This window comes from Mirounga leonina, unplaced genomic scaffold (assembly GCF_011800145.1).
Source record: "Mirounga leonina isolate KUSES-001 unplaced genomic scaffold, KU_Mleo_1.0 Mir_93, whole genome shotgun sequence".
In the NCBI taxonomy this organism is placed as follows: domain Eukaryota; kingdom Metazoa; phylum Chordata; class Mammalia; order Carnivora; family Phocidae; genus Mirounga; species Mirounga leonina.
In genome coordinates, this window is record NW_023270854.1 from 23,101,757 (window position 1) to 23,214,119 (window position 112,363).

At 39.1% G+C, this 112,363-nt stretch overlaps 2 protein-coding genes and 1 long non-coding RNA gene across 8 annotated transcripts in view; 1 reads left to right on the forward strand and 2 right to left on the reverse strand.

The window, feature by feature from the left end:
• Positions 1 to 3,924: 3,924 nt before the first annotated feature.
• SMAD4 (SMAD family member 4) lies at positions 3,925 to 64,299 on the reverse strand. 3 transcript variants are annotated; one of them, XR_004677646.1, is made up of 13 exons: positions 64,156 to 64,299; positions 44,791 to 45,169; positions 43,344 to 43,518; positions 42,883 to 42,912; positions 37,867 to 38,079; positions 34,505 to 34,624; positions 34,294 to 34,410; positions 32,800 to 32,850; positions 23,961 to 24,144; positions 22,695 to 22,863; positions 12,040 to 12,178; positions 11,399 to 11,511; positions 10,388 to 10,534 (listed from the first exon to the last, which is right to left on the reverse strand). XR_004677646.1 is itself a non-coding variant. In XM_034996066.1 (12 exons), the coding sequence occupies exons 2-12, from the start codon at positions 45,037 to 45,039 to the stop codon at positions 10,323 to 10,325; spliced, it is 1,659 nt and encodes a 552-aa protein (XP_034851957.1). In that variant the 5' UTR covers positions 45,040 to 45,169; positions 64,156 to 64,299; the 3' UTR covers positions 3,925 to 10,322. The 3 variants fall into 3 exon arrangements, 2 of the variants coding, with proteins under 2 accessions (XP_034851957.1, XP_034851958.1); XM_034996066.1 differs by lacking the exon at positions 11,399 to 11,511 and having other exon boundaries at positions 3,925 to 10,534; XM_034996067.1 differs by lacking the exon at positions 10,388 to 10,534 and having other exon boundaries at positions 10,850 to 11,511.
• Positions 64,300 to 64,473: 174 nt separating this feature from the next.
• On the forward strand, positions 64,474 to 78,215 carry LOC118004628. The gene is made up of 3 exons (XR_004677647.1): positions 64,474 to 64,868; positions 75,589 to 75,758; positions 76,585 to 78,215. It is a non-coding gene; the product is annotated as an uncharacterized LOC118004628 (long non-coding RNA).
• A 19,162-nt stretch (positions 78,216 to 97,377) lies between these two features.
• Positions 97,378 to 112,363, reverse strand: part of ELAC1 (elaC ribonuclease Z 1) — a 15,764-nt gene continuing 778 nt past the window's right edge. Inside the window, exons 1-5 of one of the 4 annotated variants that reach the window (XM_034996215.1) lie at positions 111,238 to 111,342; positions 108,884 to 109,018; positions 107,395 to 107,559; positions 100,327 to 100,794; positions 97,378 to 98,866 (exon numbers count right to left, since the gene is read on the reverse strand). In XM_034996215.1, the coding sequence (XP_034852106.1) occupies positions 98,400 to 98,866; positions 100,327 to 100,794; positions 107,395 to 107,551 (1,092 nt within the window). In that variant the 5' untranslated portion in view covers positions 107,552 to 107,559; positions 108,884 to 109,018; positions 111,238 to 111,342 and the 3' untranslated portion in view covers positions 97,378 to 98,399. Of the gene's footprint in view, positions 98,867 to 100,326; positions 100,795 to 107,394; positions 107,560 to 108,872; positions 109,019 to 111,237; positions 111,343 to 112,363 lie in introns of those variants that run through there. The other 3 variants (XM_034996214.1, XM_034996213.1, XM_034996216.1) reach the window with 3 other exon arrangements.

Below are 112,363 nucleotides of genomic sequence, written 5' to 3' on the forward strand. Positions count from 1 at the left end.
TTTATTTATTTATTTATTTATTTATTTATTTATTTATTTATTTATTTATAGCATGAGCAGGGGGAGGGGCAGAGGGAGAGGGATAGAGAGGATCTCAAACAGACTCCACACTGAACCTGACATGGGGCTCGACCCTGAGATCACGACCTGAGCCACCCAGGCGCCCCCGATGGTTTTTTTTGTTGTTGTCCTTTTTTAATTTTACTGTGATAAGAACACAACATTGAGATCTACCTTCTGAATAAATGTTTTATGTGGACAAATGTCTTAAGCATCAGATGAGGGGCAGTTAAAAGAGGATCTAAGAAGTAGAGAGGGAGATTGAGCAGTGGGTCCTAAGGACTACGTGCGTGGGAACTTCGCAGGTTCCAGAAAACGACCCGCCACTCAAGACCACTCTTGCCTTTGCTCAGGACTAACGCAAGCAACAGCTGCTGGGGGCACACTCACTGCAGAGCTATTTGGGGCCCAAAGCGCCAACCCTGGAGTTGGACACTCAGTAATGATTTTTTTTAAGTTAAACTTTTTATTTTGAAACAATTATATGGAGTCACATGCAGCCGTAAGAAAGATACAGTGAAATCCCCCACACTGACACCTTGCTAAGCTATAGTCCAATACCACACCAGGACATCCACATTAACAGTCAGGATACACATTTCCATTACTACAAAGATCCCTCTGTTACCTTCTTACCTTCAACACCCACTGACCTCCCAGCCTATCCCTTCCTCAGCCCCTGGAAACCACTGTATGCTTTATACGTTGCTGAATTCTATTTGCTAAAATTTTGTAAAGGACCTCTTTGCATGTATATTCATGGCAGATATTTTTGCATTGTCTTGTCTTGTTTTTTTGATCAGGAGAATACTAGCTTCATAAAGTGAATTAGGAAGTGTTCACTTCTATTTTCTGGAAAAGACTGTGTAGTTGGTATAATTATTATAATTATATATTATTATAATTCTTTGGTAGAATCTCCAGTGAAACCATCTGGGACTGGAAATTTCATTTTTGGGATTTTATTTTTTAAAAATTTTTTTACGTTTATTAATTTTGTTTTTTTAGTAATCTCTGCACCCAGCATTGGACTTGAACTCACAACTCTGAGATCAAGAGTTACATGCTCTTCCAACTGAGCCAGCCAGGTGCCCCTCTTTTTGGGAATTTTATAATTATGAATTCAATTTCCTTAACAGCTATAGAGCAATTCAAACGATTTACTTCATAATGGGTGAGTTGTGAAAGTTTCAACAAATTGTTTAAAATTAGATGTCAAAATCAAGTTGACAAATTTGTGCCTAAAGTTGTTTTATCATTCCATTATTACCCTTTTAACATTTCCAGAGTCTGGAAGTGATATCCCATACCCCATACTGGTGATTTATATCTTTTCTCTGGTCAGTCTTGCTAGAGGTTTGTTGATTTTACTAATCTTTCCAAAGAACCAGCTTTGTTTCATTGATATTCTCTATTGTTTTTGTTTCAACTATATGGATTTCTGCTCTTTATTTCCTTCCTTCTGCTTACTTGTTTATTTGGGGTTTTTCTAGGTGTCTGAAGTTGAAGCTGGGATTTGAGATTTTTTCCTCTTCTCTAATATTTGCATTTAGTGTCATAAATTTCCCTTTCAGTATTGAATTAGCTGTATCTCGCAAATATCAGTATATTTTCACTTTTCATTCAGTCTAGTGTTTTATGGGTTTGTGTTTTTTTTTTTAAATTTCCCTTGATGCTTTTCCTTTGACCCATGGATTGTTTTTAGAAGTATGTTGTTTCAGGGCGCCTGGGTGGCTCAGTCGTTAAGCGTCTGCCTTCAGCTCAGGTCATGACCCCAGGGTCCTGGGATCGAGTCCCACATCGGGCTCCCTGCTCGGTGGGAAGCCTGCTTCTCCCTCTCCCACTCCCCCTGCTTGTGTTCCTGCTCTCGCTCTCTGTCAAATAAATAAATAAATAAATAAATAAATAAATAAATAAATAAGAAGTATGTTGTTTCTTGTTTCTATGTGTTTGGAGATTCTTCTGTTCTCTATTAATCATTTCTAGTTTGATTCCATTGTGGTCAGAGAATATCTGTTACGACTTCAATTTTTAAAAATCTGTTGAGTTTTGGGTCTATCCAGGATATAATTTATCTTGGAATATGGTATGTTTGTACTTGAGAAGCATATGCATTTTGGTGGTGTTGGGTGGCTTCTAGATCTTTGATGAATTTATATCTAGTTGTTCTATTAATTGTTTTAAGATGTTGAAGTTCCCAACTACAGCTGTGGATGTTCATTTCTCCAGTTCTATCACTTTTTGCTTCACATGTTTTGCAGCTCTCTGGTTTACTGTACACACAATAAGGATTACTGTATCTTCTTGATGGGTTGGCCTTTTATCATTAAATAATGTCCCTTTGTCTGTTTTTTGTTATTGTTTTTGCTCTGAAATCTGACATTAACATAGCCACTACTGCTTTTAATTTTTACCTGATATATATTTTCCATACTTTTTCTTTCAGCTTGCCTATATTACTGTATTATTGAGGTGTGTTCCCTGTGGACAGTTACAGTTAGATCATGTTTCTTAATCCAACTTGCCAATAACTGTCTTTTAATTGGTATATTTAGACCCTTTACATTTAATGTAATTATTGATATGTTAAAGCTTAAGTCTGCCGTTTTATTTTCTGCTTGTTTTCTTTCCTGCCTCATTGTAAGTTACCTGAGCCTTTTTAAAATAATTCCATTTTTATTTATCTATAGTATTTCTGATTGTCTCTATACAGCTTTTTCAGTAGTTTCAAATATTCCCTCTATATACATTTAGAATTACCTTAGGCAGTGTAATAATTTTTGCTTCAACAATCAAACATAAATTTAGAAAATTCACAATGAAAAGCAAAGCCTACTGTATTTGTATTTATGCTTACCATATTTTTTCTTTTTCCCATTTTCTCTCCTTTTATTTCCTTTCTGTTTAGAGAACTTCCTTTAGCCATTCTTTTAGGGTACATCTGCTGGAGAAAATTCTCTGGTCTTCTGAACCCATTCTGTCCATCTGTCTGAGGCCAAGTGGTGACTCAACAGAACTACATCAAAATATAGAAGTGGGTGCCATCCCCAAAGTATGGCCAGAACCAAAAATAATTACTCTTTTAGAACAGAAAGGGTTGGGGGGAAGGGTACTGTAATTTATCACAGTGAGATGATGGGGGCAGGAAGGGTTTGAAGGGGATTTAGAGTTTTGAGGTTACCATTTGTGGGAGTTTTGATGAGGCAGGACATGGAATAAAGCATAAAGAATTAGGGGTCAAGAGCAAAGGGCAGAGATGAATACATACAACTACCCTTTATCCTTAAGTGCTTCATAAAGAAATGTTTTTATTTCCCCAAAGAATGCCAAGGGGCTACCCCTTTCAAGTTCTAGCCTAAAATAAAATGCTGTGAACTTTAGGTCAGGTGAGAACAAGTCTCTCAGCCTAATAAACATCTCTGGAACTCATGTCAGCAAGATCAGAAATACTGATTTGGTCATGCAACTTATAAGTCATTGCCATAGAGTCACCTTACGGTGTCTCATCCCCCCTACCTTGAATCCCAATTCAGAGAAGAGGGAGCTAGAAAGCTAATAGCTTTCCTTAATTCTTAGATGGGCAATGGCAGGGTCTCCAATTTTCAATGTCTGTCTCTCCTTAAGCATCTTGGTTTTCATAATCCCTTAGCATCCACCTCCTCTCCACCCTGTCTCCTTTTAGAAATGAGAAAAGAAAGGGGACTGTTCTTTCATGGTCATATCTGAAATGTTGTATGTTCCATTTCAGTGGTCACAAAGCTGTGAAGGAAACTGTTGTCTTCAAGTTTGAGAATTCTCTGATTAGGAACTCTTTCCAGATTCAAGACATCCACAAGCTTAAGAAAAAGAATGAGCACATAATGATTTAATTGGCTTTCTCTTTTAATCAAAAACATACTTTGTTACAGAGTTCTCAGGAAAGGTTCAACTATTTTTTAGCCACAGACTTCAACCAGGCAAAAGTATACAGAAAGCCACAAAGGAACTACCGGAGCTTTAGCTGACCAGTTTTCCCAAAAGCAGAAGCTAAGTGTGGCTCTTCTCTGGGTTTTGGCATAGCTACATTACTCTGATTTCAGGGGAGGAGACAGAGTTGGGAAATACCACCACCAAATCGGTCCCCAACCCCCAGTCACTTCCTCCAGATGGTTCTGCAGCCCACCAGAGGTTTGCATCATCTACAAGCATTCATGCTGTTCCCTTAAGTCACAAGTCCAAGGCATTGGCCAGAACCCCATACTTGAAGGAAGTTTCTCGACTCCCTGTTTATAGCCTTTTAACAATCCAAGCCCATGAGTCCTTCTATCAATGACAAGCAGCCATGGCAACAGCAGTTGGTTTCATTGCTTCCTCTCCAGCTAGCACAGAGCTGGCCTCTACCAGGACTCCCCAACCACCCCACCCTTCACCCACTCCCAAGGAAGGCTCTCAAGGTCCTTGAAAAAATGACGTTCATTAATTATACTTATCCAAGAATAGGCTGGAAAAGTACTCTGAAAGAACACGCCACCCAAAAGTCTTCTAATCAAAATGGACCTAAAAAAAGCCAAGAATAAAGGGAATGATCATCCACTGGTATTGTTTTCTTCTATTGTATGAACCATTTTAACTGATGTGATTCAGAGGAATTTCCCTGTTTTGAACATAAAAGAGTTAAGAAACCAAAGACCAGAAGTAATGACCTCTAATATCATTAGGCATTTACAGTAAGTTTTCATTTTAGTCGAGAAAAAATATTACCAGCACACAGCACTTAAGAGGATGGTGTCAAAACACATACCAACCCAAAAGATGGAATGCCATGACTCAAAAAAAGTCTTAAGAAACCTTTAATAGAGATGATGGGAAAATAAAATGAAGGTTTTTCCCCTCCTCTCAGGTTTTTTTTTTGTTTTTTTTTTTTTAAGTATTTATTGCAGCCCCCAAGGTGGTGCTAGGCCTTTGGTTAAATTTAAGTCTCAAGGACGTATTATGTAACTTCTTGTCCATAGGAGAATAGTAATAAAATATCAAGCCTAATCTCATTTGAATAACGTGGAAATAAGTAAAAAGCCCCCTCAAACAGCAGAGCAAAAGTAAGGAAGAAATCAAAACCTGCTGCAAGGTAGGCAAGGTCACTTAAATTTCAGAGCTGGAAGGACACATCTAATCCAACTCCCTCATTTTACAGATGAGGCAACTGAGGCCCAGAGAAGGTAAATTACCTGCCCAAGGTCACACATCAGATTAGTGGCAGAGTGCAAGCCAAAGCATACCTGGTGCCAGACCAGAGCCACTAGTTTCAGGTTGAACAAGAACACGGGCTCTGAGAGCTACTGAGAAAACTATCCACATCAACAGAGAGAAATGATTGTCTTTACCTCAGTCCTTCCTATGAGAGAGAGAGAGAGGAAGGAGAGGGAGGGAGGGAGGGAGGGAGGGAGGAAGGAAGGAAGGAAGGAAGGGAGGGAGGGAGGGAGGGAGGAAGGAAGGAAGGAAGGATGGATTGCGGTTCATTCATTCATTCAAGTCTGATGTTAAAATCCCTGAAAACATGAGCAATTACTTTAGCTATTCCTTGGGACAGGATATCAGACCCTCAATTCTCATAAAGGCACCTATAGGTCAAAAATATCTGTAGAGGAGGAAAGCCAGAAGATAGGGCTTAAATGGGGATACCCAAACCAACAAAAATAACCTTCCCAAGTTTATTTTTTGTTGTTGTTCGGTTTTTTTGCTGGTATCTTCTAGGCAACGGTACTGCTCTGACTAATGATGCTAATTTGGTGAGTCTTGTGACCCCAGTTTTTGTATGAGCAGCATGGAGGTGGAAGCAACAAAACTTTTCAAAATCTTTCAAAGGGGGAAAATGTGAATATGACCCACTTCTTCCAACCTCAATTACCTGGAACTCCGCAAAGAATCAGGAAACATTCTAAGCAAACTGATATCAGACACCACAGCACTGAAGGCCTTTTCAATACTTTACAGGAAAGTTTCTCGGGACTTGTCCCAGTTTCTCCTTATGTTTTAAAGGTAGTTCTAATAAGTCTAGTTACCTGGCTTTATTGCCCAAGCAGTTGGAAAAATGAATCAGAAAGGAAAGAAGAAACTCCTAAGGGGAGGTACACATGAAGTGGTCAGAAGGGGAGAATACTGGAGGGTATGTGTGTAAAAAAAAGTAAACATTCAAACCATATGAGTCTATGACCATTTAGTTTATCAAGGCAAAACCTTAGCAGCCCCGGACATCTACAAAGACAGCTAGGGACAAAAGAAATATGCCTAGTATGTTCTTGGATATACATATTAAATAACTCCATAAAAAAAAATGGCTAAAAAAGGTTTACTGCTTAAATAAGGATAACACAGAAAATTCCATTCCACAGTGACAGCAGGTAAACAAGAGAAACAGCCTAGCAGCACTGGGACAGGTACTAGGGACAAGACCGAGCCGAGGATGCTTCTATGAATGCGACCACTAACCTTATACATCCTTCCTGATGTACCTTAGGAGAAATTACCTAGTTGTCAGAAAAACAAAAAAAAAGGAAAGGCTTGCACAAAAGATTCTCACAGCCTATCTTCTATAATCTTTGCAAAGAATTTAGGCAACTATTTACAGATAGCTATCTGCAACAAGATGAGGTCTGCCTTTAGAAAGAAAAAAAAAAAAAAGCATTTCCTTCTCTCTAACCCCTTCTCACAGTTACTGTAAAGATCAAGTGAAATGGTGTAATAAAGAGCTTTGAAAACTGAAAAGAAAGAAAGCATTTCTTCATGTTACTGTTGTCTGCTAGTCTTAGCTCAGCCCCATCTACTAAAAGTTGTTAGGTGATTTTACAGGTAATTGCTTTCATATACTCATTTACCTCAGTAACCTAAAATTCATCATCTTCCCAATCTGCTATCATTAAATAAAATGCCAGTAAAACAACTTAATGATGAAGGGAGCAAACTATAGAAAACTATCAACAGAAAGGATTCTGCCCTACTCAGAATAAACTGCTTCTTCCAAAAAGCTCTAAAAAAGATCTGAACTAATCTAATTTTGCATAATAGCTAGTAACTATTGACCAGTTACCACCAAACCAGGAATAGAAATATTTCACCTCCAGAGATGCGTAAGGAGCACCACGGGAAAATGTAAAATTTCCCTTCTCGAGATGGGCATAGTCAAAAAGATAACTGCAATAAACTTTTAAAGTAAGATGTCTACCATCTGGAAGACAGAGCATTTTATTTTGCCCTCAAAATTTCTATTACAAATATCCCCCTTTACACCACACCCTTTTCCACAAAAATGAATTTTTAACTTTGAAATACAATACAGCTAATATGTCTTCAGTTTACTTGGATAATTTGAGTATGATAATCCTTAAGCTAACCACCCAGCCTGTAAACCTACGGTGATTACAGGAGGAATGGGATAGGAGACCTATTTAGTGGGTAGGTTCATACAAATGAGCCGTGCTTCTAGAAAAACAAGGTTATATATGGCAGTGATTTATCATCATTATCTTTGTATACCAGGGGTAGCATATTATAAAAAATGAGATAGGCTATATCCCATAAAACAACCTACTCCCTGGAAAATAAAGGCAACACCATTAAGGATTCCCTTTGATAACGCACTGAAAGGCACTGGACCAAAGTGGAATGGCCTCATACTGGATTATAAAGGTACTTGGTTCAACTCTCACTCAGCTTTCAATGAAATTCAACGTTTTGAGATATGAAATAGCTAGAGAAAATCTACCCAAAACCATATCCTCATAATAATCAGATTCTGAGAACTGCGGAAACTATCCTACCCTAAAGTAGCCATAAAATTTTAAACCTCGTGATTCTTGAGTCTTACTCATCAAAGATGACTACCTCTAAGAAATGGAAATACTGTTTAACAACTAAGCTCCTCAGAAATAACTGACATTAACATACTAGGTGTGTTCTCAAAAGCACGTGACTGAACCTAGGTACAAATACAAAGCAATTAACAACCACAAGTACTCCGACATACTGGTAGTAATGTTATGGCTCTTAGCAGAAAGAAACCAAGACAGGTGGCTTGGCTTCAAAGACAGACTTCTTAGCAAATATTTTCCACATACTTTCCCCAGATGATTAAACACGAAAACCTTCCTTAAAGGAGAAAAGGAGGCAACGGATGATGTCATAGCATGCTAATGATCCTAATCAAATAATCTGAATTTTTTAAATCTCTCCCTTCACTCCTATTCTTCATTAGCAGTAAAATAGATCTAAAGTCAGCAATTTCTAGAGAATGAAGATTTTTTTTTTTTAAAATCTGCCAATAAAACTTAAATCACCAAACATTTATAGATTAAAATTAGGTCTTTAACAAAAGTATCTGTAAGTACTCAAGAGTTCAAATGAGCCAGCAGAGAAATTATTTTAAAACAAAAGACATGTAGCTCAGATCAAGATCTATGTTTACATCACAGCAATAAGCAAACTCAGTGGCTTCCAGAATGGTCTTACGAAGACGTTCTGAGCAAGGACAAAGACGACTTACCCATTTAAGTCAATAGAAGGATGACTATTATGCATAGTGTTTCTCAAATCTCAAACTTGTAACACACCTTAAAGAATCTTATTACACTTATGAAGGCCCTCCAAGCAAAAAGTAAAAGGATCTGAAAGATAACCCTTGGTTTTATTTCACACTATTTATCCTGTAGACAACCTATTTATCTTGTAGACAATCAGGCCTATTTTGCTACAGTAAAAATAAAAGCTGGAAAAAAAGCAAACAACAACAACAACAACAATCAACTCTACACTGGATACATAATGTCCACGGGGAAGTCCTGGCAGAGTGTGAGGGAAACCAAAGCTGCCGGATAGTATGGGCTGCTGCCTGTCATTTAGAAGGTGTCTTGCTTCTGAGGTTGAACTCAAAAGTGCAAAAGAAAACAAAACTTTTTTAAAAATCAAACCTAGAATTCAACTTTGTATGTTGAGATTCGGTTTTATTTATGCTACTAGCTAAGTAAAAAGCATACATATTGTGTCTGTGGTACAGTCAATACATTTGCAACTTTTCTACGTAAATTCTCTATACAAAGTCACTGCCAACTGATATGATCATTGATGGCAAAGGGCTTAGAATAACCAAAAGGTATAAAAAAGTTTGCAGTCTTGCCCCAAGATACAAAAACTGAATTTTAAACAATGTCATAACATACATGATTTAAACAGTATACGAAAAAAAAGTCACACATCAAATCAAGTACAAAAATACCCAAACTACCTATTATGAACTGTAATGTTTCCATTATTCTGCACAGTATTCAACATAGAATTTAGCAGTTTCCAAAATACTCACTTAGTTTAAGCATTGCCACCTTTATAGAACAGTGAGATACTAAGTGGAGTGACACTGCTTTTAGTGTTTTTAAAAATACAAAACCTTTCCTTATGAATTCATGAAGGAAAGAAATTCCTCTTCTAGGCTTCTTAGTGACCAACCTTGTGCCTAGAAATATAGAATACATCTACTGTATAACAGGGCAAAAGAATATTTCTTGATAAATAGTTATCCAACAGGGATAACAAATGTAATTTTAAATGGTATTTCTTTGTGGGGTAATTGTAAGGAATTCTCAATATACACACAGATTAGTGTTTTGCCTTGGCAAAAATAAAATTGAAGTTGCAAGACCATCTGAATTGAAATCATCTTCACTAGTTTAACTTGCAAAAAAATATTTTGGATAAAAGGTTATAATACATTAACTATCTTATTTTTTAAACACAGAGTGAAGTTGCTCTTGGTAAAATTAACTCACCCACATGGCACAATATTTGGAGTAAAGTATGTTCAACAATAACAACTCGCACACAAAATAACATAGGTGAATTAACTTTGAGAACTTCTCTCCTTTAAAATCAGCAATATTGAATTTATTCTGTAGAATAACACATGTATCAATGTTCTGCATATAAAAGTCTCTAAGACATTTTAAAGGGCTAAATTTTCCAGCACTGGAATGATTCCTTCATACATAACTGGTGAGGATTTAATGTGTTTTTCCTGATCTTCAAGCTCTGAGCCATGCCTGAAAAGTTCTAAGTAGGAAAAAAAAAAATTGTTTTAATCCAGTTTCTGTCTGCTAGGAGCAAGGCAGCAAACACACTTTTCAACCCTTTATGAAAAGATAAAGCAGAACAAAAGTGAAATATATCTTCAGATTATAAACAGGATTGTATTTCATAGTCCACCATCCTGACAATGTTAAGGGCCCCGACAGTGAAAGACCTCAGTCTAAAGGCTGTGGGTCAGCAATAGGCATGGTGTGAAGCACTTCATCTAAGAGCTGGAGGGCCCGGTGTAAGTGAATCTCGATCCAGCAAGGCGTTTCTTTGATGCTCTGTCTCGGGTAATCCGGTCCCCAGCCTTTCACGAAACTCATCCTGAGTATGCACAAGCGACGGAGGTCATCAACGCCAATGCCGGCAGCCGCTGACAAACCTAACAGAGAGGATTTGGAAGACGTCAGAGGGACAGGCTGGTATCTTCCAACCTCCCTACACCTTATTAACAAAGTGACCAGCTTTATTTACTTCATGCTCCCCAGCATATAACTTCTCTGTCAAAGTGCCAAGAAGTACGTGTAGATCTACACTTTCGGACCGAAAACTTTTGGTTAAGACAATTCACATTCCACATGAGTCTTCTAGCTATCAGCAATTATAAAGTAAGTTACCACAATCCGCCAACACCCCACCTATGTTTCTCTTTAGAAGGAGAGGTGAAGGGTAAAAAAAAACAACTTGTTTTTAAGAGGTAGCACATGTCCACAGGTTGGTTCTAAGAACCGTACTGTCTGTCTGAACAGCCTCGTTCAAAGTAAGACCTGACTAACAGTGAGACAGTTAATAGTCCTGGTTCCACTAAGAATTCTTGGATGACCCAAAGGATGTCTGTCTCTCAATTTCACAGTGTCACAGAGACACTGTGCAATTACTCAATGGGGGCAGTAGTTAAGAATGAGAAATTTAATAACAGTTCTGGATTCTTTAGCAAAAACATGTTTATAACATCAAAACTAGCGAATTAATGGTTTAGATGCTCAAATTTTTTTAAAAAGTCAAATTCTCTAAATTAAAAAGTCAAATTCTCTAGATGAGTATGTCTTATCTACCTCTACACTGTAAACTCCTGAACATAAGTCACAAAGGAGATTCTGCAGCTAATTTTCCAGTCAGAACATACAGTCATCTAGTCAATCTCCACTCATCAATATCACAGTGCATCTAGTGGGAGGAGTCTGCATGTGCTGTAGAGAAACCTGCAGGGCCACTGCAGTTTTCTTAGCCAGTGTGATTTGCTTACCACACTGAAGAGGTTAAGAACAGGGGTTGAATGAATCACTAGTTATGCCTTCAGACGTGGAAGATGGGTGCCACGTGTTTCCATCATAAAAGTCTATAGTCAGGAGTTTAACTCTGCAGTAAAAAATTCCCCATCAGTGTGAAACCTGGCACACAGTTCAATTTTACCCTAAAATTAAAAAAAAGTCTACAAGTTATCAAAATACCACCCTCACTTAGTTTTCTCTCCATGCTTAGCATACTTAAGAAAAACTTGGAGAGGTACCTAATTCTGAAATTGAAATATGCTTTCCTTCTAGAATAAAGCCAAGCACGTCAGTGATTACAACCCACCCTTGCTGGTGAGGCAAGAATTAAAAGCATCAACAAAAAAAACAGGAGATTGATCAATATAATCTAACAATAACCCCCTTTCTCCTTTATCCCATATTCCCTTTTTGATACAAAAAGAATGAAAACAGGGTCCTAGACAAAGGGCAACTATTACAGAACAGTTTTTTAAAGTTCAAAAATGTCATTAGCCCAGTAAAAAAAAAAAAAGTTTAGTTTTCTATTACTGCTTAAAGTAACTAATCAACTGAGTGAATCAAGATAAAATGCCAACTATTACACTTTACAACAAAAAGCCAAACGCATACTTACTGATGGCTGGAGCTATTCCACCTACTGATCCGGGGCCGGGGATGTTTCCAGCCACGGCCGCTGCCTGAGCAGCGGCGGCAGCCTGCGCCGTGGCCGCCTGCTGCTGCATCTGACGGTGACACTGACGCAAGTCAAAGACCTTGAAACAAACAGTGGAAGTTCAAGGCTAGGAGTCCATCAGAAATGATGCCCCCACACATCAAAAACCAATGCACATTTGAAACTCACAGCTCCATGTAGCTCTAAGAAAATTATTAATTTAAAAATCTAAGTTTTTATGTAGATTCTACCTAGTGGTTAGAGAAGGGGACTGGAGCTCAGCAGGAGGCACATTTCACTATCAGGAGAGTTCTGGGTGCCACACGCCTCTACCGCCTTTATCTAGTTCAGTGTGGTCAGTCATTGTCCCCGTGAAAAACCCCCACCCTTTCATAACCGAATTGCTGAGAGTGCTCTTTAGGCTGCATTGATGGTCTTGGTCACATGCCAACTTCTTTATCATTCTAGCTATTTGGAGGACTGTAATAAATGGCACTGTCACTATTTAAGAAAGCATCTATATTTTTTAGAGATGTATACTTTAGTACATAGAAGCAAAATAACATGATTATCTAGGGCTTGTTTTAAAATACTTAAATAGGGGCGCCTGGGTGGCTCAGTCGGTTAAATGTCCAACTCTTGGTTTCTGCTCAGGTCATGATCTCAGGGTCCTGAGATCAAGCCCTGCGTTGGGCTCCGTGCTCAGCGTGGAGCTGCCTGTCCCTCTCCCTCTGCTCCTCCCCAGACCCACACCCTGGCTCTCTCTCCAATCTCTCTCATAAATAAGTAAAAAAAATTTTTTTAAATACTTAAGAAATAAAGAAAAAAGGACAGATCAAACAAATATAAAATCTTAACAACTACTGAATCTCAGTGATGGGTGTACAGGATTTCATTAAACTAGTTTCTCTACTTTTCTGTATGTTGAAAAATGCTCATAATTTAACAAAGTTTAGCTTTGGATCATATCACTAATATCTACTAATTACATGGGCTAAGTTTCTTAACCTCTCTGGAGCCTCAATTTTCTTATCTATAAAATGGGAATGCTAAGCATACATGCTTTTTCACAGAGTTGTGGCAAACTTAGCATAATATACAGTAAGCTGTCAATAAATGTTAACCTAATATTTTGGTTTTGGCCTCCCCTGAACCATTTACCTTTCAGGACAAGTTAAGACAGTTTGTAATTTCAGGATTGTTTACCAGCCACACCAAGGGCTGGTATACTGAGGAAGGGATTGCAACTTTTATCCTTATCCTCATGAAAGTACTGACATGCTCTTTAAGTAAGCAACAAGTTATGAATGATAAATCATATCATCTTTTTTCTAGGAAAAAAACAACCTCCTAAAATAATGTATTTGCTTGTATTTGCTTTTTTAAATAGCACTGAAAGGGGTTTCTGGGTGGCATAGTTAAGTGTCTAACTCTTGCTTTCGGCTTAGGTTGTGATCTTGGGGTCGTGAGATGGAGCCCTGTGTCAGGCTCTGCGCTCACTGGGGAGTCTGCTTGAAATTCTCTCTCTCCCTCTGCCTCTCACACTCATGCTCTCTCTCTCTCTCTGTGTGTCTCAAATAAATAAATAAATAAATAAATAACTATTTTTTAAAAAGCACTTTGAAAGACTAACAAGCAGAGTGGTCATCTACAGAAGCCGTAGGAAAGGAAACAAGGTCAGAGTAGAAACAGGCTACTCCATATAAACTTTTTATATTATTTTAACTTCTGAACCATGTGACTATATTCCTTATTCAGAGAGTACATTAAATTTTTAAAAATCCTCTTAGTATGCACAAAACCCAGTATGAGCAAGCGTAATTATCCTTGACCAAAAAAAAAAAAAAATCAAAGAATGCATAACATACTTTATCAGATAAACAAGATTTGGAACCCAAACCACTGATTTTCAGATGCCTTAAAAAAGAAATTCTGATTGTCTTTAATCATGATATTTGGTATTAAGAAGTAAGAACACAGAACTATCCTCTCTAAATTGCAAATTATATTCCTATTTACTTATTTCTCTATTCAACGCTGATCTTCTGGCATCAATGAAGGACAAAACTTAAGACTATTTCATTCTCTGAAGAGGAATGAATTTGTCAAATATATAGGTATTACCCAAACAAATTATAGTTCTAAAAGACTGCAGGATAGAAAGCATGAGAGTCAGGTCTGAAAATCAGAAATCTCACAATGCCCAGAACAGGAACCACTATTTTTTCAAGATTTCCCAGGAGTCCATTAGATTCTGAACTTTTCTGCTGGGCTATGACCTTTCAGAATGCATTACCCAGCATAGCACAAAGCAGGAACTCAGATATTTGAAAAGCCAAACAGTTCTACAACCACTTTTTTTTAAAAGAAGGAATAAACTTTCTATTTTAGAGCAGTTTTAGGTTCATGCTAAAACTGAGCAGAAAGTAAAGAGCGTTCTCTGTCCCCACTCAAGAACAACATCCCCTGGCACAGTGATACATTTGTTCTAATCGATGAACCCACACAGACATATCATCACCCAAGGTCATAGTTTACATTAGGTTTTACTCTTGATTTTATATATATATCCAACACTGTAGTACCATAGAGAGTAGTGTCAATGCCCTAAAAATCCTCTGTGCTCTGCTTATTCATCCTTCCCTCCTTGCTTATCCCTGGAAACCACTGATATTATTGTCTTCATAGTTTTGCCTTTCCCAGAATGTCATGTAGTTGAAATCATACAGTATGTAGTCTTTTCAGATTGGCTTCTTTCACTTAGTGATATGCATATAAGTGTCTTGTATGTCTTTTCCTGGTTTGGTAGCTCATCTTCTTGGTGCTGAACAATATTCCATCATGTGGATGCCTATAGTTTATTTACCCATTCACCTACCGAAGAACATCCTGGTTGTTTACAAGTTTTGGTAATTATTGGCGATTAAAGCTGCTATAAAACATCCCTGTGCAGGTTTCTGTGTGGACGTTAAGTTTTTCAATTTATTTGGGTAAATACCAAGGAGTGATTGTTGGATGATATGGTAAGAGTATGTTTAACTATGTGAGAACTACCAACTGTCTTCCAAAGTGGCTGTACCATTATGCATTCCCACCAACAATAAATGCAACTTCCTGTTGCTCCACACCTTGCCAGCATTTGGGCTGTCAGTGTTAGACTGGCCATTCTACTTGGTATATAATGGTATGTCATTGTTTTAATTTGCAATTCTCTAACAACATATGATGTCCAACATCTTTTCATATGCTTACATGCTATCTGTATTATCTTCTTCAGTGAGGTATCTCTTCAGGTCTTTTGCATTTTTTAAATCAGAATGTCCTCTTATTGCTGAATTTTAAAAGTTTCCTATATTTTAGACAACAATCCTTTATCAGATATGTCTTTTGCAAATATTTTCTCCCAGTCTGTGACTTACGTTGTTTTCTTGACAGCCTCTCACAGTTTTTAATTTTAATGAAGTGCAGCCTATCAACTGTTTCTCATGGATTGTACCCTTGGTATCATACCTAAAGTCACTGCCCCACCCAAGGTCGTCTAGGTTTTCTCCAATGTTCTCTTCCAGGAATTTTGTAGTTTTGTGTTTTACATTTAAGTCTTTACAACCACTTAAAAAAAATTGTTTTAAGCATCACTAACCAACTATGGTACCTATATAATCTTACTACCTGGAAACAGGGAATATAACTTACTTATAAACTCCAAGGTTTCAAATATATTCTCAACATACTCCCACTCCCCACCATGAATCATTAAAAATAACCAATAGATCTTCACACATAGATTCCTTACAATATGTTGTAAACAATCACAATTCTGAATGTCCTAGCCTAAATCTAGGCTAACGCCAGCCACGCATTATGACAGGTAGCCACAAAAATGAAATTTTATGACTTTTATCTGCAGATGTAGAAATGATTCATTAAGCACCTCAGCAAATCCTTCCACAGTGGATTATTTATGTAATTAAAGCACTCAAACCAGAAAATTTGTAATTACTGGCTATACTGCTAGGTAAAACCTGGGTCGCCTCTCTACTCTATACTATATCTGATCCATTAAACCATAATAGATTTTATCTGTTATACTGGATGGCAAAATGAAGGCTATCATTAAAATGCAATCATCTTCCTTTCAGAATCTGACTGAGTTGTTAGTAAAGACAAAGGAACCAAAGGTTTAAATATCCTTTTGGGCTCAGATCAAAAAGTTAATATTGATTGACTGACTGATTGTTAAAGATTTTATTTATTTATTTGGGGGGGGGCAGAAGGAGAGGGACAAGTAGATTCTGCACTGAGCACAAAGCCCAACGTGGGGCTTGATCCCAGGACTCTGGGATCATGACCTGAGCCGAAGGCAGACACTTAACTGACTAAGCCACCCAGGCACTTCCCAAAGTTATTTCTGATCACCACTCTTGACTTAATCAATCACTTTGTTTAAGCATGTTTCCTATGGTTACTCTCATATAAGTTTATTACAAACCTATTATACTTAACACAGGTGAGTCTTATAAAGCTCAATGTGAACATCTTCAGGATATTGTCTTTCAACCAGGAGTCAAAATTTTGGCATTTTTCATATATAAGGCTTAATTACAATACTCTCAGTTTAAATCAACACCAAGAACTAGTAACCCAGAAAGAGAAACAGATAACTGTGTTGGTATATTGGGCGTCTGAACATAAGACTGCATTAAGAATTTGCTAAATTACTGGACCTGGAGATAAGAATCACAATATATGGTAATTGAGAATCAATTTAAGCTGGGATTATAATAACCTTCAACCTGGCCTTCCTGTGGTTTAGAAGCATCCCCTAACATATATGTGTTCAAAAACAAACCTGACTCAACCGCATCAGAGAAATGCAAATCAAAAACCAGCACAATGATCGCTTCTCAGCCTTTTGGCTAAGATCAAGTGTAAAAACCAGCACAATGAGGTAACACCTCACACCCACTAGGACGGCTAACATCAAAAAGACAGATAATAACAAGTGTTGATGAGACTGTAGAGATCTAAAACCTTCCCACACTGCTGATCAGAATGTAAAATGGTTAAGCCACTTTGGAAAACAGTTTGGCAATCCCTCAAAATGCTACAGAGTTACCTTATAATCTAGCAATTCCACTCCTAGGTATATCCAAGAGAAATGAAGACATATATTCACATAAAACTTGTACACACTAATGTTCATAGTAGTATTATTCATAGGATAGCCAAAAAGGGGAAACTCTTATCTATCAACTAACGAATGGATAACAAACAAGATGTGGTATATGGAATATTATTCAGCCATAAAAAAGAATGAAGTACAGATATACGCTATGTGGATGAAGCTTGAAAACATTATGCCTAGTGAAAGAAGTCACATAAGACCACACTATATGAATTCATTTACACAAAATCTGCATAGGCAAATCTGTAGAGAGAAAAAGTAGATGAGTGGTCGTCTAGTGCTGAGGGAAATGGGGGGGGGGGGGGTGAGGAATGACAGCTAAAGTGTACACGGTTCCTTCCCAGAGTGATAAAATGCTTGAAAACTGATCATGATGACGGTTGCATAACTGTGAATATATTTTTAAAAACCACTGAATTATACAGTTTAAATGGGTGAATTACGTGGTATATGAATTCTATCTCTGTCTCAATGAAGCTGTTAAAACCCTGACTGCCCAGTAGTAAGCACCACAAACAAAACAGATCTTACTTTTGAAAGCAAAACAGTAAGGCCATTTAGAATTCAAACATTTGCTTCATGTAAAGCTTGTAAAATGCCATTTCATTACATCAGATTTTCATGAACGTCAGAGGATTACGATGTCATGAAAGATGAAGGGAAAAAAATCAACATCTTAGAAGAAAAAACCCCCACAATTTAGTTCTAGCTTCTTGGTTTATAAAATAAAAGAATGTGTCTCCAAACCTTGGTTTTCTTTTTAATTAAAAGGAGAAAAATGTGCTTGTGTGTGCATGTTTAGGGGGCTAGGGGGAGGTGTATTCCCAATGTGTGGGCACTCCTTTCAGAGGTTCGTGTTATCTGAATATAATTCACCCCAGTAATATTATCTCTGGTGGAGGGGCGCCTGGGTGGCTCAGTTGGTTAAGCTACTGCCTTCGGCTCAGGTCATGATCCTGGAGTCCCCGGATCGAGTCCCGCATCGGGCTCCCTGCTCAGCAGGGAGTCTGCTTCTCTGTCTCCCACTCCCCCACTCTTGTGCTCTCTCTCTCAAATAAATAAATAAAATCTATAAAAAAAAAATATTATCTCTGGTGGGAATATAACAATTTAAACAGCACTATACAAATCCTTTAGTTACTACTGCCTAAAAAATTCACAAATGAAAAAATGCCAATGGTTAAGACTTAGTGTATACTTACATCTCTTTTTTTCTAGCTAGTAAGATTCTTCTGAACAACAATAATATGCTTGGTAAACAGAAATAATTATTTTTAAACCTTAAACAGTTATTATGACAAAAATGGGATGTTGTTTTTTACTCCACTAAAATGTCCCAAAAGATAGGGGCGCCCGGGTGGCTCAGATGGTTAAGCATCTGCCTTCGGCTCAGGTCATGATCCCAGGGCCCTGGGATCGAGTCCCACATCGGGCTCCCCGCTGAGCAGGGAGCCCGCTTCTCCCTCTGCCTCTCTCTCTCTCTGTCTCTTATGAATAAATAAATAAAATCTTTTTAAAAAAAAAAGTGTAGGGCGCCTGGGTGGCTCAGTTGGTTAAGCGACTGCCTTCGGCTCAGGTCATGATCCCGGAGTCCCTGGATCAAGTCCCGCATCGGGCTCCCTGCTCGGCAGGGAGTCTGCTTCTCCCTCTGACCCTCCCCCCTCTCATGTACTCGCTCTCTCTCTCAAATAAATAAATAAAATCTTTAAAAAAAAAAAAGTGTAAAAAAAATAAAAATTAAAAAAAATGTCCCAAAAGGTAATTATTGTTCATGGCAAAAGCCTGAGATTACCATAAAAATCTATCCATGACAGTGTTTTATCAAGTGATGATATGTCTCATACCTCAGGGGCTTCTTAAGAGCCATTAGTACCAAAACAGAGATGTTACATTTATTTGAAAATCCTAAAAATTACTTTAATTATACAAGATTCCACATTTTTTTTTAAGATTTTATTTATTTATTCAACAGAGAGAGACACAGCGAGAGAGGGAACACAAGCAGGGGGGAGTGGGAGAAGGAGAAGCAGGCTTCCTGCTGAGCAGGGAGCTCAATGTGGGGCTCGATCGCAGGACCCTGGGATCATGACCTGAGCCGAAGGCAGACACTTAATGACTGAGCCAACCAGGCGCCCCAAGATTCCACATTTTTTAAGCTCAAACGTTTTAAATATGACCCTACATTGAATAAATTCATAACTCCCATCTGACACATAGTATATATAATCAACACTGTAGTTCTTTATCCATTCACTGCAAATTACACAAGTAATCCAGAGATTTCCAAGTCAAGATGGATGAGTAGGTATATATGAACAGCTTTTCTCTCTGCTATGAGCACAAAGGATAGAAGAACTATTACAAGTATATATCCTTGAAGCCAACAGTAAATAAAATTCACATGGAAATACAAAGAACAGTCAATAGCCAAAACAATGCTAAGGACCAAGTTGGAAAACTCACACTTACCAATTTCAAACCTTACCACAAAGCTTCAGTAATCTAGTCAGAGAAGTACTGTCATAAGGAGTCATTCAGATCAATGAAATAGAATTGACAGCACAGAAGTAAAAGTAACGTTTACATTCAAGGTCAACTGAATTTCAACAAAGGTGTCAAGATAATTCATAAGGGAAAGAACAGTTTTCAACAAATGGTTGCCAGGACAACTGGATATTCTCATTCAAAAGAACAAAGCTGGATCCCTTCCTTACACCATACACACAAATTAACTCAAAATGGAGCACAGACCTAAATTAAAGAACTAAAACTATAAAATGCTTAGAAGAAAACATCTGAGTAAATCTTCATGACCTTGGATTAGGCAATGGTTTCTTAGATAAGACACCAAAAGCAAAAGCAACAAAAGAATAGGTAAGTTGGACTACATCAAAATTAAAAATTTTTGTGCAAATCGTATCATCAAGAAAGTGAAATGAAGGACAAGCCAAAGAATGGAAGAAAATATGCACAAATCATGTATCTGATAAGGGACTGATACCCAAAATATATAAAGAACTCTTACAACTCAATAATAAAATGACAAAGAACCCAATTTAAAAATGGGCAAAAGATCTGAATAGATATTTCTCCAGAAAAGATATACAAATGGCCAATAAACACATGAAAAGATGTTCAGTATTATTAGCCATTAGAGCAAATTAAAACCACAATGAGATGCCGCTTCACATCCACTAAGATGGCTAAAATAAAAAAGACAAATAACAACAAGTGTTGATGAGAGTCCAGAGAAACTGAAACTCTCATATATACATTGCTGGTGGAAATGTAAGATGGCATATAGCCACTTGGGAAAACAGTCTTGGCAGTCCATCAAAATGTTCAACACAGAATCAACCTTACGATCCAGCAAATCCACTCCTACGTATATATCCAAGAAAAGGAAAACATCTACCTAAAATCCTGTACATGAATGTTCAGAGCAGCATTATTCATAAGAGCCAAAAAGTGGAAATAATCCATGTGTCCATCTACTGATGATGGATAAACAAAATTTACAGTGGAGAGCAGGAACTAAAGACAGGAGGTACTTGGGGTACCAAGACCAAAAAAAAGGTGTAGATGTTAGTAATTCGACTACTTATTGCAATATGGAAAGAGACAATAGCCAGGATCTCTGAGGGCTACAACTGGGTACCTGCCCGTGAATTAAGTGCTGGTAAAATACTTTAACAGCTAATTTGGAAATGCACCTAGGAATAAAATTCTTTCTTGCCCATGGCAGAGATAAGCATCAGAAACCTATTAATAGGAATTAGGCCCTGAGCATACCTGGGGATTGGAACTCAATTTCCTCATGGGACAAAATTCCTCTAACTCCTAAATATAAGAATTGGTTCTGAGATGTGGATCCCAGGGTGCCAGACTAAGGCAAAACTGCCCTATAGGGAGAAGCAATAACAGGGAGGAAAAAAATAAAAAACAAAATGAATTAATTCTCTCAAGACAAATTTGCCAACCAACATAAAATAGATTGTAAAGCATATAAGGAAATCTAACACCACTTAAAAATAACAATAAAGCACAAATAACTAAAATTTCTTGTGGAAAAACTGGAAAATGCAAATGAAGAAAATTCCACCTCACAGAGACAATTCCTGGTAAGACACTGTGTACACAATTCTAGACTTGTAGGTGTATATAAAAAATGAATACAAATATCCTTGATATTATTTCTTTTATAAAAATAAGATCACATTCTACATACTGTTTAATAATCAACACTTCCACATCATAAATATCCTATCAATAAACATATTTTACTATTTTATTGTTCTATTCTATTCCACTGTTCTAACACATCAACACTATAAAGATTCTCTATTGTCAAGACTTTCAACAGGGAATTACTGTTAATTTTGTTAGGTGTAATAAATAGCACTGTGATTACGTCTTTTAGAAATATTCACCAATTAGCGATCCACATTAGAGTATTTTATGAATGAACTAATATAGTATTTGGAGTTGGCTTTAAATTACTGGAGAAAAAAGTACAGTGATAAACACAATAAAGATTGATAAAATGCTGATGAATGTTAAAGCTGGATGGTGAGTACATGAGGATTTGTTATTTTCTCTGTACTTGAAAAATTTGAAAGTTTCATATTAAAGTAAGATCCCTATATCCTTTAACTGAACTGCAGTAACTGAAAATGAGATACTAAGTTTGTTGTTGTGAGGCCATCAAGCAATTCCATTTCTGTATATGCTATTTGACTGTATTATTTGTACACTAAGCAGTTTCCTGGGAATAAGTGATGAGTTACAGTTAATTCCACTAACTTAGAATGGCCAACAATGAAGATGCTTAGGATGACTGTAAAAAACCTGAAGTTAAAAATATATTTAGGCTTTTTAATTCCAACTATCTTTCTTTCAAAAGCAGTGTATGTTATAAACTAAAATTGATATGGGTTGAATAAATGATAAACACCTCAGGCTTAATATGCAAAATGATAATAAATAAAACTCATTTAATGTACAAAATAACTTTTAAAAACCTAGTATTGAAGGATTTTTCATTTCTCAGGTTCTTAATTTGAAAAGCTATTAATTTTAGAATTCCCCTCCATACAATCCTGAAGACTGGCTAAGATAAATTTCTAGAGTCTGATTTTTACCAAGGAATACAAATTTCGAGATTTCACTCAATATTTTTAAGAGCCTGTGTATTACTCTAAAACATTTAACAAATTTATTAATAAAACAATGGGCATGAATGCGACCATAAAACTAGATATAGCCAATCATGTCAATAAATGACCCAGGAAATGTGTTTTATACACAAACATAATTTCTGATTATTTAACACATAAAAAAGACATTTTTCTTCTCCTCCCACCTCCATCTCAATTCTTTAAACAAATAGAGCTTTCTATGTCTAAAATGTTTGAGTAAAAGTGCAACTAACCTTTATGTATGCACTTGGGTAGATCTTATGAACAGCATCTCCAGGTGCACGCCCAGCTTCTCTGTCTAAGTAGTAACTCTGCACAAAGACTGCATGGTCACTAAGGCACCTGACCCAAACATCACCTTCACCTTTACATTCCAACTGCACACCTTTGCCTATGTGCAACCTTAGGAAGAAAAAGGGAATTACATTTTATTTTGATAAGTATTTAAAGATAAATTTTAGTTCAGATTATACAGCATACCAAATATTAAAATTAAAAAAAAATAAAAGATGTTATATAACACCATTACTGAAAGATACCCACTGTTAACATTTTTGTATATTTCCTTTTTTAATATCTCATTCATATATAATTATGAGCATATATATAATACTTACTATGTGCCAAATATTTAATATAAATTCTCACTTAACCTTCACAATTCAGTAAGGTAAATATGATTATTCCCATTTTATAAATGAAACTAAGGCATATAAAAGCTTATAGCTACACTGTCCAAATCAACAGCTACTAGGTACATGTGCCCATTTAAATTCAAAATTCAGTTAATCACATGAGTTGTATTTTAAGTGCTCAACAGCCATATTTTAATGTAGGTAGTGGCTATTGCAGTGAACAGCACAGATATAAACTATTTCCTTTATCACAGAAAATTCTATCAGACAGCACTGGCTTAGAGAGTAAGGAATTTGCCAAAGTCACATAGCTAGTGATAGAGCTATAAGCACACACACGTCCTTAAAGATCTGAGATCATATGGTACCTAAAACTATGAATATTTTCTTGTAATATTTCATCTTAAGCATTTACATTTGCTATACAAACTTTTAATTAACATTTTAATACATAAAAAATGAAAGTTCATCAAAATTTAACCATTTCCCTTTTATTATCATTTTTCCAATATTATAAATAATACTTGCAGAAACATGTCCTCATTTTGTATTATTTCCTCTCAATAGACTTGTAGAAATAATATACAATAAGAGAAAATACAAATTTGTTTCAAACTGGATACCAAAAGGTCTAGTTTACTATTCAAAACACAGAAACATCACTAACTTAAACAAAAGACCATTTTTATCATATTTTAAATAACAAACATCTATAATTACAATGCAATGTTTACAAATTCTGAATTTTCAAGATGACCTTTATATTCAAAACCTTATAAATCTACATTGAAAAATGTAACTTCAAATAAATGACAATGTACTATGTTCAAGTTTTAAAATAACTAACTATACAATCAACAATACCTTGCTCTCTCAATGGCTTCTGTCCTGTGAACATTGGAGAGTTGACCCAAGCAAAAGCGATCTCCTCCAGAAGGGTCCACATATCCATCAACAGTAACAATAGGGCAGCTTGAGGGAACCTTAAATGTCTCTCCTACTTGAACATCCATTTCAAAGTAAGCGATGGAACACCAATACTCAGGAGCTACAGGAGGTAGACAGGAGAGAACATCTACCCATGTCAGAAAGAGATACAGCATTCATGTTCATTCCATAAGACAAAGCTTTTCCTAAAAGAAAGGGTGAAGGAAGGGGAGAAGCATCTGAAAAGCACCCAAAAGAATCTGATTAAAATGACAATGCATTAAAAAGTAGGCACTTCTATGTTTTCCATTTTTCAGTTCAGTACCTAAGCATTCTTGAACTCTAGTCATTTTTAAAATCTCAAAATTGGTTCTTACCTCAAAGGACTCATCCAACTAGGAATTTAAAGAAGAGAAGTAATCAGATTCTAAAATAATTTATCACAATGTTTCATTTGACTGTACATATAGTTTCTATATAGTCTGAACTTTTATTTTTTTTAAAACACACTGACTCTAAGACATATTCCAGGGAAGTGTCCATGAGTAACATTAATTTATGACATACTTTTATAGATCCCTAATTGAGAGAAAGGGCATAAGCAAGTCAGCCATCACAGACTAGAGTCAAGGTTAATTACACTCCATTATACAGTGGCTGTGAGCAGGAATTCTCAACTGTCTCTTGGGTGAAAGGTCATTTGTCCCATCTGTATTTTTAGTGAAGTCAATTCACGTTAACTACTACAATTTTAACTTTGCAAATGTATTTAGTGTATTCATTTGAACAACAACAAATGACTTAAAATAACCTTAAATGACTGGGGGAAAAAAAGGCACTATTTGGTGTGGTTTGCAAATATACTTGATCAAATATTTCTAGTTTTTGTTTGAATAAAACTATTATTACACAGAGATAACATACATGGAAATTATTTGATTTTCCTTTTTTAACTAATTTAACAGATATATATAGAGTATCTAGGAATTATTCTAGGCACAGCATACACAGCAGTAAATAAGATAGCTATTGTCCCTATTCTCATGGAGATGCAGAGGCAGACAAATAAGGAAATAAATGAGTAAGATGACTCCAGTAATGATAAACACTGTGAAGAAAATAAAATGGGGTGTGGGATAGAAAATGACTGGAAAGAATCCTTCATACTAGATGGCAGGGGTACATCCTATCTGAAAAGGTGAAATTTGAAAGACCATGTATTTATGTAAAGACTGTGAACAGAACATTTCAAGAAGAAAGTAAATGCAAAGGCCAAGTAAAAATGGATTTGACATATTTAAGGGGGGGAAAGGCCAGTGCCACTTATTAGAGAATAAAGTTTTTTGCTGATGGGGCACCTGGGTGGCTCAGTCATTAAGCATCTGCCTTCCACTCAGGTCATGATCCCAGAGTCCTGGGATCGAGCCCTGCATCGGGCTCCCTGCTCCACGGGAAGCCTGCTTCTCCCTCTCCCACTCTCCCTGCTTGTGTTCCCTCTCTCGCTGTGTCTCTCTGTCAAATAAATAAATAAAATCTTTTAAAAAAAAGTTTTCTGCTGATAAATCAATTTATCTGCTTCTCAATGTGCCCTTTACGAACTCTGACTAAACTAGAATTTACAACAATAAAACTTTCAACAATCTGTAGATACTTAGGATGACAAAAAAATAGATCTTTTCAAACTCCCAAAATATCTTAAAATGAAATATGACTGATACTTAAAATATATTTTAAAAATCTTGTAGGGATGCCTGGGTGGCTCAGTCAGTTAAGCTCTGCCTTCGGCTAGGTCATGATCCCAGGGTCCTGGAATCAAGTCCCACTTCAGGCTCCTTGCTCAGCAGGGAGCCTGCTTCTCCCTCTGCCTACCACTCTCCCTGCTTGTGCTCTCTCTGACAAATAAATAAATAAAATCTTAAAAAAAAAAAAAATCTTGTAAAATCTGGGGCGCCTGGGTGGTTCAGTCAGTTAAGTGTCTGACTCTCCGGTCATGATCTTAGGGTCCTGGGATGAAGCCCTGCTTTCTGGCTCCCTGCTCATGAGGGAGTCTGCTGTCCCTCGCCTTCTGCCCCTCCTCCCACTTGTGTTTCTCTCTCTCTCTCAAATAAATAAAATCTTTTTAAAAAATCTTGTAAAATCTATGTATTTAATTGCTTTTCAAAATGTTGTCAAGTAAGAAAGTATTTTTCAATGAAGAATTAATAAAACAAACCACATGAAGATGGTGATTCAAAAACTTAGCAATTCAAATGTTTTGCCACACAGATCAAATCAACTAATCACAAATACTTAACATTTCTTTAAATATTTTTGGTTATCATTAAAACATGAAAAAGTAGTGATATACTGAAGTCCCTTCTTAAAAAAACAGTTTTGAAATATTTATGAAGTTATTCTATATTAAAGACAGCACATTATGCTATGAACAAAAAGCTTCAGCAAACTGGCAGATATATTTATATTAGTTAAAGCTAAAACTAAAGAGGTTGTCTAAGGGGGCGCCTGGGTGGCTGTCGTTAAGTGTCTGCCTTCAGCTCAGGTCATGATCCCAGGGTCCTGGGATCGAGCCCCGCATCAGGCTCCTTGCTCCGCGGGAAGCCTGCTTCTCCCTCTCCCACTCCCCCTGCTTGTGTTCCCTCTCTCGCTGTGTCTCTATCAAATAAATAAATAAAACATTAAAAAAAAAAGAGGTTGTCTAAGACAAGATAACAATTACCCAATGTTCTAGAAGCAAAAAACAGTAATAGCATTTAAAAGGGTCTTTAAACAATCCAAGCAGTAAATTCTGTTACAAGCAATGCCCTGAAGTCATGAATGTTTATAATGCTGAGTAAAAAATAAGGTCCAAGTACATGCATTTCCTAGTTCATACTGAGTAACATTATCAAGAAGTAAAGTGCCATGGTGAGCAACCTCTTTCCATGAGAGTCAATTCAGGAGTGAAAAAGAGAGTTGTATAACCTCTACATTTAAATAAGAAAAAATATACTTTTAATCATCATGAATTATAACATCTGCAACTGCACTTAAACCTTATTTTATTATTTTCCAGTCACCAAAGGGGTTTTTGTGTGCTTGCCTAATATCTCAGACACAATACAACAATGATGGTTACATAAAGCTGCATCTCTGAATGAGTTGACCTGCTAGTACTGGGAAGAAGAGTTTTAAGAAACTTGAAGTTAACAGAAATTGGCATCAGAATTGCACCATAGACCAGGGATGAAAAAACCACCAACTGTTAAGAGATTGTTAAGGCCTAAGAAAGCAAGAAGAAGGGGGTTACTATCTGTGAAGACAGAGAACTAGAAGTAATCTAAGTGGGTTCCAGAAAACTTGGCAGTCCAGGGATACAATATACCATGTGAAAAACCTCTACTACATTCTCAATTCGCTAAACAGCCTGGAAGAACCTTTTTTTTTTTTTTTAAACAGGAGAAGGTGAATAGGAAACACTCATTAAGATTTTCTAGATCTCTCTTTGCTCTTTTGCTCCAAGGACCAAATGCCATATTAAGCGACAAGCCTGCAGCTTCTCAAAACCAGTATTAACAGGAGGATGAAATTACTCAGTTCAGGAGAGAGCTTTCTTAATGTCCTAATTCATATGAAAGGGAGTGGGACTGTTATGTGCTTGCTGATGTTGATATTTTTAGCTTCTTGTTGCTGAATTAGTGAAGTTGAGCTGATCTCATGAAGCCTATGGACTGCTCATCACTGGCCAGAGAAAAGGTTTTTAAAAGGCTGAGTTAACAACATGATTTTTTTTTTTTTTTTACAATTTAAGAACTTAGCTAAATACTTCTTTATAATGGGTAAATGTATTATAAAGCACAATTACACTGAAAAATATAGTCTCCAAGGCATTCTCTTCAATTTCTGAAATAAAGTCATTCAAAAAGTTAAAAACTTCGTTAAAGTGCCCAAGAGACTCATTATGAATTATTTCTTTTATTATTTAGATCTGAATAAGATGACCTATGAGAATCTTTTATCAACACATAAAGGCACTCTCTTGAATAGTAGATAGTTCCTAAGTACTAGAATATAACCTGAATTTAGAAATCTGTGGATTTTGAACCCATTTGTGAATTACCAAAACAACCTCAAAGACACTGAGGAAACTCTTTAATTTGTAATCAATATTTAATTCAATGAATATATCTCAGCTTTAAGAAAAAGCAAAAACAGAGTCCATAAAAAGGAAATAAAATGACTAACCTTTTCCAAAACTTTTTTTCAACTTAGTTATCAAAATCAAAGCATAAAAATCACCAAGTATAAGGCCTATCTGAAATCCTTAACACCAAGGTAATGACCAATAATAATTATTTTCATTTTCTACAATTTATATTACCTCTATTTCTGAAAACATCTATGTAACTGTCTTCAAAAATCATTTCTCAAAATAGGTTCACTATATATTGATGATATTTCATTATTTCAAATATTTTACATATTCAGAGGTATAGGCTTATTTCCTATCTAAATGGCCCTAAGTCTGTGGTAGAATATTTTAGCATTTCTTAATCGGACCTTAAGGGGCTGCATTAACCAGACACCTAAAACAAATATTAACTTTGTTTTCTATTCATTTATGAAACAGGACTGCAGAGCTGTAAACTAACAACTGTAATTTAAATAGAATTAAAAGTACTAGAGGGGTGACTGGGTGGCTCAGTTGGTTCGGCTCAGGTCATGATCCCAGGGTCCTGGGATAGAGCCCCACATCTGGCTCCCTACTCAGCGGGGAGCGTGCTTCTCCCTCTCCCTCTTCTGCTGCTCCCCTTGCTTGGGTTCTCTCACTTTCTCTGTCAAATAAATAAATAAAATCTTAAAAAAAAAAAAAAAAAGAATTAAAAGTACTAGACAGCAGGGGACGCAGGGATTAGGAAAGGTTTCCCAACAGTGGTATACTCCAGGTAGATGTTAAACAGAGTTTGCCACATTTAGGACCTTAGGAGTACATGGGTGGGCACCAAGATGGCCCCTAATGATTCTCACCTTCTGATATTCACATCCTTGTGTCGTCCCCTCCCCACAAAATAATATCTTACTGAAATTATGATGTGACTTTTGAGGCTAAGTCTTAAAAGACCCCAAGGCTCTGTCCTGCCTTCTCTTGATCACTTACTCTGGGGGAAGTTAGCTATCATGTGAAGACACTCAAGAAGCTCTACAGAGAGGTCCACACAGAGAGAAACTGACCTTTCTGCCGACAATAACAATTTACCAACTATGTGGGTAAACCACCCCGAAAGTGAATCCTCCCACCCCAGAAAATCCATCAGATGATAGCAGCCCAAGCCAACATCTTGACTGCAACCTCATGCGACTCTAAATCCAGAGCAAACCAACCAAGCCATTCCCAGATCCCTGACCTACAGAAACTAAGTAAGATAAAGAATTGTTATTACTGGTTTAATCAGCTAAGTTTGGGAAATACTCTATTACAGAACAACAAGTAACTAATATAGAGTACAAGACCTATCACACAGAGATTTTTCTGCATGTGTTAAAAAAGCATAGAGGAATGATATAGCTGAGCAAGCTTGAGTATGTGGTTCAGGTTAAAGCATAAAGAGACAAGGCTAGGAAAGTACGCAGGGACCAGGATCAGACACTATATTCTGCCCAGCTAAGGAATTTAGACCTTTTGGCCAAACAATAAGTAGGGAAAACGATGCAAGTTCTTCAGCTGAGAAATAATTAGATTCAAATTTGAAAAGAAATACTGAGTAATAACAGAGATTTAACTATGCCTACAGCTCTCCCAATAGGTAACCAGTTAAAATATTTTTTTTTTTTTAAGATTTTATTTATTTATTTGAGAGAGAGAGAATGAGAGAGCACATGAGGGGGGGAGGGTCAGAGGGAGAAGCAGGCTCCCCGCTGAGCAGGGAGCCCGATGTGGGACTCGATCCCGGGACTCCGGGATCATGACCTGAGCCGAAGGCAGTCGCTTAACCAACTGAGCCACCCAGGCGCCCCTAAAATATTCTCTTAACAGTACAAGAGAAGAGGGGCACCTGGGTGGCTCAGTCGTTAAGCGTCTGCCTTCGGCTCAGGTCATGATCCGAGAGTCCCAGGATCGAGCCCCGCATCGGGCTCCCTGCTCAGCTGGGAGTCTGCTTCTCCCTCTCCCTCTCCCCCTGCTTGTGTTCCCTCTTCCGCTGTGTCTCTCTCTGTCAAATAAATAAATAAAAATAAAAATAAAAAACAGTACAAGAGAAGAAATGAAGAAAACAGTTGTGAGGTAAAACTCCTCTGGGGCCTGTAAGTATTCATAGCCAAAGAGTTCACAGCCAACTGGGTTTCAACCAGCTGATTCCACACTAACATCTGTGTATGCACAGAGCTAATTCCTTCCCACAACCACTCAGATAGAGACCTTTCAGGATCGTTCTCACCATTAAGTCACTTTCTATTCTACTCATAGACAAAAGCTTTAATGCCAATATGCGGTGTTCCAGATGTGTATCCTCATAACTAGTTAATGCTATTCCCTAACCACCAGGAGCTGTTAGACCTCAACATCAGTTCTACCATGAGAAGAATGAATAATCTATCAAGAAGCCAAAAGCAATTGCTGAATGCAAATTGAGTCCAAATAACCATTTCCAACTTCACCTCACCATCTCATTCAGGGTACGTCTTTCTTCTGAGCTCTGGTTATTCTCTCTCCCGCAGACCACCTTCCACTAAGCCATATGGACACTGAGGCCCCCCAAAGTGCCAAGAACCACTACTGACTCTCAATGATGCTGCCTTGAAGCCAGAAAAAATTCTCATTCTTAAAGCTCTAGATTTTCCCCTCTTATCACAGTATGTTTATTCACAACAAATTAAGATTTGGATACAATGATTTTATTTATATGATTTCAAAAACAAGTAAAACCAATCTACTAAACTAGACTGTCTCGTGATGCATTCATCACTTTCAAAGAGCAAAAAAAAAATAGTATCCACAAAAAGCAGAACAGGAGCACCTGGGTGGCTCAGTCGTTAAGTGTCTGCCTTCAGCTCAGGTCACGGTCCCAGGGTCCTGGGATCGAGCCCCGCATCAGGCTCCCTGCTTCTCCCTCTCCCACTCCCCCTGCTTGTGTTCCTTCTCTCGCTGTGTCTCTGTCAAATAAATAAATAAAACCTTAAAAAAAAAAAAAAAGAACAGTGCTCTCTGGTAGGGAGGAGAAGTTTTTGACTGAAACAAAATGCACAGGATAGGAAGTTTTCTAGGGGTGTGGCAAATTTTAGTTATCAATCTGAAGGGTGGTTACCTAGGTGTTAGCTTCAATGTTATTCATGAGACTGCACGTATAGTTGTTTTACGTACTTTTCCATATATTTCTCAATAAAAATGTTTATAAAAAGGCAAGGCTCCTTAACCCCAAAAAATGTTTAAAGCCACAATAAATACGCAAATAACATATAGAAAAATCTACTAAAGAGGATTACTTAACTAGTAATTATGTACGGTTAAAAAGTACTTCTGCCCCACCCATAGCATTTTTCTTCTAATCAAAACAAATATTATTTGCCTCCTAAATCAACAAAAAGTCTATCAAACTATCCACCTAATCTGGTGAGCATGGTAAAACTCTCATACTCTGATGCGATCACTGTAAAGCAATTCGGCTTTTTTATTCAGAAGCTCTTTAAATCTCTTAAACTGAAATATGAGAAGAGTTACAAGCTTGAAAATCTTACCCTCAATGGTTTTGGGTTTTTTTAACATCCGAAAGAAAAATTAGAAAATAAAAAATAACAAACAGAACACTGTTGAAGAAAATTATGTAGATCTATTTGAAGAACTGTAAGTTATCCTTTAAATTGATCATTATACTTATTGTAGTTATGTTTTAAAAAAAAATTTTATTGGAAATATATGCTCATATATTTATATACAAAACAATTTTATATGATTTCCTTCAAAATAATAAGTGAGGGTATGAATGAGACAAGACTGGTCCAGAGCTGTTAATAGCTGAAACTGAGGGATGAGTATACTGGGGCAGGGGGGGGGGTGTCTGATATTTGGTATATGTTTGAAATTCTTCATAATAAAACAAATTATTTTTAATTAGGGGAAAAATTAAGTGATGAGTGGAAATTAAATATTTGCAACTTTTTAAGCTAAGAAAAAGATACGAAGGGATAGCGGAAAACAAAATCTTATGTTAATGCTAAGAAGCCCTCAGTATTTTATTTTATTGAGATTTTCTCTGTTTTATTACTTCTATAGTTTAAAAAGATATATTCAAACTCTGAACTGAGGAAATCTATTTAGTTATTTACTGCTTTGAAGACTAATCAAAAAGTTTCTAAAAATTCCAATTAACCAGAAATTCCTGAATCTATCTTCTAAAACAGACACAGTGAATTATTTTTATTTTCAGCATCTACTTCAGATTCTTCCCTGGCTTTTTAAGCTACAGTTTTACAGCTGTTCTATTTTGAAACCTAGTTTTCTTCTGCTACATATTTATGTATTCAGTGCTAAAACCAGCATTTTGTTACTTCATATTTTAGCTGAAAAAAACAGTTCTTGTCTTTTCTTTCACATAGTTAAAAAGAATCAAATATGGACACCCTATGTGTGACTATATCAGCTACTCGTAAACTGTTGATTAGCTAATGCGATAAGCAGTATTATATTTATCTAAAAAGTTAGGTTACTCTGTAATTATACTAAAACGTGTGTTTGTGTGTGTGTGTATGTTTTAATTACTATAAAGAAAATCTAAAATATAGGGAATCAATGTTGAAATACACTTACCAGGATGATTGGAAATGGGAGGCTGGAATGCAAGCTCATTGTGAACTGGCCCTAAAGAAAAGACAATAAAAATCCCATTTTTATTTATTAAAAGTTTTCCAATGCTAAAACTTTTAATAAACCTTACTTAAATATAACTACCGTACCTTAGGAGTTGTTTAGATCAAGCTTATGCAATGTCTAAAAATGTAAAAGCTTTGTTTAGATTACTTTATAATAAGCAAATACTCTTGAGTTACTTTTGTGGGTATTTAAGAGCTAACATTTTAATGCTATGTGCCAAGTGCTATTAGCAATTTACAATAATTGTACATGGAAAATTTAATGTAAATTATAAATGAATTATTCATTTAACATGATAGAGTATAATTTACAACGCAATAGATGATAATAATTCAAACTGTTAGGTCCATTCTCAAAACAAGTGTTTAGGGTTTATTAAATTAAGGATATTTACATAATGGAACAGTAGCTAAGATAATTGAGAGATTATTAAGTGTTAAAACATTGTGCTAACCACTTCACAAGAATTATTACATTTACTTCTTACAACATTCCTTGAGATGGATACTACTGTTAGCCTTAAGGCTTAGTTAGTGGGAGTTATGTAACTTGCCAATGGTCACACAGCCAATTAAGGGTCCAAACTCAGCACCTTAACCACTATGCTGGGCCAGGCAGCCATAAAAAATTATATTCTCTAAAACATGGAAAAATAGTAACATAACTGAAAATAAGAAGGATACAACAATATATACACAGTATGATCCTTTCCCTCCCAAGTGTATAGACACCTATTTATATGACTGGAAGAAAAAAATAAGACAAAATATTAGAAGTAGATATCTCTAGGTAGGAGGACTCTGGGTAATTTTTATTTTCTTATTTACACTTCTCTGTATCTTCCAAGTTTTCTTTGGTACTATTAATTTATAATGGAGGAAAAGGAATTTAATACATAAGAAAAATTTATGCTCTTGACTTCACTAAGCCAGATGAACAATGTTCCTCTTCTGCCTGAAACTACAAGCTATGATTATTAGTAGAGTCTCCCTCCCAGTCAAGCCTGCACAGAGTAATGATAGATTCAACATCTAAGTGTCTATAGTATGCTGAATAGTATGATGAGGAAACCTTGAGATCTTGACACTCAAGGGGTTTCAACCCACTTAGGGTGGATATACAGATATACATGAGATCTAGGAACATATACAAAGCAAACAAATGAATGGAAATCAATGTGGTGTTAATGAAACATCAGCAACAGAGAAATAAATGTACTTAGTAAACAACACTCCTCTAAAACAAAGGTATGATAACAAAACTATAAAAAGTAAATAATACTGTTTACCAAAAATGCTGAAAAGCAGTAATCATTTAATGAAACTAAATTGTAAGATGAATAAAAGATGTAAAAACATTAAAAAAAAAAAAAAAAGAAAGAAAACCAGTTCTCAAAAAGAAAAGGCCCTTACAACAAAAACGAGAGCTTACAGTAATGTCCGGGATGGGGCGGCATAGGCGGGTGGTGCTGAAGATGGCCGTTTTGGTGGTGAGGCAAATTAGGTGTGTATGGTGCGCTCCTACTTCCAGTCCAGGTGGTAGTGCTGTCTAAAAATTAAGGCCCACATGGATTAATTTGCTTTTAGAAAGCCTGCCTATTTTTTCTCAACTACTTAAAAGATTTTAAAAAGCATGTACATACTATGATGGTAAGTAGCTGGCTGACCAGTAAATCCATTCTGCTGCTGTCCTGGCTGAGGCCCTGAAGCTATCTGCAACAATCCTTCACTATGGCTGCCCGCCAGTATACTGGCAGGCTGACCTAGAGGAACAAGAAGACATTAATACGGTACATTGATCGATGCAATCCTATGTTTTCATACAGTAAATGAAGGACCAATTATATCTGATAATCACAACTATAAAGATGGGCAAAAAATGGAACTCATCTATGGTCTATCAAGTAATAAATCCTAAAGTCATCTATGAAGGCAAACCTTAACTTGAAAATGTCCAAAACTGTTCTACCTTAAGTAATGTCTAGCTAATTTTAGAGAATTTTTCCTTCATAAATATTCTTCAAATGCCAGCAAAATGCCACTACATGTCTAGCTTATCATAATAACTTCAGAAGTACATCAGCTCATCCCTGGGCATGCCATGTAGCTCTGGACCTTTCTGATTAGCACTCCAGAAGTCCACACTCAAGGAAACGTTGAAAACTGGAAATTCATTATTATTAGCACTGGTACTGATAATAGCAAAATGCTACAGTTTGATAAAAGAAAAGCAGAGCAGGCAAATATTTTAAATGGAATGTGATGGGTAAGGTGAAGTTTAGAAAAGGTCAAGCTCCACTATTCAATCAATAGAGCATTGCTAGTAAAAAAAAAAAAAACAAAAACAAAAACAATAAACAAAAACCACAACAACAAAATATAAGTCTACTTTGAAATTTTTTCATGTATTTTTAAAAACCAAAAATCACTTCCTTCCAAGAACACTACCATCTTCCCAAACTGAGAGGAAATTAGTTACCCTTTCTATATGTAATATACCAGGAGGAGTAAGATCTGTCTGATTTCTATTCTACTCAAAACCATTCAATGATATTGCTTACTGACCTATATTTTTTTTAAAAGATTTTATTTTATTTTTTATTTTTTTAAGTACTTTCTGCCCCCAAAGTGGGGCTCAAACCCATGACCCTGAGATCAAGAGTCACATGCTCCATCGACCAAGCCAGCCAGGTGCCCCAACAACCTATATTTTTAAGGCTTTTTTTTTTTTTTAAGTGAAAAAAGCTTGATTTCTTCAAGCAAGCATTAAGTCAATTGTTTATCGCATTTGGGAAGCACTAAAATTTCATAACCGTTATCTATAACTGGCATCACTTCAATCTTTTCTCATCTAAATGGGAGTATAGATAGAAGAAAGGAAATGACACCATTGCTCAAAGTATCAAGGAAAAGGAACACTTTTCTCCTCTCTGCAAATCACATTTCCTTAAGGTGAGGATTATAAAATCAAAAGTCAGAGATTGTTGCAATAATCTCCAAATTATTTACTTTTAAAGATGTTTTTAGTAACCTCCCTCCCTACTCATCCCCCAAATTTTTCCAAGTTATCTTTAAATGTCAATTATACTTTTACTCTTGCCTTTAACAACTATGCATGCCATAGACTCTTAGCTAGCTTATAAAAAGTGTCACCATACAAGCAAAATGAGATTATTTTAATAACAGATATTTAGAAAGAAAACCTGAAGATATTCAAGTGCAAAATGAACACAGACTATAAAGTAGCCCACTGTGGTTATCTGTACTGAATATTTCCATTACACAATTCCAAGTATATAAGAAATTAAATAATACAACTATACCAGCTCCTTCAAAAGAGTCTTCCAACTCCTGTTTTAGTCCAATTTTTTTCTTTCTTTTAATTCTATCAATACACATTTTGAGATCTACAAGAACATTTTGTGACAAATTCTAAAAATAATGATCTCTTCAATTAGAAAAATACATCCAAAAACTACCAAGAAAAATTACTGGAATTTCACTAATACCACTTTTTCTGGTTTTCAATAGGACTTGAATCCAGAGGATAGAACACTTAAAGTCATTTTAGCAAGCATCAACAAAGGCATGCAAATTCAATCTCCAGATAATATCAACAGAAGTAAGTAAGTAAGTGGCTGCGCTCTCACTAATCTATGCTTGGGTGACTATAAAGTGCTTTCTTTTATTCTCCATCACTGACCACTCTGTCAACTATATTCCCAAATTGGTTAATAAAGAGTAGACAGATAACAGAAGCACTAAGTGATTAAGAGGGTCCAGGTCTAAAGTATGTGCTTAACCTATAAACTCCACTTAGAATATGTTGTCTATCGTGAGACTGTCATCTCATGCAGAAAATCCAAAATATACTGCTTTGAAGAGGTGAAATGAATTAAAGGGGGGGATATTTGGTATACCATACTTATAAACTCAATTAGAGAAATCAGTCCCCTATTTATTCCAAAGATCAAATTTCCATTTTGAATCTGATCTGATATTAAAGTAAATAGAATAATGCTCCCTTTAGTAGCTGCTAATAAAGTATTAGTCCAGATCTATCAACAATCTGCTGCTGATGTGGCTTAGGTACAATCTCCTTAGCAACCAGGTACAAATAACACCATACACATGCCAAGACCCTGCTCTGTAATTAGTTAAAAAAAAAAAAAAAAAAAAAAAGGCAACTCCACTTGCCAAACAGCAAACTGTGCAACCTTTGGTAACTGTGAAAATAAACAGCAATATTAACAGAAGAGAGTCATTAGTGCCTTAATCAGGCCCCAAGAAAAGATAAACCTAATAGCCCTCTGCCTCTATAATGTGGCAAAGAAAATGGCATCTCTATCATGGGAAGAATCTTTTTGAAAAAGACTTCTTGGTTAAAAATAATAATAATAATAGATACCTAGAATTTAGCTCTATTTCAAAATTGACTAAAATACTTAATGTCTGTCTTGAGGGATGTATGTTATAAACAACTTTGTCAAGATCCCTTTTTCTAAGTTTGTACAATGGGAGACTGAAATGATTATAAAGTAATATTCTGCCAGACAAAGCACAATAGAAACCCTAATTAAGGAAAAGCATACAATTTGATTGACAGAGATTTTTATAAACATCTTGGTCCAAAACTACTTGTTAACTACTTAAACACTTCTCTAAAACACATCTGAAAATGCAAGACGATTCTTACTTCTGCATGTAATAGTAGAAAAAGTACAAATTAGACCACTAATTTAAATTAGACCACTAATTTAATCAAAGTCATTACTTAAATTCCAGTGACTGTACATCAACATAAAAACATTCAAATAGATTATAAACACTATTTTTTCCAGGACCAACTAAAAAGCCTACTTAATACTTTTATCCTATAAAAGATACCACAGTACTTTTGATTTTTACTTACTTGGAGTTTTCCTCCAAGTAGATATAATTATTACATATAAATATTGAATAGGGTAAGATCAACTTGCTGACTACATCTGATTCTACTACTCACTTGTGGAAGCCACAGGAATGTTGGGAAAGTTGGTGGTGCTGGTAGCATTAGACTCAGATGGAGCTAACAGAGCTGGGGTGCTGTAGGTCTCCGTTGAGGCACGATTACTTGGTGGATGCTGGATGGTTTGAATTGAATGTCCTTCAGTGGATAATGATGGCTGTCCCTCAAAGTCATGAACATACTCATCCTTCACCAACATACTTGGTGGAGCTACATAAAAAATTAAACACATTTTAAAATCTTGTAAGATTCGGTTACCGGAAAAAAAAAAAGATCTTGTAAGTAATATGACAACACCTAAAATCAATTATAGTGTAAATAACTCTAACTCAGAATTTTTTCATATTTGAAAAGAATACTACTTTATCCACAAAAACTATTTATTTAGAAGTAGGGATCTCAGATATATTATCAGTCAACCTGACTGACCCCCTGAAATTTGAAGCTGGACTACATTTCAACAACTTCCGGAAGTGGTCCTCAAGAGGTATTCCTTAGTTTCTGGATTAACCTAGAAGTAATAACCATCTTAAATACATGAGTTAGATAGAAACTAAATGGCTGGGGAAAAATGTTTATCCATGAGAAGACCAAACTGAGATCAAGGGCTTGGCTATGTATCTTTTTGCTAATTTCACAGTGTAGAAATATGAATGGGATCTGATAGCTATCCAGTTCCAGGATTTAGACTTACTGTTAAGTGACATACTTTGAAAGTGAAAGGTACTGAATGTCCCCTACAGGGCTAGAACCAGAAAGAAAAATTCTAAATGGTAAGTCAAACTGAAATTTCCTTCTGAAAACCCAAATCAAATAATGATGTTTGATAAATATATGTTGTGAAAAAATTCAATCAACATCTTTCACCTATGTGGTTACACCTTAATAAGCAAACCTAAACTCTAGCTGATACAACATAACACTTTTCCTTTAACAAACTAGGGAATGGTTGCCTTTGTTTTAAGGAAAAAAAGAAAACTTAAACTGCATTGGTATCAACTGTTCTCTGCCCAGAACCTCCCCATTTTTTTTAGGCTATTGCTTTGGGGTGTGCTTTTTATATTTAGCAAACAACTCTTTACTGCTTCTAAACTAACATTAACCCAGAATTTTACAATCGATTGAATTCCAATACTATGTTCTCCTCTTAGAACAGTCAATAAACAGTCCGCAACAAGACATCCTCTTTTCCATTAAGAATCAACATATAGCGCCCTTTATCTTTCCCTATGTCAATTTTTGAAAAAACTGATTACACATAAATACCAATTTGTTACATGGCCCTTTTTTTTTTTTAAGTGGGCTCCATGCCCAAAGTTGGGCTTGAACTAGCAAACCCTGAGATTAAGAGTCGCATGATCTACCGACTAAGCCAACCAGGTGCCCCAACATGGCCTTTTTTTTTTTTTAATGGAGACTATTTCAAAGCAGTAAGAATAATCTGTTATTCAAATATCTATGTACAATCTCTTAAAGGGCTTTTCCATGCATCAAAAGTCATGAAGGGGCACCTGGATGGTGCAGTCGGCTGAGCGTCGACTCTTGGTTTCAGCTCAGGTTGTGATCTTGGGCTAGTGAGATCGAGTCCTATGTCCAGCTCCACACTCAGCACCGAGGTTGCTTAAGACTCTCTCTCCCCCTGCCCTTCCCCCACCCATGCACGCATGCACATGCGCTCTCTCTCAAATAAATAAATCTTTAAAAAAAAAAGTAATGAAGACTTTGCAAAAAGTTTTTCTTCAAAAAATTCTAGGGGACAAAAAGATAACCAAAAGGATGCTTAACATATCACTATAGATCAGTAAGAAAACTGGACCCAACCATTCATCACTAATGTTAGCCAAATCATAAAAATAAAAGAAAAAATCATTTGGGACAAAGTGGATATTACGTATTTACCCAATCTTTCTTTTTAAAAAATTATACTCTTCAAAAAAAAAAAAATTATACTCTTCAACAAAGTTCTATAATTTTCTTCATATAGCTTCTGACATCTCTATGTAATTCCTGGATATTTTAGGGTTTTTTGTTATTACCGTGACAAGGATCTTTTTACCAAGATGTTGGTATTGCTAGTACATAAGGAGAAAGCTATTGATTTGAGAAAATGGTCAGTCAACTTGATACTCATCATTTTTGCTTTTCAGTTGACTCTTCTTAGCTTAATGTGCAATCATAACAACTAAACTCTATTTTTAAAGAGCTATGCCTCATAATATTTTCTTGCCTAATACATTGACTAAACCTTCCCCAAAGATAAGTTTGAGACTTCTACCTTACTATAAGTCTCTTCAATCAAATAACTTAAAACATGTCCCTTAGGTAAAACTGTAGGAATCAAGGATAGATGTCTGCAGTATATTTTTGCCAAGAGAAAAAAAGTAGGTTACAAAACACTATTGTACACTACGATCACATGCATGTTTTAAAAAATCACAAACCGTAATTTAAAAAGCAAGGTCCAGAACAAGTGCACAATATGCTTTTTATGTAAGAAAGGAGGGAAATAACACATGTATTTTTGCATAAAGAAACCCTGGAAGGAAACACCAGAAACTAATAAAATTGATTACCTGAGGTAGGGGGGAATGGGGGCAGGGGTGGGAGCACTTCTTTTCACTGTATACCTTTTTATAGTATTTTGATTTATGGACCATGTATTGCCTATTCAAAAAAATAAAATTAAAAAACATATAGTATATATTTTTTAAGTCCAGAATAAAAGACACCAAACTATTAAGTATTTCTCTTCATGGACTAGCATTGAACAAATTCATTCACTGAATAAATATTTATTGAGCACCTATGTTCCAGGTACTGTTCTAGCACCTGGAATACATTCATAAACAAAAGAAAAATCTCAGCCCTCATGGAACTTACACTCTTCTATTTTTCTATTGTTTAAATATCTAATATTGAGCACACATTACTCCAGCTCCTCCTAGCTGTCTTTCTCGATCTTCATTTAATCAAGTGTGGAAAATGTGACCTTCCATGTGGGGGTATAATGAGAATGATGAAACAATACTTGTAACTCATATAGCTCAGTACTGGACACAAAGTGTGTACTTGGCAAGTGTTAGCTGTTATGCTTTAACCGTACTGTTAGAGCAATCATACATGTAATTGTAAAATGTTCTACGAGGAGTATAAGGGACATTCATCACTATGTATCAGTTAAGAAAATTGGACCCCACCATTCATCACTAAGCTGAAGCCACTGGACTCACCCTAAGTCAGTGCTCTTCATCACTACCCACAGGCAGAGCACAGCACTTGTCTGATGCTACTGTTGCTGTCTTATTTACCTTGTCTTTCCTCCACTAAACTCTGAGCTACCTAGAGTGGAGAAAACACACCTTACTTATACTATTGTCCCTAGATCCTAACACAGTACCAAGCAATACATGCTTATTAAATATTTCTTAAAATGAATATGCAGACTGATGTGGTCATGGAACGTTTCACAGAAGATATGAGATAGGCTGGAAATGATTACCCTAAGATTCCAACTCAAAAGCGAAGGAATTATCCCATTTTCTTAATGTTTTCTTTGCCTGGCTTTGTATTATTTCTTTGTCCAAATCCAGAAGGGGCTGTGAAAAACACCTGTTGTTTTCTGAGGGAATAAGCCACTGAAGCTGGCCTTTACAAACCACCACTAGGGGGATCTGCAAGGCTAAAACAACCTCAGAACCACTAAAAAGAGCCTATCACCCACACAATCCGACCAAAGACAGCTACTCATACAGCAGCAGCATGTTAGGATAAGGGAGGAGTGTAATGAGTCTTCAAAACTGGATCTCCTCACAACCACTCCCACTAAGAAGATTCTGGTATAAGTATCACTATAGGCCCCCAATCCTTAATCCCTACTGAGCTGAATACTTTAATTCTCCAAAATCAGGAATGGAGAATGGTAAAGATCTGAAGGGTATTTACTTTCAAAGAAAATAAATAACATAATATCAGTATCTGTGTAGCAAAGAGGCAGGAATTTAACCAATCTTAGAGCTACCCTTCCCAGATCACTACCATATTACCAACCCACTATTCTCAGAAACCCACTAACCATTAGCAAGTACCAAAAGGCACTAGTCTTCCTCTATTACACTGACATGGAAGGAAAGTGGACAGTAAAAACAAGTAGACTTTCATGCTCTTCCTAAATTTTATTTAAGGTCAGATGGTATTTCTGACTTACCTCTAAGATTCTGCAACAAGAAGTGCCAACCCACTAATTTCCCTCCAGAACAATTGCATACCTATCTAAGATAATGGTGGTTCTTTATCAGAGTTGCTCTGCAAATTAATTACTTCTTATAAAAATTGTAGTTCATTAACATGTTCTGAGTAACAAAACTAAGTTTTAACATATCTGTTCTCAAATATTACACTAAAAAACAACATCCCCCCCCAATGATTTCATTTCCCTAACTCAACACACTCCTTTTTAAAAGAGAATTAGATCATCTATGAAAGTGAGAGTAGACTTGTTTTATTTACTCAAAATGTTAACAAGACCAAAAAAAATGTTAATATATGTAGTTTTAAATCATACTTAAAATTATCATTTCTAAAAATAAATTAGGGAGAAACAAAGAAAAATTAGAATATTGGTATTTCTAAAGGACATGCTATACATGACTCCAAATTACCAAACATTACAGGTATTTATACCCACTTAAACTGGCTCTCTGAGATTTTCTTCCAAAATAGCCAGTTTTTACCAATTCAAAAAAAACTCTTTCTTTATATGTTTTATATTCCCCTATCATATTTTTTAGACCATTTGAGTGTATAAATGGTAGTTGAAATCCAAAGTACCACCAGTCTATTTAAATCCAGTTTTAAGTACTGATGCATGCTCCCCAAAAATCTACACTTCCAAAGCAATGAGTATTTTTCTTGCAAATGTTACCAGCACCCACACAAACTAATTTTAGGTCAATAAAAAATAGAGGGGACAGAATAAAAGAAAACAGAGAAAGTTACAAGAAACAGATTACCTACCATTACTCTGCAGTGTTAATCCTGAGAGATCTTAATTTTTTAAAGGGGAAAAGAAAATGAAACATTAATCATTACCATGAAAATATTTTCCATTGTATTTAAAATTACAAAATGTAAATTTAACCCAGAGATTCAAAACTTCGTGAACTATTTCAATTCAAGAAGAGTAGTATAAATGCTATCTGCCAATACATAAACAATTCAATAATGCCTTCCATCTTATTTTTCAAAAACAACATTCTAAATGGGCAGAACATGAACTATAGTGTACACATAGTTTTAGCAATCAAAATACAAATCTATTCTAAAGTTCAAATTTAAATATTCATATTTCATTAAAAATATCTGATCCTTTTAAGTCCTGGGCTATATCCAAATTTATAATTTAACGTAGAAAAATTAAAACACTACTGAGATTTTTTCCCTTTGTGCATCTGAGGATAAAAGCAAAGTCTACTTACCAATTCCAGGTGATACAACTCGTTCATAGTGATATGGATTCACACAGACACTATCACATTTTAAGTCAAACGCATACTGACAATATTTAACATGTTTGAGTTCATTTTTGTGAAGATCAGGCCACCTCCAGAGACGGGCATAGATCACATGAGGAAATCCTTTCCGACCGGCCACCTAGGAAATACAAACGACCACTTACTGATCATCAGTTATGCATTACACATTAAACAAGGCACTTTATATATGTTCTCATTTAATTCATACAATCCTACAACGTCAGTATTATAATCCCCATTTCATAAATGAGAAACATTTATGAACTAAGGTATTTTTTCAAGACCTGTGCTCAGGTTTTTAAAATGCAAAAAAAGGATGAGTTTGTTGAAGTAACCATTCCTAAAATCTAGAAATAAAATTTTTAAATCTAAATGACATAATATTTCTGCATGTTTCTTTAAAAATATTCAGCACAGGATGGGGCGCCTGGGTGGCTCAGTCGTTAAGCGTCTGCCTTCGGCTCAGATCATGATCCCAGGGTCCTGGGATCGAGCCCCGCATCGGGCTCCCTGCTCCACGGGAAGCCTGCTTCTCCCTCTCCCACTCCCCCTGCTTCTGTCCCCTCTCTCGCTGTGTCTCTCTCTGTCAAATAAATAAATAAAATCTTTAAAAATATATATATTCAGCACAGGAGATACATGATGTACTTCTTTTTTTTTTTTTTTTTTAAAGATTTTTATGTATTTATTTGACAGAGAGAGACACAGCGAGAGAGGGGACAGAAGCAGGGGGAGTGGGAGAGGGAGAAGCAGGCTTCCCGTGGAGCAGGGAGCCCGATGCGGGGCTCGATCCCAGGACCCTGGGATCATGATCTGAGCCGAAGGCAGACGCTTAACGACTGAGCCACCCAGGCGCCCCCATGATGTACTTCTATATAAAAAATGTAATCAGTGAAAATGAAAGATTAAAAAATTGTATAAAATATAAGCTTTTAACTCCTTGAGTTTTAAAGATATACCTGAACTCTTTTAGAGTCTTTTTCATATGTGAGTACCAAACATATACAGTATCAGATTTCTAAGTTATAAAAGGACCAAGTATAACTCAGTTTTAAAATGTACATAAAATACAAAAAAAAGAGGGAAAAAGCTACAAAGATGAATACCAAAGTGCTAAAGGTATGGCGTTTCTTCTGCTTTTTATTTTATTTTCCAAATTTTTCCAAATTGAATTTTTTTTTTAGAACATTAAAAAACTTTTAAGATATATCTTTATTATGTGGAAGAATATATTCTTCCATAGATTCCCATAATGCATACTGGTATAGGATGTACAGTATCTGAAGAGATGGAGCAAACATTAAATTATTTAATAGTAACTTAAGAGGAAGCAAGAATTTTTTAATCTGCCACTACAAAAGACATAGAAGAACTCTCAAACAAGACTAACCTGAAGCCTCCCATCCAATGTTCTCTGTATGGTAACACATTTGCTAGGATGAGCTCCATTTGTAGTTATAGCTGTTATTAAAGAATCCAATTCATCTTTTTTCTCCTTCAGCTTCTTTACCAAACTTTCAATTGCTCTTTTTGCAAATGTTTCACTCTCTCCACCTTGTCTATGGCACATCAAACTATGTACAATGCTCAGACAGGCATCATTACTTGTTGGTGTATTTGTAATTGACATATTGTCCATTTGTTACAGTTATTTCTTTTAAATCAAATATGTCTCCAATTTCCGGAGAAATTCTGATCTTTTGGAGGCAGTGAAAAACAATGGCTAACGTTGCAAGGAAAAGTATTAGGCATGTGGTATTCAGGATAACCTAAAAAAAAAAAAAAAAAAATGAGACATAGACATTAAAACACATTTCACAAAGTAGATTCAGTTACTTGGGAAAAGATAGAACTGCTCCAGTTAAGTCAAAGACTCAATGCACATAATTTAAATTTGGTGCTTAGAGTTTTAAATAAATTAAAATGTTGCTGTTTTTGACCTTCCAAAGAATATTAAAGTTAGGTTTTCTTGTTATTATAGGGGCATGCTCCATCAAGTCTTGTGGACAGAACTAATCACCCTAAAGTTAAATCTTAACAAGACTTTTTAAAATGATGGCTAATGAAGACCAGTGCTTTAAAATATACTAGATTAACAACTACTTAAACCTGAAAGTCCACCACTAATACACATGAAAAATTTACCATCATCTGTTACAAAATGCCATTTATAAGTTAAAAAAACACCCATCTTTTTAAAGAGACCACTGACAACAATGAAAAGATGAATACAAATTTTTAAATGGGCAAAGGATTTAATACCCATTTCTCCAAAGAATGGCCAATAAGCATATGAAAGATGCTCAAACATCATCAGTCATTAGGGAAATCAAAACCACAAGGAGGTACCACTTCACATTCACTAAGTTAAATAAATAAAAGAGTAGACAATAATAAGCACTGGTGAGGAAGTAGAGAAATGGAACCCTCATTCATTGCTGGTAGGCCTGCAAAATGGTATAGCCACTTTGAAAAGTAGTCTGAAAATTCCTCAAAATGTTAAACACAGAGTTACTATACGACCCAGGAATTCCACTCTTAGCAATTCCACCCAAGATTACTGAAAACTTATGTCCACAAAAAACAGTATACATAAATGTTCATGGCAGTAGCATTCATAAGAGCCCAAAAGTACAGTACAAATGTCCATTTACTGATGACTATATAAATGAGTATATCCAATGTAATATTATTCAGTCATAAAAAAAAATGAAGTACTGATACATGCTATAACATGAATGGACCTGGAAAACATGCTAAGTGAAAAAAGCCAGTCACAATGGGGTACCTGGGTGGCTCAGTCGGTTAAGCATCTGCCTTTGGCTCAGGTCATGATCTCAGGGTCCTAGGATCGAGCCCCGCATCGGACTCCCTGCTCAGGAGTCTGCTTCTCCCTCCGCCTCCTCCCCCTGCCTCCTCCCCCATGACCATGCTCCGTCTTTGTCTCTCTCTCTCTCTCAAATAAAAAAAAAATCTTAAAAAAAAAAAAAAAGCCAGTCATAAAAGGCCACATGTTTATAATCCCATTTATATGAAATATCAGTATAGGCAAATGCATACAAAGAAAAAGTAGATCACTGGTTGCCAGAGGCTAGGAGGAACGGAAACAAGAAGTGACTGCTAATGGGTATGGAGTTTCTTTTGGGGGTAATGAAATGTTCTAAAATTGATAGGGGTGATGGTTGCACAACTCTGCCATTACAATGAAAACCACTGACTGAATTTTAGAGTATGTGAATTATATCTTAATAAAGTTATTATTAAAATAATAGACCACTAATTTCCTCAAAAGATTTTACCTGTAAAAGCAGTAAGGTAAATTATTTTCAAAAGAAATCAAAATATAGAAAATGAATATTAATGAAGAATCTATTCAATATGTACAAAACTAAAATAACTTATCTAACCTTAAGATCTCACATGGAATAAGAAAAGGCCATCAGACTAAGAATAAATGAGATAAAGTGGAAATGGAGACTATACCTTATGCTGATTTTTTGTTTGTTGATGATATTATATTCCATGCTTATTCTTTTATTTTCTTTCGTTATTTACCTGAATCATTAAAAATCTATCCCCCACCAGGGTGCCTGGCTGGCTCAGTTGGTAGAGCAAGCCACTCTTGATCTCAGGGTCGTAAGTTCAAGCCCCACACTGGGCACAGAGCTTACAAAAACAAAACAAAATAAACAACAACTAACTCAGCAGTCTCTACCAAAGCCTGTTCCTCTTCTGATAACCTTTATTTGTGAAGTATTAATTCCACTCAATTACCCAGCACTGGAAAGCTTGGTAAATCATCTTTGCCTACTCTCTGATTCACTACCCTCACATTCTCTCACAAAGTTACATGATTCTCTACCTCAGTCATTTCTAGCAGTCTCCTCCTTTCTGTTCTCCCTGATACTGTTGTAGTTTTGGGCCTCCCTGGCATTTCTATCAATCACTTGGTATTTAACTCATGCTCCCCTCTACTGTTATCTATTTTACATAAATGCCTGCCTTTTCAACTAATTATAAGTCCAATGCAGAGAAGCAGTTTTCTTATACCTCTGAATAGTAAGCATTTGCCCACATTCAGTAAACACATGTGAAATACATGTTGAAGATACACTTTCTGAATAACCCAAGATTACCTCCCTGGGATGGTAGGGGGAGTTGGGAGTCAGAAATCTGGTAGAATCCCAGCTCTCACACTAAGGAGTTGGACAAATTAAGTTAAACTCTCTGAACCTGGATTAAAAGATGCGTACCGAGCTCAAAGGAGAACATCTACATGAAGGGCCTAGCACATAATATTCAGTAAAAAGCAACTACAGGGGCACCTGGCTGGCTCAGCTGATAGAGCACGCAACTCTTGATCTCAGGGTTATGAGTTCAAGCCCCAGGTTGGGCATGAATCCTACTAAAAATAAAAAGGAAGCTATAAACTGAGTACTAAAATGTTCATAGTCTGAATACTAAAATGATTACTTTAAAAGGAGATTTATTTTTTACACATTCTTTCAGTGCTTATTCCAGATTCTTCTATATGGTTCTCAAAGATAAAACAAGGCACTCTGAAAGCCCAGAGGTTTGTCTTCTTAGTGATAGTATCACACGTATTATTACCAAAGTATATGATTAAGGAAACAGGAATTAGATAAAAAATAGAGTCTAAATTTGTTGACTGATACTTGAATTCCGTATTCTTTAAGTTGATTCCTCTTTCAGTTGAACAGTTATTTTCCTAAAACACAATATGCATTTTTCTATTTTTCTCCTATTAAAATATGTCAAAGAATTTAGAAGGGCAAGGACAGAAGTAAACCACTCACCCAAGGCTCACAACTCAAAGCATATAGGAGCCTGGCAAATTATATAAATGAATAAAATGTGGCAGGTTTAAAAAAAGGACTGAGGAGCACAAGTGCAAACCCTTCTAAAGTAGGTAGCCACTATTTAATTCCAGTGGAAATGGCACATGAAAATGCTAGCCCACTGCTGCCAGATCTTCAATGCTCATTTGTGTATGAAATCTCATTTTTTTTAAAAGATTTTATTTATTTATTTGAGAGAGAGAATGAGAGAGAGAGCACATGAGAGGGGGGAGGGTCAGAGGGAGAAGCAGACTCCCTGCTGAGCAGGGAGCCTGATGCAGGACTCGGTCCTGGGACTCCAGGATCATGACCTGAGCTGAAGGCAGTCGCTTAACCAACTGAGCCACCCAGGCGCCCTGAAATCTCATTTTTAAGTATCACCAACTTATTTGTGGAGAAAGGGAGGAAGGAAAAGGGAGAGAAAAACCACTGTGTATGCCAAACAAAACACACCTTCAACTCACATCTGGCCCAAGAGAACCACCGGTTTGAAATCTCTGAATGCCAACCTCATAACAATTTTAATATCTAGACTGAAAGATCTATGGTACAGGAATTGTACTTACCTTATTCATCATATATGCCCACTCCTAGGACATGTAAGTGCTCTTTATTGTCAAACGAATACCTTTCTGTATGTGCTTTCAGATTCATGTTCATGCTATTCCTTTTGCCTAAAACATCCAGTCTCATTTTATCCACCTAGTTAAGTCCTAGTTACCCTTCAAAATGCAGTTTAATGGTCTCTTCCCACCCCCAATGCTGGAGAATGACTTTCCTGGTATGTTTACTCTGTATTCCCTAGTATGTTAATTATCCCCTCCCTCAAATTTAAAACACACCCCAATTACAACTCAACACGTTATAGTTATTTGATTATGTATTTGTCTCACAGTCTGTTGCCACAAATCTAGAAGTTCAAGAAAACAGCAAAACTTTCTCACCTTAGAAATTTCCAGCACCATGCACAGTTCCTGACATATATGAGGCAAACACAGATTGACTAGCTTTTTATTGTAGCATTTCCTTGCAACAAATTTTTTTTTTTTAAGATTTTATTTATTTATTTGACAGAGAGAGACACAGCGAGAGAGGGAACACAAGTAGGGGGAGTGGGAGCGGGAGAAGCAGGCTTCCCACAGAGCAGGGAGCCCGATGCGGGGCTCGATCCCAGGACCCTGGGACCATGACCTGAGCCGAAGGCAGACGCTTAAGGAACGACTGAGCCACCCAGGTGCCCCGTTTGCAACAAATTTTAAAGAATATAAATACTTTTGTTGTTGAATTCATTTCTGATACTACTTTCCAAAAGATTTATGCTAATTTAAAAAGTAATTACAGTGTTTGAATGTAACTATTTCACCACACTCAGATGTTACCATCCCTAAAACTCAAGCTATTTGGGGGCCTAATGTTTTAATTGCACATTTCTTTGAAAACTGATAAAAATGTCTTCACTGGGTACCTGGGTGGCTCAGTTGGTTGAGCGACTGCCTACTGCTCAGGTCATTATCCCGGGGTCCTGGGTCCCACATCAGGCTCCCCCTGCTCTGTGGGGAGCCTACTTCTCCCTCTCCCTCTGTCTGCCACTCCCTCTGCTTGTGCTCTGTGTCAAATAAATAAAATCTTAAAAAAAAAAAAAAAAGTCCTCACTTTCTCAAACACCACGTTCTTGATTTTATGCCTGTTTTACTCCTATAACTACAAGTGCCTAAAACATAATGTAAAGTTCCCTGCATAAAAAATACTACCAACGGGGGTATATAGATGTTTTCCTTCATTAAATAGCTCTAGATAATATTTTAAGAGTGGTATGCAATGATAGGGGGGCTTGGGTGGCTCAGTAGGTCAAGCATCTGACTTCGGCTCAGGTCATGATCTTGGGGTCCTGGGATCCAGCTCAGAATCAGGCTCCCCACTCAGTGGCGAGTCTGCTTCTCCCTCTCCTTCTGCCCTTCCCACTCCCCCTGTTTGTGCTCTCTCTCTCAAATAAAATCTTAAAAAAAAAAAAGAGTGGTATGCAATGATACACAAAAGTACTAGAATGGTATAAATAAATTTGTAAATTCTGATTAAAACTCTAGCAGTATGATAGGGCAAGTTAATATGTCTTTCAGTTCTCTCTAAAATGGGAACAAGCTCTCCTTGCCAACTTTACAGATTCTCTATGGTAATCAAATGCAACACTGTACATAAGAGCAATCTGGGAACCATAAATTGACCAACAAATACTGTATCTACTAGTATGTGCAAAGCACTCCAGATACAAAAAACAAGTAGCACATAATCAGAAAGTGGTTCTCAACTCTATCAGACAAACATCCCATTTTTGTAACAAATAACTTATATCACCTCCTTCTGGCCATCCTGAAACAAAGTTCTAACATCCTTACACATATTTTTTTTTAATTTAACAATGCCTTAATTGTAACATAAAGGAGAAAAAGATTAATATATAATAAAGTGTGCATTTCAATAAAAATGCTCAGGCATGGGGCACCTGGGTGGCTCAGTCAGTTAAGTGTCCAAATCTTGATCTCAGCTTAGTCTTGATCTCAGGGTCATGAATTCAAGCCCTGCATTGGAGCCTACTTAAAAAAAAAAAAAAATTTGCTCAGGCATGATACTTGCACTTACATGTAGAATCATCATAATTATGATAGCATAATTATGACAAATTCAGACCTTCCAAGACAGGTGTGTTATTTTGGCAACTCAAATAGCACAATGGCACTGCAGATGGTGACATGGATTTCCTCAAACAGTAAATTCTTTATAAAATTCCAAACAAAACAACTTCAATTTAAGAAAAAGAATTAAGAGAAACTTAATTCCTGAAAAAATGAATATATATTAAGAGTTAGGGGCACCTGGGTGGCTCAGTCAGTTGGGCGTTTGCCTTCAGCTCAGATCATGATCCTAGGGTCTTGAGATCGAGCCCCACATCAGGCTCCCTGCTCAACGGGGAATCTGCTTTTCTCTCTCCCTCTGCTCTTCCCCCTGCTTGTACTTTTTCTTTCTCTGTCAAGTAAATGTATAAAATCTTAGGGGAAAAAAAAAAGATGGAGTTAGATAATTAATTATAGGTTTACCTCCTACATGAATTTCTGGGTCATGTGAAAGTGTTATGGGATGCATTCTTCACAGTCCCTCACATTATAGGATGGCATCCTTTGCCCCCATCTACCAATGCTCCTCTAATTTCCACAACATCCCTTAAAGTACAGTACTTATTCCACTGAGAACCACTAATCTAGAAGACCCAATCCCATTACTACACTAAGTAAGAGATGAGAATAGAGACAGCTATTAAACTGATTTGGGACTATAAATGAGAAAGCACAGGAAGTCCAGAGGTAAGAAGTCTTACCATGGTTTAGCAATAAGGCTAGGCTATGCTACATGGCAGCAATAAGCAAACCCAAAAATATCAGTAAGCTTAAAACAAAGATTTCCTGCATAAGCTAAACTATATGTCTGTCTCAGATAAACGGATCACTACTCACTATCATTTTTCAGGAATTAGGCTAACAAAGGCTCCATCACTACATACGTCCTCAAATGGCAGGGGAAAAGACAGGATAACTCATGCACTGTCTTTTAAAAGTCTATCACTTCCGTTCACATTTGATTGGCCAACGTCATATGGCCATGCCAGTGGTTCTCAACCAGGAAAACTCTGTCCCTCAGGGGACTTGGCAATATCTAAAGACATTTTTGATTGTCACAACTGGAATGGGAAGGTGGGAAGCAGAGAACTACTGGTATCAAGTAGTAAAGGCCAGAGCTGTTGCTAAACATCCTGCAATGCACAGGACTGCACCTCATGACAAAAATTTAGCCAGCCCAAAATGTCAATAGTGCTGAAACTGAGATATCCTGAGCCACGCTTAATTTCAATGTGGGGAAGGGAGACAGAGAAGTGCAGAGAGCCATCAGAATACTGGTGGAATAATACTAATAACTACCACATGTGAATAAGAATTTGCCAGGCTGAAGGAAAATCAGGAAAAGCAGAGGGATAAGAGTGCAGATGTTTTTCTAGAGTAGGTTCATCACAGGAAAAAGGAAGGAACAATGGCATTAGATTTGCCTTAGAAAGGAAACTATAATGAAAGCATGGAGAATAACTTTGGAAAGGGAAACAAAACTAGTTAGGAGACAGTGATCAGAAAAGCGATAGGCTCTAGATTAGGGGCATGGGCAATGGAAACAAAGGGGGAATCAATATTTCTAAGTAGAACAGACTAGATTTTTTAAGGGGTGAAAAGAAGGGACAGTCAAAAGAGGACCTATTTCATAGTTAACTGAATGATAAGAATACAAGATTTAAAAAGGTAAGTAACATATTCAGTTTTAAATACACTGAGTTTGAAGAGCTCAGTAGAAAAGTTAAGCCTATTCAAAAGTCTCTAAAATACAGATATTAAAGTCTCTATAACAGAACAAACCATCCTATGGTGACAGGGGTAATGGGAGGTAAAAAGTCAGCAAAAGGGACAGAGGTTCATACTTATATCTGTCTACCTATTGTGTGTTTTGTCTCTAGCCTTGCTATTAATCATAAGCTATCACCTATTACGGACCACAGGTCTAATAGGAACTCCATGGACTACAAAGCCAGATAACCAGGCTAATTAAGATACTCTCTAAAAGTGGGGGTGCCTGGGTGGCACAGTCGGTTACGCGTCCAACTCTTGGTTTCGGTGCTGGTTGCAATCTCAGGACTGAGATCAAGCCCCACCTAGGGCTCTGCACTCAGCAAGGAGTCTGCTTGGGACTCTCCCTCTCCCTCTGCCCCTCCTCCCTGTATGCACATATGTGTGCGTGTGTGCTCTCTCTCATAAATAAACTCTCTAAAATAAAAAAAAGTTGAGCGTTGGTCTGAGAGGTTCTCATGAGAATTCATAAACTTTAAAAAATGTTGACTTTTTTTATTTCTCAGATGTCGGTTTACTTTTGAATTATCGGCAGCATTAAAAAATGCAAAACAGGGCGCGTGGGTGGCTCAGTTGGTTAAGCGACTGCCTTCGGCTCAGGTCATGATCCTGGAGTCCCGGGTTCGAGTCCCGCATCGGGCTCCCTGCTCAGCAGGGAGTCTGCTTCTCCCTCTGACCCTCCTCCCTCTCATGCTCTCTGTCTCTCATTCTCTCTCTCTCAAATAAATAAATAAAATCCGTAAAAAAAAAAAATGCAAAACAAAATATGTAAGTATATTTTCTAGAAATTATAGGTATTTTGATCAATGATCAATAGACTACTTAATACGAGAATATGACATAAGTACTTACGTCTAACAAGGGGGAAAAAAAAACCTGGCTTGGTGAAATATCATTAGAAAGAAATTCTAAGTATAGGCTTACAAGCAGAAAACAAAAAGGTGTGCAGGCTTAGTTCAACTGCCTATAGCAGAAGTTACAGCCTAGATCCTAAACAGAGGAAGGTCTGAAAATTGGGGTTCCTTAAACTGAGGGTAACTGGAGGAGCACTCCCAAGAGCACAAAAGATTATGTGCACAGGTATTAATGATTATAAAATCTGAGATGTGAATGATACAATCAAACAAAATGAATGTCTATTATAACTTTTTTTTTTTTAAAGATTTTATTTTTATTTATTTGAGAGACAGAATGAGATAGAGAGAGAGAGCATGAGAGGGGGGAGGGTCAGAGGGAGAAGCAGACTCCCTGTGGAGCAGGGAGCCCGATGCGGGACTCGATCCCGGGACTCCAGGATCACGACCTGAGCCGAAGGCAGTCGCTTAACCAACTGAGCCACCCAGGCGCCCTGTTATAACTTTTAAGATGAACTACAAGGGACAAATTTAGAGATAAACTTCTTGTTCACCCACAGGTCTTGGGTAAGTGCCATACTGGTGTACCAGGCTTCACCTTAAAAAATCTTATTTAAAAATTAACTTTGGGGGCGCCTGGGTGGCTCAGTCGTTAAGCGTCTGCCTTCGGCTCAGATCATGATCCCAGGGTCCTGGGATCGAGCCCCGCATCGGGCTCCCTGCTCGGCAGGAAGCCTGCTTCTCCCTCTCCCACTCCCCCTGCTTGTGTTTCCTCTCTCACTGTGTCTCTCTCTGTCAAATAAATAAAATAAAATCTATAAAAAAAAATTAACTTTGTAACTAGACTTTCTCTGGGGATAATTCTGTAATGTATAAAAATATCAAATCACCATGATGTACACCTGAAACTAATAAGATATTGTATGTCAGTTATACCTCAAAAAAAAAAAATTTGCTGGGATGCCTGGGTGGCTCAGTTGTTCAAGCATGTGCTTTCCACTAAGGTCATTATCCCAGGGTCCTGGTATCAAGCCCTTCGTAGGGCTCCCTGCTCAGCGGGGAGTCCACTTTTCCCACTCCCTACAAATAAATAAATAAAGTCTTAAAAAAAAAGTTTGCTTCAATGGAGACTTAACCCCTCTGCATTTCTGAGTTGCATCATCTGGCCCCTTTGGTTGCTGCACCAGAAACAAGATCCCATGCCCTACCACACAGCATCTCATCCAGGTCCCAGAGGAGGGGGAGAGGCCAGAAACTCAAGGTGGTGACTGGTCAGTCTGACTGTGCAGCAGGCCCAATGACTGGTCACCTCCAGGTGGTAAAGCCATGTAGTCACAAACAGAAGAAGAAGACGAGAGCAGCAGCTGGAACAGAACAAGCTGCTAAAGATCTGGGAGGTGATGGCATCAAAAGAATCTTAGCATAAGATGTGCCTCTTCTGAGTATTTCATATCAGAGTTTCATACTGTTATTGATAGGGTGTTACAGGCTGAAATGTACCCCCTGCCCCGCCTGCCAAATTTGTATGTTGAAGCTCTAATCTAACCCCTCAGAATGTGACTATATTTGGAGACAGAGCTTTAAAGAGGTTAATTAAGGTTAAATGAAGTCATTAGGGTGGGTCCTGATCTAATGTGATTTGTGTCCTTATAAGAAGAGATTACGACACAGACATGTACAGAGAGAAGACCATGTGAAGAGACAGGGTAGAAGACAGAGCCATCTACAAGCCAAGGAAATAAACCTCAGAAGAAACCAACCCTTGCTGACACTTTGATCTTGGTCTTCCAGCCTCCAGAACTGTGAGAAAATAAACTTCTGTTGATAAGCAAAAAACAAAACAAAATTAAAAAACACATTTTTCTAGATTCATAAATTAGAGGTTGTTAAAAAAAGAATCAACAAAGTCCTCTAGGTGACACCTGTTTTTTGTCAGCCAAAAATTCTGTAATTGATTTTCCAAGGAAAATCTCCCCATCTGGGCAGGTGGGATAATCCCCAGCCTCACTAACCAGGGTCACCTCCTAGCCACATTAGTTGTTTCAAAGATGGAAAAGGACCCAAGTCAGATCGATGACACAGCTCCAGGACTTCTGCTGGAACTACAGAGGGAATAAAAATCTCTCTGCTGGACTTAACACTAGGAGTAGCCTGGAGATGACCTGAGACTTAAACAGAAAGGAAAGCAAAGCCAAGGGCACCTGGGTGGCTCAGTCCTTTAAGCGTCTGCCTTTGGCTCAGGTCATGATCCCAGGGGCCTGGCATCAAGTCCACACATGGGGCTCCCTGCTCAGCAGGGAGTCTGCTTCTCCCTCTCCCTCTGCCTGCAGCTCCCCTGCTTGTGCGTGCGCCCTCTCTCTCTAACAGATTAATAAAATCTTAAAAAAAAAAAAAAAAGGCAAAGCCAAGACAAAGAGTCCTGATGATACTGGAGGGTTGTGACCTAGGATCCAGCACCGAGGCCAGCTCTATTTTCAGACCAAGCCAATGAATTCCTCTTTTGACAAAGTTTGACTGCTCTATGTTTCCTGGTACATAATTACTGAACAAAAATTAAATTAACATTCTCAGAATTAACAGTGATATAGAATTAACAATGATATAATACAAACCACATAAAAATTGGAACCAATCAGTAATCTAGTCAATAATACAGATAATTAGTTACTTGAAAATAGCAGTTGTCAAACTCTCTGGTCTCAGGTCCCCTTATTTACATTCTTAATTATTGAGATTCCAAATAGCTTTTATGTTCTAAAACTTAAAGGTGTTTAAATATGTATTTTAAATAATAAGAAGTCCAGTATGTGTTAATTAATGTTTTATGAAAAAATAACTATTTTCCAAAGCAGACAAAAATATCAGTATTCAGAGTGACACTGTTTTCCATTTTTGCTAATTTCTTTAATGTCTAACTTAAAAGAAGACAGCTGGATTCTCATATTTGTTTCTGCATTCAATCTGTTCTGATATGTTGTTTCGGTTAAAGTACATGAAGAAAATGTGCCTCACATACATACATACTTGGAAAAGAGAAAAGTACTTTAATGGCCTTTTTAGATAATAATGGTTATTCATCTTTTATTCTTACTTTTTTTTTTTTTAAGATTTTATTTATTTATTTGACAGAGAGAAACACAGAGAGAGCAGGAACACAAGCAGGGGGAGTGGGAGAGGGAGAAGCAGGCTTCCCGCGGAGCAGGGAGCCCGATGCGGGGCTTGATCCCAGGACCCTGGGATCATGACCTGAGCCGAAGGCAGATGCTTAATGACTGAGCCACCCAGGTGCCCTATTCATCTTTTATTCAACACAAAAATGCAACAAATGGCAATCCTTGAGAGAGCTTGTTTGGAGGTTCTAGCAGGGGAGCGCAGCTACTCGTATACCCTTGACCGAAGAACAGTCCTCCTCTATTGGGGAAGGTCGTCCTCTTCGACCGAGCGCGCAGCTTCGGGAGGGACGCACATGGAGTGGTAAGGGAGGAAGGGGACACCCGCCTAGCCAGCCAGATCAGCCGAATCAACCCTGGCAATCAATGGGGTGACAGATGTCGCAGCCAGATCGCCCTCACATCCAACAAATGGCAATCCTGAAAGGTTAGCTGCAATGTAGAATCTGAAACTATTATCAATGAACCTCTTGGCTCTGTTATATAAAGATCCATTGGTGTATATTGTACTTTGAATGGATCTCCTACCCATTGGTCACTGAAAAATACTGGTTCAATGAATTATACAGATCTTCCAAATGCTGACACATTTCTTACACAATATTTATTTTTTAAAAATCACATTCGTTAATATCACCACCAACCTCATCAGAAAAGTCTTTAAGTATTACGCAGCTGGCAAGCCCATGTGGCAGACACAAATTTTCAAATCTAAAATTTTCACTTGGAAGATCATATTTTATCATTGGCAACAACTAGTTATTCTTGAGTGTCAGGCCCACTTCACTAATTTTCAAGGAAATTCCTGACAAATATCCAAGTCTGACTAACTATGGTTCTTCTATTAGTCGTTCTTTTAAGTAAAAATAAGAGAGGTATTCCACTAAAAAAAAGCAGCTAATTTACCTTGCAGTTCAACCACACAAGTACCATTCCTAGAGATGAACCTTGTACTTGGATGTGCACAAGAAGAACTTTATTCACACTTCCATTTAATCACACTGAATATTAAAAAGATAGGCACTCCAGGGTAGAGATTTTAAAAATAAAACTTTTTACTGCTTCACCAAAGATATTTTTAAGTGAAACAACATGTTTTCAAATGCTTAACGTGTATTTGGCTGTGAAGAACACAGTAAAGATTCACAGTTTGATGCCACTGCCTTGATTCATGCTAAGGTGCCAGTGGTTTACCACCCACCACTGCTTCTTCACCATCAGTGCAAATGTCAACACAGAAAAACAGCAAGTAACATGTTTTATTATGAAAACAATTTAAGGGGCGCCTGGGTGGCTCAGTCATTAAGCGTCTGCCTTCGGCTCAGGTCATGATCCCGGGGCCCTAGGATCAAGCCCCACATCGGGCTCCTTGCTCAGCAGGAAGCCTGCTTCTCCCTCTCCCACTCCCCCTGCTTGTATTCCCTCTCTCACTGTCTCTGTCAAATAAATAAATAAAATCTTAAAAAAAAAAAAAAAAGAGGGGCGCCTGGGTGGCTCAGTCGTTAAGCGTCTGCCTTCGGCTCAGGTCATGGTCCCAGAGTCCTGGGATCGAGCCCCGCATCGGGCTCCCTGCTCCGTGGGAAGCCTGCTTCTCCCTCTCCCACTCCCCCTGCTTGTGTTCCCTCTCTCGCTGTCCCTCTCTCTGTCAAATAAATAAAATCTTTAAAAAGAAAACATTTTGACTTCATGAACCTCCTAAAAGAACAGGGTCATGGGGACCCCAGGAGTCTGTGGACTACACTTTGGGAAACACTATTTTAAAAGACTGAAAATTAAGATGAATTTTAATAACTGATAGCTAAAAAATACATGTCATAAAACCTCTGAAACGAAGAAAACTATGAATTTATCTAGCTTATTCTTTCAAAAGGGGTGTTTCAGAATCCCTGCAGGTTAGTCCAGCACTACTAACTATATATCAAGAGTGGGGCCCCACCTAAAAAGCACTCTAAGAGTTTGAGGTGCTGTCAGTTTTAAAAAGCACTGATCTAGTCTATACTAACCTACACATTTCACTTTACAAATTACCAAAATGATAGTGAAACAAATTACAATATGAATATATGCGACTGATTAAAAAACTAATTGCACGAAAGTCATGTCATTTTTCTTTACTATTAACTAGCTGCCTAATTTCAACATCTATACACATAAAATTCTTCCTTTAATTTTAGTGAGGCATATCTATGACACAGAGGTACCTAGTGTGTTTATGTACAATGATACCTGGTTTATCTTACTCCATTAAGTACTACTTCCGGTCATTCTTTTCATCAGATGATTGAATTATTACAATGATTAGCATCTATTGATATGCTCTACCATTCACTAGCAAATACTGCTGATAAATATCCTTAAGTTTTACATTTAGAGATACATTTTGACTTAAAAAAATCTGAGTTCATCCACATTAAAACAAAGAAATCATACCTTACTACAAAAGACAATATTCAGTAGCAGTCCTTAAAAAAACAAACGAAATGATATGCATTCTAAACATGCAAATTGGGGTTTGACGGATTTTAAGTAAATTACTCCAGTGCATCAATGATTGCGAAATAAAGCCTGTCACATATTAAAGCAAAGCAATAAGGATAAAATATCCAAAGCCTTTAAAATCAAGAAGTACTTTTTTTTTTTTTTAATCATAGATTCCCATGCCTCCTCCACTCAATTCCCATTCTGAATCTGTGTGTGCTGGAATGGAGCGTGGGAAGAGAAAAATAATTAAAAAAAAAAAAAAAAAGCTCTTCCAGAGATGAAGATGCATCTACTCTTCGACCAGCACTTAGGAACTACTGCAGGTGATGTAAATGGAGAACTGAATATGCCCTCCTTAGATGATTTCTAAAGAAATGCTAACTAGTTGGGGGGGGCGCCTGGGTGGCTCAGTCGTTAAGCGTCTGCCTTCGGCTCAGGTCGAGATCCCAGGGTCCTAGGATCGAGCCCCATATCGGGCTCCCTGCTCGGCAGGAAGCCTGCTTCTCCCTCTCCCAATCCCCCTGCTTGTGTTCCCTCTCTCGCTGTGTCTCTCTCTGTCAAATAAATAAAATCTTAAAAAAAAAAGAAAGAAAAGAAATGCTAACTAGTTGGGCTTGCTGAGCAACTGTCTCACAGCATATAACTTAACTCCTGACAGCAAAAGCTAAGTGCAAACTTGCCTCTCAGGAACCAGTGAAACGACCAGTTAACTGGTGCCTAGAAAATTTATGGTTTCCAAGCAGATTAACCCCCCTTGAAGACCAAATTCCACTGGGAGTTTAGATGCTAATTTTGGCACCTGAAAAAAGTCCTAAGTCTCTAAAGAGAGCCCAAATAAGCATTTTAGAGTACTTTAAGAAAAAGATCAACTTCCTATTTAGAATAGTAATGCTATACCAACTTCTTATCACGGGATATACAAGTCCCTAAAACTTGCTACCAGACATTTCAAATGAAGTGAGAAAATGAACAAAGAGAGGAGAGAGGAACAAATGAAGGGACAAACACTGAAGCAAAACAAATGTGGCAATACCTTCAAAAGACCTATTACGTTAGATGTGAGATGATTTACACAGTACATACGTATGTCATTGTATTAAAGGATGGAAGTGAAACAGTTCAAAATATAAAGTTAGAGGACCCTAATAGCTAAGCCACCTCCAACTCTAATCTTGCTGCACCCCAGGCCAACTGAATCACAATTTCTGGAGGTGGGATCCAGTATATTTCAAAGCTCCCCAGAAGATTTCAAAATGCAGCCAAGGTTGAAAACCACTATCCTAAACCTTGGGAGTAAAAAAGCAATAAAAAGATGAACCCCACACAGTTACAAGTTCTCCAAAGTGCAAACAATTTTCATTTAAAATGTAAATAATATAGTCTTCAAGCTTAAATGTATTTACAATTATCACCAACTTTAAATTAAGATGTTATAACAATCTTTACAGTCTCTGGTATCTATCTATCTGACCTATGATATAATTTGCAGTAGCAAATAACCAAGACTTAAATTATAAGGTTCTGACTGCCTATCATCATCTTAGTGTTACATAAGTAAGCACTACCCTAGTTTCTATCCACTCTCATGGTTAAAACAAATTTTCCTGGATGCCAATCACACCACAAAATAATGTCAAGGTGACACAACCTAAAATACCTTGTTCATGAGAAACTGGAATTCAGCCACATTTCCCATCACCAAAATTACACATTTTAAAATGAGGAAAAAAATCCAAAAATTCTAAATCTGACTCATTACCAAGCATATGTTTTGTCATATTATGATGCAAACGGTATCATACTGAAAATTGCTCAAATGAATATCTACACATATTTGTTAACTGTTTGTCTTTTTAAAACAATCAAATCTTCATCAGCTGTTGGGTAAAAATCCCAAAATTTGATAATTTAACAAAATTATCCTGTGTTATGGTGATCCAAGTCCTTCAACTCTCATTTAGTGCAGAAAAGAATGAAATCAATGAAACTGTTTTAGTCATGTTAGTTTTTTACACATGATTAAGCATCATTTCAGAGTCAACCTTTAATCACTTAAGCAAAACAAAAATTTCTGCCTAAATACACAATCTTCTAGAAAAAAAGGAAATCAAAACATGTACAATGAGCACTGAAATGGCCAACATAAGATTTTAAAGACCCATTCACTCTAAAAATCACTGAATGAAAAATGAAAAAAAGTTAGGCATAAGTTAGAGATGGACAATGTAGAACTGAAATAAGTTTAAATGTAAGAAAAATAATGTACTCACCAAAATAGGCAAACTTTTAGATGAGACAAATTATGCATTTTAAATATAATGAACAAGGCAGATCCTGTAGGGTTAACTGCTCTAGTAGAGGCCTCAGCAACTCACAGCTCAATTAGAATAGCATCTAATGATGTTACTATAACACCAGCTCAATCAGAAAAAAAAACAGCTTCCAAGCCAGAGAGCTGGAGTGTGACTGGGCAGCATAAATTAGTTTAATACTTGCTCTTTAATTGGGGGGGGGGGGCCTAAAGGGAATGCAGAAAAAATAATTCACACACAAAGAAACAGCTTAAGCTTAAGGAAAGTGAAGCATACACAGATTTTTAGAAATGATTTGCTGCTTCATAGTATAAGCAGAATTGCTTCAAGTAGCAAAGCCATCAGAAAGGCCAATGATCCATATAAAATGTATTCTAAAAATTTCAAATTCACTTTCTCATCCCAAATTTTCATTAAATCTTGGCGCCTGGGTGGCTCAGTCAGTTAAGCGTCTGCCTTCGGCTCAGGTCATGATCCCAGGGTCCAGGGATCGAGTCCCTGCTCGCTTCTCCCTCTGCCTGCCACTCTCCCTGCCTGTGTTCTCTCTCTCACTCTCTCTCTCAAATAAATAAAATAAATAAATAAAATCTTAAAAAATTTTTTTTCATTAAATCTGCAACTGATTTGCAGTTCTTTTCTAAGCTCAAGATTTACAATGATGGCACTTAGCTAAACAGAGAAGCTTCTACTTAGGCACTCCCACCTCAAAAATAAAAAAATTAAGATGTCTCTTTAAAGCAACCTCACCCAAAAACCTGGAAAGCAAAGAAAAAGCCACTTCTATTAACAGACTCACAAAATGTTATATCAATTTTCTCTAGAAAGGCTTTTAGTTTTAATTCCAACGACTTAAACCTACATAATTCATTACCACCTTCAGACCTAAAAATACTGCAAATCGTAAATGCTCAGCCTGCCTGTATTACTCTGATCTGTAACAAGCCCTTTTAAGAAAACAAAATCATAACTTATGAAACATTAACAGAATATCGTATTTTAAAATATTAATTATATCATTTACAACTTGAAATGTCATATATTAAGCATATCAGAACTTTTCAAAAGACAAAATAAGAAGTCCTTAGCAGAAAAAGAAAAGTTACACATTAGAACTTCCTACGCTGTATTTCAACTGAAATACATTTAGTCTCGGTACAACAAGGCAAAGGCAATTTATGAAATCCACAATAAATCCGCTATTTATTCCGATGCAATGTTCTAAATCTGATTAGTTTTTGAAAGTATGCATTTCTTTATTTTCTCCTAAGGCTACATGGTCTCTTCCAACAAAAATACTGAACCTATTTTTTAAAACCCACATAATCGAACTGCTATCGAGACTAAAAAGATGCTAATTCTGGCAAAAGTCAAAGGTTGTTAACAAATTAGCCAAGATTACATGCCTTTAGAAAATTAATTCAGACTAATTAAAATGATTCCAGATTATCTTGTATTTATAATTCCGGAATAACCCGCAGTTTCACCTTAAACTATGGTGCAAAAATTAAAGGCATTAAGAAACTAAATTGAAAATAATCAGAAATAGGGACGCCTGGGTGGCTCAGTCATTAAGCGTCTGCCTTCGGCTCGGGTCATGATCCCAGGGTCCTGGGATCGAGCCCCGCATCAGGCTCCCTGCTCAGTGGGAAGCCTGCTTCTCCCTCTCCCACTCCCCCTGCTTGTGTTCCCTCTCTCGCTGTGTCTCTCTCTGTCAAATAAATAAATAAAATCTTTAAAAAAAAGAAAAAGAAAATAATCAGAAATAAATATATTCATTAAAAAATTTTTTGCTAGGGTTTTCGGGGGGGGGGGGAATAGCTATCAATCATCAACAGAGTTTTTAAAAACCTCCCCATACCCGCAAAGAAATCTTTCAAGTTAACCAAACACACCCATTTCTTTGAAAATCTTGCCTGAGAAATTATAACCCCAGTTTGGGGCATGTGATGGAGCCACCGCCCTACATCCTACACCAATTTCACTCTCAGTACTTGTAGTCCTAGCAATAAAATAATCCATGTCTTTTATTTTTTATTAGGAGTAGGTGGGGCTGGGGGTGGCGGTCAGTCAGGTGCTGAGAATGCTTCCCGCATACCGCCATCACCTACAATACTCAAAAAAGTGAGTGAACACATCAAAGCCAGAAACAAAAACTGGAATGACACAACCAGGAAGGGAAAGTAAAGGACAAAGAGAAAACAAAAATTTCCTTGAGAAAAGAAATTAAGGCCGGCCATTTACAACTTTCATTTACACCTAAAGCGACACACTCCAGCCTACCCGGCGCGCTCGGCTGGGGCGGACAGTGAAACTACTCAAGAACAACAAAGAGAAGCGGCAGCCGCAGCGGGAGTACGGGTCCGAGTTTAACTTGATTCGGCCACACAACGCAAGGGGAGTTCGGGGCCGGAGGACCGGGCCCGGAGCCCGAGGGACGCGAGGCCCCGCGGCCCCGCCGGCCCTGCGTTGGGGCCGCCGGCCGGGCCCGTCAGGGAGCCGCGCTCGCTCTCCCCGCGCACCCGCCGGCCTCCCGCTCGCTCCCTGCCGCCGCCGCCGCCGGGAGCCCGCCCCGGGGCGGGGAAGCCGCGGGCGGGGTGCGCGGGCCCGGCCGGGGGAAGGGGAGGGGACATGGCGCGTTACCTGGGTTCGGGCGATGGCGAGGAGTGTCCGCTCTCCCGCCGCGTCTCGTCCGCGGGGGCGCCGGGCCCGTCGCTCCCCCGGCGGCCCGGAGCGCTCCTCGGTCCCCGCCCCGCCGCGTCCGGGCCAGGCCGCCCCTCCTCGGCGCCGCGCCACAGCCCGCGCGGGCCGCCTCGAGCTCCCGGGCCGCCCCGCGGCGCGGTGCCTCTCTCGCTGGACCCCGGCTCCCCTCACCCGCTCCTGCCGCCCTGGGCGGCCGTGGAGTTAAGGGGAGGGCGGGAAGGGCCTCCCGAGGAGAGCGGGCGGGCGCGAACGCGGGCTCCGCCACCCGAGCCGCTCCGTTACCGCAGCGGCGACGACGACCAGGGCCGTGTTGTTGCTGCCAACTTGTCGAAAGGACACTGAGCATGCGCGAACGGAGACCACATCCGGGTAATTTCAGGGTTCGGCCCTTCCCCCCCCCGCGCCCCGCAGCTTTCCTTTCTCCCGGCTGCCCCCGCCTCCCGCCCGCAGGGACGGGAGGATCGCTCTGCGCCTGCGCCCGTGAGGCAGCGCCAGTCGGTTGGCTGCCCAAGAGTCCGGTTGTGGGCTCCGGCACTGACTGAGGGCGCTGCCCTACAAAGGCTGCTTGGAGGGAGTTCATCAGAAAAATTGGCATCCCTTTGCAGTAAAGTACTCAAGCAGCGTGGGAGAGCTCGGAGTAGAGTGGGCGTCCAGTAAGTGTTTATAAATAGCGATCAGCCGGCCCTTGTGTTTTGAGGACCTGCGGGCACAAAAATTAGGCTTGGACAGCCAGCTCCAGGGTGAAGGTGGTTGTAGCGGTTTACTTTGGGAAGAAACTGGCAATGGCCGCACCTTCCCTTTCCACCCGCCCTGGATCACTAGATCCAAAGGTGTTTAAACTTGCCAAATCCCTTTTGGGCTTAAGAGATGCACAGGAGAGTCAAGGAATCACACATTTAAGAGTCTGGTCAGGTGTTACGAAAAGTGAGCGGAAGAGATTTAGGTGGAACCTCAGAGTTGGAAGGGACCTTCAAGGACCTACAACACAGCTGTTAACTAGGTTGGTAAACTCTGCTTTTGAATTAATACTTCATTTGAAAGTTTTCCAAGATGCATGCATTTCTTTAATATTTAAAAAGTTTCAGAAAACACATACTAATTATATATTTTTAAATTTTTATTTTACTTTTTGCTAACACCTAGAAAATACTTCCATTGGGGGAATCGCATGAAAACTAATTACTGGGAAGTTCTAAAATCATTTCTTAAGTCTGGTCACCCTCCTACCTTTCACACACAGTGTCCTACCCCCTACTCCCATGCTGTCTTCCCCACCATCACATCCTGTGCTCTTACCTCTTCTACTAGAAAGCCTCCACAAGTGTCATCTTCACTGGTAATTACTCCTGGGGTTCAGGAAGACTTTCCAAGACTAGTTTTAAGGTAATTCATTTACAGAACTTGCATTGCTATATGTACTATTTAATAAAATTGTTCAGCTTGAGAAATCACCTGAGGACAGAGCGTCCTCTTTCAAAACTGTCCTCCCACCTGACAGAACAAAGTAAAACTCTCACCCATTACTTAAGGTGCATCAACTCAAGATGTATTTTTTTTTTTTTAAGAGAGAGAGAATGAGGGCAGGGAGGAGCAGAGGAAGAGGGCAAGAGAACCCCAAGCGGACTCCATGCTGAGAGTGGAGTCCAATGCGGGGCTCGAACCCACAACCCTGAGATCATGACCTGAGCTGAAATCAAGAGTCCAACACTCAACTGACTGAGTCACCCAGGCACCCAACCCAAAATGTAAAAACCTCCAGGGAAATTCAAAGGGACAAATCAGAAATTGGTGTCTGTGATGAGAAAGTGAATGATCTGAATGAATGGGTTATAAATTCTTTTGCAAGTCAGGTGGTTTCCAGTTCTTTCCTGTCAACAAAATTGAAGGAAGGTCTAACTAGGTGATTTGCTAATAGATCAACATGTGGTTTCTAGGCAGTATACCTCAAAAGGAGTTAAAAGTAACACTGCTGTAGGGACATCTGGGTGGCTCAGTTGGTTGAGCATCCAACTCTTGATCTCAGCTTAGGTCTTGATCTCAGAATCATGAGTTGAAGCCCCACCTTGGGCTCCACATTGGGTGTGTGTGGAGCCAACAGTAACATCGCTGTAACTAAACCTCTTCCATCGCCATCTGTGTTAGTTATTACTGTATAATAATTTAACCGCAAATTTAGTTGGGTCCTCTGCAAGATCACAGAATGAAGTTTGCCTGGGAAAGGATGCACTTCCAAACTGTTCTTGGCGGCATTCAGTTACCTGCTGGCTGCAGAACTGAAGGCCTTAGTTCCTTGCTCACTGTCAGCTGGAGGTCCCTTCAGTTCTTTGTCATGTGGCCCTCTCCATAGGGAGTGGAAGCTTACTTACAATATGGCAGCTTGCTTCTTCAAAGCCAGCAAGGGGGAGAGTCTCCGTGTAAGACACTGGTAACAACCTTATGTAACACAATCATGTATGCATAATCACATACATCCTGTCACCTTTGCCATACTCAATTGGCCAGAAGCAAATCACAAGTCCCACCCTCACTCAAAGGAAGGAGACCACACAAGGGCACGAATGCCAGGAGGCAGGGATCATGTGGGGCCACATCAGAGTCCACTACACCATCTATTTATTTATGCAAATAATAATCCATGCAACCCCAACCTCCTCAGAATTTCTCTTCAGGTTGTCTTCACTTTCTTGGTTAAAGGAAACCTGACTTTCCCCCTGGAACAGTGCGTCCCCTGCACCCTCCCAAGTAGTGGCAACTGTGTTTTTGACCACAAGCCTCTCAGATTGTACCTGGAAGTGGGGTAGGTGTCCTCCTTGCTCCTCAGTAGACCATCCCCTTTTCCCCCTACTAATCTGCAGCTTTAAATCTTGTTATCCAGAACCCCTCATCGTCACTTCCATTTCTCTTCATATTTTCACCATTTGCTCCTGTCAGTCACTCCAATACCACTTCTGTCTTAATCCTAGGTGCTTTTAATGTACATGTGGGTGATCTTCCCAATACCCTGACCTCTTGGTTCTTTGACTTCTCCTCCAGGGATTTTGTCCTACCCTAACTCAGCCACTCACTCCCATGGGCATAATCACAGAAGGAAGCCTTATCAAACTTGGCAACTTCATCATAATCATGATTTCAAACATCTTATACTCTGAACACCATCTCATATTTCCAAATTTTGTTGCAGCGATTGTTCAAAGTACATATCCACTCTCACCCATCCTTACCCAGCTTAAACCCCTGGCCAATCACTGCATCACTCCCTTGCACACACCCTCAACCCCAGTACTTTCTTCCCCGTTGCTGTGTGTGCTCGGCAAAACCACAATCCTGATCAAGCCAGCTCACCTACTCCACACCAGCACCCCTGCATCTGAAAGTGGTTAAAGAAAAACACAATCACGCTAGTGAGTTTCACTTTAATTTCATCACTCTTAACCTCCAATGGGCCATTAGTGTTGCTCCAGAATCCCACTTCCCTCCTCTGTTCTTCTGGATTTCATACCTCTCTGTCCTCTAACCTACAGCTCCTTCCCTTTCATCCTCATTTCTCAGTTAACAACCTTGCTTCCTTTTTCATTGAGAAAATTGAAGCAATGAGATAAAAATCTCCACAGAATCCCATGATCTCATCTACCCATACCCATATGCCAACATCTATAACCTCTTCTCCACCTTACCCTCCATTATGTAGTTGAATTTTCCATGCTCCTAGCCAAAGTCAGTCCCTCTGCTAAGGTAACAAATCCCAATCTTGGCTTGCCTAATCTTATCAGTGCTTCCCTCTATGCTGGGTCATTCCCCTCAGCTTATAAGCAACTGTTATTTCTCCAATCATACAAAATCTCTTTGACCCATTTCCACTGTCAGCTACTGCCCCATTTCTCTACTTCAATTCCAACAAAACTTCTAAAAGAGTTTTCTATACTTTCTGTCTCTAGTTCTCCCCTCTCTGTAGCAGAATACATGCCATATGATACAATTTATACAAAGTTCAAAAACATGCCAAATACAATGCCTATGATAGGACCATATACATATGTAATAGAATCATAACAATGCACACAAGGTTACATATGTGGCATATTTTAGGTATCCCGCTGAGCAGGTCCCACCCTCTCTTAAAGCAACTTCATTCATGCTTTCCATCCTTCCCACTCTATCAGAACTATTCAAGGTCAACAATGAACTTCATATTGCCTAAGTCCAATGATCTATTCACAATTCTCATCTTAATTGACCTGTCTGTAACAGCTAACACAGCTAATCACTTGATTTGCCTTTTTTTTTTTTTTAACCATATAATCTCAATTTTCCTCCTTCATCACTGGTCCCTCTTTCCCTGTCTTATTTCTTCTTTGTTGATTCTCTTTTCCCAGACCTAGGGAATGACAATGACCTAGGGCTCATTGCTTGGATTCTTCTCTTTTATATCTATACTCATTTCATTGGTGATCTTATTAAGTCTCCTAACTTTCAGTACCATCAGAGATATATGATATCATCATATATGATGACATTTCCAAATTTATATATTCAGCCCAGACATCTCATCTGAACTCCAGATTCTGATACCCAGCAGTCTACTATACATCTCAAACTTATGCCACAAACTGAAAAAAAAAAAAAAAAAATTCTCCCTCAAACCTGTTCAACCCACCGATTTTCCTATCTCAGTTGATGACAAGACCATCCTGCAAATTTACAGATCAAAAACCCTAGAGTCATGCTGGACCTCCCTCTTTCTTTTATATCTCATGTCTAGTCCGGATTCAGAGCATCCCTTACCATCTCCACTGCTATCTCCTGGTCTGAGCCACCACCATCTCATGTTTGGATTAGTCTTCTAAAAGCTCTCCCTGCTTTCAGTCTTACCCCTTAGAGTCTGTTCTCTACATAATAACCAGAGTGATCCTCCTAAAACATAAGTCAAATCATGTCACTCCTCTGCTTAAATCCTTACAATGGCTCCTCATTTCACTCAGTGTAAAAGTCTTTGTCCTTGGGGCGCCTGGGTGGCTCAGTTGGTTAAGCGACTGCCTTCGGCTCAGGTCATGATCCTGGAGTCCCGGGATCGAGTCCCGCATCGGGCTCCCTGCTCAGCGAGGAGCCTGCTTCTCCCTCTGACCCTCCTCCCTCTCATGCTCTCTGTCTCTCATTCTCTCTCAAATAAATAAATAACATCTTTAAAAAAAAATAAAAAAAAATAAAAAGTCTTTGTCCTTACAGTAGTCTACAGGGTTCTATAAGATCTGGATCACCACCCCACCCCATCATTACCTTTCTAATCTCATCTCCTGTTATTCTCCTGGATGCATCTGCTGCAGCCTTACTAACGTCCTTTATTGATCCTAGAAAATACCAGCCACATTCCTGAGTTAGGGCCTTTGCATTGGCTCTTCCGTCTGCCTGGCACATATTTCACCCAGATATCTGCAGTACTAACTCCCTAACCATCTTTAGCCAAATGTCATCTTCTCAATGAGGCTGACCCTAACCTTTTTAAAATCACAACTCGGGACGCCTGGGTGGCTCAATCCATTAAGCGTCTGCCTTCGGCTCAGGTCATGATCTCAGGGTCCTGGGATCGAGTCCCGCATCAGGCTCCCTGCTCTGCAGGGACCCTGCTTTTCCCTCTGCCTCTGCCTCTCTCTCTGTCTCTCATGAATAAATAAATAAAATCTTTAAAAAATAAATAAATAAAATAAAATCACAACTCATTTTGAACCCTATGCTACACCCCAGATCCCTCTTACCCTGCTCTATCTTTCCTCATAGCTCTTCTAATATGCTGTATTATTTACTTATATTTATGTTTATTGCCTATTATCTATTACCTCCACTAGAATGTAAAGTCCATGAGGGCATGGATTTGTCCCATAATGTTTACTAATATATCCCAAGTGACTAGAGTTACTATTGACAAATAGGAGGTGCTTGATAAATATTTGTTGAATAAATGAACAAGGTGTTTCATGCTTCTATCCATAAACAATGAAAACTAGAGATAGAGTTGATCTGAACTGTATCTTATTCCAGCAAAAAATATTCTAAATTTTAATTTTAATAGTTCATCAGAACTTATAATATTTTATGTTGTTTATACCAAGTAGGTATTCAAAATAGCATTTTTTAAAGATTTTATTTTTTAGAGAGAGACAGAGAAAGAGTGAGCACAATGGGGGACCAGAGGCAGAGGGAGAAGCAGACTCCCCCCTGAGCAAGGAGCCCTACTCAGGGCCCGATCCCAGGACCCTGAGATCATGACTTGAACCAAAGGCAGACAATTAACCAACTGAGCCACCCAGGCGCCCCTCAAAATTATATTAATAATACAGTCAAGATGAATGTTTTAAACTTAGTGACTCAAAGATTTTTTTTTAATTTTTAGGGAAATATGATAGGGTGATCAATAAAAGACTTTCCAGCCTAAACTCTCCTATTATAATGTTTAGGGGCAAGTGGAATGGAAATACAAGATAAGGAGAAAAAGAGTGATGTAGAATTTCTTTTTAAGAAAAGCTTGTTCATGTATTTTTTAAATGGATGATAGGTACATTATGATATTTAGATTCCCTTGATACACTTACAGAATGATGTAACAATCTTATTTTAAAATGCCAATACTTATTATGCCAGAAATAACAAACTTTGCCATTATTTAAACTTAAGATGAAACATTTGAGATATGACCTTTAAAAGTACAAGAAAAAACATGGTTTCTCAAATTTCTTTTAAGAGACATGCAAGCAAGAAATTTTGAAGACCACAGTCCCAAAGCACTCCAAGCGACCTAAGCTACCACCTTTCCTGAGACTTCTTCAGGTGAAACATCTCAATCCTATATCCATCTCTGAGCTGGGCAGGCAAAGGCTTGAAAGCTTTCTTTCCCTTTTGTTTTCTTTGATGGCTCACCTCCCTGACTTGGAGCTTCTCCAGGGTAAGGAGAATATAGAGCTTTTGCCTTTTCATTCCAGAGGTGGGGACAGAGAGCTCCCACCTCCAGCCCTGCCCAGTAAGGAAGAAATAGAAAAATTTTTAATACGTAAGTGACCTAGCAATTGACAGCTCCAGGCATGAGTTAGCATCATGACATTTCAGAGTTAACCCAATGTTTTTAAAAAAGAATCTAAGTTGCCCTTGAAAATCATTTAACATTGATTAACCTAACACTATAAGCATTTCCCACATTCCTAAAGCACTATAGTAAACTCTGTCATCTCCTTTGACTTAAAGTGCAGGAAATTAGGTTTGAGGGTGATTGATGTGCATTTGACTCTCAAGTGATGTGTTCTTTCAGCTTTATAGGAGGCCAAAGACTTGATGAAGAAAAGAGCAGATGCATAGAGCCAATGCTCCATTTTATTTATTTATTTTAATGTACTGAAAACTATAATAACTGCTATCCATGCCAGATCCAGCAAGGGCCACAAAGGCAGCTGTGGACAGAATCCCAAGGGTAGGGAAGGGGTGGAGGCAGGAAGGAAGGAATTAGGTGGGAGAGGAAGGGAAATCACAGCACACCTTTGTCTGGCCACAGTCCTCGAAGTAGTAACAGAGACCAAGAGGCAGCTGAAAGCAAGGGACAGGAGCAGTACAAACCCCTCTGTCAGCCCTAACCATTCATGCAATGCGCATTTTATTCAATACTTACCAGGTACAAATTACTAAGGGATTCAGAGATAAATTTACTGTAGTCCATGCCCTTGAGTAGCTCCCAGTCTAGTGAGGCAAGAATGAAGTATTAATAGATCATTCTGATGATATGGACATGGAATACTGTGAGAAAAAAAGAGAAGGAGCAACCTAATCTTGCCTGCAGGAGTTCAGAAGCCTTCACAAGAAAGTGACATTTGAACTGGACTTTGAGGTAAAGTAGGAGTTTGCCAGTAGAAAAGGACTGAATGAAGACTTTCAAGGCAGAGAAAACAGCCTACGGATATGAAAGTGGTTGGTGTGTTTGTGGAATGGTTGAAAAAAGAATTCAATATATAGCCATGGATATACTTGCCATATACGAACAAAACAACACACAATATACCACTTATAAGAGGGTACACATTATAACATTGTTTGCCATAACAGGCTGTTGGAAAAACTCAAATGTTTACCCAAAGGAGACTGGATAAAATAAATTATGGCACATCCATACAATGAAATACTATATAGCTATGATTAAAGTGGTGATTTTCACTGTACCCTTATGGAAAGATCTCAAAGGTTTACTGCCAAATGACAATATGAAGTCCAAAACAATGTGTATATTATGCTATCTTTTCTGTTAAAAAGAAGGAAAAATAATATGTGTTTATAACAACAATGGTTGTATGGGGTAGAGTGGGAACTGGATGGGAGGAAATTTTTCACTGTATAATTTCTTTTATTCTTGAACCCTGTAAATGCATTACCTCTTCAAAAAATTAAACTGAAACTTGATTCAAACTTGAAATTCAAAGTGACTGGAATGTATATGCTCATCCCTCTCCTTTAAGACTCTATCGATAATCAAGGGCGCCTGGCTGGCTCAGTCGGAAGAGCATGGGACTCTTGATCTCGGGGTCATGAGTTTGAGTCCCATGATGGGTGTAGAGATTACTTTAAAAAAATATATAAGCTAAAAAAAAAAAAAAAAGACTCCGTGATCTTCTAGGATCCCTGATGTTTATCAGGATTGGGTGCCCTGTCTTTCTGCTCTGACTAGGCTGTGAGTTCCCTGAGGACAGAGGTTCTCTTGAGGGCTTTCCACACAGCAAGTGTCAGAGAATGTTTGTTGACTGAATGCATAGAGAGAGGTAAGAGGTGAGAGGTGAGGCTGGAAAGAGATCTGGAGCCAGACTATGAAGGAAGATATGCTGATAAGTGTGGAGGACAGATATGTTTGGGTTTTTACAGTTTTACTGAGGTATAATTTACATTTATAAACTTTTTAAAATAGAGAGTTGGATGAATTTGGGTAAAGGTATACATCACACAATCCAGTTTAGAACACTGCCTTCGCTCCAAAAAACTGCCTTCTGCCCCTTTGCAGTCAAGTCAATCCCCACCCCCATATTCCTGGCCCCAGGCAACCACTGCCATGCTTCCTGTTTTTAAGGTTTTGGTTTTTCCGAAATTCCATATAAATGGAATCTTACAACACGTAATTTTTTGCATCTGGATTTTTTCACTCCGCGTGATGTTTTTGAGATCCAGAATGTTCCTGTGTATATCAGTAGTTAGCTCCTTTTTATTGTTCAGTAGTATTCCATTGTGTGTGTATGCAAATCCATAGAAACAGAAAGAAGATTAGCAGATTAGTGGTTATCCGGGGATAGGAGGAGGGGAACTGAAAGACACGGGTTTCTTTTTGAGGTAATGGAAATGTTCTGGAATTAGTGCTGATGGTTGTACAACACTGGGAATATATTAAAAGAGACTGAGTTGTACACTTTAAAATAGTTAAAACATGTGCACCTGAAACTAATGTAACGTGTGTCAACTATACTTCAATAAAAATTAATAAATAAACAAACAAATAAATAAAATGGTTAAAATTCATAGAAACAGAGAGTCAAATGGTGGTTACCAAGGGCTGGGGGAGACATGAGGAAATGTTGGTCCAAGGGTACCAACATCCAGTTACAAGATGAGTAAGTTCTAGGGACCTAACATGTAGCATGGTGACTTTAGTTAACAAGACTGTATTATATACTTGAAAGCTGCTGAGATCTTAAATATTCCCACCACCTAAAAAAAATTGTCATAATGTGAGGTGAATGATGTGTCACTAACCTTATAATGGTACTCACTTCACAATGTATACTTGTACCAAATCATCACGTTGTATACCTTAAACTTACACAATGTATGTCAATTATATCTCTTTATAATAAAGTTGGGGGAAAATAAAATGAATAAAATGGTAAATTTTATGTTATATAAATTTTATCTTAAAAACTTACATTTTGGGGCACCTGGGTGGCTCAGTCGGTTAAACATCCAACTCTTGATTTCAGCTCAGGTCATGATCTCAGGATCCTGAGATTGAGCACTGAGTCAGGCTCCACATTCAGCGGGGAATCTGCTTGAGATTCTCTCCCTCTCCCTCTGCCCCTCCCTGCTTGTGTTTTCTTCTCTCTCTAAAATAAATAAATAAATATTTAAAAACAAATAAACAACCAAAACTTAACATTTTAGGTAAGCATCACTAGCAAGGTTACTAAGCAAATAGTCCTTGGAGGCAGGCTGACTTGGTTCAGGTCCCCATTTTACTCCTTACTAGCTTTTTTTTTTTTTTTAAGATTTTATTTATTTATTTGACAGAGAGAGACACAGCGAGAGAGGGAACACAAGCAGGGGGAGTGGGAGAGGGAGAAGCAGGCTTCCTGATGAGCAGGGAGCCCGATATGGGGCTCGATCCCAGGACGCTGGGATCATGACCCGAGCCGAAGGCAGACGCTTAACGACTGAGCCACTCAGGCACCCCACTCCTTACTAGCTTTTAGACAGTGGACAAATCATTCTAAGTCTCAGTTTCTTCACCTGTGAAACAGGGACAAAAACAAAGCCTGTGTCACTGAGTTGTAGGGAGGATCCAGTGAGATCATGCCTGTAAAGCACTTAACGTGGTACTGACAAGAACCTAATCGGCATTAGCTAACTTTTTAAATCCACGTACACCTGTCATATGTCAAGTCTATAAGATGTCTGAATTTATTCAATTCAACATGAAGCAGGAACTATTCTCAATCTATAGGTGGTAAAACTGAACTATCAAGAGATTAAAAATAACTTGTTGCCATATTGAAGAACATTCTATAAAATAATTGGTCCGTAGTTTTCAAAAATGTCAATGTCATGGAAAACAGACTGAAGAACTCTTCCAGACTGAAGGAGACCCAATAGACATGACAATGAAATGCTGTGCATGATCTTGAGTTGGGTATGGAAAAAATGGGACATTATTGGGACAAATGACACAACTGGAATATGGACAGTAGACTAGATAATAGTATTGAATCCATGTAGGTTTCCTGATTTGGGCAAGTATAGTGTGCAGGGCCAGCATTCGGGTGTGGTGAGCAAGGCTCCTAGGAAGCCCTCTCAGGGCCACTGATCAGATGTTGTTTGCCTCCTCCTGAATCTGGCCCTGGTGTTTCAGTACATAAGAGAATGTCCTTATTCTTAGTAAGTCCTCACTGAAGTATTAAGGGGACAGGCAGACCTGTGTGTAGAACTAGCCCTCCATTAGTTCCAAAATAATATATAAGTAGAGAGAAAAATGTTAACAATTGGTGAATCAGGGTAAAGGATATGCAGAAGTTTTTGTACTATTCTTATAAGTTTTCTGTAAGACTGATTTCTTTTTCTTTTTTTTTTTTTTTCTTTTTACTTTTTAAGTCACTTGCCCATGTAATGAAGTTCCTTTAATAGGAGAGCTGGAATCCGAACCCTCTGCGGCCTCCAGCCCTCCGTACAGAGTGCAGTGTGGAGCTGTCCTGCAGCCCAGAGCTGAAGCCAAGACCCTGAAGGGCCTCCTGACCAGGTGCCTCTGAAAGGAAGTGGCCCAGGTACCATCAAACAGCGTTTCTTCCACTTGAACATGATCTTTAACATGATCGTGCAGATTCTGATTCAGTGACTCCAAGGTAGGAGTGGAGCATCCACATCTCTAACAGGCTCCTAGAGGAGGTGATACAGCTGGTCTCTGGACCAGAGTTCTAGAGGCAAGACCCTGGACCCAAGAGTCCAGACCTCTAGGGCCTCAAATGCACAGCTTCCTGAGGAGGGGGATGGGAAGGAACACTAACTGATTTAGGAGGCAGTCCACACTGGCAATGCCACCTACTTCCAGTGCTTTTCAATGCTAAGCTCTGCTTTCTTTTTTCCAACCTGCCTTCGTTCGGGGAAACATGCAGAGTGAGCCTGCCGGGTGCCATGCTTTATTTCGGGTGAGGAACTGGATGGCGACGAACATTAATTGAACCACCTAGAATTTATCCAGCCTTTCTGTTCCCCTAGTAGACTCCTAATCAGCCTTAAAACTACACAGTTTGTGGTCCAAACAAGTGAATGTGGCATCTGTCTCACTCGGTGTCACAGGCACAAGAGGGAACATTGCAGGGAGGAGCGTGCTGGAAAGAACAATTTCATCAAAGGCAAAAACAAAACGTTTCTTAAAAAGGTCGAGTTGGCATCCTTTTAGTGATAAAAGAATCTGATAATGAATATTTGTGCAAAGGGTTTGAGCTTTCAACTCTGAGGGGGGGAAACATCTTATCCTAACATCACCAAAATCTTTTCTTATTTTTAGAGCATTTTTCTCGGAAGACAGCCTTGAGGAAAGTAATTAACTTTACCTTGGATGAAAATTGCAGTTACTCTTTTCTTTTAAAGGGTTCACGGATAATCAAGTGCCACCTTTTCAGGGGTGGAAATGAGGAATTTGAAGGAGAAGAAGGATGCTGCGCGCGTTTGAACAGCCCTTACCCGGCATCTGCTCCTCGGGAGCAGGCTGTGTGAAGGATGCACGACGCTGGTTCCAAGACTCAGCCTTGCCGCCCCCTCCTCCAGGAAAAGGTGCCCCGCCGAAGCTCCCACAACACCTGCCTTTCCCTTGCCCGCAGTGGCTGTTGCCACCTCCCCTCCCTGCTGTTTTCTCTTCCCCTTTCCCTTGACTGGTGGACTTTCACTTCCCGGGCCCTTCTGACAAGCTGCACCCAGCTGCTGCCTTTGAACTGTCCCCACGCTTCCTGCCCTCCGCCCCCTGCCGCCCACGCACGGTGACCCCCGTGTGGGGAGCGCTGCTGCCCACGGAGCCTCCTCCCCGGCCGGGCCCCCTGCGCCCCCGCGCGCGCGCGTCTGTTACGGCAAGGAAGTGCGAACTCCCCAGCCTCCGCAGGCAGCCCAGGCCACTGGCGGCCGTGGCGCTCTCTTCCCGCCCGCTCTTCAGGGAAGCTGGCTCCGGGGTCGGCTCCCAGTTCGTTCAACAGTACCACCGATCCCGTCTACGAAAGAGGCCCTGGCTCCGAAGCGCCTCTGCAGCCCGGATGCCCGGCCGGCCCTCTCCAGCTCACAGATGGCTGGCCTGGCAGGGGCGCTGCGGGTAGGTCTGAACTTGCCCGAGGCCACGCGGGTTCGTTAGAATGCCGGGCCTGACTCCAGGGCACGGGTTCTTTGTGGAGGGTTTGACCCAAAGGCCCAGGAGTGCAGGCTTGTGCCGTCCTCCCCTACAGCCTGCCCTCCATTCTCACGGCTCCCCCCAGGAGCAAGTCCCAACTGATTCCTCAGCCAGGGAGAAGGCCACGTGGACAAGCCCAGGCCCGGGGCCCAGGGTTTGCCTGCCCTCCTTCCCTCCCTCCCTCCCTCCACCATTCCACGTCTCACCCAGAGGCCCAGCTCTCCCCTACCAACCACTCCAGCCCAGCTGATCTCATCCAAAAAGCCACAAGCCACCCTTCTGGCCCTTGATTTCCTAGTGTCCTGTGTGTTTACATTCTACTTCATTTGCAGACAGTAGCACAGAGGTAGAGATTAGGGATGGGCTTTGGAGTCAAATGAGCTCGTGTTCAAATCCTGGCTCCATTGCTGTGTGCCCCTGGGCAAGCTACTGAACCTTTCTTGGCTTTAATTACTTCCTCTATAAAAGTAGGTATAATCACACTTGTTGCAAATGTTATTTCCCTGAGCATTAAAGGAAAATTTTCTCATCCAACAAAAATTTACTGGTGTCTACTATTTACCAGGCACTTACTGTAGAGGAGGGTATGGTGGTGTACAAGACAAACTCCTTGTCCTCAAAGTACTTACGTTCTGGTGGGTGACAGACAGTAAACATGTAGCCAAACAAATCATTTTAGTGATAATTGCTATTTTAAGAAAAGACCATAGAGAGTGATTAGATTAGGAGAGGTACGGAGTAGTAGTTTAGATGGGGTGACTCCGGAAGGATGTCTGAAGAGGTGACATTTGAGCAGGGATCTGAATGATGCAAAGGAGTGAGCTGTGCAAACATCTGGGGAGAGCAGGTGTAAAGATCCTGAAGCAGCAATGAGGTCGATGTGTTCACAGAACAACAGTAACACCCGTGCAGCTAGGGTAGGGTACAAGAGAGGAGCAAGGTAGGAGTTAAGATCAGAGAGGTAATACGGGAGGAGAAGGTTTAGCATGTAGTCAGTGCTCCATAAATTCTAACTATTCTTCAGGGTGTCTTATTTTCCTAACAAGGCTGTATGCTCCATTCACTGAACAAATATTGACTGTGTGCCTACCAGATGTCAGGCAGTGTGCTACAAGATAGGAATATGAAAATGAAGAAGACAGATGTGGGAGAGGAAAGTAAGAAAATGAGCAGGGTGCCGGGCAGGGTCAGAGACAGCTGAGGCTCCCCTCCTTCGAGCTGAGGGGCTGAACTTAGCTCAAGGGCATCCTGATGCTTGCCGTGCTATTGTACAGTACTGGCCAGGAAAGTGCCCAGGGAATCATTCTTTGAATATTAAGAGATGGAAAAAGAGATACAGGGTAAATATGAACCAAAAAACCTCCAGAGTAGCAATTTTAATATCACCCAAAATGGACTTTCAGGTGGAAAACATCATAAGGGACAAAGAAGACTTTATATGCAGTGGAAGTCAAATGAATGACTCAATTAGTGAGCTCAATCTAATAAAAAGCTTTATACTTAACAAATAAAGAATATACATTTTTTTCAAGAATATATGGGAGACTCCAAAGATCAGTCACCTACTAGTCATGCACCTCAGTAAATTTTAAAAAATCAACATCATACAGCCCATGTTCTCTATCACAATACAATAAATTTGGAAATCATTAACAAAAGAATAGCTTCAAGGGGCCCCTGGGTGGCTCAGTAGGTTAAGCGTGGTCTCTTGATTTTGGCTCAGGTCATGATCTCAGGGTCCTGGGGTTGGGCCAGCATCGTGGTCAGGCTCTGCTCCACTGGGAGTCTGCTTTTCTCCTTCTTCCTCTGCTCCTCCCCCCACTTGCTCCCTCTTTCTCTCTAAAATAAATAAATAATTTTTTTTTTTAAGAATAGTTTCGGGGCACCTGGGTGGCTCAGACAGTTAAGCGTCTGCTTTCGGCTCAGGTCGTGGTCCCGGGGTCCTGGGATGGAGCCCCTCATCAGGCTCCCTGCTGAGTGGGGAGGCTGCTTCTCCCTTTCCCTCCACCTGCTGCTTCCCTTGCTTGTGTTCTCTCTCTCTCTGTCAAAAATAAAATCTTTTAAAGAAATAAAAAATAAATAAAAGAATAGTTTCAAACTCCTAAAAATCTGGAGATGTAAAAAATACTACTAAATATTAGAATAAAGAGATTATAATAAAGGAAATTACAAAATATAATGAAAGTACCATGTGTCAAAGTGTACATAAGGTAGTAGTTAAAGGGGATTTGTAGTGTTATATACATTTATTTAACAAATAAGAAATATTGAAATCAAATGAGCTAAGTGTTCAGTGCAAAACCCCAAAGAAATAAGCAGGAAGGAAATAATAAAGATATGGCAAAAATCAATGGTGTGAGGTGCTGGGGGAGCGGGGACAAAAGCAATAAATATGAATAACAAAATCAAAAGATGATTTTAAAAAAATCCCATCAAAACAATGAATCATGGAACACTACAGCAAAAACTAATGATGTAATGTATGGTGATTAACATAATAAAAAAAATCCCATCATAAGATCAGTAAGAAGCAGGAAGATATACAAGTAAATAGAACACAAAATTAAAAGGGAAAAATAATTTACAGGCAAAATAGGTGTTTTTAAAAAGATTATGAACTGGAGGGTATGTGCTCTGGTAAGCGCTGTGAATTGTGCAAGACTGTTGAATCTCAGATCTGTACCTCTGAAACAAATAATGCAATATATGTTAAGAAAAAAAAAAGAAGAAGAAGGTAGCAGGAAGGGAAGAATGAAGCAGAGGAAATCGGAGGGGTAGACGAACCATGAGAGACGATGGACTCTGAAAAACAAACTGAGGGTTCTAGAGGGGAGGGGGGTGGGAGGATGGGTTAGCCTGGTGATGGGTATTGAGGAGGGCACATTCTGCATGGAGCACTGGGTGTTACGCACAAACAATGAATCATGGAACACTACATCTAAAACTAATGATGTAATGTATGGGGATTAACATAAGAATTTAAAAAAATGTAAAAAAAAATAAAATAATTAAAAAAAAAAGATTATGAACTACTACACACTAATAAATTCGAAAACATCAATGAGAGGGATACACAGCTGGAAAAACAGAAAACACCTATAGACCCAAAGAGAAACACAAAACTTTAAATAGAAAATAACCATTAAAAATTTTGAAATTGTGATGAGATCCCCCTGCCCCATCAGATAGAAACATATATACATATTTGCCTATATTAAAAAACAATGGGAAACTAAGTTAAAAAAAAAATTTTTTTTTTAGGAACAAGAAACCAGAATGCTCTAAATGTACCTTGTGTGAGTTTTACTGTAAAATTATGTATATCTTTAACAAAATTATGAAATAAAATTAAATTTAAGTTAAAAAGCAATCCCTAAGGGGTGCCTGGGTGGCTCAGTCGGTGAAGTATCTGCCTTCGGCTCAGGTCATGATCCAGGGTCCTGGGATCGAGCCCCGCATTGGGCTCCCTGCTCAGTGGGGAACCTGCTTCTCCCTCTCCCTCTCCCCCTGCTTGTGTTCCCTCTCTCACTGTGTCTCTCTCTGTCAAATAAATAAAATCTTAAAAAAAAAAAAAAAGCAATCCCCAAGAAGTGAACACAAATTGAAACAAATGAACCTCACTGTTTCAAGTTGTTGGCACATGGAGGAGCTATTGGAAGTGACTTTAAAACAAGGAACTTGACTCTACATTCTTAGTGGGACATAGCCTAAGGACAAAAGAACTGCAATACAAACATACACATACACATACAAATCTTTTTTTTTTTTTAAGATTTTATTTATTTATTTGACAGAGAGAGACACACCAAGAGAGGGAACACAAGCAGGGGGAGTGGGAGAGGGAGAAGCAGGCTTCCCGCCGAGCAGGGAGCCTGATGCGGGGCTTGATCCCAGGACCCCGGGATCATGACCTGAGCCGAAGGCAGACACTTAACGACTGAGCCACCCAGGTACCCCTACACATACAAATCTTGAAAACTATTTTTGTCAATCACATTGATGGTAGAGTCTTGGCATTAGTATTCTGAGACTGTTAGTGGTGTGTATTGCAGGATAAAGCAAATGAGTAATTATATTGGTGTTATTGAGAACTGAGACTTAACATGACAGAAAGGAGATATAGATGTTATGTAGATGAGGTTACATAGTCCTGAATTTGAATTGGAAGTATGTGGTAGACAGAATTCTAATATGATCCCAACAGAGACAAACCCTTGAATAATCTCTTCCCCTTGAGAGTGGGCAGCACCTATGAATATGATGAGATATCACTCCTGTGATTAGGTCACATTATATGGCAAAGGGATATGATAAGAAAGGATATGAAGGGATTTTACACATATAATTAAAGTTCTGAAATCAGTAAACTTTAAATTAATCAAGGGGCGCCTGGGCGGCGCATCTGCCTTCCACTCAGGTTGTGATCCCAGGGTCCTGGGATGGAGCCCCGCATTGACTCCCTGCTCACAGGGACGCTACTTCTCTCTCTCCCTCTGCCCCTCCCACCCCCGCTCATGCTCTTTCTCTCTCTCTCAAATAAATAAATAAAATCTTACAAAATACATTAATTAATTAATTAATCAAGAAGATTATCCTTGGTGAGCCTGACCTAATCAGGTAGCCCTTTAAAAGAGGATCTAGAAATCAAAGACCCTAGATGGTCAACCCTTAGACGTGATCACTTTTTTTTTTAAAGATTTTATTTATTTATTTGAGAGAGAGAGAATGAGAGAGAGCACATGAGAGGGGGGAGGGTCAGAGGGAGAAGCAGACTCCCTGCCTAGCAGGGAGCCCAATGCGGGACTCGATCCTGGACTCCAGGATCATGACCTGAGCCGAAGGCAGTCGCTCAACCAACTGAGCCACCCAGGCGCCCCAGACATGATCACTTTTAATTCAGAAACAAAACAGACCGGTTAACCGCCACTGCCGTCTGACACAAAAATAGAGGACTGACCAATGTAATGCCACGAGAAAGAGAGAGTTCAAGGATTGGAAAGAGAGAAACATGTTATTGTCAATTATATGGAAAACCCAAGGGAATTAACAAATTATTAGATTTCACACAAGTTCAGGAAGGTTGCCACATAGCAGGGCAACATACAGAGATCAATAGCATTCCTCTACACCTTCAAAACCCAGTAAACAAGATACCATTTATAGTAGTTATAAAACTATAAAATATATAGAAACTAAACTACCAAATAACGCACATAATAATGTAAAACTCAATTAAAAGGCATAAAAAAAACCTGAATAAACAAGAACATATTGTTATGTTCATTGCTAGAAGAGTTTAAGGTTATAAAAATAGCAATTCTCCCAATATTAACCTATAAATTAAACGAAATTGCATCATAATTCTAGGTGAAGAGAATTTGATTCTAAAATATACATGGAAGAACACGTATCTACAAATAGTTAAGATACATCTCCAAAGAAGAGCAAAAGGGAGGGGAATGCACCCTACCAAATAATGAGACATATTTGAAATCTAAAATAATCAGAGCAGTGTGGTACTGGCACAAGAAGAGCAAATAGAGCAGGTATTAGTATGGGGAACTTGGGATAGAAAGACATCACTAATCAGTGGGAAATAGATGAATTATTTAGTAGATAGACAGGAAAATTGTCTCACTCTAAGGAGAAAAATTCAGTTGAATCTCACAACATATGCAAAAAAAAAAAAAATCCTTGAAGCAGATTAAAGTCCTAAATTTGAAAAACTAAATTATAAAGCCAATAGAAGGAAATGTAGAAGAATATTGCTGGGACTTCAGGGGTGGGAAAATTTTCTTTAAAAAAGATGCCAAATGTGGGGCACCCGGTGGCTCAGTCATTAAGCATCTGCCTTTGGCTCAGGTCATGATCCCAGGGTCCTGGGATCGAGCCAGCATCAGGCTCCCTGCTTGGCGGGAAGCCTGCTTCTCCCTCTCCCACTCCCCCTGCTTGTGTTCCCTCTCTCACTGTCTCTCTCTGTCAAATAAATAAATAAAATCTTAAAAAAAAAAGATGCCAAATGTACAAATTTTAAGGGGACCAAAAAAAAAATCCACAGATTTGATTAAATTATTTCTGTCTTATGGAGGCCATCATAAACACAATTAATAGGTGATCAATTGGGAAAAGTTGTTTGTCATATTCAAAATCAACACAAAATAAAGATTTATAATATTTTAAAAATTCCAAGATAGCTTTAAGGAAAAGACAGGAAATCCAACAGAAAACAAAATGAGCATAGGATATGATGAGGCAATTCACAGGAGAAATCTGAATGACTAACAAGTCTACTAAGATGTTTAAGCTCATTAGTAATCAGCGAAATGTAAATTAAAGCTAAATACCATTTTACATGTCTCAGATTGGAAGAAAGAAAAAGGAGAATCAGATATCATTCCCTGCCGGCAGTGAGTGGGGCACAGGACGTTTAAGGTGCTCCTGGTGGGAGTGGAGCGTAAATTGGGCAGTCATTCAGAGAGCAGTTGGCATTACGGAAATAGGATGAAGTATCCCTGAAACCCAGCAGTTCCACTCCTGAGCTTTTACCCTCAAAAGAAACTTAAGGCTGTTGTGAGAATCGAGTGAGTTCCATTCAGGAATCAGTCAAATATTTGTTCTTCGGTCCCATCCGTTCTGGCAAATTCTTATTTCCAAGTGGCTCTCAGACATTTTCACCTGGCGGTAATGAGGTTGGCAAAAGGGATCTAGATATGCAATTTCACAAGGCAAGTGATCGCCAAAGCAAACCCTGTTGTCAGTCACATCCAGGTTAAAACTTCTAGCAGCAACAACACAGTGTACCCTTTCATTTCCACCCAATCAACAGCAGCTCTAGTCTTGACTTTCCAGATCCAGAGCCCCTCGTTGTTCCTCACTCTGCCCTAAGCATGAACCCCCCTTGTCCCCAGCCTCCCCAACCTCATCTACCATCATCCCTTCCTCCCAAGGCTTCACTTAGCAGAAACCACCTCCTATGGAGGTACCACTGCTGCCTCAAGGGCATTTGCATTAATAGGATCTCAAAAAAAAATTGGGAAAGGGTGATGGGGAGAAACAGTACAAATAAAAATGGCCAAAAAATGCCAAGAGAAGATATACAAATGGCTGAAAGCACAGGAAAAGAGGCTCACTTATAATAGTCATCAGTGAGATGCAGGTTAAAACCACAATGAGGGGCTCCTGGCTGGCTCAGTTGGTGGAGCTTGCGACTCACCACATCTGGGTCATGGGTTCAGGCCCCATAATGGGTGTAGAGCTACTTAAAAAAACCCAACACCACCACAATGAGATACCTCTTTATGGCCACGAGGATAGCTAAAATTAAAAAGATTTGCCATCTCAAGTGTTGACAAGGATGTGGAGCACCTGGAATACTAGGAGGAGAGTAAAATCGTTACAGTCACTTTGGGAAACAGTCTGGCAGTATCTTAAAAAGTGATATATACATTCATCATATGACCCAGCAATTCCACTTGTAGATATTTACCCCACCCCCACATGAAAACATAATGTCTTCATAAAGACTTGTGCACAAATGTTCATAGTAGCTTTATTCAAAATAAACAGAAAAGGAAATAAGCCAACTGTCCATCCATGGGTGAATATTCAAACAGATTGTGGTAAATTCATTCAGTGGTCTACTACACAAAAATAAAATAGCATGAATTATTGATACATGCAAAAATGTGGTGTTTGGGCCACCCAGTTTGGGCATCTATATATTATATACAGTTAAATAATTAATTATGCTTGTATATTTGTGGTTTGGAATATTTACATTGCAGTTCTAATATTAACTAGCCATTCCTTGTGGTGTTTCTCAAATTTACCTAATAATAATTACATGGTATGGTAGCATGAATAATGGCCCAACTATGTCCGTTCCTAATCCCTGGAACCTATGAATATTACATTACATGGCAAGAGGGACTTTGTGGATGTGATTAAGTTAAGGATCTTGAGGTGGAGAGATAATCCTGGATTATTCTGGGGGGCCGTGAGGTAATCACAATGGTCCTCATCAAAGGGACACAGGATAAGTCAGAGTAAAAAATGATGTCATGATGGAAGGAGAGATTGGAATGTTGCACTATGAGGATGGAGGAAGGGGCCACTGGAACACCACCAGAAAGCCACTAGAAGCTGAAAAAGACAAACAGATTCTTCTCTCAGAACCTCCAGAAGAAAACAGTTCTATCAACCCCTTGACATTAGTCCACTGATTTTGGACTTCTGGCCTCCAGAACTACAGGACAGTACCTTCATGTTGTTTTAAGCCACTAAGATGTTGGTAATTTGTTACAGTGGCCATAGGAAACTAACACACTTGGAGTACTTGTTAAATATCCAAGTTACCATCTGTCTCTCCTGTACGTTCTGATTCCAACTGGTCTGAGTGAGGAGTCTAGGAATCTGTTTTATAACAAGGGTCAAGGTGATTTTTATCCTCAGGTAAATTTGGGAACTATGGATGTAATGGACTGTGATAGCCCAGCCAGATTCCTCACTACCAATTTTCTGGTAATTAGACTCCACCTGCTTTGATTTGAATGTGGAGACATGAGCAAGAATTAATCAGTTCTAGCACTTGGTTACCCTTGAGTCTTAGACTGGTCCACAGGCAGACACATGGCCTACATTGGCCAATCCACAATCCTTCTCTGAGAATTTATACATGGCAACCGTGCTCTTTCTTTGTGCTGAGATTGCAATGCTAGGATGGAGCATCAGTCTGCCCTTGCTGGCAACCATGCTCTCTGACTACATAGAGGAAGTCCATCTGTATAAGCAAAACAGGATAATAAACAGAGGGGAGCAGAGTTAAAAGTTAGAAGGAGAGAGGGAAAAAACCCTGATAGCCTTTGAGCTCTGGATCCAGTTGCATCTGATGTTGGTACCATCCTTGTTCTTTTGACTTATAAGAAATCAGTATATTCTGTTATTGTTTAGGCTCATTCAATTTGGTTTTAGTTCTCTGAAATACAGACTCCTATTATACTGGCGTGTTATGCTAAATGGATCTTTACATGGGCTTTCTCTTCACCCATTTCTATGCCCAACATCAAATGCTTCATACTTGTCTATACCAGTATATACTTGTCGGGTAAGAATTTATATGCTAATTGCATACAGATTTTAGTCATTCTGTCTCTGCCATTCAAGCTAACTCCTTTACAGTATAAATAGTTTCTCTCAACCACACAGAGGCACTCCCCATCAACTAGATGTTCAGGCTACTTCTCTTTCTATTTCTAATCCTGCTCCCTCTCATCTATCTATTCAATGACAAGCAATTCTGGGAGGGTGGCTGTCTTTCAGAGAAAAACTGCAAAACTCTTGTGATTGCTTTTATTAAAAGTTCTGTCTACAGAATACCTTCTGCAGCCACATTACATGGGGTTTTATAGGCATCTTTAGCCTGAAGTGAGGAGCAAAGAGATTGTTGACTAGAAGACTCTCCCCCATTATTCAAACTGTTTAATCGATGATTGTTTTTGATCTTTCAATTCCAAAGTTTCTCAGTTCTAGCAATGCCATTAAACACTGTGATCTGCAACATTTGCCTGGTATAAATCCTCATTGCCAGGGGGATGAGGCTATAGCATTTACAAAATGAGATTGACCAAAGGAGGCCTGGGCTTTACTGAAGACACACACAGACCACTGCTGGCAAGGACTGCCTGGTCCTTAGTAGAATCAGGGTGTAAAACCTGATGGAAGAAAGTGGGAATTCCTAACTTTTTCCTCTGCCAGCAGAATAGAAAGGGCACTGGCTAGCAGTTAGGAAACCTGAGCATAGTCTTGGCTCTGCCATTTATTACCATTTAGTAAATTTAGGCACATCACTTACCACCTCTTAATTCTAATTTCTTCATCTATAAAATGGAATTCATCATATTCCTCTACCTGCCTGCCTCCCTGAGGGCTTATAAGCATTAAACAAGGTATACAGATTAAGGTATTATTATGCACTATACAAATGTAAAGTTTAATTATGATGCCCTATTCTTAGACATCTTTATTCAAATCTGGGATTGTAAGATTGTGACCTAACCCTAACCCTAACCCTAACCTAATTACCAAGAATGAAAAAGTGAATTGCTTCTCATAAATCAATTTATTTAATATCCATATGTTACAATGAGTTAGGAATTACCATATAGAGAGTAGCAACAAATTTGGAACACCAGTTAGGATATTACTATATGTAAATCGTTGAAGATTCAAAGTATGGATGCACATAACAATGTATATAGATGCTACAAATTTCTGCAAACCATGCCTAAAAATGGTCTTCAGCAGATGCTTCTAAATTCTCTCTGGATTACAGCTTTCGAACAAAACAAAAACCCAATGGATTTGGACCAGAGATCTCTAAAACCTCCTCCGCCCCCACAACTGTCTTTAGTTAGTCCTAAATTTAGAGCAGATGGAGAAACCAGCAAGCAAGACAATGCCTACATCTGCTAATAAATTAATACTGCTGAGCCAAGCAAGTAGAAAAAGCTTGAGCAGTCTCTACATATTAGCTGTAAAGAAGGCAAGGGCCCTGCTTTTGAGGCATTTATAATCTATATAATTTAGACATAATACTGTTTGCTAGCATTTATTGAGGACTTATTATGTCCTGGGCACTATTCTAAGTGTTTTACTCTTAACAACTCATTTAAACCTGCCAATGACCCTATGAGATAGATACTATTATATTACCCAGTGTACAGAGGATGACAATGAATCAGAGATTAAGGGACTTTGTATGACAGTGATACGGTGAAGCTATCACCCCCTAGTGAAGCTAGGGGGTGATAGCTAAAGAGTGAGGAGTTTCTTTTGAGGTGATGAAAATGTTCTAAATTCAATGTGGTGATGGTTGTAGAACTCTATGAATATATTGAAAGTCATTGAATTGTACACTTTAAGTGAGTGAATTGTGGTATGTGAATTATATCTCAATAAAACAAAAACATTTTTAAAATTGCATAGTGATTGTATTAGTTCTCTATTGCTGCATAACAAAAATACCACAAAATTAGCAGCTTAAAACAACACCCATTTATTATCTCACCATTTTGTAGATGAGAAACCCATGGTGGGTGGAGAGGGTTAGAGCTATTGACTGAGTTTTCTGGTTAGGGTCTCCCAAGTCCAAAATTAAGGTATTAGTAGGGCTGAATTCTTATCTGGAGGCTCTGGGGAAGAAAACGCTTCATTCATATTGTTGGCAGAATTAAGATCCTTGCAGGTGTAGGACCGAAGTCCTGTTTTCCAGCTGGCTACTGGCCAGGCACAACTCTCCGGTCCTTGAATGTGGCCCTTTCCATTTTCAAAGCCAGCAATGGACTCTCAAATCCTTCTCCTGGTTAAAACTTCTCTAACTTACCCTTCTGCTACTAGCCAGAGAAAATTCTCTACTTTCAAATAGCACCCCAGACTAGATCAGATCCACACAGATAATTGCTGTATCTTAAGGTAAACTGGCTTGAGACTTCAAGCCCAATCATATTTGCAAAATTCACAGCAATACCTAGATTGGCTTGACTGAATAACCAGGAAATAAGAATCTCTAGAATTCTGCCTAGAATTTTTTCTTCAAAAAAGTTACCCCCCATTTTTTTCAGCTTTGAGATATAATTGACATGCAACACAAAAATGTTCTTAAATTTTCATTGATGTCTAATGTACATATAGAAAAATGTCCAAATCACAACTGAATAGTTTGATTATTTTCATGCCATGAAGGTACCTATATAACTCTCACCTAGACCAAGAAATGACAGACAAATTTAGGGATAAATGACATCTTTCCAATATTGAATATCACAAATTTATTAACATGTTACACAGTTCCATGTATTTGAATCTTCTTTAATATATCTCAATAATGTTTTAGAGTTTTAAATTAAGTTTTGCATATCTTTCATTAGATCTATTTCTATGTTTTTGATGCTCCTATAAATGGTTTTATTTAAAAAATTTAAATCTGTTTATTGTTGGAATATAGAAACAAAATTGATTTTCTCTATACTGATGGAGTATCAGACACCTTGCTAAGTTCACTTATAATCCTAACAAGTTATCTGCTTATTCTTTTGGATTTTTCTATGTACATTATCATGTCATCTAACAATGACAGTTTTATTTCTTCCTTTCTAATCCTTATACTTTCAATTCATTTTTCTTGCCTTATTACACTAAGACCTTCAAAGCAATGTTGTATAGAAGGGGTATTAAATGAGCATCCTTGTCTGTTTCTCATCCCAGGAGGAGAACTTTCAATATTTTATTACTAAATGTATGTAATATTTACTCTATTATTTTGCAGATATCTATCAGATTAAAGGTATTCCTTCCTGTTCTTAATATGCTAAGAATTCTTATCATAGGGCTATTAATTTTATCAGAGGAGTGCCTGGGTGGCTCAGTCGTTTGAGTGTCTGGCTCCTGGTTTCAGCTCAGGTCATGATCTCATGGGTCATGAGATGGAGCCCCACATTGGGCTCTGAGCTCAGCAGGGAGTCTGCTTGAGATTCTCACCCTCTCCCTCTGCCCCTCCCCCCACTCACATGCCTTCTCTCTCAAATAAATAAATCTTTTAAAAAATTTATCAGAAAAATTTTTGTATTTATGGAGATCATCTTTCCACTTTTTCTCCATTTATTTTGTTAATATTGTGAATAATATTGATTTCAAAATGTTAAATAATCTTCCATTCCTTAATAAACTCCCTTTGTCAAGATGTCTTATTCTTTTTATATATTACTGGATTCAATTAGCTAATTATTTTCTTTAGGGTGTTTATGAGAGAGATTAGACTGTAATTTTCCTTTTTTTTTTTTTTTTTGAGAGAGAGTGAGCAAGAGAGAGAGCATGAGTGGTGGGAGGAACAGAGGGAGAAGGAGAAGCAGACTCCCCACCGAGCAGGGAGCCCAATGTGGGGCTCCACCCTGGGACTCCGGGATCATGACCTGAGCCAAAGACAGATGATTAACTGACTGAGCCACCCAGGTGCCCCGTGTAATTTTCCTTTCTTTTAGTGTCCTTAAGTTTTAGTATCATGGTTATGTTGCCCTCATTAAATGCATCAGGAACTATTCCCTCTTTTTCCATTTTTTGGAAGTATTTGTGGAAGAAAGGTATATTTCTTTCTTGTTTAGAATGAAATGTCCAGAATGGGCAAATCTATAGAGACAGAAAGCAGATTAGTAGTTAGAAAGTAGATGAGTGGTAGAAAGTAGTTTAGGGCTATGAAGTTTGGGAGGAAAGTGGGAATGAATGCCAAAGGGTACAGTTTCTTTACGAGATAATGAAAATGTTCTAAAATGGATAGTGGTAATATTTGCACAACTCTCTGAGTATAAGAAAAACCACTGAATTGCATTGTATGTGAATTATATCTCAACAAAGCAGTTTAAAAAAATCTATCATTGGACAGATTAGATACTCCTTGATCTAGACTTGATTAAATCCTCCTTCAATTTTGTTCAAAGAACAGATTGGAAACTACTTACCCCATTTGTAAAAGAGTTGATACCCAATCATTCATGTTTTAGCCCCAATGCCACTATTTCAATTATTCCCTTCTTTGGTATCCTGGAGCATTGCGCAATGGACCCGGAAAGGTATTTTGCCTACACTAGTTCTCATGAAGATTGATTTTAGGAAATACTTCACATGGAAGCATGCCTGTGTACCCTTAGAAAAGTCTTTGCATATCCCTAGGGATACAAATACCCTAGTCTGAAGACCATTGCAGTAGGCTATACCGCCTCTTAGTAGAGGCATGTGGGAGAAAATCAATCATGTTCCAGTATCTACTAGCTGTATGAAGATGCGTTCTACAGCAAGGCCTTTTGTTGGCCAATTAGGAACAGCATTTGGGTTGCTGACCCAGACATGGGTATTTCTACAAGGTCAGCTTTGGTCCAGGATGTTTGGAGATGTGGTCTCATTTAGACAAACCTATGATCTCTGGAAGCCACAACAATGGAGACAACGACCTAGACAAAATAACCTTGGTTTCACTTGGTGACACCGAACTAAATGTTGCTTAGCTCTACCTGAGGTTGCCCAAACAGTTTCTGGCAGTTACAGGGGGATTTATATAGCCGGGAAACTCAATCCCTTGCCTTTCCCCTTTTACTTTTTCGTGGGCGAATTTAATCTTTGTACCTGCCATGTCTGCTGAGTGTATAATTAGCATACTGACATCTGAGCAACAGTGTTTCTCAGTTAGCTTTATTTAGGTGTGGAAATATTTTTTACTTTGGGCAAACTTAGGTACCCCCCCCCAACTTCCTTATTATCCTGGATATGACAGCTTTTTAATCCTTAGAGTATGTCTGTCAAGGGCACAGAAATATCTGTATCCAGCTGTTAAAGTTGCCCTGTCCTTTAAGATACACATGAACCTGGCTCAACACCTCTCCTGCTTCCCCATTCCATGGATTACATAAAGGTCGATGCCCTCCTTACAATTTCCGAAAATTCCTGGGAGATGTAGGCTCTGTGTTCACCTGACTCCAACTCCTGTGTATATACTAGTTTAGGGTTGTCTCACTCTCTCCTTTCTGCTGTCCCTTTTATTTATTTGAGAAAGAGACAGCACGCACGAGCTGGAAGGAGAGGGAGAGAGAATCTGAAGCTGACCTGGAGCCCGACTCGGGGCTGGATCCCACAACCACAAGATCATGACCTGAGCTGAAACAAAGAGTCGGCTGCTTAATGGACTGAGTCACCCAGATGCCCCTCTGCTGTCCCTTTTCCACCCAGATCAACTCAGTCAGGAAATTCAGAACTTGTTCTCGTTTGGTGTGCAGGGTTGAGGAGAGATTCCCTAAATCCTATGTGTCTATCAGACTTCAAAGACAGTTTGGGGGAATTGGAGGGACTTACTTCAAGCAACACAGCCACCATCACACTGAATGTCAGACATCTGTGTTTTTAAGGTTCTCCCACAGTTTCATTACCCTGCATGGGGCTTGGCCTTCTCTTCTCATTCTTTATTACCTTCGTTCTGACTTTTCTATGCCTAGCAAAACCCAACATCCCAATTTCTTAGGCACAGAAACTTTTTCCAGCCCTTTCTCTGACTCTAGGTATCTGTCCGCATATATAGGACACAAAGTTAAAGCTTTAGAATTATTGTTTATAAGGATTTGCCTCATTAAGGTCACAGACAACCACTCCTTTCCTCTCCAGTTTTAGTTCAGAGAGTAAGGATGAGGATTTTTGTTTTTAATATTGATCAGGAAAAATCTCTAGGAGAATGAGGTATTGTATCTTAATAGAACAGGATGGCAAGGAAAATTGAGCCAGTCACTACTATTTATTGAGTCCCTAATATGCTCCAGGCAATGAGCTAGGAGCTAGGGCACAAAAGGCAACAAAATCAGACACAGTTCTGCTCGTGGGAAGCTTGCAGTGCTAGCGGAAAAGAGGAACATTAATCAAATACTCAAACAAACAAAACAAAAATATGAGTGTCACACCAGGAAGGTGGGGTGCAGGTGCTATTAGAGTAATAAGCTACCTAGTGGGAAGTCTGGGAAAGTCTCTCTGAGGATGTGACTGCAGAGCTGTGATCGAAGGCCCAGTAAGGGTTAACTTGTGGGAAGGAGAAAGAACATTCCAAGCAGAGGGAGTAGTTCCCCAAGACTGAAACCTCTGACAAAGGACTAAAAACAAGGGCCATGCGGCTGGAGCTGCAAAAACGAATGGCACTGTGGAGAAAGATTAGGTTGGAAAGGGTGGGCAAGGCAAGTTTCAAGTAGGGGGATGCTAGGCTCAGATGCTAGGCTCAGATTTGCATTTTGAAAAAAATCACTTTGCAGTATGGAGAATTGGAATTTTTTTTTTTTTTTAAGATTTATTTATTTTTTGAGAGAGAGAGAGCATGAGTGGGAGGGGCAGAGGGAGAGAGAGAATCCTTAAGCAGACTCCCCCGCTGAGCAGGGAGCATGACGCAAGGCTTGATCCCAGGACCCTGAGATCATGACCTGAGCCGAAATCAAGAGTCTGATGCTTAACAGACAGAGCCACCCAGGTGCCCCAGATTGGAATATTAAAAAGGCTTGAGAGGAACCGTCAAATAGCTGGAGCACCCATAAGCAACTGATATGATTATTTAGGATAATCATATCTATGTGTGTGTTGTTGTTTTTTTTTAAAGATTTTATTTATTTATTTGAGAGAGAGAATGAGACAGAGAGAGCATGAGAGGGGGGAAGGTCAGAGGGAGAAGCAGACTCCCTGCCGAGCAGGGAGCCCGATGTGGGACTCGATCCCGGGACTCCAGGATCATGACCTGAGCCGAAGGCAGTCGCTTAACCAACTGAGCCACCCAGGCGCCCTCTATGTGTGTTTTAATATAACTTTTAAACTAAATGAATATATACACACATAAATCATTCAAAATAGCAAATAGAAGTAGTACTATTAGGCTTATAAAAAACAGTAGTCCTGGGCGCCTGGGTGGCTCAGTCGTTAAGCGTCTGCCTTCGGCTCAGGTCATGATCCCAGGGTCCTGGGATCGAGCCCCGCATCGGGCTCCCTGCTCGGTGGGAAGCCTGCTTCTCCCTCTCCCACTCCCGCTGCTTGTGTTCCTGCTCTCGCTATCTCTCTCTCTGTCAAATAAATAAACAAAATCTTTAAAAAAAACAGTAGTCCTCCGACCATCCCTCCTCATACCCCTTGCACCTTCCACTAAGGATCCCTTCGTCCACTCTTAACTATTTATCTGGTATTTTACTACACCCCTTTTTTCTTTTTAACGTGATTTGCTTAAAGTGCTATTTATTTTCTAGTTTTAAGCATTGTTTACTTTCTACTAGGGAAGAAAAGAATTTCTTGATCTTACCCCATGTCCCACCCTGCCCAAACGCTATTCTTCTCCTGCCAAGAGAGAACATTCAAAGCGTTACTAGCATTTCCTTTTTATTCTTCCCATGTAAGAAGAATTACTCTGAATCATTCATTGCCTGACAAATCCATCAATCAATAAGGACAGAACCACTACATTTCACTATAAATTGATACCTTTGTGAGGACAAAAGTACCTTCCCTGTACATCAGTCATAAACATACTTGAAACCATAGGACTTGGACCCCATTAAGTAAAAACTGCTCAGATTTTGAAGCTGGCGTAAGAACATTCAAGGAAATTACAGTTGAATTACATGTGCTCGTCGAAAGACCTAATAAAGCTATTTGCACTAGGAGGCCAAAATAATCTTTAAAAGACAAATGTTTTAGAAGAGAAGTGTTCGAAAGGTCATTAATTGATGAACTGTATCATCCACCCACAGAGCAGCGAAATAGGCCTCTCTCATGCTGCTGCAGAGTGTGAGCCAGAAAACAAGTGGGTGATTCCCATGCAGAGTCTAAGACAAGTCAGATGTTTTGACCTTCCAATAAATCAATGCTAAGGAAATATTCAGAGATACAAAGATTTATGCCCAAGAATATTCATGATAGTATTATTTATATGTATAATGGAAAGCAATCCCAATGCCCCCAAAGTAGGAAAATTATGTTACATCTATAGAATGGAGTACAATAAAATCATTAAATTCATGCTTTCAAAGAACAGTTAACATCGTGGGAAGATGCTCATAATGTTAAATGAGAAAAACAGCTGAGGTCACCCTACATGTAAAAACATACACACATATATAAACATAGTATGTTTAAATATATATAAAATATCTATGCACACTCAATTTTTTTTTTCAGTGTATAGAAGAAGACAGTTTTTTCTCCCAGTGTGGTTTGCTACCCATATATCTCAGCACCACCCAGACGGAGGGCTTGCTAAAAATGCAGATCCTTGGGTTCCACCCCTGACCAACTGAATTAGAGGCTCTGGAATCATAGCCCAAGGATTTTTGCCTACCTACACACCCTTGTCCACCCACGTACTACCTTGCCCGCCTACGTACTACCTTGACTGATACTGACTCACACCTTCATTTGAACACCACTGAGCGAGAAGTAGTTGCTCTCAGGGTGGTAGAATTATGAGTAATCATCTTCTTTCTGGAATCCTTAAAAAAGATTATCTACCAAGTGTATGCTGCTTTTTATAATAAAATCTCATTAGAAGTATATTAATGAAGCATGAGTATCAGAAAAACAGAGCAGATCCGGGGTCTATTTGGGCAAGTCTAAACACCTTCTGAGAATTGGAAATCTAAAGTAAGCAGGTACCTATAGATTCCTGACAATTGGAAAGCCAGTTTTGGATAAGGAAAATACTAAGCATAGATATGGAATTCATTACATCAATAAGTTGAACAGGTAAAAAATGTAAATATAATAATTTTGAGAAGTATTAGGTAATATTTCTCCGTGTTCCAGGATATTCCTTGGCAAAAGAGGATTCGGTGATAAGTTTGGGGCACAAACTTAAGAGTCATACAACCATGAGCAGATTACAGGCTCTGGGAAGTCCAATATAAGCTTCATTCTTCATTCTAGCTCCACAAATTCTTAGAATGTGTCCTACCATTAAGAACAAAATTCTAGGCCAGAAGAGAGCCCAAGAAGCAATTCTCACCATGGATCAATACCCTGTGCTTGATTCATCCGTTGTATCAATTTGTTCCCACATTCCCATGGTCTCGGAGGGCTTAGCCCATATACTGGTAAGGCCTGACTTTAGGGCACGGCTCAAGTCAGCTGCAGATAATGCTCAAGAACGGCAAGAGAGAGTGCCAGGCTACAAGATTAGAGTGTGTGAAGGACCTGTATATTTACTTTTGTTTTTCACTATCAGTATCTTCCACCTAGACAGTGAGCCTGAAATTTTCTCTTATATTCACTTACATAGTCCCAACACAGTAAAACCTGGCACTGGCACTTAACTGGTACTCAGTTGAATGGGGCACCACCAAACAGGTGGTCAAAATTTTTTGGACAAATAGAGTAATGAAGTGGGCTAGGCTCAGGTCCTAAACTTAAGGTCCTAAAGTTTATGCAGTCATGGCCTCACTTCATTCAATAAACATTTCTGAGTGCTTATTATGAATGGATAATTCCAGAATGCAGAGGCGACTAAGATACAGTCTTTACCCTCAAGAGCTCCATACAGTAGTACTACCAGCCATTCCTGGATGTACAGGTTTGGGCACACATTAGGCATCTAATAAATGCTTGTTTTAATTGAGTTCAGAAACCAAGATACACTTTAAGCTGGTCAAACTTTGGTGGCCCAAGAGTCTAGAGTAGGGCCAGTAGAGTAGGGTAGAATCAAACCATTCTGGAAACTGCTTCAGAATGACCAAGATCTTGAGTAACTAGACCCATCTTGATTATCACTACTCTAGGGACTCTAGAGCCATCCAGGAGTCAAAAGTTTTTATGAGAGAGCCCCAGAACCCAAAAGAAGTTAACAGTATATACCATGATAGAATTTCTAAATATGTCTACTATAAAACTCCCAAGGTTCCTGAAAGGTTAATAGATAGTATGTGGTGAAACAGGACTGAGAAAGGGGTTCAAAACAGTTGATAGGCCCCTCTACTGCAGGACTTCTCAACACCTGTAAGCAATGTACTATGTTCCTTTTATGCACTGTCTTATTTAATCTTCACAGTGATTCTACACAGTCTTATTATTTTTCCCATTTTAGAAATGAGCAAGCTGAAGCTCACAAAGAGTAAGTAATCTGCACCAGACCACAAGGTACAGAATGGGACTCTGAAATCATGTCTTTCTGGCACCAAAGACAGGTTTGTGATCATTCAAGCAGTACTGTTTTTTTGGTATCGATGGCCACTAGAACACCTCCAGAGGGATTCACAACATAAAGTGTTTCCCAAACTGTGATGAGGAAATCCTTTTGAAAGAATCTGTGCTTGAGACTAGCTTTCCATGTAATCCATTTTGAGAAATACTGTGGGTAAAATGAGTCAAGAGATATCCCACGGCAGACAGAAGGGAGGTGGCAGGCAGCTCAGAAGGAAAAGCTAGCTTATTAAAACTGTGCTCAAAGAATTGTTAATAGGGACACATAAATTAAATCTCAGTTTAATAGGTATCATTTCTTTACCTCCAGATTCATAAGTTACAGTTCATGGCTCATTTCTGTCAAGTATTTGATATGATATTACAATATCTTCACTTAGCTAGTTGTCTAATGTTTGTTTCAAGAATTTGACTTAACCAGTTCAATTTATGTCATTAATTTTGATAAAGTATATTCCCATTGGGAGTATAATTTTTAACTTGCTGTGTATTTCAATAGGCCTACAATCTGCATTTTGGGGTGAGATCATTTCTCACTGTACAGGACTGACCCCAACTTTGTAGGATCTAGCATCCCCTACTGACTAAATTCTAACAGTACTCTTATCCAGCACCCCCTCCCAGTCATTTTGACAAGAAACATCCCCATAATTTCTATGGGAATGGTATCACCCCCAGCTGAGACCCACAGGTTTAGAACCAGAAAGTTCCAAAAAAGCATTAACTGAAGGATAAACACCTACCTTGACCCTGCATTCAGTATTCCAGCAAACAAATCAAGATTTAATATGCTAGCTTCAATCCTGCATGTATAATGTCTCATTACATTTTTCTCTATTCTGTTAATAACATGAACAGATTCAACAAACTGCTAAAACACCGCTTTTAGCCAAGAGGGCTGAGCCTATGTACCTGCCAACAACAGCACTAAGAACGGGCAGAAGCAAGCCCAGGACTGCGTGGGGGTGCTGCCTTAAATGGGAGGCAGCCGCCGCAAAACAGAAAGTATACCTGAATAGTCTACCGTCTTGTCAAATTTGGACTTTAAGAAGGCTGCTGGTTTTTTTCTTTCTTTTTAAAATGATTTATTATCAAAAAGCTTGCTCCCTCTCACTGCTGAGTCAGTCCAGCAGTGCAGCTCTATCCTGTTGAGGATTATTAGGACCCGAATAATCTTAGACCAAAACAACAACCACAACCACCACCAGCACCACCACCACAACCAACTTGACTGTTGGTTCAGGGACATATCCACAGACACGTCAGGATGCATTCTGGAATACTGGGTTCACTTCTTGATTGGAATGCCAATCACCATAAAGTCTTCTGCTAGAGTCACTTCTTGGAGATCTAACACCGATTCAGCTTGCTTTTTTAGTTCTACAATCCCATCTGTTTCTCCTTCTCTGGCCAAGGCAACTGGCTTGTACCTCTGACTGAAGTGAGTCAGAACTAGCCTCTTTGCGTGGCACAACTTCGCAAATGCAGCTGCCATCTGTGGTGTGCTGTGGCCGTGCTCCTTTGCTTTGTCCATCTGACCATCATCTAGGGTTGCTTCATGGATCAACAGGTCGGCTTCAAAGCACAGCTTCACTCCTCCATCACCCACAACCCCAGAACAGTCACCCAAAATGCAGATTTTTCTTCCAACAATAGGCTTTTTTAAGACATCTTGGGGAGAAATTGTAACTCCATTTTCCAGAACAACAGAAATTCCATTTTTCAGCTTCCCATAGGCAGGACCTGGTGGCACACCTAATGATGGAGGCAGATAACATCACATTATGGGACTGGAATTTATGACTTGTTAAGAGAGTCTAACAGCACAGCAAATGGAAAAGGCATCCAATTCTTTTCATAATTGTTATAAATATTTTACTACTCGTGGAAAGCTGGAATATTTATACATTTTTAAAAATTCAGTGCTGGCTATTGATATTAGTGATGCCCTACTACTTAAAACATTTCCCAAGCACATGTGTCAGATGAGCTTTAAGCTTTTAAGTTCCACTAAGACTAAGACCTTCTTACAGTCAAGCTACCAGCTTTGATTCTCTGCTGTGAATGGAGTAACAGTTTTTGAGACTGCTTTACTTAACAAACTCATGTTTGAGTAAACTTAATGAGTCCATTTAAATAATAACAAGGTACCTACAGACTAACTTAATAAAAAAAAATGGTTTGAGAGGATCATTTGGATCACAAGATCAAGGAGCATTTCTGTCAATCATACATAATCAGTCTTTGTAGGTTTGGTAAACCTTTTATTAATTATCTTATATTCATCGAGAACAACACGTGACCATCACTCTGAACATCTATAAACAAACAGAATGTGTTCACTAATTCCAGCATGCGTCATTTTAAAGTTTCCCAATATAATAGTATTTCCACAGGTTCTTGGATAAGAAAAATACCTTTGGCCTAAGTCATTTGTCTTCATTATTTAGTATTTTGTTTTAGTTGGAGAAGAATGAAGAGATTGCATAAAGAAACAAAGACACCATCATGCTTTTTATGGGCTCTGCTGTGGCCATGACACGGAAGGAGGTGATGCTGGGGATAGAAGGGACCTGGACGTTGCTTCGAGAGAGGTGAAGACCCCCTCATGCACAACGGCCTGGCATGGAGAAGGTACAAAGCCTCAGAGGGGGCCCAAGTCTGTCTCTGCGTGCTGGCTCCCGCCTACGAGGAGTTTGAAACAGTTGAGGCGCGGTGTTCTGAACACCAAATTAACTTAATCAAGGTTGAATGAGTAGGCAAGGTTGATAAAGAAGGAAAACCCTGAAAGTAGCTGGTTGCAGTTGCACGGCTAAGAACTGTGACAAAAATTCTCAGGGCAAAGAGGTCACTGAAAACATACTTCAAAAGGAAGACATGAAAACATAAAAGCCTAGACCTAAGACAACCACCACCACCCTGCCAACCAAGATAGCTAGCTCAATGTAAGATACACTAAAAATGTGGATCCAGGGAGCTGAAGACAAAAGGATTCACATATATACTTGGGTTTTGGTCTGAATAGCATCTTTTGGCCCCACATATTTCCCTTAATGAACAAACTTTGGGCAAAAGAAATAAGCGGAGAAAATGTCAGTTTTAGGCCTGGGACACAGGAAAGGAAGGTTATTATGACACTTCTAGCAGCTTCAGCTAACAACAGCTTAATTGATGAGGAGGAGGGAGAAAAAAAAAAACCAAAAACCACCACTTACCGAGGTCTTTTAGTTTCTGTGCATTGAGTTTACCTGGGCGTTTCTTCTCCACAACTGAAAACCCAAAGGAGGGAATTCGGTGAAAGAGGCGAAATGCTTTTACAACAAACTGTTCGTCATCAACCAGAAGGTATGAGTTTTCTTCTGAGTCTAAAAGGATAGTTCTTCCTTGTCCCTCTTTGGGATGGCTGTCTGTTTTATTCACGTGCATAAATTCTTTTAGTTCTTCTGTAGGACACTGATCTGCTGTAGGCACCAGCTCATGGACCACATAGGGGAAGACCAACTCTGTGTGAGAGAGTTCCATGGTTCTCCAGATAAAGTCTCGAAGCCCAGCAGGGCCATAGATTTCAATAGGCTGTTTGGTGACCACAGAGCCACTCTGCAGGCTGATTGTGCAGAGGAGGCCAGGAAGGCCAAAGAAATGGTCTCCATGAAGATGTGTGATGAAGATCTTGGTAATTCTCCCTTTTGATTGAGGCAGAGAAATAAAATTGGGAATTTTTCCAGAAGTAAAAACCCATACAACGCTACTTAAAACATGTATAACAACTTACAAAGAAAGCAGAAAAATGAATTTAGAGTTCTATTTATCACCATAAACTTATTTCTTTATATTTTGCTACATGATTCTAGAAGCAAGAAAGACAGGCTTTATGGTTTTAATAAGATACAACTTTTTCATAAAAGATCTTCAAATTACATAGTATTGCAGTTTTAAGAGTATTTTCCACAGTATAGAGGTTCCTCAAAAAGTTGAAAATAGAGCTACCGTACGACCCAGCAATTGCACTACTGGGTATTTACCCCAAAGATACAAATGTACTGATCCGAAGGGGTACATGCACCCCAATGTTTATAGCAGCAATGTCCACAATAGCCAAGCTATGGAAAGAGCCCAGATGTCCATCAACAGATGAAGGGATAAAGAAGATGTGGTGTATATATATATATACACACACAATGGAATATTATGCAGCCATCAAAAAACCTGAAATCTTGCCATTTGCAACAACGTGGATGGAACTAGAGGGTATTATGCTAAGCGAAATAAGTCAACCGGAGACAGACATGTATCATATGATCTCACTGATATGAGGAATGCTTAATCTCAGGAAACAAACTGAGGGTTGCTGGAGTGGTGGGAGGTGGGAGGGATGGGGTGGCTGGGTGAAAGACACTGGGGAGGGTACGTGCTATGGTGAGCACTGTGAATTGTGTAAGACTGATGAATCACAGACCTGTACCTCTGAAACAAGTAATACATTATATGTTTAAAAAAAGAGAGAGAGAGAGAAGATAGTAGGAAGGGAAAAATGAAGGGGGGAAATCAGACGGGGAGACGAGCCATGAGAGACTATGGACTCTGAGAAACAAACTGAGGGTTCTAGAGGGGAGGTGGGTAGGGGGATGGGTTAGCCTGGTGATGGGTATTAAAGAGGGCACGTACTGAATGGAGCACTGGATGTTATACGCAAACAATGAATCGTGGAACACTACATCAAAAACTAATGATGCAATGTATGGTGATTAACATAATAAAATAAAATTTTAAAAAAGAGTATTTTCCTACATATCTTCTTGCTGAAAGAAAGAAAAGAAAAAGAGAGGAAAAATAAGAAAGTGTACTAAAATAGTTCACTTAAACTAGATAGGCCTCAAATGCCAAAAGCATCTGACAGTTACAATGCTTCCTCTGAGCATAACGAATATATACTTCCAGCAAAACAAATGTTCCCCTGGCTCCAACTTGACCAACATCTGAACCCCAAACTGCCATTTAAGGACTCCAGACTGGACAGAGATTAACTAAGCAAGAAAGAGCCTGCCTGAGTGAGTTTGAAGGGGGAGGAGAAAAAGGAAGACAATGAGGCAAGAGGGAGAAAGAAGGGGGTGGGAGAGGATAGGGGTGAAGAATCCAGAGGGGAGGTGGGCAACAGACGCTAGAATGTAGATCAGAGGACAGATCCCGTATGGTGCTATACAAAGGTATGTGGGCCCATACCTTCAGTGTGAGCTAACCCAATGCCTTTTTCAGTGCATATTGGCCTCGGTTGTAACTTGACTTAGCCATTGGTAAACTGAATTTATTGTTGGTATGTGGCAGGATGCCACATTAGCATTTTTCTGAGATGCACCAAGGCATTTCAAAAGTAACAATCACAATTAACACAATTTTAGTATAACTGAGGCTTCTGGTGCTAGCCTCATAGACCACCTATTTCAAACATTTGATACCATAAAAGAATAGGAACAGTTTATTATTATCATAAAAGAATAGGAATAGCTTATTGTAAAGTGATTTGTCCAGTGACATCAAGGCAAAAGTGTTCTCCAAGTAAGCCTTCCAGAGTTAATACACCAAACTCAGGCCCTGGTGGCAGGGAACCATAGATTGGGCAGAGGCTGATTTGAGATCTGGAGAATCCTGAAGCACTCTAGAAGTTTCCTCAGTATGCTCTTTTGTTTTCTCTTTTTAGGCCTTGCTTTTACTATCTTTTGACTTCTTGGAACCCCTTCATTTCCCTCCTTTCCTGCTGTCCGGGCTGCTGAGGCGCCCGTAAGTGTGACCTGAGGCCTCTGCAGACAGAAGAACTATGATGGTTATTGAGTCATGATCTCACGCTGACCTTACAAAGGCCAAGTCAGACGTTCTGGGCCCTCTCCCTATCTAGTGCACAACAAAGCCAACACTGAACACCAAGACAATCTGTGAGCCCAAAGCAAGTGAGACAAATAAAGTAAGTCAAAAATTGCTTCCCACACTTACCACAGTTTCAGGGAACACAAACATTTCATTTTTCAAGAAACTTGATTTTGGAGGGAGAAGGAATGGCAACCATAATGACCAAAGTTAGGAGATGCTATCACATGAAGAAAGCAGAGTACATGAATTCCCTTTCACTTGGGAACAAGAAAGTTTCCAGGGTATACATCATCCACAGAGAAGTGGAATACTAAACATCCCCTAAGTGAGAATGCAGTTACATTTACTGCTGTAGGAAAATGTATGCAATATAATTGTTCAGTTGGAAAAGAAGCAGGTTACACCTAGTATACCATTTATGCAAATTAAACACACACACACACACAAATACATCTGTACTATTAACATATCTACAACTACAAAAAAATTTACCTATAAGGTAATTTTACCTATAAGGGGAAATCAGGCTTTTCTTATTTTATGTTTCTGCTTTGTTTGAATTTTTACAATGAGCATGTATACTTTTTTTTTTAAGTTTTTATTTATTTATTTAAGTAACCTCTATACCCAATGTGGGGCTCAAACTCACCACCCCAAGATCAAGAGTAATATGTTCCTCCAAGTGAGCCAGCCAGGCGCCCTGTATGTATACTTTTCCTAATCATTTCATTATACTTTTGTAATACTTTTAATAATAATTTTTAAGGGAAGAAAAAGGCTTAAGCTCACTCTTTTTAAAACTATGAAAGAAATAGACATGACAAACCCATATTTGCTAATCAGATGCTTGCACATTAGGACCAAGGAAGCTTAAAAGAAGTGTGTTTAGATAAATAAAAAGTACTTCCTTATGAAACTCATAAAATATTATTACTCCAGGAGGAGTATAAGCTGAAAGGGTTTCAATGAATCAAATAATGATAGGTCCATACTGGGTTGAGAATAATCCAAATGAATTGAGGGTACTCTATTCCAGTTTGAGGCTGGGGACATGTGAAATGCTACAGAGTCATAGATAATGTTTTGTGATTACCATCTTACCCTCCTCTCTGAGGCCAGGAATTTTCTTAGCCAATAAGAATTTAGTAAACTAAAGGTTCCCTTAGGCTTTATTTTATTTATTCTTTGTGAGGCTTAGCTTTGCAAAATGTTTACTTAAAACATATATAAAATAGCTATAAAATATTAGAGAAAAATATTGTAGCAAATAGATGTGAGGTGGTACTCCCAGCCCTTGATGTTCATGTCCCTCTACAACTCCTTCTTCTTCAGTGTGGGTGGGACCTGTGACTTTTCTAACCAGTCAAATATGGCACAGGGATACAGTGTGATTACATTATGTTATAAGATTCCATTTTGCTAGCAGGCTTGCTCTTGAGTTTCTTTCTCCCTGGCTGGCAGTAAGGAATCAAGCTACCACGAAGAAAAACCCACATGATCAGGAACCAGAGGAGGCCTCTAGGAGCTGTGGCAGCCTTGGTTCTACAATTGTAAGGATTCTGCCAAAAACCCAAGTGATCTCTGAAGCAGATTCTTCCCCATTTGAGCCTCTGATGAGATCTCAGCCCTGGCCACCAAACACAGATTGCAATCCAGTGAGACCCTGAAGCAGAGAACCCAGCCAACCCAGGCCCAAACTCCCTGACCCACAGAAACTATGATAATAAATGCAAATAAGACACTAAATTTATAATCTGTTATGCAGCATTGATAACCGATACAGGTATTAAATAACAAGTAAAGACTTATCCCCACACCCAAACCTCTGGTACCCACACTTAAGTTTCTTGTTTCTGTTTTAATCATCCTACCACCTCAATCTCTACTATCTAAAATGTGAACTATTACAGCCTCCACTCTAGCCTGTTTGTCCCTGAGAGTTCTCACGAAAGGAATCCCTCTGTGATCCAAGGGAAATAAAGCATAGTATCTGTCCTCACCTCAGGGTCTTAGGTTGATCTGTGTACACCTCAAGGCCATGAGTCCTAACTGATATGCATTAGTTCCTTCCTCCAACAGCTCTGTTCTTGACTTCCTATTTGGGTCTGGGACACCGTAACTGTAACTTGCAGTCCTTCACTTCTTCACATCCTAGACATTCAATCAGTCACCACCCACTGCTAGTTGTGTAAGTATTTCTTAAATTGAGTCTCTCATCTTCATCCTTATCCCTACTTCCTGCTTCAACAGCCTCATCCTCTCTTCTCTCAGATGAATGCAACTGCCTTAAAACTGGTCTCTCCCAGGGTGCCTAGGTGGCCCAGTCAGTTAAGCATCTGCCTTCAGCTCAGGTCCTGATCTCAGGGTCCTGGGATCAAGCCCTGCATCAGGCTCCCCACTCAGCAGGGAGCCTGCTTCTCCCTCTCCCTCTGCTCCTCCCTGAAGCTTGTGCTCTCTCTCTCTCAAATAAATAAAATCTTAAAAACACACACACACAAACAACTGGTCTCTCCCAGGGGCGCCTAGGTAACTCAGTTGGTTAAACATCTGACTCTTAGTTTCGGCTCAGGTCATGATCTTAAGCCCCAAGTTGGGTTCCACACTCCGTGGGGAGTCTGCCTGAGATTCTCGGTCTCCCTCTGCCCTGCCCCCTGCTCATTCTCTCTCTCTCTCTAAAATGAATCTTAAAAAAAAAAAACAAAAACCAAGAAAACAAAAAACAAAAAAATGGTCTCTCCCAGTATATTTGCCATAGAAAAACTCCGTCCTAAAACACAAATCAGACCATGTCATTCCCCTGCTAAGAAACTTTTAATGTTCCTTATTGCCAATAGAATAAAAAGGTCCAAATACGTTAGTAGGCCATGGAGGACTTCATAGTCTGCCCTCACTTTTTCAGCATTTTTCTCTCTCATCTATCCTGGCCCACCACTCAATGATTTGGATGGCTCAATATTCCCTAAACATGTCACTTGTCTTCTGGAAATTCTATTACTTCTTGCTCACTTCATTGTCTGTTCCTTGAATGTCCATCCCTACTTTTCTCCCCGGAGAAACTTCTAATCATCTCTTAGATCCTAGCTCTACTCTTACCATTTCTGGGATGCTTTCTCTGAACACACAGTTAATGTCCTCCTCCTTTGTGCTCCAAGAGTATTTCGAAAACAGTTCCACTGTTCTCTTTATCACATTACACTAGGTCTGTTTACATATCAGTTTCCACCACTAGAATAAGAGATCCTTGATGCTAGAACTAACTTTATTTTAGTCATCAATGCCACACACTGTGATGAATCACAGGAATAATTTCAATAACTATCATTTATCAAGACCTAGTAAGTGAGAAACACATACTAAGTGCTGAACACCTTATTCATGCATCAACTGAAGAGATATTTATTAGGCATCTACTAGGTATATATATGATCCTTGAGCTTACTTTATCATAGAGGGAAATACACAGTAAACACAGAAACAACTATTTAAATAACAATTTTAGATACTGATGCTAAGAAATCAATAAAAATAGCACAAAGAAGCAGAATACCTGGGATGAACAAGGAATTACTTAACCCCAGAGGTTCAGGGAAAGCCTCTGAGAAGACGATATTTGAACTAAGATTTAACTGACTGAGAGAAAACTCAGTTTTCTGAGTTTTTTTCACCTATAGATGAATAGGTGAAGCACAGGGGAGATATACAGAGAAGGGATTATTATATATAATGCTTATAACATCCCTTCTAGGTTGAGCTTTTATCTTCATTTTCATGATGAGGAAAATAAAGCTTAAGTTCGTTGATCTGCAAAGGCCACAAGCCAGGACACAGCTGGGACTGCAACCCAGGCTGGTCTGACTCTGGGCCAAGGCTTTGCACCGCTGTACTCCTTGGCCTGGTGGAGTACTCTGGTGGGCCTTTGCTCACACCATTGCCTCTAGCTGGCATGCTTATCTTCTCCCCAGCCCAGCGAATCCCTCCTCCTCCTTCAACAACTCACGGGTCACCTTCTTTGAGATACCTCCCTGATAACCCCAAATGAAAAAGAACATCTCACTCTCCTGAACATCTATTGCTCTTTGTATCCTCTTGTGATACTTACAACTATCTCCTGGTGGAAATAAGTATGTACACTGCTCCTTTGCTTCTGGAGTATCCATGTAATATGCCTCATGTATCTCACTCCATCCTTCACCCCCCAAGCTTATATAAATCCTTGCTCTCAACCTTTATAGAAAAACAAAAACTAAATAAATAAAATTCAGTGGGTGTGGCCGGATGCCTCAGGGCCTTCCAAATCTTGCCAGGGCTCTAGCACTGAGGTGGGATGCAACTGTCGGGGCTGTTTCTGAGCAAAAGGCCCTAGGAGAGCCAAGACAATGACTAAGAAATAGTCTTAATGAGATAGCCAAATGCACACTAACCTGCTTTAAGTTGGCTTTTCATAAGCTGTGTCTGAGTCCCCTCCCCGCAGTCAAAGAGCCAGCACTCGCCCTCACACCGAAGGACCAGAGCAGAGGCACCCCGGGTTGGGGATGGGTATGCTGCACCCGTACCCAGAAATGTCACATCCATAGACATCTTCCACCCTGCAATGAAAAGATCATCCAGGGATTATTACACATCACTGCTCAAAATCACCAAAAACACATTCTTGTGAGATTTACTGTTATTTACATTATCTATAAATATTATTTATAAAATATTCAGAAGACAGGATTCTTGTTCTGTAATAGTTTTCCAAAGAAATACCAAGTAAGATCTTAGTAACTCTTAGTGAGTTAAAACCACAAGTTACCAAACTTTGTATGACTGCTCACACACACAAAAACAAACAAGTTAGAAGACTGCAAAATCCAGTCAACTAAAAACTATAGTTGAATCTCAACTATCTGATATTCTGGAAAAGGTCAAACTATGGAGATGGTAAAAGTACCAATGGTTGACAGTGGCTTGGGGAGAAGGAGGTAAGGATGAATAGGTGAAGCACAGGGGAGATATACTAGTTACTAGGGGTGGAGGTATATATTACTTTTATGTTTTGGGAGAGTAAGCTGGCAACATATAGTACCAATAATAATGATGCTGCTAATAACAACACATTTTAACCCAGCAACCACGTTTTTTGGACTCTACCCTACAGAAATAAAGGACCTATATACAATGATGTTTCCTGTGGTACTTTTAAGATGGCTAAAATTTGGAAGCAATCTGACTATATTTCAGTAGGGAAATGATTGAATATTTTATTGTACATTCATTCCATGAACTATTTATTCTGCAGTTAAGTCAGGTCTGTAAATGTTGTCCTGGAGGGATGACAATGAGAAAAGTTATAGATGGCTATGGCATGATCTCATTTTTACAGTGCCCTGAACCTCTGCATTTACATAAGACAGAGAAGGTCTGCGTGGAAGGATACATACCATATTGTTAATATTGGTTATCGCAGGGGTGATTAAAATCGTGATGGTAGAGAGTGGTTAAGTTTTCTTTTAAATCTCTGGATTGGTTTTGGTTGCAATGAACAGTATTTGATGTCTTTATTTTTTAAAAGATTTTATTTATTTATTTGGCAGAGAGAGACACAGCGAGAGAGGGAACACAAGCAAGGGGAGTGGGAGAGGGAGAAGCAGGCTTTCCGCTGGGCAGAGAGCCCGATGCAGGGCTCAATCCCAGGACCCTGGGATCGTGACCTGAGCCGAAGGCAGACGCTTAACGACTGAGCCACCCAGGTGCCCCGATGTCTTTATTTTAAATGTATTTTATATTTAACTTATTTAATATTATTTAAAAGAAATGTGTCATAAGGCTGAACATATTTTTCTAACCACATATAACCTAATCTTTCTTACCATTTGGAGATACAGTCAGCCCTCCCACCCCCTCACCCCACACACACCTCACACTCACAGATGGTACATCGCTCCAACCCATGCACAGGTTTTAGGTAATTGCTAGTGTCCCTTCCATGTGTTACTCCACACTTTCACTTCCAAGATCAAGCCTTCCTCTGATAATTAGGTAATTTAATTTGCAGAGGCTTTCCTGTTGGGATTGCAGTTTGCAACAGAGGTGAGAATAACAGAATGTAGAAAGTTAAACATTTTAAAAGCTAATAAATGCAGAAGGAATAATAAAATATAATCACTTCGCAATCCTTAACAAATTATGGATCTAGGCCACTGGTACAGAACCCTGGAGCATATTAGAATCACCTGGAGAGCTTTTAAACCGTATCAATAATTGGGCTCCATCCCAGAACAGTTAAAAAGGAAATTCTGCAAGTAAGACATGCATTTTAGTATTAAAAAAAAAATTCTTCCTCTGTGATTCTAACGTGCAGTCAGGTTTGAGAATCACTTGGTGAAAGGCTAATGGAGAACTACAAAGGATAGATCAGGCTGACCTGAATTCACTAGTCAAGTAGTCAGTCTTAAAAAAAAAATTTTTTTATTATGAAAAATTTCAAACACAAAAGTAGAGAGATTAGTGTAATGCATTACCATATAACCACCACTGAGCTTCAACAGTTATCAACTGATGGGCAGTCTTGTTTGGTCTATATCCTCCACCCATTATCCAAGAATACTTGGTCAGTATTCATCCAAGAATACTTGACTAAGTGGTATTTGGTACTTCCATCAGGAGCACATGCTACTGGCTGTCTCTCTTTCTGATGTTAACAGCCACTAATGCTCATTGCCAGGATTCACTATTTCATTAGAGGTTGCCAAAAGGTGATATTCTCTCATGCCTCTGAAGTCATTAGCTGGCATCCCTCTGTAAATCCTCAATTATTTAGTTACCCTGCAGTGCAATCTGTACAGAAAAGGTCCATTGACCAATCTTAACACCACAAAGAGAACAAGATCTTATCTGACTCCTGGTGTGCTGCAGTATGAAGTACACAATAACCCTTTGAGGTTTTCTTGCCAAAAAGTAGAACCTGAATCTGAGAAAAACTGTAATCTAAACACCAGCTTAATAAAGGACACCACAGGGATGGAAGAAGCAAAATCCGGTATGTAGGAAACTTTACAGAACAAATGAACAGGTTTTTTTTTTTTAACAAGTAAAATACAAGGGGCAAAAAAAATAGAGAAGCCATAAGGAGATTAAATGAAGTAGAAAAGACGTCAACCAAACGTGGCATGTGTAGTTTGTTTGGACCTCGATTTGGACAAACTGAAAAAGAGAACTGGGAGGAAGGGAGACAACTGGGGAAAGGTAAACGCTGACTGGATAAATGATAACATGAAATGCTTATTAAACTGATGATGGCTTTGTTTTAAAAAGAAGTTATTCTGTTTTATAAACATAAACAAGTATTTCGCAGATAAAATGGTACATTCGGATTTGCTTTCAAATAATCCAGTGAGGTGAGGGTTAACAGATGAAACAAGATTGATCTTCTTTTCCTATGTTCGAAAGTTTCCGTAATAAAAAGTTTAAAAATGAGCCAAAGAATCAAAACCCTTCCACCAGGTCGGGAAGGAATCAGAAATTAATGTATTTAATCGACGGTTCATGTTTTGTGACACGCACCACTCGAGGCACCAAGAATTAAAAGTAACCAGACCAGATTCGGTGCCCGTATTCTTGAACATAAAGCCAGCCGCTTGCTTTCTCATGGTTATGCTCCACCCTGGATCAAGTGCACATTCCGGTCGAGAGCACAGCACACGACCACATACTGTCACCTGACACTCCCCGGGCCAGTGGTTCTCGTCCCGGCTGCACATCACAACCTCCTGGGGACTCTGGGGACTCATGATCTGGAAGGCTTCCCAGATGACTCTAAAGGCGGCCAGGTTGGGAACCAGTTTGCATACAGGCAGCGCCAACCCTGCGATCACCCTGTGGGGCAGGGAGGGCGGACACCGCCTTCCTCCATTTTAGAGATGAGAGAACCGTGGCCCGGGGAGAGACAAATGGAGAGGCCAAGGCCGAGTCAGGGCCAGAGGCCAGCTCTCCGACCACCTGCGAGCCCAGGCTCTCCCCCAAGACAATGTCTGGCTCCCGAAGGAGGGGTGGGCGGCGGCAGGGGCGTGGGGCGACTGGGGGCTCCCGCCTCGGGGTGGGGGTACACAAGGCGCGTCCTCGCTCGCCGGCGCTCCCCGGGCCTGGGTCCTCCAAGCCGGGCCCGGCCCGCGAGTCCGGAGGAAGCCTGCCCGCCCGCGCGGCTCGGCCCGCACGGCGGACGCGGAGCAGGCGGCGGCGCAGCCCCTGGCCCGCCCCTCTCCGGCGCGCCCTGTCCCACTCACCCACTCCCCGAGGCCCGCGGCAGGAGCCGAGCGAGGCGCAGGCCCGCGGCAAGGCCCAGCCGTCCACCGGGCGGCGCCGGCGCGGGCGGAAATGCGCCGCGGGCTGTGACCGCCTGTGGCTGCTCTAGGACGCGCCGGAGGTCCGCGCTCGGTGGTGCCCGGCCGGGCCGGCCCGGGGGCTCGGCGCTGACTGCAGGCGCCCTCCTGGCCCCACTGGCTCCCCGTCCGCCCTCGCTCGCCCGCGCAATTCTCTGGGTGAGGTGGTGGTGGTCACCTGTGAGGACCAGAGCCCCCAAAGGGGAAACGTTTACTGTTCTGCTTTTTGTGTTCCGTGTAATGTTTTCAGCGTGCTCCTCGAAGAGTGTTGTCTCCGATACTTTGTTCCTGCATCTGTTTGTGTAATTTCTAGTCTTTCGCTGCGGTGACTCTTTCTGTCTCTTAGGCACTAAAGCTAAACGTTTAAGTCGGCGATGCTGTAAGAAAAAGCGATGTGCCTTTGAATCAGAGTCCACAGCGGCATTACTATAGATCCCGAGTCTCCGTTCTATTCCACTTTATTTAGGGATAAGCTGGAATATCCGCTTTCACACAAGCATTGCAGGTATGTTCTCTCTGGGCACAGCATAGCCTGCTGGACGCACGAGTGAAAAGCCCGGGCCTGCTCTGTGCAGAAACTGCACGTGGTGCTTACCACCAAGACAAAAAACTCGGTTTAAATTCCAACTTAAAAAAAAAAAAAGGGCTATTTCAAGCTCCTACGCAGTGCCAAATGGCACTGATTTTTGCTCGATAGACTTGAGGTAGTCAAAGTATCCAGCAGCTTCATAACGGGAATAAAGGTGCTGTGCCTGTGGGGCCTTTGAACCCACCAGAAGAGAGGGATCAAGAACCATCTTGCCCCACCTTATCTGCTTTGCCCAATAGACCGTTATATATTTTACTTTGGGGCCTCTTCAAAGCCTTTATTCAAGTATTAGTTGAGCTCTAGCTTTGTGGATTGTATTATTTTTGAGGCTGAAAGAATGTTGTTGTTGTTGTTTTTAAGATTTTATTTATTTGCGAGAGAGAGAATGAGGGACAGAGAGCATGAGAGGGAGGAGGGTCAGAGGGAGAAGCAGACTCCCTG

Excerpts from the sequence above, each read along its gene's own strand:
- SMAD4 (XM_034996066.1), bottom strand. The coding sequence starts at position 45,039 with ATGGACAATATGTCAATTACAAATACACCAACAAGTAATGATGCCTGT. Across the intron at positions 34,411-34,504 it reads GCCAGCTACTTACCATCATA|ACAGCACTACCACCTGGACT; the intron begins GTATGTACATGC and ends CTTAATTTTTAG. Across the intron at positions 10,535-12,039 it reads TGGAATAGCTCCAGCCATCA|GTTTGTCAGCGGCTGCCGGC; the intron begins GTAAGTATGCGT and ends CCTCTCTGTTAG.